The following is a 102,157-nucleotide window of genomic DNA, read 5'->3' on the forward strand; positions in this document are numbered from 1 at the left end:
TTTAGAATTAAATATAACAATTTATAAAGCATGTTTTCTATCATATGTGACCCTGGACTACAAACCCAGTCATAAGTTACACTGGTATATTTGTAGCAATAGCTAAAAATACATTGTATAGAAAAAAAATATATATATATATATTTTATGCCAAAAATCATTAGGATATTAAGTAAAGATCATGTTCCATGAAAATAGTTTGTACATTTCCTACCATAAATATATCCAAACTTAATTTGTGATTAGTAATATACATTGCTAAGAACTTCATTTGGACAACTTTAAAGGTGATTTCATCAATATTTTGATTTTTTTGCACCCTCGGATTCCAGATTTTGAAATAGTTGTATCTCAGCCAAATATTGTCCTATCCTAACAAACCATACATCAATGGAAGGCTTATTTCAGCTTTCAGATGATGTATTAATCACAATTTCGAAAAATTGACCCTTATGACTGTTTATTTGGTCCAGGGTCACATATATATGTATATATATGCTTATGCTGCTCGACACAATATTCCCCTCAGGTTAAAAATGTAACTTGTTTCTATACAAACTAGTAGTTATAGTAAATAAACTCATTCTTTTGTAATTTGACTGAAACTGAATCTGAAAGAGATAAATTGTCAAGTTAATTACCGTTTCGTATGATTTCTTCCTATCATGTTATACCGATGAATCTATAATAAATCACTCATCAATTATTTCTCCTCAGACCAACAGCAAAAACCGCGTCAAGTTCCTCCAATCAGCTTCAGCTGTACTCAGTGACAATAGTCAGCCCGGCCAATCAGGAGCAAGTTTACTTTTATGTGACGTTTGAACTCGTTCGCGGGAGTTAATCAGGAAGTGACGCTGTAGCATCGCGTGAGCTGTATAGTCTGAAGTGTTTTCGGTGTTGTTTGTATTTTAAAGTGTGTTTTTAAACATTTTCCGAGTGAACGATGGAGTCTGTGTCCGGCAGCAGCGCGTCTGTCGCAGGTAACGTTACAGTAGAGCTGCAGTGAGCGCGTGCGCGTGCATGTGTTTGTTATGAGCTGTCAGTCAGAGTTGACAGCTCTCCTCATGTTTATATTTACATTATACGCATATTATAAACATTATAGTTTCTCTTCATGTGTATATTTAAGATATATTTGTGCCAAATACTTGGTATTTAGACATAAATCACACATTCGAAGTTTCTTAGTTAGCAAATATGTGTTATACACTATTATCATTAAATAACATCATTGTATTTGATAGTAGAAACGAAATATAGTGTTTACCACGGTAAATACTGTAAGATACAGTTACATGACAATCATTGGACCTGTAAAGAGTTTATTAACTCCCATTTTTGAACAGAGATCTGAAGAAAATGAATAATTCAAACTTAAATTTGTGTAATTCATGAGTTAAAACATTTTGTAATATGATTTTGATGACCATTTTTCATTTTAATGCAATATCTGATTTTAAAATGGCTTTCAAAGAATGAATTTTGAGATTTTAAGTTTTCAACTGATGTATAATTTCTTATGATTTGTAAAGTGTGATGGGGAAAAAGACAACAAGGAAGTCTGTTTGTGACAAAAGTGCACTGCACTCTTATTATTTTTCCTACATAATTAGTAACACAAAAAATGTAAAATCTATTTAGGAGCTTTAGACCTTTCCAACAATATATAGTTTGTCATGATTATATTAGGATTCCACAGAATGGACGATGACAGTTAAAGGGCATCAGTCGTTAAAAATACAGAGGTTATGAATTTGATTATCAATTTATTTAACTTCTTTCATATGTATTAATATTATAATATATCAAATTAAAATACACAGTGTTTACATTTTATATAGAAATATTGAAATAAATTATTTGATATAGAAATTATGGGGCTGACACAAGGCTGAGGTTGGTGTCAGTAAATGAATGAATGAGTCTGTCATTAATACATGTTTTTTTTTTTCTGTTTCAGATAAAGCGGTGAATCAGATGCAGATCTGCAGAGCCGAGTACAGGACGATCGGCCGGTTCATAGAGCAGCTGCGACCCACACGACAGTGCATGAAGATACTGCAGACACAGTTCCCACAGTAAGATACATCAGAAACACACTATAGAACGCTTTTATTTACATGTGCATCTTCACACTGATGAATCTCTCCTGTTGATCAGCATAGAAAATCAGAGCTGCCTTGGTTTAAGCAGTTAATGAATTGTTTTCTGAGATTATCATCAGTGTGAATCTGCTGGTTGAGTTTAACGCAGGCTTATCATAAATATCTGTGTGATTTTTTTTTTTTTTTTTTTTTTTTTTTTTGTGCTTTCAACACCAACTCATTATATATTATTAATATGCTCAGAATAAAATAGGCCTGTACGATTTGACAGAAAATCTATTTGTGAATTTTTTTTTTTTTTTTTTAGAAAATGTATAATTTTAAATTTTTTAAAAAAGAAAAAAAACTAGATTTATTTGTAGGGCTTCTAAATTTGGCCAGCATTTTGTGATTAGATCAATATGGCTATCTCTAATAATAATAATAATAATAATAATAACAACAATAATAATAATATTGTTACAAAATAAAAATATTAAAATTACTAAATAAAAATAAAATAAGAAATTTTACTACTGGACTAAGGCTGCTTATCCCAAATGTTGTGATAATATAAAATATAAAATAATAATAATAATAGGGCTGTCAAACAATTAATTGTGATTAATTGCATGCAAAATAAAAGTTTGCTTATATGTGTGTATGTACTGTGTATAGGGCTGGGCCGATAAACGATATCATATCGAATCGCGATAAAATTTATGTTAATAACGATGATAGGCTCTAGACATTTTTTGCTCGATATGGATTAATCTAAGAGCCAATCACACAGTAGAAATATGCGACAACAGCCAATCAGCGTACAGCGTGCGTGTGCACGTCAAAGTACAAAGTTCATTTCCTACCGCACTTTGCGAAGCAAACTTAACACCAGGACGACAAAAAAAAAGAGAGAGGAAGCAGCGACGAAAGTGAAACTAACTTCGAGTTATTATCCAAAGATGTTGAAATTGTCGACAAAAAAGGTAGCACGAATTCCGTTATATAAGTGGTTTGGCTACCTGAAAAGTGACTCTTAGCTCAGCTGAGAGTTTGGCGCGATTGTTAAAACTGAAACCGAAAGCAAAAAACGCACGCGCATTCAAAAGCAATTTTAATCCCCCCAATGCACGCAAATTAGGCTATTTGACATATCTAGGCTGTTATTAGTATGTAGGCTATAATAGGTTGTGTATGTCTATAGCTCTGTATCATGCTTGAAATATCCGTCTCTATTTGCACTTTGAATATTTAGAGAGTAGCCTACTTTGATTATGGCTGAATTGTCTGCACTTAATACGATTAAGAAAGAACCGTGTCGTAATTTTTTGTTATTTATACTGTAGATTGTTTCAAAATGCAGTGGTTGCCTCTAATTTAAATAGCTCAACCTATAATGGAGAAAATAAGCAATTGTGTTAATAATAATAATAAATAAATAAATAATTGTGTTACAAATTATGTTTTTACAATAATTTTATGTTTACATTTTGTACATTTACTCTCATTTACCATACTCTGTCACAACTTTTAGCACTTAATAATAAGAACAATTTCAAAATAAAAATGAATAAATAAAACAAAACTAAAAAAGAGTCTTTAAAAAAACTATAATATAACAATTTGATCAATAATGCTTTAATTAATAATGATATAATAATTTATAACATTATAAAATCACCACACTAATATTTATTGTTGAGCTTCTCTGTGAAACATCCAGCGCATATATTTAATTAAATCGCAGCCTTTGGACAAAGCCACATAATGATTTTGTTTTCATTTCGATTAATGGTGCAGCCCACCTTCTTACTGTGATGTTTTATTAGACCAAATATCTGGAGACGCCCAAGCTGACACATTTGAGCTCAAGTCTGTGTTTTATTAATCTCATCTAATAATCCACCATCATATAGTGAATATGTTGATTGTGTGTGCGTGTGTGTGTTGTGTCCGTGACAATGAGAGCGTGTCTTTATTGAATGTAACACATGTAATCCCGTCAGACCCCTGAGACGCCGCCGTTCTTCAGAGGTCACTTAGAAAGTCATATGAAGCAGGAGCTTCCTGTTTTCATCGCGCTGTAATCACAGCTAGAGTACGGCCCCCAGCGTCCCGCAGGAATACGCCGTCTACCCTCGGCGCGCCGCTCTTATTGGTGTCAGCACTTTAGAGAATGTGGTGTGTATTAGTCTCCTGCCCCAGATGTGCTGCTTTATATGCCATCGTCCTCCTGGAATATCCTGATATATGGCTTCGTTCATTCGCGTGAGCCGTGCGTTTTGTCTTGCGGGCAGGTTCGGCTCGCGTTTATTTGTCCGACGGTCGAGAGTCAGACGCGAACCCGAGTCGAGAGCGCCGCTGGTTTTATTTGAGCGGATGGGATCCCTGAACGCGGGCCGTAGTGTTTTCGCAGAATGATTGTGGTCGTCCAATCAGCTGAGCGGCGCTCTGGAGGCTTCGTGATTGGACTGGCAGGAAATCGGGCTCTTAAGACACAACATATCGACTGGGCCATCCATCATCTCTTAGCGTTCGCTCAGGCCTGCCAATACACCCCCCGTTTGAGAGGCGCGGTCTGCGTAAATACTGGCGTCCTCTGTCGTTCCTCATCCGTGTTGTCACTGCGGGGAAGGCCGAGCGGCCCTGAGCTCATCCCATCTGCATGCTCTGTCATCTCCTGAACGCCGCACCGCTGCACACAGTCCACGTTTAACCTCAGCCTGTCCTTTCAGACGCGAACACGCGCTCGTATCTATAGGTGTCAGATTCATACAGTGAGAGCTGTTATGATGGGGGCAGGAAGTATTGTTGAATATACTGCTTTTTTGTTAAGGCCTGTTCTATATAAATATATTTTAACATCCACACCAGCGGATGATGATGTTTTGTATATTATAAGTGTATTTTGCCTCTGTCGCTTTAAATGCTGGAGCTCTTTAAAGCAGGATTGATTTTGATTGGCTGTCTGTGTTTTGAAAGTGAATCCAGTCAAGGTTATTATAGTGAACTACAATTGAAACTAAAATTAAAAACATTTTAAAAATTGCTTGAAATACAATAAACATTTACTGAATTAAAATATAAAAAAATATTTCAACTAATTTTGGACTAAAATAACAAAAACAGCAATAAAAATGAATAGTATAATATATAATAAGAATAAAATGGAAATATTATGAGAATAAAGACTAAATATTACGAGAATAAAGTAGAAATATTAAGAGAATAAAGTAGAAATATTATGAGAATAAAGTAGAAATATTATGAGAATAAAGACTAAATATTAAGAGAATAAAATTGAAATATTATGAAAATAAAGACTAAATATTATGAGAATAAAGTTGAAATATTATGAGAATAAAGTTGAAATATTAAGAGAATAACGTTGAAATATTATGAGAATAAAGACTAAATATTAAGAGAATAAAGTTGAAATATTAAGAGAATAAAGTTGAAATATTACGAGAATAAAGTTGAAATATTACGAGAATAAAGTTGAAATATTACGAGAATAAAGTTGAAATATTACGAGAATAAAGTAGAAATATTATGAGAATAAAGACTAAATATTACGAGAATAAAGTAGAAATATTAAGAGAATAAAGTAGAAATATTATGAGAATAAAGTTGAAATATTATGAGAATAAAGACTAAATATGAGAATAAAGTTGAAATATTATGAGAATAAAGTTGAAATATTATGAGAATAAAGTTGAAATATTATGAGAATAAAGTTGAAATATTAAGAGAATAAAGTTGAAATATTAAGAGAATAAAGACTAAATATTAAGAGAATAAAGTTGAAATATTATGAGAATAAAGTTGAAATATTAAGAGAATAAAGACTAAATATTAAGAGAATAAAGTTGAAATATTATGAGAATAAAGTTGAAATATTAAGAGAATAAAGACTAAATATTAAGAGAATAAAGTTGAAATATTATGAGAATAAAGTTGAAATATTAAGAGAATAAAGACTAAATATTAAGAGAATAAAGTTGAAATATTAAGAGAATAAAGTTGAAATATTACGAGAATAAAGTTGAAATATTACGAGAATAAAGTTGAAATATTACGAGAATAAAGTTGAAATATTACGAGAATAAAGTAGAAATATAATGAAAATAAAGACTTAATATTATGAGAATAAAGTTGAAATATTATGAGAATAAAGTTGAAATATTACGAGAATAAAGTTGAAATATTACGAGAATAAAATCTAAATATTATGAGAATAAAGTTGAAATATTATGAGAATAAAGTTGAAATATTACGAGAATAAAGTTGAAATATTACGAGAATAAAATCTAAATATTATGAGAATAAAGTTGAAATATTACGAGAATAAATACTAAATATGAGAATAAAGTAGAAATATGAGAATACAGTGGAAATATTACGAGAATAAAGTTTAAAATATTAAGAGAATACAGTCTAAATACTATGAATAGTATATATTATAACTACAAACAAATTAAAATACTATACTAAAACTTTAACTAAAAGTAAAATGAAATATAAAATATTTTAAATTTTGTTATACAAATAATAATACAAAAATAAAAAAATTAGCATCAATAAAACATGTTCAAAATATTTCTAAAAACTATAATAGTAGTAGTAGCTTTACATTTTCCGCCGGTCTTAGTACGCGATATAACTACAGAAGAGTCAAGTTTTAAAGAGGACAAATATGGAAACTCGTTGGTCATTTTTGAACGTGATGCTATTGGTCTCATAGGATTCAATGATCTATGCTAAGCTATGCTAAAAGTGATATCGCCAGAACAGGAGAACGACTGAATGGATTTCAAAACGGTAAAACTCAACTCATTAACTCAGGGAGAGTTGGAGAATGAGCCTATTTCCAAAAAAAGTGGAGTGTTCCTTTAATATGCGATTAATTGCGATTAAATGACATCTGCACAGTTCTTCACATGAATAAATGGTCTCACGCGTCCGAGGGCGTCTGGTCCTGTCAGGCGTCTGCCGGACGCTCCGTAACACAGATGTTGGGAGTCATCTGTCAGCCAGGCCTCTCGCGGCCCGAGCTCTGGCTGTTCTGGAGGGAGCGTGAATTGGACACGGTGCTGTCACTCTCCCCCGTCTCAACAATGGAGACGCATGCAAATCCCGCACACCCCCTGCCTGCCCAGCGTCTAGAGCGAGAGCGGAGCGGGGCGTGATGATGGGCGGCTGGCGAGAGTGACATCAGCCGGGCCTTTCCTCCGACTCCGAGTCCTCGGCATTAGAATTGGAAATGAAGCGCTCTTAAGAGTGCCGTCCGGATCGTACGGGGCGCTGTCACTCCTCCCCAGAGAGGGGCCGCGGCCGGGCCCCGTACAACCCCATGAATGAATTTGGGCGTAATGATCGGCCCTCCTTAAAATGCCGTTCCACCCGGTTTGCATATGTCTCCGAAGCAGGAACGAGGAGGAATACGGGAGATGCTGGGAGCGGGACTGGGGCAGATGCTCCCCGTTTGGGCGTGTTGGAGTCTGCGCACGCCAAGGCCCTTAATGCGTCTGAAACGGGCCCTAATGTGTCGTTTTCATCAGCGCTGAGGCGGGCTGCAATATGGTGCCAGTGGCTCGCTTGGGGAATATGAATTTTGATTAAGGATGCACTCAGGCTTTTGAAATCCTGAAGAAGTGTCAGAATAATGGATGTCGAGCAAATGTCAAGCATTTGTTAATTTCTCTGTTATCGGGGGTTTATCTAGCGCGATCCGTGCGGTAAAGCGCGCCGTGCCATTGATATGCTGATTGCTTGGCTGCAGACGGCGTGTTTGCGGTGGCACACTCGCAGAAGCGCTCCTCATTGATTATTTATCGCTCATCTGCCCGTTATCCTCCCATTACATGCCTGTTAATCCAGCGGCCGAGTGGGACTGACGTTAACCAGCCTCGTTTCACCGGGCCTGCTGAGTCTGACTGCTTTAGTGTCACTTGTGTGTGGTTTGTCTGCTGTTTCATGGACTCAGAATCTGACTGCTCTGTGGCCACGACTGACACGAATGAACGATTGTGTGATTGGTTCAGGTGACTACATTGGTCGGGTTCTGTGATTTCTATGATGTGCAAACTGTTGACAGACTAAAACTATTGTCAAATACACACAGATACTCAAAGATCTTAATAATATACAATTTCTCTGTCGAAATAGAAATTGTATATTTTGTATATCTTAAAGTAGAACATTCTTCTCAAAGTAGTAGTAATAATAACAAGATGATTAGCTTTATTTCTTGAAACAGTTGTTCACTTTCAGAACAAAAATGTACAGATAATGTACTCCTTGTCATCCAAGATGTTCATGTCTTTCTTTCTTTAGTCGTAAGAAAAAACATTCCAGGATTTCTGTCCATATAGTGGACTTCTATGGTGCCCCCGAGTTTGAAAATGCAGCTTAAATGCAGCTTTAAAGGGCTCTAAATGATCCCAGCCGAGGAAAGAAGTGTCTTATCTAGCAAAACGAAGGGTTATTTTCAAAAAAAAAATTACTATTTATATACTTTTTAACCTCAAATGCTCATCTTGTCTAGCTCGGTAAGACGAGCGTTTGAGATCAGAAAGTAAAGAAGTTGTAAATGTTTTTGGAAAATAAAACTGAAAACTAATTGCTGAAAAATAAATTGCACATTGGCATATTATTGTAACAAATAAACTTTTAATATACTATAAGTTCTATGATTTTAACCCTAGTCAAAAAGTAATAGATTTAAAATGCATTTATTTTATACTAAGTATAGTTCAAGTATATCAACACATTTACTGAAATGAGACTTACTGATATGGAAATTATAAAAATAAAATGTCAATGATCTTCATTTGGAGTACTACTTGTGCACATGCACATTCCTTTAAAATTAAGCCTAAAATGTGTTTTAATGTCATCTATTGATGAGGATTGTCAAATATACTTAGGTATATCTTTAGTTGGATTTCAGCACTACTTCCACACAATTAAAAGTGCATTAAGTACAAAATTAGTTGTTCCAGACTTTAAAATACCAGTTTAGTATACTAAAAGTAGAATGCAATTGTACATAGTATGTAAATGTATTTGTAGTATACTTAGCATGAAATAAATGTATTTTAAATACATTTTAGCATATATTTTTTCACTAGAGAATTGGGTAGATGTTTTTGATTATTATAAGTTCAATTATAACAGAATTTAAAAGAAAATGAAAAGAAAAGAAATTCAGGAGAATTAAAACAGGCAAGATATGGAATGAGAAGAAACTAAGACCGTATTTTTTGTTGTTGTTAAAATTTAATTAAACCATTAACGTGGGACCACAAAATGGAAAGTAAATTAATCCTGAAAAATTAAAACAAGATAGAAAAAACTGTATTTGGGGAAAAACAGTACATGGTGGCTTTCAGTGTAGGGCAGAGTCATAAATCGTTTAGTTATTTTAACTGGTCTTTAGATGCTAATGTTGCAAAACACTGAGAACTAAACCATGGGGAGTGTTTCACTGAGTGGTCAAACAGTGTGAATGTCTGAGATGCTCCTCGTGGACAATGCTGCGTTCAGACGCTGGTCAGATCTGGAGTGCAGTGCTCTACTCTCTCAGGCTTCAGTGTGAACGGAAGTGGATCTGTCAGCTCAGGCCTGTGGCTTCTCTCTCTCTAATCTCAGAGCTGCCAGCATTTATGTGCTCAGACCAGAGGAAAACAGCCCCGTTAAAGAGGAGGCTGTGAGCAAGAATGCATTTTCAGGGTGTCAAGGCTGATATGTTGAAAGCATCCTTGATTTGCGAGAAGCGGAATGAAATTCTTCCGTGTAGTGAGTCCTGTCATGCTTTGCCAAGATTGTGTGGTTAGCAGAAGACAGCATTCATAAAAACACAAAAATTATCTGACCTCCTCAACTGTATTAAAAAAATTCAAATCAGGTCATCATTTTGTCACAGTCTGTTAACTTTATATTCAGTCTGTTGTGGTTTTATTTTTTAATTAACTCTTTTTAATTGCCAACAATATAAAAAATGTTTTTGTGTTTCCAACCTTTTATGTACACGTTTATAATTCGTCTCACCTCGGCTTTCAGAAAGATGGTAATAATTGTGACACACAGGATAGGGGTCAGACTTCTGTCTCTGTACATCTGAAAGGTAAATGCATCAGTCTAAGCTGCACTGCAAAATAAATGTTAATGAAAAATTTATATTCATAATGAGTATTTTACTTTACTGTAGGAAAATTACAGTACTTTTATAATTTTTAAATTTTTTTATTTTTATTTAAACTGGTTTACAAATGCATGTTAAAGACATTTTATGTTATTTTGAGAAGTGAAAAACTCCTATGCCGTGTCGTCGTCAAATAAAACAAAACCTTGCGACACTTGCCCCGCCTCTGGGGTTTTCTGTTTGGTCCACTGTTTTGGAACTGACTTTGAGCAGTGCTGTGTGTAGAAATTTAAATTATTTTATCATGACACAGCGTCTTAACACGGCTCTCAGTCATACACGTCTGTCTAGCGATATGGTAAAATAGCGCATTGGAATGTAAAAACACAACCCCTAACACTTTACTATAAGATTTGTTATAATTGGTTAACTATTATTAGTTAACTACGTTAACTAATGATAGTTAACTATGGTAGTTAACATGAATAACAACATTGGTTAACAAGGTATAAAACTACAGCGTTTAATAATCTTAGTTAATGTTATTATCAACATTTATTAGTATATTTTTAGGATGAAGAAGTTGTATCTATTAACATTAATTCATGCACTGTGAACTAATGTCGACTTGAATATTTGTATTAACTAACATTAACAAAGTGCTGTAAAAATATATAATAAAAGATGTTTAAGATGTACAGATGTATGCGAGATGCATGCAAGATGTGTGCCAGATATATAGATGCATGCAAGATGTGTGCAAGATGTGTTTAAGATGTACAGATGTATGCGAGATGCATGCAAGATGTGCTCAAGATGTGTTTGAGATGTATAGATGTGTGCGAGATGTGTTTGGGATGTGTTTGAGATGTATAAATGTATGTGAGATGCATGCAAGATGTGCGCCAGATGTATAGATGCATGCAAGATGTGTGCAAGATGTGCCCGAGATGTGTTTGAGATGTATAAATGTGTGTGAGATGTGTTTGGGATGTGTAGATTCATTCAAAATGCATGCGAAATGTGTGCAAGATGTGCTTGAGATGTATAGATATGTGCGAGATGGAATAATCTATGACTATCTGTGAAAAAAGTGCATAATGTTTAAAATAATGTTTATGAACAATGCACCAGCGTCGCATCTAGTGGCTTCAAGTGGATAGGCTAATAAAAACATTATAATGCAACGACAATTACATCAGCATCTTGTGCGCCACTGATAAGGCTGCCTTCATTTATAAAGCACACTTGAAATTCGAATGCAACATTTTATCATTCAAATGTGGGTTTTATTTTAAATTCAACGGATATTCGAAATCCTATTTTTTTTTTTTTTTGATGGCCCTATTAGAGATATGTAGATGTGTTTGAGATGTGTAGATGTGTGCCAGATATATAGATGCATGCAAGATGTGTGCAAGATGTGTTTAAGATGTATAGATGCATGCAAGATGTGTGCAAGATGTGTTTAAGATGTACAGATGTATGCGAGATGCATGCAAGATGTGCTCAAGATGTGTTTGAGATGTATAAATGTGTGTGAGATGTGTTTGGGATGTGTAGATTCATTCAAAATGCATGCGAAATGTGTGCAAGATGTGCTTGAGATGTATAGATATGTGCGAGATGGAATAATCTATGACTATCTGTGAAAAAAGTGCATAATGTTTAAAATAATGTTTATGAACAATGCACCAGCGTCGCATCTAGTGGCTTCAAGTGGATAGGCTAATAAAAACATTATAATGCAACGACAATTACATCAGCATCTTGTGCGCTACTGATAAGGCTGCCTTCTTTTATAAAGCACACCTGAAATTCGAATGCAACATTTTATCATTCAAATGTGGGTTTTTATTTTAAATTCAACGGATATTCGAAATCCTATTTTTTTTTTTTTTTTTTTGATGGCCCTATTAGAGATATGTAGATGTGTTTGAGATGTGTAGATGTGTGGGAGATTTGTGCGAGATGCTTTTAAGATGTGTGCGAGGCCTGAGGTTGTGTGTTTGCTTGCTGGGATCAGTTGCAGTGCTGGAATGGAACAAATTGGCCAGAATGGCACAAGTGTCGGTAGCATTGCTCCAGGCAGGAGGCCACTGGTCAGCGTAATCTGTTTCCTCGCTAGAGCGGTGATGCCCAGTGCATGATGGGTAAAGGAGGCTTGACAGTTTTCAGGAAAACTGCAGTAATGATTCTTGGAGGCCAGACCAAAATAACTTTAACACGTCCTGTCAGAGAAAGCGCTACGAGTGCCACCTTTCACAGACGATCATAATTAGCGCTGGGATTGTGTTCTACGTGTCTGTGTTTGAGGTGACTATTGAGAAACCACTCCGACAGCTGGAGAACATCCCATGTGTTCATTTAAAAAATGACTCTCTGTGAATGTCCTGTGTGCAGATTCACAAGCCGCAGACTGTCTTCTCCAGTATTCATAAACTCTGTATGTTTTTTTGGCTTATGTAGTTATTGCATTAGGAATCATTCATCTATAGGCTCTTACGAACCCTAACCCTAACTTGCTAAATGTGAAAAATGCATTAGTCTATGAAGAAATTAACATTAACTTCTATTTATACATTCATATAAAAAGTATTGTTCATTGTTGTTTCATGATACCTAATGTATTAACTAAAGTTACTAACAATTCTTACTTTGTATTACTAGTCTTACTATTATTTTAGTTAATGTGACCAAGAGTGACCAATAGTGTGCAGACATTTTAGACATTAGACATTATCGACCAATCACGGTGTGCGTCAAGTGGGGTGGAAGGCGTGTTTCCATTATAGATTTGTGCAAAACGTTGATGATATTTTATAAATATTGATTAAAAATTATTGCGAAATCACGGCTTTTCCATTAACCAATATTATGCGACTAAAACTAAATTTTTTCCTTTTGTGATAAGTCATGGCAATGGATTATTGTGGGATTTTGGCTATATTTAATTGAATGTGACCTGTAAATGTGAAAAAAAAAAAAAAAAAAAAAAACGTTTCCAATGCTGTTTTGAGAAATATTCCTTTTTCAAATTGCCTGAAAAATCACCTCATGCATAAAAATGTTTTTGCAATATATGGGAGTTTTTGCGCAATTGATGTCTTTCAATTAGGGGTATTTTCAATTAGCAATTTTTCAATTTGCGCAATTTAAAGGGTAATGGAAACTCAGCTAGTGTGCATATAATGTAAGAGAACTGTTATGTACATCAAGAGAGTGGGGGAAAAACAAATAAGTACATTTTAGGCGATTAAGAAATCTTTTTAAGGTTCAGAACAGAGGATTGTTAGAGTAATTGTTACTCTACAGAGGAATTGTAACCATTTTTAAAAATGAATTATGTTATGCATTTTTTGATTACTACTGTTTTTGGTAATAAATTTGTAATAAAACATTCAAAATCTGAATGCATGCCAAATCCATATTAATGGTAAAATTGTAAGAAATGATATTAGATTGTTAAAGTTTAATGAAGTCAGTTGATTTAAACATTCGATTTAATTATTAAAAAACCTTAACATAAAATCATTAAACACAGAATTTAGGAAAAATACAAACAGAATCTGTTTCATAATATTGGTTTGACTGTTCTTTAGTTTTAAACTCCAGTATTTTGATTTTAGTTTCTTAAAGAGATATTATTCGAATGACATAGCACAGACATCCTCACTTGCAAATGTTATTAAAATATAAACTATTTTTGAGTTTAATTTCTGTTGTGAAATGACTGATTAGTTGACACACTTCAGCTCATATAGACTCTGATGACCATAACACGAGACGGTGGTGCTTCACGCTGTTAAATATGGGTCCACATTCAAATATTTATATCAACTGTGTGTAATTTTAGGTTTATCTCATCGCACAAGACCTTCAGTCCGTGAATGTTTCCCCCTTCCGGCAGAAATAGGTTTGATTGTGGATGTAGCGACAGGCTCAAGTTTCTGTCTGCGCTGTTGTGCGATACGTCACATTCATCATCGCTGACTGTGGATGGAGGCGAGGCAGATGTTCCTTTGCACTTATCTGCATGTGTAATTAGGCCAATTTGCATATGTAGAGCATGAGGCACAAACACAAGCGTTTTAGCTTTAGTGATAAATATTGACTTAAGGGGGAAAATCCTGGTAAGATGCGATTATCAGACGTTACACACTCGGACCGCCGCTGCAGATTAGTTCACACGTGCTTCCGTCTCCAGATGTTTACTGAAGTCGTGTGGTGAAGTTCACTCACAGTTGTTTGCGTGTTAACCTACATTTACTCCTGATAACCTTGACTGACAATCAGGGGCAGGTCTGACACGAAATGGTTTTCTCAAACGCCTTCAAATCATTAGGAATAAAATGAGCTGTGTCTCAGGCCTTGACGGATGCGACGGGATCTCCACGTATGGATCTGCTGCAAACGCTCATTATTATCAGAACATACGACGGTGCCGGCGCTCCATTAGCCAGGTGGCATTCATTAGGTTAATTGCTGCCGTTTCTTATTATTAATAGTTTGTGAAAGTGACACGCTTGGAAATGGTTCAGTCCGTGATTAAAGACTTGTGTCAAAGGTGTTGTTCTGCTTTTATTTTCTTATGTTTCAGCAGCAATAGAGATTTGATTCTGATAAAGCAGTGTTTGAGTATTTGATTCTGTTCATTTCTCACAAAGTCGCACAGATGAACTCGTCTTTCATGCTGAATGGGTGAGTTGTGGAGTGAATCCGGATGAAGGTGTGGAGTGTGTTTCAGAGGCGCTCATATTAATGCATCACGCTCTGCTGTCAGGAGGGTAATTATGGCCAGAGCGGCTGATTCCCAAAGCGCTCTTGTGTTTCCAGACCTTCTGTTTTATCATGTTGGAAATGACGCGCTGTAGGCCATCAGCATTACGCTCTTTATGACCTTCTAATGATGCTCTTTATTTGAACGCTGCTCAAACGTTTCCCTTGATTTTCCCTCAATTCAGGAGGATTATAGAATATGAAAATGTTTTTTGCTCTTCTGTTTCTGTCTGAGCTAATGCTTAGATTGGGAGTGTGAATCCCTCTCAATTCAGTTCAGGAGTGATTTTTGCAAATTTAAAATGATTCTCTCCAGTTCACCATTAGATTAGATTTGGATGAATGATTTGATTGATTCTAAATTGTAAGTGTAATTATAGACTTATTTATAAGTGCATTTATTTTTTACATAAAGGCTTTTCCTATTGTGGTAAGAAAATGATGCAAATTTGTGACCCTGGCTGGAGCACAAAACCAGTAGCAATAGCCAAAAATACATTGTATGGGTCATAAAGATACATTTTCTTTTAAGCCCAAAATCATTAGGATATTAAGATCATGTTCCATGAAGATATTTTGGGAATTTCCTACCGCAAATATATCAAAACTTATTTTTTGATAAGTAATATGCATTGCTAAGAACTTCATTTGGACAACTTTAAAGGTGATTTTCTCAATATTTAGATTTTTTTTTTTTGCACCCTCAGATTCCAGATTTTCAAATAGTTGTATCTCAACATATTATCCTATTCCTATGGAATGCTTATTTATTTAGCTTTCAGATGATGACTGGTTTTGTGGTCCTGGGTCACATTTATGCATTTAGCAGATGCCTTTATCCCAAATGACTCACATTGCATTAAAGGTATGCTCATGCATATTATCAGTTCTTGCTTTACTTTTATTAAAAATACATACAGGCTATGTGTAATATAACAAAGAGAGTGGTGTTCAGATAAAATGGTGCACTGAGAGAACAAGTGAATCGCTGCATTTTGATTCATAGAGACTCACAGAACAGATACAGCTGTTTATCTTCTGCAGCTCTGACAGTTCTAAGTTGTTTGGAAGATGTTTGCTTACTGAAGTCTTCCAGTAGTCTCAAACAGGACTGCGAATTGATTGTGCATTTTTAGGATGTTCACATGTTTGTTCCTGTGAGCTTCTCACACTTCAGGTTCTCTTTATGCTAATTCCTCTACTTGCATGATTGTTTTATGATTTAAATAACATTGCATGGTGGGATACAGTATTCTGTGTAGTGTGTACTAGTTCAGGGGTTTTTAAACTGGGGTCCACAAAATAATTTGCTATACCGTAAATTTCCGGACTACAATTTGCCTTTTTTAATCTTCTGAAACATGCAATGACTTGTATTCCAGAGTGATTTATATAATGCATTAAATGTCAAATAAGCAAAACTTTAAACACTTAACCGTCTGGGCCTCTTTGGTCATTTTTGACCAAAAAAGTTTGTTTTGAAATTTTCAGGAATGAGTTGACACTAGGTGACTTTTGTTGCATTCTATATGAGCACAAACACACACAAAAAAACTGACATGATTTGGATATGTTAAAGGGTCAAAAAAACCACACTTGGTTCCTTCGTGGTCAAAAAGGACCGACATAGGAAATGAATGGGAAATGCAAAAAAATACAAAAAAAAAAAAAATTCAATAATTCAGAGAATCTTTTGGTGGTACAAGCTATAAATCAGCCACTGTGCTGGAAAAAAAAGTATTCAGCAATCCAGAAGTGACACTCTAAAATATCAAGACAAGAGTGCAAAACTGACACCTACACACACACACAGAGAGAGAGAGAGAGATTTTTTTTTTTTTTTTTTTTTTTAATGCCACCAGATGAGACAATTCTCACTTACAAAAAAAAAGGATTTTAAGTGTTTTCACTCTATTTTAATGTGAAATGTTGCATTTACTGAATTTTTTTTTTAATTAAATACAAAAAAAAAAAATAATTCTAGTGGAAAAAATTGTTCATTAAAATTGAAAAAAAATATTGAATAGTATCATTACAAACTCCTCAAAATTCTAAATAATCACAAAATATTATTGAACAGCAATTTATTTAATTGTTTTCCCTTGAGAGAAAACAAAAAAAAAAATTACTTTTTAAGGCTTAGGTCACTTTTGACCGCGAAGGAGCCAAGATTGTCTCCTAAATGAAGAGGCTCAGAGGGTTAATACTGGGCACTTAAAAGTTTCTATAAATATATTTCTCATGTCTCTGTGACATATAGACAGTTTTTTTTTTTTTTTTTCAGGAAGAGGTTCACAGAGACCAAAACGGCAAGCACATTGTGTTCGTTTTCTTTATTTTACAAAAGTACAACGTTTCACTGTTATTTTAACTAATCATACAAAAGGTGTTTGATGACTCGGTTTAACTTGTCTGTTGTACAGTATGTAGTTTTTACTGGTCAGCTTGAGCATCGCAATGTTGTGGTGTTTTTCCAAACACTTTTTTTGCGTAATCATTTTATGTTCATTACTCCTACCCACATTAAACTTTAGCCTTAAGCACTGTTATAATTATGAGGGGTCCTTGGAAAATCCTCTCCCCTGTAAGGGGTCCCTGGCTCCAAAAAATGTGAAAAGCCCTGTACTGGCTGTATTATCCAAAACACATTTAGCATTTACTCTAAAAAGACAAGATGAGTGCAGTTGGTTTTGCTTAGGCTGATTTTTTTTCATAGATGGCTCTAAGCTAACCCTAACCCAGAATATTTTCAATGGAAGACAGATTTATAATGTGGTTGGTCATACAGAACATAAGCATACTGTGCACACTCTAAATACTGTATAGTGCTAGTAATATGTGATTATAAGTCCACTTGAAGTGTGTTTGTTTGCTTCTGAATGACTGGACATTAGCAGTGTGCTCTATACTATACTAAACACTCTTCAGATGAGATGCAAATGAAATTGGAGTTCATTTGGAAACAGCCAATTATTGTGATCTCATGATATCTAAATTTCATCTGAGTGATGCATTGATCTGTCATGCACTGGAAATACGCTATTGTTCAAAGTAACATTTTTGAAAGAAATTGATACTTTTATTCATCAAGGACGCACTGAATTGATCAAAAGTGACAGTAAAGACATTTATAATGTTACATTAGATTTCTATTTCAAATAAATGCTGCTTTTTTAGCTTTCTATTCATCTGTGAATCCTGAAAAATAAAATATATGATGGATTCCTCAAAAATATTGGGCAGCACAGCTGTCACAATCGGAAATGTTTCTTGAAAAGCAGATCAGTATTTTAGAATGATTTCTAAAGGATCATGTGACACTGAAGACTGGAGTAATGATGCTGAAAATTTTTAATGTTATTTAAAATTGTAATAATATTTCAGATTGTGTTATCACTCTTCTGACTGCCAGTGTGTGTTGTAGTGTTGATGCTGATTCAGATGCAGAGCCTCTCAAAGCTGTTTTTCATCTGATGATGTATTTACTCGTGGGAAAGCCTTTCAGACCTTAAACGGTGAGTCTAAACAAGCCCATAATTCAAAGTTCGGCCCATTGTTTGACACAGATCTGTTTTCACAGATATTAGGGGCAGTTTACCTCCTTTTAACTCAACAGGCTAAAGATTTAGCAATTAGGCCCTAATCACGATCATTATATGGAGTAATCCATCTGAAGCCTAACAGATGTGTGAATGTGGGCCGCCGCTGGTCAAGGTCCGGTGTTGATGTGTTCACGTAATGGCTGTTATTTGGCCGGTGCGGCGGTGGCTCGTGACTGGAATGTTCTCTGATCTTTTGTCTGCATTCACTGAGTCAAAACATTAAGATTTTGAGTTCTCTCATAAACTTTTTAGTGTTGCTCTTTTGACCAACCACAGGTGTGAACAGCTTCTCACATCTGGACTTTCTGTTGGTTGCTTAGATTCTGTTTGTTTTTGTTGAGGCCCACTGACCCACATGAGCAGCATCACCAAACTCCTGCTCCATCGTTGGCTTTGCATTGGATTGGTTAGGATCATTTTATGCTCTATATATTTTTACTTGACCTTTTAGTAATATCTTAATGCAATTCAAATAATGCAAATTATTTTTAAACAACAAATTGGAGTAGAAACATAATTAAATGCACTAAAAACTTGATGTGTGCAATAGGAATATTTGTACACAACTCGGAGTGTTTATTGAATGATAAATGTAAATAGTTAACTGATTATTTTATAAACTTATTTTTAGTTTCAGTCTTCAGCTAAATTAAAATGTTAATAAAAAACCCAGTGCATTACTAAATAGAATTGTGAAATGTATTTTTAAATTTACAGTTTAGTTTTATACAAATCTTGGAAATTGTTATTAGTTGTAGTTATGCACCGAATGTTCAGCAACCGAAATTATTCGGCCAAAAAAATAGCAAAAAAAAGGTCTTTTGGTGTTCGGCCGAATAAGCAAAAAGGCTGAACAAATTGTAATTATTATTTATAATTATAATATAAAAATGGCCAAAAATATTATTTTGCTAACTTTTGAATTGTTGGTAGGCTATAATGTCTACTAGAATGTTAAAAATGCTCAGTTAAATAAATATATTTTTTAAATTTTTTAATTGATTTATTTTGTTAGATTTATTTATTGTATTTTTCTGAAAAGCAAGGCAAAACTGTAAAAAGCTCATTTTGGCAATTTCATTTATACAATGGTGAAAAATTTTTTGGCAAAATGCATGGGGGAAAACACAAAAAAACATGTTTAATTTTGTTCGGCTTCAACTTCAGCAAAAAAAATAAAAATATATTATTTTGGTGCATCCCTAGTTCTAGTATTAGTAATATACTTCTGTCTTAGAAATTATTTTTATTATTAAATCTTGTGTCACTTTTCCCTGTGGTATTGAAAGTGGTATTAAATATCAATAATTGTCAAGGTATTAAAACTTCTGTTGACGAAACTACTTTGTGCTGTATTTTACTTTTATTGGGGACAGATGAATTGTAGGTGTTTCTTGTTTGTATTTGGTGCCAAATGAAATGCGTTTACAGAAATTATCAGTGAAAAAGTGATCAGAAGTCTTGTGACACTTTATATATTTTCATACTAACCCAAGGTGGGAAAACATGCCGGTAAATCAGTAATATTAATATCGGTAATATAAATGAAAACTTTCAAATGCTATAAAAAAGTGCTAAACTTAAACACACAATTAGGAATTATTATTATTATTATATAAATCATTTTAAATACAGTGAGTGAGGATGTGGAAAGGCACTTTCGGTTTTAGTTTGTTCTATCCAATCAGCAGTGAGAATGGCTCAGAGGCTGAATAAATGAGCAGAGGACGGTTCGGAGTGTGTGATATTCCCGTCGGATCAGTTTTCCAGGTCCAACCCCTCCGCAGGTGTTTGACATTGAGCGCTGCTGAAGATGAATGTAGCTTATGGCCATCCGTGGAATTGAGCGGCCCTCGGGAGCCCCAGCTTCCTGCCATGAAAGGCTCCTTTTTCAAAGGCCATCGGCTGCAGAGGGAATGTTCCTGATATCCCACAAACTCCAGCCCATCGTCATCATCCCAGCAGACCAGACCAGACCAGCTGCTGAGAACCAGCACACCCCTGCCATATGATTCATATCAGATAAAACAAGTATGATGTAACATTATAAATGGGTCAAACACGTAGTGGCCATTGTAAAAATGCACATTCACTGACTTGAACAGATCTGTTGTTTCTTAGTGAAAAACAAACTGATCATTAATATTTGAAAAACAAGCTGCCAAATCAGAGCCATGTGGTGAAACCAACGCACATGAGAAAAAGAAGACAAATCAGAAAATTATATCATATGAAAAAGGAAACGATAATGATAATGAATCAGATCTTGTTTGAGCAGATTTGTTTCTGTGTGTTTCAGTCCAGTTTCCTCTGGATTTGATCTCTAAATGCATTAACTGTTCCTCCAGGTTCAGATTCAGATGATTCTGATCAGCATTAAATAATTATATCATTCTCAAATATATTTTATTAAACTCATGTTTGTTTTGGTTTTGATTTGAACCTGAACCCAAATAATGTAGAAAAAAGTATTATTTTTAGGCCTGGAAAAATCACCAAATAAGTGAAATTATAAAAGATGGCCGACTCCAACATTAAAAAAAAAAAAAACTTCCTACTGTAAATATAGAAAAACTTAATTTTTGATTAGTAACATGCATTGCTAAGAACTTCATTTGGACAACTTTAAAGGTGAATTTCTCAGTATTTAGATTTTTCTTGCACCCTCAGATTGCAGATTTTCAAATAGTTGTGTCTCCTTTCCCTTCAAACCATACATCAATGGAAAGCTGATTTATTCAGAATAAATGTATTCATAAAACTGCCCCTTATGACTGGTTTTGTGGTCCAGAGTTGCATATTATTTATATTATATGTGTGTTTTAATTAATTTGTTCTTATATAACAGAATTATTGCATTGTATTTTGTTTTATGTATTGTGTTATAATAATATGTGACCCTGGACCACAAAACCAGTCTTAAGTCGCTGGGGTATATTAGTAGCAATAGCCAAAAATACATTGCATGGGTCAAAATTTTTGATTTTTCTTTTATGCCAAAAATCATTAAGAAATTAAGTAAAGTTCATGTTCCATGAAGATTTTTTGTAAAATTCCTACTGTAAACATATCAAAATGTCATTTTTGATTTGTAATATGCATTGTTAAGAACGTAATTTGGACAACTTTAAAGGTGATTTTCTCAGTCTTTTTGATTTTTTTGCATCCTCAGATTTCTGATTTCAAATAGATGTATCTCAGTCAAATATTGTCCTATCCTAACAAACCATACATCAATAGAAAGCTTATTTATTGAACTTTCATATGATGTATAAATCTCAGTTTTGTCAAATTTAACCTTATGACTGGTTTTGTGGTCCACGGTCACATATTATTATTATTATATACATTTTTTTATTCATTTCAATTTTGTTAATCATTTTAAAGTGTTTATTTTCTGTTTTTATTGTTGTGATTATTTTTATGATTTTTTTTTTTTAACTCGCCTCGCCCTTTATGAGCTCATAATAAATTGAAATATAGCAGAAATATACTACTTGTCAAATAGTACAATAGATGTGTCATATAACATATTTATAGCATAAATTGTAAAGAACCATTCATAATTAACCCTTGACGAATCCAAAAAGACATTTTCTTATACCTAACGTACACATTTAAGATGGTGTTGATGAGGTTCTGCATTAACGGACCATTTCATTCTAGGGACAAATCCTAGGTTGTAAATGGACTTGTAAAACCGTTTCTGGAGAATTATTGCCCTTTTCCTATGCCATATACCTTCTATGTAGATATCAGAGAACAATTTTAAATGTTGTATCATTCTATGGCACCTTTAAATTGCCCTGCCTCGCCTATTATGAGATTATATTAAATTTGTATTATAGCAGAAATATATTACAGATCATATGTAGTACACATGTATTATAAAGAACCATTTAAAATGAACTATTCAGGAATCAAAATGTGCAAAATTTCAAATTAGACATTTTTATATACATAGCGTATGTAACATACACATTTGAGCCGGTGTTGATGAGGTTCTGGTCGTGTGTTTTTGTGAGTGAGATGGTGAAGTCTAAAGGTGTGTTGTGTTGATCTGACTCATAACACACCTATATTCCTCTGATTTCACACGGCTCTGTAAACCTGCGTCTCGCACCAATCATGTGTCCAGGGCGTTCATCTGGAACAACTTTGCCACACTTGTTTCCATGTTCCTGGAGATTACAGGCCGGCCGCTGGCGGCTTTGAAGCACTCCTCTCTCTTTGTCTGCGTGCGATGCACTCTGGTAATTAACTTTGTCCTTCTTTTATTTGTTCCAGTCTTCCTCCGTCCACTCTTCTGAGCATCTTCTCCCAGGAGTACCAGGTTAGAAGTTTTCTTCCTTTGTGCGGCCTGACAGCTGCCTAATTGAATGATGAATGTCCCCTTATTTCTGTGTAATTGAACTGCCAACTCTCTGATTGGTTTGGAGGATTCCCCCCGACCGACACACACACACACACACACACACACACTCTCTCGCCTGACGGAGGGCCGTGCCTGAGTCTCGGTGGACCTCTGCCAACCCGGCCCCTCCATCTGTCTAATAACATCGAGCCGCTGCTTATTTGCCGGACCCGTAATAAATTATGCTAAACCATTATTATTCTGACAATAATAATTTCCCGGTGTAGCGCGGCTCCGTGTGCTAAATGTTTGCTGACTCGCGCTGTCGCGGCCGCTCTCTGCGTCTGACAGCCGACGATGATAGATGGCCGCTGCTGCGGTGGCAGACGGCTACAGAGGCACAAAATAGAGCCATTCATCATCCGGCCGACAGCTGTCACTCATCCGCCGTGTCTCGGCAGAATTACTTTTGTAGTTTTTAAATAAGTTGTTTTTAAGCGCCGCTCTCGCTGTCCTCGGGTTAAGACGCCGCTGAATCGCATTAAGAATGAAAGCCAGAGTGGTTGTACTTTAGTAAAACAGGAAATGAAAGCGCAGGGCCATCTGACCCCTCGGAGCCACACTGAACGCTTTACACAACAATCTGCTGCCGGCGCAACTAATGCATCGCAGGACGACTCGCTTTCTATAACGATATAGGTATCTTTACTGGAAAATAATCCCACTACTATTCAAAAGTTTGTTTTTTAATATTTAATACAAAAAAAACTTCTGCTCACAAAGTCTGCATTTGTTTTGATCAAAATACAGTACAATTCTGAAATATTATTACAATTTAAATAGCCATTTTCTTTGTGAATCCATGTTAAAATGTAATTTATTTATACGATCAAGGCTGAATTTTCAGCATCATTACTCCAGTCTTCAGTGTCAAATGTTTCTTCAAAAATTCAAATATGCTGATTTGTTGCTCAACAAACTTTTTTCTGATTATTATCAATGTTGATGATATATTTTTGTGGAAAATGTGATACTTTTAATTTTCTGGATTCACAGATGCATAGAAAGTTCAAAAGAATTGCCTTTATTTGGAAAGGAAACCTTTTGTAATGTCTTTACTGGCACTTTTGATCAATTTAATGCATCTTTGATGAACAAAAGTGAAATTTCTTGAAAACTTTTCAGTAGTAGTGTAAATGGTAGTGTCATTCATATCGAATAAATCAGTCTAAATCAGTGTAGAAACAGATTCACATTATGAAAAGTTCAAAACTAAATATTCTGAACAATCTAAATAATATTATAAAACAGGTAGTTCAGATGGTCAAATGCACTTAAGTTTGATTCTAGAGCGATGTCTCTTGTTATAAACGTTACAGGGTTCCCACGGGTCTTTAAAATCCTTCAAAGTTTGTGAATCTGAAAAAAAAAAAAGAAATCAAGGCATAGAAAGTTTGGAAAATGAACATGCATAGATACAGGTCCTTAAAAGTGCTTGAATTTATTTTGTGCAAGAAGTTTTCTGGAAAAATGTCCATATTATTCCCTCTGATCTGCTCATGTGTTATTTCACTAACACTTCGTGGCCTATGCATACTAGCTTGCTTGATTACGTTAGTTATGCGCATTTACGACAAATAGAATATCAGATCTCTGTCATATGGCCAAAAATAAAGGAGAAAAAAAGTATTGTTTGTGTAGTTGTGTTTGACACATGAAACTGTAACAATGTAACTTACAAGGTAACACAATGTAACCTTGCTCTCGCTTGAAATGTGTCCCCACATTAAGTCTTTGAATGTGAGGGTATTGGACCTGGAAAGTACTTCTGCATTCAATTCAACTCAAGTTTATTTGGATATGGCTTTTTACTTTTCATGATACAAATTGTTGCAAAGCAGCTTTGCAGAAAACTTAAGTTTCTACAATATATTTAGTAATAGCTTATCAGTGGTGATTGTCAAGTTGATGTGCAAATGGCAGAAATGTAAAGTAAAAATCAGTTAATTAATGACATTAATCAAACAGACGTAAGCACTAATGCAGCAGTGATTATAAGTTGCATCACTCCATATTTTTCTTTTTTTTTTACTTTTACATGGAAGTCATCAAAGTCACACAAAAACACGCATACTATATAAAGTCCAACACAATGACTGATTAATAATCCTGAGTGTGGTGATATTTTACATATGTAGGGTGTATAAGTGTCATTGGTTAAAGTTTCTGCTCCGATGTGCTGTTTGTTTCAGAAGAGAATAAAGCGCAGCATGTCGAGACATCACGCTCCTGATGTGGTCAAAGCATACTATCAGAGGTAAGAAACATCTCACACGTGTTCTTCAAATATACATTTTGTATTGCCATGGCCTCTTAAAAATGCAAAAATAAAACAGCTGATCCAGTCGGGTGTTTAGACACATCTGCTCTCGAATCTTTATCATCCATTCTTATGAATATTTGTCTTTTGTGAGAATTCAGCTTATTTATAATATATCAAAACTCTTTTTAAAAAAATTATTCCAATAAACCAGATGACCATCAAACAAAGCATCTCTTTTGTTGCTCTGTTTGCGCACTAAAAGTCATTGTTTATTATGACTATTTTTCACATGTTGCAATAATAGTGCAGCGAAAATTATGAAGTTACACAAATGACAGTCTGGGAATAATGAAATGATCAAACCCCTTCTATTTGAACTGCTTCTTTGTCTTTTTATAGAGATGCCTAAACCAGGGCTTGTAGGCTAAAGTTGTCCCATCGTAAACTTTGATTTGGCTCGCTATGCCAAAATACGAAACAACAGCAACAAAACGCGTTCCATTGAAGTGTTTCTTCAATTGTAATATCTTGTTTTAGTATTTTTGTTTTATGTTTGCATTGAAAAATTTAAAAGTTTACTAAATTATTACATTTATTATTAAAAGTAATTTTTGTTATAAAAAATATATTTTTTTGAAAGAGTATATACTTTTTTGTTTATTTAATTTTAATATAGCATACACTAGCGTTCAAAAGTTTGGGGTCAATAAGACTTGTAATAGTCTTTAAAGAAGTCTCTTATTCTCATCAAGGCTGCATTTATTTGATTAAAAATACAGGAAAAACTGTAATATTGCAAAATGTTTTTACAATATAAAATAATGTTTTTTTATTATAACGTTCTTTAAAATAGAATTTATTCCTGTGATGCAAAGCTACATTTTCATCAGCTGTTACTCCAGTCTTAAGTGTCACATGATCCTTCAGAAATCATTCTAATATACTGATTTATTATTAGAATGATCAATGCTGGATAATATCAACAGTTGTGCTGACAAATATTTTTTGGAACCTGTGATTTATTTATTTATTTATTTATTTTTCAGGATTCTTTCATGAATAACAAGTTTAAAAATTACAGTGTTTATTCAAAATATAAATATTTTATAACAATGTAAATTATTTATTATTAACTTTTAATTATTAACTTAATACATCCTCTGTGAATAACAGTATTAATTTCTTATATAAAAAAAAAAACAATAAAAATGTACTAACCCCAAACTTTTGAACGGTAGTGTAAGTCTAGGGCTGTGCAATTAATCAAAATTCAGTTTTGATTTAGATTTCGGCTTCAAACTATCGTCAGAATGCAGTAATCGAGATGAAACGATTATTGCGCCCCATTCAGCCCCCTTTCCAGTGCTGCTCTTTCGCTCCTCCATAAAAGCCTAATTTCTCATGCAAATAAATAAAATCATGTAACATGACTTTCATAAAATGGGACGTGCTTGATTTATTAATGTTTCTTTGATGTTGTGTTTTTAAAAGCGAGAAAGAGAACTTGCGCTTTTGTATGCGCTCAGAGATGGAGCAGAACATGGACATGGAAAGATATCTTTAAGCTCAAGGCGAGCACCTAAACAGTCAAATACACACAACAATATTTCAAAATGAGGCGCTTGGAGATTATTCATGTAAACCCCTGTCAGTTATGTCCTAAATTATCATTGAGAATGAAAATAACAGTATATTGGATCCGTGTGGCTCTTAAAGCGGCCACAAATAACATTCCTTCTGCCGTCTCTGTGCTTAATATTAATAAAACGTAAACATACAAAGAGAAAAATCACTCACTGCTCTTCAATGAAAGATTTTTCTAGTGTTAATAAGAAACAAAGCATGTTCAACTATTACAGTGAAGATGCTGTTTTAAATAACTTCAAATAATTACATTCAATTTCTGTAGTATTGTTAGACTACTTTAGACTTGCATAAAAGTATTCAGTATTTAATTTTTTTTTTTTTTTGTATCTTTTTTCTGTTGTAATGCTATATTTAAAATAATCACTAATATAAAGTTTTGGACCAGTCATAATCGTGTTAAATAACTATGATTACAATATTGACTAAACCAAATTTTTGCCAAAACCAAGCAGCCCTAAATAATTCAGATATAAAGCATATTTGAGACCCATGACCTTCAATCAGGTTTGATAAAGATTGCAGATCTGCTCATTCTGGACATGCTGTGCATCCTGGGATGCTTTAAACACTGATGCTTCCCTTCTCTATCTGCTGCAACTCACTCATTCAAATGGATAAATATATCTAAATAAGTAGATATTAAATAACCATTTATAAATATGCAGATTTTAGTAATAAAAGCAAAAGCTATATTCAATGTGTCTAAACATTAGTCTGGTGATGTGTATAGATCAGTTCTGAAGAAGCTCAGGTGGGACGCTGCTGTTTGTTATTCTCCCCAAAAAATGATCTGACTTTTGCCAAACGCTCGAAACTGAAGGAAAGCTGCGTTCTGTAGCTTGTTAGCTATTATTGTGACGCGATCATGGCGGATCTGCGAGGGCTTTGTGGTTTCAGGTTAATGATGGGCCTCGTCTGGTTTGGCTGAATCCATCAGGGACGCTGACATGTCCTGGCTGGTCTGCTCTTGTTGTCCTCTCTTCCCATTTGTTGACTCTCTTCCCCATTGTTGTTCTTTGTGGTAATGAAGGTACCGCAGCGAAGCCAAGACACGTCCGACGGCCCCGCTTCTGCTGGAGCTCGCCAACCAGGTACTGAAATACACGCTTTATTATTCTTCTGCTCCGTTCTCCGGCCCAGTTTTGCGCAAACACAATTAACCCAGAAGATTCAAAGATTCATTGGGAGTTTTCCCAGTCTGTTAGTACTTATAAAAATTGGGCTAATGGTTGGGCCTATTAACCAATGATTTGGTGCAATTATCCTTCATGGAAAAATAGTTGAGTGTCATTATCATAAGTGACATTCATAAATGCGTCTGCGCTCTATTATTGACACGCAGGTCAGTGGTTAATATCTCTATTTAGGTGTGCTGTTTACATATTGAAACTCTCTCTTACATCAAAAGCTTGATTAAGCGCTGGAGTGGTTTCTGTGTCAGTAGTGGATCTGAGGGTCTGTGGGATTGGAAGGGAGCGTCACTAAATTACACTCAATGAGGTTACAGTGAATTACAGTGAGAAGTGTTTGCACGGCTCTCTCTCATTATGGACTCATTCTCATGTACTGCTTTTATATGTCATTCACTCAAACTGATATCATGAGAAATAATCATACCACCTCCATTCATTACTGCCGGAACCATCAAATCTGTTCTGTTTTTGTCCAAATCCCTTTTATTTTGGATTTCAATTTAATACAAATTAAGGAGATGCACTGCAGGCAAAAACACTGTTTTTTTGTGCACCTGTCAAGTTTGAGATTTTGGGCTTTTTGGTTTTTCATAAAGTGTTTTTTCAGACTAGTCAAAAGAAAACATTCAAAAGACACTGTTAAGTCTTTCTTTTTTTGGCACTGTATCTATTAATTATATATTTTATATATATTGTGTGTGTGTATGTGTGTGTGTGTGTGTGTGTGTGTGTGTGTATATGTATATATATATATATATACTGTCTGTTCTAAGTATTTTCTGAATTATGGACTGACAAAATGAGAAAATCCTCTGTAAAAACTTTTGCCTCTAATTTGTCAAAAGAATTAAAGAAGAATTTTGAAATTGACTTCATCAATTGTTTAGATTTTTGTACTGGAAATGTATGCAAATAAGCGCATATGTTATTGAATAATGCTCATTTACATATTTAACCCTAATATTTTAGAAAACTTGTAATACAAAAAATGTTTGCAATTATCAATGTAATCAATCAACTGTGTTAGTAAGGTCATAACTATTAGAGTTTTTTGTTACCCTGTTCACCTGCAGTGTCTCGCCTTAAAAAATGTATCTTTTTTCACATTTTAATAATAATGTTTTAAATATATTGTCTTCTGATGTTGTGTGTTGTCTGTTTTAATTTTGCTGGAGTCTGTTTTATGATAAAAATTGTGGTTATTATGCATAAAACTTATTATCCTTAAATTATCCTCAAATAAAATAAACAATTAATTTTTATTTAATCATTAATTTTTTGGCAAACCAAGTGCTGCACAACAGAGTTTTACAGTTTATTAATTAAAACATGGACAAACTAACACAGTTTAACTCTGGGTTCTTGTCATATTTTATTGCCATTTTCTAAACTGTAGTAAATTAACTGTGAAAATGTGAGAAATGTTGAAGGTGTCTGAAAAAATTTAGGTTTGACTGTAAATACCTTTAAAAATTCTATAATTATAAATTATTATTATTACTATAAGTAAAAAAAATCAAGTTAAACGCATACACCATGCTGACTTCACATTTAATACAAATTTAAAACATTAATAATATTTGAGCATTTTAATAATAATAGGGCCCTATGAAATGTGTGTTTTTTTATTGTGTTGTCTGTTTTAATTTTGCTACTTTCTGTTTTATGATTAAAAAAATCATAAAATATAATCAAACATTGCAGTAATTATACATAAAACCTTTAATTATCCAATTTTCCTCAGATAAAACTTAAACAATTAATTTGCTTTACAGTTTATTAATTAAAACATGGACAAAAAAAGTTTTTTTTTTTTTTTTTTTTTTTGGTGGGAGCAGGACACTATAGTTAATTTATGTAATTGAGAATGGCAAAATAAAGTAAACTGTGACATATTTCTTCATACAGTGGACTACCAGTAAAATTGATCCAAATTTGGGACACTTTGACCTGACCATGTTTTACTTAAGTGTTTTTATTTAATTGACAGACTGAACAAAATGAAGCATTGCTTGGTAATTGGTCAACAAAGTATTGATAGTTGTGTAAATATTGTCATACTAACAGTTGTCAGAATTTTTGGTTGATTGTAATCCATTACATACATTTCTATCAAAGTTATCTGACATTATTATCAAGATTATCAAAGAAAAAGAGACACTCAAATAAGCCTGTATTTATAATTCATTGTATATTATTGTCTTATAATAAACTTTATAATATGTTGTATTACTTCATGAATGCTTGGCACTACACTTACAATACTTACCTGTTTGTATGAGTATGATTTATAACACACTAAGAACAGCATGTAATATCCACTTAAGTTGTAATGGATTACACTTCCCATTAGTTATACCATGTTGGCAGTCTCTTTCTTGCCATTGTTTAACAAAATCCTATTGCATTGTTTGAGATGTATAAGGGTTACCAATGACCTTAAATGTGAAATGAGCATTAGCCTCAAAGGAAACACTCAAATATTAACAACCACTCGTAAGATATAGTAAGATACAGGGCAGGTGCTGCATAAATAGTGTCAAAGATATACATTTATATTAAATATCTTCATAACTGGTGCATCTATAATTAATTATAAAGTAAGTGCGTATGACATGGTGTTCATAAATGTATTGTAACTGTTGTGATTATGCATGTGATAGGGCTGTGCAATTAATCGAAATTAAGTTTCGATTTTGATTTTCGCTTCAAACGATTATGAAAATAGGACATGCTTGATTTATTCATTTTTATTCGATGTCGTGTTTTTTAAAGCACGAAAGAGAATTTGTGCTTTTCTGTGTATGCTTTTAGAGATGGAACAGAACACGGACAAGTAAAGTGAACGTTTGGCTTAAGATGCGTACCTAAACGCTCAAATACATGCAAATATATGTCAAAATGCGGCGTTTGGTGATTATTCGTGTTAACCTTCCTCAGTTATGCCTCAAATAAATGTAAACAGTTGAGAATAAAAATCTGAAAATCCATGCAGCTCTCAAGTAATATTCCTCCTGCTGTCTCTTTGCTTAATGTTCATCAATCAGCAAAAGACAAAGACAAAATCACTCACTGCTCTTGATGGAGGGACTTTTCTAGTTTTTATAAGAAACAACAAGACTATGCTGTTTTATTTTACATTCAATTATTACAATTTAATCAAACTCTTTCATTTGTAGCTTTTTTTTATATTGCTATCTTTAAATTCATCAATCAGATAAAGTTCCGGTGTTAAATAATCTTGATTACAATATTGGCCAAAATAATCGCGATTATGATTTTTGCCGTAATCGAGCAGCCCTAGCATGAGATGATACAACAATATAAAGATCTGATTTTTAATAAAGTATTTTTTGTAGTGTATGAGGGAGCACAGGAACTATGTTTAATAATGTTGCGTTTTTTTATTTTGCATTATAATGCGTTGTGTCCGCAGTGATAGTGAATCAGTTTGTGACGTACAGTTTGTTGTTGAAGGATCTGAACGCTGTTCCTCATAAGTGTCTCATGACTCAGTTTAATGCGCTACTTCACATTTACGCTTTGCTCTTATGGCGCTCAGCTCGCCACTAATTGCTATAGTCATAGCGCTTTATGGCACAATATATATCGCCAACTGAGCTACACTATAAAACTGATGAGAATTAGAGGCCATCCCTCGTCTGTGGTTTGACACGCAAACAGCGAATCCAGCGCCGGTCCTGCAGACCGAGTCTCGTGTCTGTTATTTAACATGATTAAAGAATGATGAATGTGATCAGAGCTTCATAACCGTTACTCACACGTTTCAGACGAGAGATCCGCTCGTGATTAATTTGAAAGCGATGAGAACGAGCACCTGAATCAGGCGGGGAAACCTCACGCAGACGTCATTATTCAGTGTCGGCTCTGATGTGTCTTTGTGCGCTTGCCGTGTTCCTCATCCAGCCGTGTTACACGAGAACATGAGGCCGACGAGAGTGAGTCTGAGCGCTTTAGAGAGACACACACCTCCGGCTGGAGCACAGGAGCGTTCACACTGTCTAACGATGACGAATTCTGTCTGAATGATAACAGACGGGAGGATGTTTCTTCTGTTCAACTGCTGTACTGACTGTGTTCAGAAGGAAACCTCACATTAAACATGATTTATGCACAACCAGCATCATCAACCATCAGTCTACCGATGGGGTACTTTACACTTTTAGTAATAGTTCACCCAAAAATTAAAATGTGCTCACCCTCGGGCCATTGGGAGGAGTTTGTTTCTTCATCAGATTTGTAGAAATGTGTCATTCCATCACTGTCTCGCCAATGGATCCTCTGCGGTGAATGGGTGCCGTCAGAATGTTAATGAATTTTCTTGTATGTCAGTTTAAGGCAATAGATCACCCAAAATATCCTCCCCCTCAGTTCATCCAAGATTAGAATGAGTTTGTTTGTTCATCAGAAATGCATCTTTCCGTCACTGTCTCACCAATGGATCTTCTGGAGTGAATGGGTGCCGTCAGAATGAGTGTCCAAACAGCTGATAAAAACATGACAATAATCCACACCACTACAGTCTATCAGTTAACATAAGATGAAAGAAATAAATACATCAATGAGACATTTTTAACTAAAATACAAGTCTGTAATCCCTAATAACGCTTCCTCCAGTGAGAAAGTCCGTCTCCTGTTGTTTCTCACATCAAAATCCAGCCACATGTTTAGAGCTGTTTTGGCTTGTAAACGGTGCTTGATCTGTGCAGATTTCTCTCCTGATTCAGACCAGACCACTTTTTCACTGGAGGAAGCGTTATTATGAATTATGGACTCGCATTTTAGTTCAAAGCATTTTAATGATGGATTTGTTTCAACTTTTCTCAAGATGTTAACTGATGGACTGGAGTGGTGTGGATTATTGTGATGTATTTATCAGCTGTTTGGACTCTTATTCTGACGGCACCCATTCACTCCAGAGGATCCATTGATGAGACAGTGATGCACTGCAAAAAATGCTTTTCTTAGTTAGATTTTTTGTCTTGTTTAAGGCCAAAATATCTAAACATTCTTAAATCAAGAAGGATTTTCTAGACAAGTAAGATTTTTCTTGTTTTCAGACAATAGTAAACATTAAGTGAATTTTTGCTTAGAACAAGCAAAATAATCTTCCAATGCTGTAAGAAAAAAAAACTTATAAAATGCTTGATTTCAATTTTTTGTGTATATTAACTAGAAGTAAACAATTATACTTTTAATAAATAAGTGAAAGAATGGTGCTTTTTTGTTAGTGAAAGGAGGTGAATAACCTTGCAACCTTAAGATCAAACTAAAATTTGGTATTGAATAGAGTAGTTTTTGCTTTAAATTTTGACAAAACGGAATCTTTATAAAAAAAATAAAAAATAAAAAAACATTTTGTAGCTTTTCTGGGACTTAATGTTGATTTGTGGTAATTTTGTGTATGTACATTTTAATATTTGAAAAGATATATTTATCATTTCTCATCTTACAGTAACCATTGGGTTTAATGGTTGAGCCTGATTCATTTAGTCAATACAACAAAGCATATAGAGGATTCTTTTTTTTTTTCCAAAATAAAAAATACTGATTCCATTGATTAGATAAAAGTAAAAACTAAAAAAAAAAACTAAAACGAAAAATTAATAATAAAAAATGTAAACCGAAATTCTTAATATCTCTATAACTTTTTGTGTCTGTACTAAATAGATTATATATTATGTATACTGCCCTCCAAAGGCAAAGTGCAGTATCTACGCGAACACTGAAACTGAGAAAAATGCCTTTAAAGTTTTTACCACAGCTAGTCAAACATGTTGACACTCTCATTTCTCTGAACATTTCTCTGAAACGGGACAAAATTGAACCAGAAGACTTTGCCACAAGACAAAACAGTTGTCACAAAGTCCATTTTAAGCCTTAACTCAATTTTGACCAAATGTGTAGTTACTGCGCTTTGCCTTTGGAGGGCAGCATAGTTATCTGCACTTGCATAGATTTGATTTTCTTTTTTTTTTTTTTTTTTTTTGAAGTAACAAACAATACCTTTTAAAGTAAAATCCTAAGGATTTTTATCAGCTGTTATGTTGTGGAATTCTGTTAAAATGTAAGACACATAAAATTGGCGTGACTTAAATGCTAGTTAACTACAGTGAGTTGAATATGAATTACATTCATTAAAATGATGGCATTGTTGCATGCAGATGAAGAGCTCTGAGGAGTAAATGGACACCAAAAGTGAAAGTGCTAACTTTGATTATTAAACGATTACACAGTGAATATTGATCATTAGTGCATGTTGATCAGTGCATCTCTCAGACTGTGTTTGTCTCTGTCAGGTGGACCTGTCTCCGGCTCTCCTGGCCCGTCTGATAGTGGAGTGTTTTCTGGAGGAGCGCGAGGCTTCAGTCTGTGAGTAGAGGTGTTTATTTCCTAATGAGAGACAGACAGACTCCTGCCAGCGCTACCTGCGGCACATGAGGGACAATTAAGCGTCCCGCAGGCCGCCCAGCACTTAACCGCCGTTTAGATCAGTGCTGTGTTATTTATAACCCTCCATTTATTCTGAGCCTCGTCTACCTGAGCGCCTCCTCCTCCTCACACTCCCACTGCATCAGACACCCAACAGAACATCTATCACTATTAAAGCATTAGTTCACTTACAGAACAAAAATGTACAGATAATTTCTCCCTTGTCATCCAAGATGTTCATGTCTTTCTTTCTTCAGTTGTAAAGAAATTGTTTTTTGAGGAAAACATTTCAGGATTTCTCTCCATATAGTGGACTTCTATGAGTTTGGGGGTGAGTACATTATCTGTAAATTTCTGTTCTGGAAGTGAACTAATCCTTTAAGCATCTGTTGATCATTGGTGGGAGCTGATTAGTATGAATACAGTGCCTTGCAAAAGGCATTTTTGTCACGTTTTGTTGCAGGATTATGTTAAACTGCTTTAAATTAGTTTTTCCCCACATCAGTTTACACTCCATACACCATAATAATGACAAAGAAAAAACCAGATTTGCAAATTTTACAAATGTATTAAAAATCAAACACTGAAATAAGTAGATTGCATAAGTATTCATACCCTTAACTCAGTCCATAGTTGAAGCAGCTTTACAGCCTCAAGTCTTTTTGGGTCTGATGTGACCATCTTTGCACATCTGCATTTGGCAATTATCAGTTTTTGCTCTGATCTGCATTTTCAGCTGTTAGACCTTTTCTGAGAGGTGTGTGTCTTTCTAAATCAGACTCATTCAAATGAATTTGCCACAGTTTAACTCCACTCCAAGTGTAGGAACATCTAGAAGCAATATGATGCTCCTGAGCTACATTTCCAGTGTCTCAGAAAAGGGTATGAATACTTATGCAACAGGATATTTTCAGTTTTTTATTTTTAAAAAATTTGCACAAATGTTAAAATCCTATTTTTTGCTTTGCCTTTATGGAGTAGGGACTGTAGATTGATGTGGGGAAAAAAGTAATTTTAAAGTAGTTTAACATAAGGCAACAACATAACAAAATGTGAAAAAATGAAGGGGTATGAATCTTTTTGCAAGGTGCATGTGTGTTTTTTTTTTTTTTTCTATTGTTGCTTATATCCAGCATTCAGAAACCTTTTGTACTGTTTTAATTATGTGATTGGTTTCAGACTCAGGTGAAATCTTTTAGCAAAATATTGTAATGCACAGGAGTAAAGATGGATACTTGAGTTCCTTTCTTCTGAGAAATACACTAGTGAGTGAGTGGTTTTCATCACTTGGATGTCAGTAGAAGTGGACGATGCTTGTCCTTTAAGCGTTCAGTGAATACAGACTCACACAGTGTCCGCCATCTTCCTCTCCGCTCACACACACACACACACACACACACACACACACACACACACACACACACACACACACACACACACACACACACACACACACAGGTTCAGTATGAGTGTTTGAGAGCAGTAGTACTGTGCATCAGAGACACGTGTGCTGGATTTAATCAACAGAGAGATTCCAGTGCATGCGTGCTGCGCTCCACTCTGCCACCGCACACTCGTATGTCAAAGTCAAGCGTGTGATTACTTTGGAGCGCTGTTATCCACTGCTTGTCAAAACGCTCCTGCCGTGTGTAGAACAAGGCAATACTGTGTGACGTAGACCACCCTCAGACTGCTGGAAACTCATTATAAATCAACAGCATCTCCACAAGACTCCACTGACCCCATGCTTTGGCAAACACACAGCCTTATCTGTTTAGTTATGGCATATTATCACTATGATCAAGCTGAATAGAGCTCATATGGAAACATTGTACAGCAACGCATACTCTAGAGACAATTGTTTGTTGCTTTTGTGGCCATAAAAAATGGCGTAATTAGGGAAAATATCAATATTATTTAATTCCTTCAGAGTATTAGTCATTAAGTATAATAAGCTTAATGTGAAGTGTTTTAAACTACTGTGTACTAACATTTAAGGGGAGACACTGCTTTTTTTTCATGCACCTGTCAAAATTGAGATTTGGGCCGTTTTTGGTTTTTCTTAGTGTTTTGTGACTAGTGGAAAGAAAATATTCAAAAGACACTGTTAAGTGTGTATTTTATATCACTTTATCTATTTGTGTCAATAGATTTCGATTACAATCCATATTTTTAAAGGCCATGAGTTTTTTTCTCCTACACTGAGCCATAAATCTCCACTTCAGCAGCACTTACACACACCACACTTTACATTTTTATTCCTGTCTATATCCTGAAGGGATTTGTTTATATATAATTTGCTTGATTTTATACATTTTATTCCCCCAAAAATGGTAAAAAAAAATTCTGTCGATTCTACATTTTTTTTTTTTTTTTTTTTTTTTTTTTTTTTTTTTTTTCTGAATTACGGCGTGACAAAATGAGATACCCAAAATTCCCTCTGTTAAAACATTACAAAAAGTAACAAGAATTTTGAAACTGACTTCATCCGGTGTTTAGATTTTTGTACTAGAAATGCATGCAAATTAGCGCATATTTCAGTAAATAATGCTTATTTGCATATTTAAACCTAACATTTTAGAAAACTTGAAATACAAAAAAATGTTTGCAATTACCATTGTAATCCATCAACTGGGTTAGTAAGGTGATAACTTTTTTTTTTTTTTTTTTACCCTTTTCACCTGCAGTGTCTCACCCTAAAGTAATTATTTGTTACAATGTGCTTATTGTGCACATACATGTTATTACATTGCAGGTATTTTTAAATACGAGTACGATCTATAATTAATTTCTGTAGTTACATCTATAATTACACCTACGCATAGCTCTTAACCCACCAATAAACCAACCTATACCACTAAACCTGTCCGTAAACTCACTCGTAGCTGTGCTTGTACACAATAACTACATTGTACTTCATTTTTTTTTTTATGTAAGTACATGTGTTTTTCCCAATAATCTGGCTGTAAAAATCAGGGGATTCCAGCCTGCTTTCCAGTTATCGTCTAATATCAGTTTTACTAGTTTTGTCAAAGATTTTAGAGAAGGTTGTAGCAGAAGAATTCATAAATTATCTACAGTTTGGTTTTAGACCGTAACTTTCTACAGAAACTGTAAGTTGTTATTTTTTGGAAAAAGTGAAGTATTCTTGGGATCAGGATCATATGGTGAGAGCAGGGTTTATTGACCAGAAAGAGCCATTTGACACAGTTAGCCATACTATTCCGTTATCTAAATTAAGTGCATTTAATTTTAGTAAACAAACAATTAAGTGGTTTGTTTCGTATCTAAATGAAAGAGCAATGTATGAGAATTGAGCAGGAAAATTCATCATTATGAACAATAAAATGGGTATACCTCAAGGTTCAGTATTAGGCCCATTGCTTTTTAGTCTGTTTATAAATCATTTACCAAGTTGTTGCCTTGACATTCATTTAATTAATTCCTAGACAACTTTATGCTGATTAAATGGTATTTTACATATCTGCTAAGTCACCAGCCAAATGGATGCTCAAATGGAGAAGATATCCCTGAGGCTCCAAGAAAATCACCTTAACTTGAACATAAAAGCAGTTAAGCAATTAAGTTTTTAGGAATTGTCTTCACGACTAAAATTTGATAAACATAACTTTAAAAACACACAAAAAATAATATTTACGTTTTCTTTTTTTTTTCTTTACTTTTTAAAATTAATAATTGATTTTAAGTTTTCAAACCTAAAATGCACTTGCTGGCTTTTGCATTTCACCCCAAAACAGCTGCATAGCTTAAATTTTAGCCTTCAGTTCGACTGCTAACCTTATACAGTATTACAGTTAATCGATCTAAAATGGTGCACAAATAAGCGCTCTGAACTTATTTACCCAGTGCATTATTTTTTTTCCGTGCACCTGTGCTCTACTTTTGTGCTTTCCCTGATAGTAACCCTGGTTGTCCATGCGGTTTCCATATCAGACAACAATTCAAAATAATACAAATGTTTTCTTAGAGGTTTAAAATGTGTGATAAAAACATATATGAGGTGTTTTGAAGACGAACTGAATTTTTATAATTAAAGGACAGTGCTTTCATTAGGTTTCATAGTGTGAGAAGAATGAATCCTGTGTTGATATTCTTTCATCTGAAGCGTTTTCCAGAGGCTCAAGCCTTTCTGTTCTCTGCGGCGTTAGCGTCACGTGACGCGCCGGCCGTCCCCAGTAGCCCAGCTCGGATTCAAATGAAAGTGACGTGTATTTTGACACGCCGTCTTCTCCTCCAATGACCCGTCTGTCCCGCGGCAGTCGACTCCTGCGCACATGGGCTCCACGCTTCAATTACTGAATCTCCCTGTGTGAATATTAGACTTTTGTAATGTGTTGCTTTCATCAAACAATGCCCGGGTAATTGTCTTTGCTGGCAATTAGCTAACAGGTTTGTCCGGCGCTATCGGCAAGCGCATCCATCATTCCCGCTCGCTCTGTGTTTCCAGCCGGCGCGCGGATCGATAGCCTCATATACGCCAGCCGCGGCCTCTCAGCCTCGCCCTCGCGCACCACCGTCTTTTATTTTCTTTCGTTCCTTTCTTCCCTGTTTGCATTTAAGAGACGCAGAAATTGTGCCTTTGGGACGGCTGAATATATATCCACTCACTTCAGCGGGATCAATAGAGAGTTTGAAATTGTTTCTGAAGTCTTTTCTCGGGTGAGCGTCGCGTCCGTGTTTTCCCCAGACCGTTGCAGCGGCGCGCGGCCCAGATGGATGCGCATGTAAATAAATCAATACGTTCAGGGCATTTTCAGCACATATCGAATATGATATCAACATCTATAATCCTTCCTCTCCTGCGGACGGCTGGGAGGGATCTTCTGAACGCTAGACTTTCCTAGAAAGCACGTCAGCTGGTCCTTTGACTCCAGTCTCTTTGGTGTTTTGTGGCTCAGGGCTCATGTTTAAATGAGGTGATTGTTACATTCTGCCTCGGTTTACGTTACCTTTTCATTTCTTTAAAAGCATTTGTTCCCGAAGATCCAGTGAATAATGCTTACCGCTTGTTCCTGCGCTGATGGCGTTGAGGTTGAGCATAGCTGTGAATGCTTGACAGAAGCAACAGCCATTTTAATTCCACCTTTTTCAGCTTTTTCCGTTTTTCTATTTCTCTTCCACATTATGTGATATTATATGTGTTAACCACTGACCTGCCCATTTTGGACTTCACATGCACAGTACCATACTACTGATGAAAGTATGAGAAAAATAAAACTGCTAGTTATTATAAATAATGCATCAAAAGTTTTGGAAAGGAATATGATTATTTCAAATAACCCAATCCTATTCAATAATGTTGGGCATTACAGCTTACATTTGCACAAAAGGACACGGTTGTTCAAGTGAACGCGAGCATGTTAGTCAACAACTTACAACATTCTAGAACAATAGTGTACTCATTATAATATTATGAATATAATACACTGAAAAACTGTTTGGTCACCCACCTAAACTGTCCCATATGTGACCCTGGACCACAAAACCAGCCATATGGGTAGATTTTTTGATATTGAGATTTATACATCATCCGAATCATCTGGAAATGAGCTTTCCTATTATAGGATAGGACAATATTTGGCAGAGATACTGTACAACTATTCTCTAATCTGAGGGTGCAAAAAAAATACTGAGAAAACCGCCTTTAAAGTTCTTAGCAATGCATATTACTACTGATCAAAATTAGGTTTTGATATATTAACGGTAGGAAATTTACAAAATATTTTCATGGAACATGATCTTTACTTAATATCTCAATGATTTTTGGCATAAAAGAAAAATCGATAATTTTGACCCATACAGTGTATTTTTTGCTATTGCTACAAATGAGAATAGTAAATGAAATACACATGAGAATAATTAGGTATGCAGTATATAAAATAAATGTAATATTACAGTTTACAGGCATGTAGATTGGCACGCATGTCTTGTACACTGTATTTTTTTTTATCAAAGTGATGATTCTGGGCATCAGTGCATGCTTTCAAAGACATAGTTTCACTTTAGTTCTCTGGTCTGAATGGCCTTACCAATCAGACATCAAGATGCAAAAAAAAACAGCAGCAAAACTGTGGAAAAAAAAATACAGCAACAAAACAATGTTTTACAGATCTTGAATCTATAGTTAAAAAATGTATAGTCTTGAACTGCTAAAATGTTAATATACCAACCTAGTGAGAGACTAAAATCTGTTTTGCAACTTTATCGTACACTGAAAAAAAAAATATTGGTGATAAAAAAGACACATGAGGAATCAAATTTCAACACACGTGGCTTTTCCACAAGCTGAGGTGAATGCTAACTAGTGTAATAAAAATACAGAACACCATCATGGTAACACACCACACTAATAACATTCAGTTAACAACATGAGATGGAACCTAAACGCTAGTATAAATAATAATTGATAAGAAAAACAACTTGCAGTTAAACAATTAACAGGTGCTTGCAGTCTTTCACCAATTGCAGTCATTTTTTACAATGTCCAAAATGCACCACAACCAATTGAAAAAAATAAATCCTGGTTTTCTTGATTGAGTATCACTGCCGGAGTACTCCTGCCCATCCCTACTACAGAGGCAGATCTCGACTCTGTGAAAGTAAGTGCATTGGGCGGATGAATCTGGCCTTTGAATACTGAGATGCAGGCTCTTCATTAGCAGCTGCAGGAGGCGGGTGAGGTAAGCAGTCGCCTTGACAAGTATACTAATTACTAGCGCGGAGCCGAAGCCGTGGAGCTCAGAGCCGGCCGAGCCGCAGCCCTGCTATCAGACGCAATCAGACGGAGGCAGATCAGTTCTGCCCCACTAACCCTGCGGGGAGCCCCAGCACATCAGCCCCGATCGCCAGCGCACCAGAGGCGGAGGAAATAAACACGAGCGCCGCCGCTCCCCAGTTCTCTGCGTGCCGACGAGAGGAGGATGGGTTTAAAGAAGTAAATATGAAAATCAAATGAGGGCTTTAGGCAGCCGCAGAGATTTGCAGAGCTGTCCTCTGGCGTCTAACGGCCTCATCCATCACGGCCCGCAAGTAGTCAATTCCTCTAGTATCTGTAAATGTTTTTAGATATTAGCCAATTTATATGCTCCCAGATTCATCATGGAAAATCAGCTTTAGCAGGGGCGCATTATCAGCCAGCGCCTCTCGCGCGCATCATGAAGTTTGATGTACGACGGCGTTTGCGAGGCGACGGCTTACGCCGAGGAGGAGGGGGGCGTCTTGATTATAAGCGTAAGAAGGCGGCTTTTTAATTAATAAACAAACTCCGGAGCTCATCAGCGTCAGAGGCGATAACGATTGTCATCCGTTATTTTTTTTACGACGATCGACCCTCGACACGCGCTGCCTTCTAATGAGCTTCCGTCCGCTTTTTCTTTTGGAGTCTGATAATGGCCTGCTGGAGAGCGAGCGGAGGTTGCGTGGCTGTCCGCCGGCCCATTCGTCATTTCATCAGAGGTTGTTAAAGGTGGCTGTGTTTTTGGTAAACAGCGCTTCCCTGCTCCTGAATAACTCCAGGCGGAGGACGTCTTTCCTCTTTAATATTTCCCTCCTCAGATAAGGACGCCTCAGTCGGGAATTTATGTCGACACGGGACAATTACATTAAATTCGTGGTGTGTTTACAGTGTCGTGTGGCGCGTGCGGAGGCGTTTTTAATAAATGTATGGCGATGCCTGTGTCTGTGATGCGCGCGCATCTTCGGCTCTGTCGTTATTTACTGCGCCGTTTGCGCGCTGCGGATCCGCCGCTGCAAATGGCATTACGGCCCGTGATGAATGAGCGTTAGAGTAAACTCATTTTAAAAGCGGCCTGATTTATTAGCTCTCTGGCCTCCATTTTCATCAGGTCAGTGCTTGGCTGAAACCCCACAATGTCAGTCGCAAGGTCACCCTCCTTTTACGATTCTTCTTAACCCCATCGCTCAGGAGATGGAGGAAAAGGCCCTGGGACGGTCGGACGGGCCGGCCATTCGAGGCAGGTGGTGTTGTGTGATGTGTGAAATGCGACGGTGGTCAACCTCCAATTACGAGTCCTGGTAAGACAAGGCCTTTAATGGCTGCTGCTTGCCTTCGGGGAGCTCTATTACACACTGCTGTTTTGCAGGACCAGCATCAAATCTATAAAAGTACCATTAAGAGGAAAAAATCAATCAAAATGCCATTAAAGTGGAATAAGTTGCCAATATTGCTGATGTGGTTGCGGCTTCTTTGATTTTCCCTCAGATTATTAGGCGCAGCGGCGTAGTGACTTTGTTAAGGGAAACGAGTGTTGTTGGGGAGTAATATGTCTCCCGGCTTCATAAAGTTTGCGGCCTCATATTTCCCGCTTTATTGATTATCCATTATCATTTGTCATGAGGTGTCCTAACTCAAGGGGAAATATAGCTCTCTTCATTGCCGAGCGGAGCGCCGGAGCAGCGTATGGATCTGCGTGTGAAGGTAGCAATCTCGGAGAAAAATGAGCTGAAAAACAAGGCGCCGCCGGTGCACAGGACTGCTGACTTGGCTTTGTTCTCTCTTGCTCACGTCCTCTTTCAGCGGGAGGATGAAAAAGATAACGCCCGTCGTTTGTTCTTCTCTCGCGCTAGGGTTTTGACGTTGCGACAAGGAGAGAAAGAGACCTCGGAGATGCAACCAAGAGGGAGGATTGTGTGTTTGTGTGCGGCTGGATACCGATGACAGGACTGTGTAATGAGAGCCTAAAGAGCTCACGTCTCAGGGTTGGCGTCCATTGGGTTGGAGCCTTCGTCTTGTGGTCTCAATCTCAAGGAAGTACGGAGCCTTCATCCTCAGAGAAAACAGCTAAAAGAACAAAGGTGTCCAATAAAGGTTCTTTATTGGCATTTGTGTAAACAAAAAAGGGTTCTAAAGATAAGATGGTGTATTTGGGAAACTGGTTTTGTTTGAAAAGTATTTTTGTTTCTGGTTTGGTTACGCAAATGGCAAAGAACTTTCGCACCTCGTGGTTTTTAAACTCTTAAAAATAAAATTTCTTTATTAAAATTGATCATTCCATGAAGAACCTTCAACACCCATGGAATCCTTCTACAGGTTCTCTATAGAGGAATAATGTTCTTTAGATTATTAAAATGTTCTTTACACTAAAAAAGTGGTTATTTTGAGAACTAAACACTTGAAGGTTATTTGGTAGACCAAACATGGTTCTTCTATGGCATTGCTGTTGAAACACCTTTTAGAACCTTTATTTTTAAAAGTATATAATAAAATATTGGTGATTATATTCAGAATACATGGCTATTTTTGACTGGCTTTCATTGGAGGACTATGCTTTTTAGAAACATGCTAACCAAACCTTGACTACCTTCATATAAAAAATATAAGCCCCTGGTCTGGGTCTGGGTTTATGGTCTCCACGCTCCAGTTTCCAGTGTTTTAATGACCTCAACCACAGATTGCAGCAGCTGCAGAACTACTGCACAAAGTATTTTAAACAAATGTGCCAACATTTCTCTATATAGGCAGTTAATTAGAATAGCCAACCTCATTTTTGGACTGAGTGTGCTGATCGGGGTCTGGTCTTGTCTCTGGTAGGGTTCTGGTCTAGTTGGAGATGTAGAAGTTGGCCAATAATAATGGAGGTCATTTACACGCAGGAGTTTTAAAGCAACAATTGCATGGATCACAAAAAATGGTCTTGGAAATCAAAAAGATGACTGTTTATGGCACAAACTTTGATGAGCATTATAGGCAAAGTGTAACATATCATTTATTTCACATCACTGTCTATTTGAACTGAACTAGGCCTATTTTCCTATTGTGACGCAGTCGCTCTCATATGGATATATCATTAGAATGACACACAATGATTCAAACCATTAAATCTGAATATGTTTGAAAATGATGGATTTTGTGTTGGAGTAATAGGGAATCAATCCAAGGGCTTGTGGGCTGATTTATAATGTTAGTACAGCATGAATGTAGTGAGACATGCAGAATATCGCAGCTCATCCACACCCAACCTCTGTATGTTCGTATCACAGAGATACCGCAGGTGTAAGAGCTGTGTGTTCATTGATACCTGCACAGATGAACTCTGGACTTTGATCTGGAAATGTCTAATGCATGTGTTTCTGCTCGCTCTTCTCTCTCCATCAGCAGCTTCCAGACACGTCCTCAACAACATGCTGCGCGAGCCGTATTTAATTCCGGACCTGCTGTTAGCGAAGCACGTCGAGCAGGTACCAGCACTGAACTAACATCATTTGTTTCTTCCATTGAACACAAACTAAGATCTTTAGCAGAATCTGTGTTAAAGGAGTAGTTCACTTCCAGAACAAAAATGTACAGATAATGTACTCAACCCCTTGTCATCCAAGATGTTCATGTCTTTCTTTCTTCAGTCTTAAGGAAATTGTTTTTTGAGTAACATTTCAGGATTTCTCTATACTGCCCTACAAAGGCAAAGTGCAGTAACTACGCCAACACTGAAACTGAGAAAAATGCCTTTAAAGTTTTTACACCATATTTTATATTATATTAGTTTGGATTGGGTAATTACTGCGATTTTGATTTCTCTGAAACGGGACAAAATTGAACCAGGAGACTTTGCCACAAGACAAAACAGTTGTCACAAAGCCCATTTTAAATTTTAACTCAGTTTGGACCAAATGTGTAGTTACTGCACTTTGCCTTTGGAGGGCAGTATAAATGATGGACTTCTATGGTGCCCGTAGAAGTTTGAACTTCCAAAATGCAGCTCTAAAGGGCTCTAAACGATCCCAGCTGAGGAAAAAAGTGTCTTATCTAGCAAAACGATCGGTTATATTCTAAGAAAAAATTACAATTGATATACTTTTTAACCTCAAATGCTCATCTTGTCTAGCTCTGTGTGTAGAGATTAAAAAGTATATAAATTATAAATGGTTTTAGAAAATAACTGATTGTTTCGCTAGATAAGACACCTCTTCCTCGGCTGGGATCAATTAGAGCTCTTTGAAGCTGCATTTAAACTGCGTTTTGGAAGTTCAAACTCAGGGCACCATAGAAGTCTATTATATGGAGAGAAATCCTGAAATGTTTTCCTCAGAAAATATGATTTTTTTACGACTGAAGAAAGAAAGACATGAACATCTTGGATAACTAGGGGGTGAGTACAATATCTGTACATTTTTGTTCTGAAAGTAAATTACTCCTTTAATTTCTAAAATGTTCTCTTGTGAATCCATCTCTAGTCTGAATAATCTGCTGATACGGTGGCGTGTGGTCATGCAGCAGTGCATGATGGGTGTTTGTAATGGATGCTGAGGGCCCGTCCCCTCCTGACTGTAATATTTCTTCCCTCTTTTCAGTGCACAGTAAATGACTGCTGTTATGGACCGCTGGTCGACTGCATCAAACAGTATCCTTCCCATAAAACTTTAAGCCTGAAATTGACGAGGCGCTATTCACAGGGACGAGATGTGCCGAGCTTCACCTGACATAAAAGTTACGCTCGAGGAGGTGTGTGTGTGTGTGTGTGTGTGTGTGTGTGTGTGAGTGTGTGTGTGTGTGTGTGTGTGAGTGAGTGTGTGTGAGTGTGTGTGTGTGTGTTCTATATGCCGCTCTGTGTTCACTGTGTCATCCAGTGTTCCACATCAAACAGCCTTCACTTCCTGTGTGTGTGTTTGAGTTCCTCACATATGCATTCTTAAAAATAAAGGTGCTTTAAAAGGTTCTTCACAGCGATGCCATAGGAAAAACATTTTTGGTTCCACAAAGAACCATTCATTCAAATCTCTTTTTTACCTTTTTATATTCTGAAGAACCTTCTTTCGCCACAAAGAACCTTTTGTGAAACAGAAAGGTTCTTCAGATGTTAAAGATTCTTTATGGAACCATTTAGACAAAAAAACATGGCATCGTTTCAATTTATCATCGTAAGGAATATTTCCTATTTATTTCCCTTTCAGCATGTTCTATTCAGTAAATCTCACAGAATCCTGATGATTTCAGCACTTCGATTTATTTATTTTTGGCTTTTTGATATTATATTAGCACAACACTTCTCTTGTGTTTTTTGTCCGACCTAATCCTTTGTAATCTAAACAGCTAATATTGGCCGTTTTGGCTTCAAGTAAGATTTCTTTGCGCAGTGTCCGATGTTTAATAAGCAGCCACATCTGAAATCCTGTACTATTTCAATAAGATTAATTTATATAGAATTTATGGTCACATATTAGGTGGCCTTAACTACTATGTACTTACATCAGAAAATAAGTACAATGTGTACTTATTGTGCATAATGTTTGTAAAAACAAACGTGTACACATATATGTACACAATAAGTGTATTGTATCAAATGATCGATTTGTGTATAGTACATAGCAGTTAAGGACACCTAATATAAAGTGGGACCTCTTTTTTCAGTTTTTAATTTAAATGTTAATTAAATAATTAATTAAAGTTAAATACATCATCCATGATGACTGTGACTGTCTTTAACACTCAGTAGACTACTTTTTTTTTTTTTTTTGCTAAAAAATTAAACCATTTATTGAACACACACACAATCTTACAAAAAAATGGTTGTTGTTTTGTTTTTTTAAATAATTTTGATCCATCAAGCTATTATAGCACATAGAGTGAGATTATAGAAGAGAAAACAGCTTGGTTTTATTCAGAGACCCAAACTGGAATAAAAATAAATAAATTTGAAAAATGTAAAAAAAAAAAAAAAAAAAAACAGATGTTTATAACAGTACAGCAGATACTGACATAAAATGATGTAAATAGCAGGAGTGACTCTATATCTCCAATAATATGTCTTAGTAAGATGGGATTGAAATGATCCAAACATATAATGCAATGCAATCCAATGATGATTGAGAGATGAACAAAAGAACATTCCTCAAAATATGTGAGATGTTTTGGAGGCTCGAGAAGATCATTCCTCCACTGAGGAACAGTGAAAGTAAAGCTTCTGGAAACAAATGTTTCTCCAAATGTCCTGATGATCAGATTTGAGACAAAAAAATGATTAATGGAAAATCAAGTAAAGTCAAGCTGCTTCAGTCCAGTTTGGGAATATGGAATATGACTACAGTTATTCTGACATTTACTTGATAAAAATGAGTCAAGATTTGACAGCAAAAACACACACGAAGCACCAGCTAAAGGAGGACGTTTGTACAATTACTCTAAAAGACCTTTTACTGGATAAACAACTCTAAACTATCAATCAGACAACAGAAGGCATGGAGTAGATTGAGTGTGGAACAGATTTAACAGCCTAGTTTGGTCATGCTGATCATTTAGAGATCTTAGAAATGTGTTTCAAATGTGATACAGTTGCTTTATAAGTTTTGTAAGAGACACCGAAATCAGGTTTGTGCTGTTGTAGATCACATATGCCTCTCGACCTATCTCTCTCTCTCTGTGTGTGTGTGTGTGTGTGTGTGTGTGTGTGTGTGTGTGTGTGTGTGTGTGTGTGTGTGTGTGTGTGTGTGTGTGTGTGTGTGTGTGTGTGTGTGTGTGTGTGTGTGTGTGTGTGTGTGTGTGTGTGTGTGTGTGTGTGTGTGTGTGTGTGTGTGTGTGTGTGTGTGTGTGTAGTCGGGGGTGAAGGGTCACAGTGTTTCTCTGTCTGTGGTCACTCATCCTCATCCCTCCACTCTTTCTGTGTTTCTGCAGCTCTTTTCACGCGTCAGCATTCATTCACCCTCTACATCTGCTCCGGTTCATCATGTCGCCCTCCAGAACCGCCCCGTGACACACAGACACCCATCAAACCATGAGCACAGCCGGCGATACGCCCTACAAACACAACTCTTCAGCACTGTATCGTCCTAATGTTTAGGCTGAATGTGTTATATACGCTGTTATACTATGGGGCTGTTGAATGCTTGAATCTGATTGGCTGACGAACATTTTAAGGTGTGCATTATTTTCAGGGAAACACATGGCCAATAAAGTTCCAGGCAGGTCTTAACCGCATTACGTGTTCATATCACTTCACCTCACGATTTCAGAGATATCAAAGGTCCTTACAGCCTAAAACAGCAAAGTAACCAATACCCACAACAACACTGGCCAAACAAATAAATCCAGTAAACAAGAGGATAAAAACGACTGATTCCCAGATAGCACACGTACGTCTACAAGATGTCTGTTAAAGATTTCTTGATCTGGAAAGCATCTGCTGTGTACAAACATCTGACAGACGTCTATAAGATGTCAGTTTTACATACGTTCTAAATCATAAACATCTTAAAGACATCTAATAGACGTCTTTATGACATCTGATAGGAATCGTCCAATAGATGTATTGCAAATGAACGTCTCTGAGATGTACGTGTGCTATCAGGGTTATTTCCATTTTATTTGCAGCAAAATTATGCTTTATTATGTATGCACATACTATATTTCACACATACAGTTGGCATACATATTAACATGCACGCTAATGTTATTAGTGCTACTCTGATGATTAACAACTTAAAAACGACATATTTCTCACAAGTGAGGTAACAACAGCGCAAAATCAAAATGAACTTAAATTTTCACTATTAACATTGTGTCCTAACTACTTTTTGCCCCTGCAAAATCCTTTAATGCACTGCAAACCGTTGATTATCCCTTACAAATTCAATGGCCCGTCGTCAGTTTTTCCTTGACAAAAACACCTTGATACACAGAGACCATAGCAACACCCTGGCAACCATTTGGAACATTCTAGCAACACCCTAGCAACCACTCAGAGCACCCTATCACTGTAATGTTGAGCTAAGCACAGATGCCCGTGTTGAGTGTTTCGGTCTGTGATGTTACATTCACTCCTGATATTGCAACAAACACACATTCCTCTGCTGTTGCCACAGCAACCTCGCTCAGCTGTCTCAGTGTTTCCGTGGCAACCGTGCACAGGTAACACTTAGAAGCGGGCTTGTGAAAGTTGACCATCCCACTTCTCATTTTCACACCATTATTCCCCTGAGCACACAAACTAAAGTTTGGTGGAGTTGGTTTGCAGTTTGTCCTTAACCGTGTTCCCACAGTGCCATCGGTCTGGAGCACGAAGACATGCTACGAGACAAACTTAGAGAGAGGAACCTGTCCTTTTTAGGTAAGCCTCCGTCCTCTCACAAGTAAATAATGGTAATCTTGTTTTGTTTTGTTTCCCTCTATAAGTGAAATTGATCAAGTTTATAAGTAACTGCAAAATCAGCATTCTCAAACTGAGGTCAACTGAAACTGCATCTGTTACCCATTTTGGCATCATTTTTGTTTGTTGTATTAAATTTGTTCTGACTCATTTTTATGTATATTAGCCATTCTACAGAATTGGTCCAAAGCCAGAGTCTGAAACGTCTTAAATGTCTTTTTCCAAAAATGTATGCAAGTTGTATAATATCCAATACACATTTCTAGTAATTGTGCAGTTAATTCTCATATTGCATTTTCAGAAAGTTTTAGAATATTTTTGCCCTTCCTAAATTTGCCTCTATCGAAACACAGTGATATATAAATTATTTGGAACAATTATATTGACCTATTAAGATTTTGCTTACATCTGCATTGTATTTTTTATTTATTTATTTATTTATTGTGTTTTATTAAACATTTTTCCAAGATAAATTAATAACAGGTACCTTTTTAACAAAATTTTAAAGTGTGATATTGGAGCTGTGTTGTTTGTTTTAATCCAATCTTACTTTGCAAAAGGCACTGATTATTTCATTAGAATCCAAAAACTATCATAACATCACTATCATATCTTACTTGATAATTCGGTATTCTTTTTTTTTTTTTTTTTTTGACAAAACATTCCAGCACATTTTCTGTATTGATAGTAATGTTTCAGTAGCAACCACATCACATTACTGAATTGTAACCCACGTACTGAAACATATTAAAATAGTTCTTTAGTACTAGTAAAATTGTGTCTATTTCCCCCAAATATGAGGACTGTGTATTTTAATTTTGTCACTACCAAAACAATAATGATATGTTTTGGTCGTGACTGTTTCAGTAGTGACAAATTCATGGAATAACACCCAAAAAATCACTACTGAAACTCCAAATGTTTCGTTAGTGGCACTTTTTTTTTTTTTTTGCATATAGTTTCATAATTTACAAAGAAAATATACAATTTTTTTTTTTTTAACCTAACTTTATAAAAGAATCAAAAATATACTTTTAATAAAACAGCAATGGAAAAAAAATACAGAAATTATTTTAATAACAGTTTCTTAAATTGAAATGCATGGGTTAGTGTTCGAGACAGCCACCTCCCAATTGAAAGTACCCACTAAATGATGATTTCATATATATTAAGCTGATATTTTAAATATTTTGTGGGTTTTAATAGATAATAGGGTCTTACTAAACATCTAAGATTTGATTACTTAAATGTTCTTAAATGTGTTTTTTGGTTGTGCGACAGCAGTTTGCACCAGTTTTGTAGAATGTCCCAAATACTGTACACTATAATGTCTGCTGTGTTTTATTGAGTTTATTACCCTTTAATGACTCATGATTTTGAAGTTTAGTTGGTGTGGTGTGTTTCTTGAGCATCGGTGGTCAGCATCACCCGGCAGTAAAGGCTGAGGTGTGAAATGAGTGAGTTCTGACCCGACCGAGGGCGTTTGGGCTCGTGGGTCACAGCGGCCTGATAAATGGGTTGGAGATGAGCTCTGCAGCAGCTGAGACAGCTCATTAATTCTAATCAAAGGTGATGTACAAAGATGATCTGCCCCGCGTGACCATGTCAACAGACCCGACACAAAGCCCTCGCCCCTCACGCCCCCCTCACGCCCCCCTCACGCCCTACAGCGGTTCAGCCTGACTGGACGCGGAGAGGTCGAATGACCCGCTCGTGTGATTTAATGGAGAAATCAGGTGTTTCACCAGGACTCAAGGACAATGGCTGAGGTTGCTCTAGCGCTGATATAATACACCGACCTCTCACCCTCCATCAGCACAGACACTGAAGAGACGTTTGTGCAGCGCCAGCAAACACTGCAGAGATCCTCTGTCTGCCAAAGCCGTCTGTGTCTTTACTCTCTTCAGACCACTTGGCTTTAGTTGCACTGAGCGAGGCACACATGAGCCTTCACTGGATACCTGCTGCTTGGTTTTAAAGGGATAGAATCAGAGAGTATCAGTTTCACCAAATACATTTTATAAAACATACGGTCACTTTCAGAGCTAAAAACATCCCTCCCAGTTAAAAAAACAGCAATTACTAAAACTAAACTGCACAGAAATGACACATTCTGGACATCTGTGAACTCTCTGATGTCAGAACAAAGTCAATCTACTACAGTGTAATGCATCATTTCCCTTGAACAGGGTACAAACTACTGATGAACATGATATTAACCCTGTTTAATCCTGAATTTTTCCCAGACATGAAACTATTCAAATCATGTGTCATTACTAACCCTTTGAAATAATCAATAATTATTTAGAATTTTTGTGTGAAAATTGTGTTTTATAGTCGGTCACAATTGTGAGTGGTGGGATAATGTGTATAAAATAAACGTATTTCTGCAGTCATAAAAATGGTTGTATATCTTAGCCCAGCTATTTGAAACTCTTTGATCACGTTCTAGGCTTACTAATATGCATTAAAAACCCTTATACAACATTGAAAGGAATACTGAGATAAAAGACTAAAAATAATCATCAACGCATTTCAAAATTGTTACTTTATTGTAACATATATCATCCAATTGTTACATTAGTGCTACCAGTATTGCAACATTAACAATATTGATGTTGCAACAACATTGTAACTTATTTGTAACATTTGAACTTTTTATTTAGTGCAATATTTTATCATTGCAACATTTTAGTGTGGTTTGTTGTAAATGAACCTTTGTGCAAAAACAAAGATTGTTAAACAGCCCTTTAATGTGTTTTCCACACAGATGAGAACCAGCTCCGTGCTAAGGGCTACGACAAAACCCCTGACATCATTCTGGAGGTGCCCATAGGTGAGATCTGTTCATCTGATACTGGCTTTATTTACTTACTGATTATTAAAAAAAGATGATTCTAAACCAATAACCCGGTCAGTCCACAGTGACGAGCAATTGGCTGATATCATTAACTCTAAATTTGATTAGACTTTTGTTCACAGATGTCGTTTCAAATTAGTTTTGCATGAAAATAATCTGCCATTTTACATACAAAACAAAGCGGACTAAAAATGGCATGTTTTTGTCCTGCAGTGGTAGACTAATCACACTCGCTTTCTGTTTAAACACTGCTAGTTTGTAGTAAACCTACTTTACTAACTCTGTGTTGTTCCGCAGCTGTTGATGGTCATATAGTTCACTGGATTGAGAGCAAAGCTTCATTTGGAGACGACCACAGCCATCACACTTACCTGAACGAGCAGTTCTGGAGCTACTGCAACAGGTCAGACCACAAAACCCAATCAGACATGATCACTACACATCAACAACAGCACCAGAACATGAGCTGATCACCAGAGAAACTACTTTCCTTCACTCACATTGATTGTTAATTTAAAAAAACACAATATTCATTCTACATCATCATGATCTCACTGTACAGCAAAAAGGTTATCTTACACTAAAACTAAAGATTTAAGGCGAGACACTGCAGGTGAATAGGGTGAAATTAACTAATAGTAACTGCCTGTATTACCCAGTTGATTGATTATATTGATGACTGCAAACTTTTTTGTATTACAAGTTTTCTAAAATGTTAGTTTAAATATGCAAATGAGACATTATTTACTGAAATATGCATTAATTTGCATACATTCCTAGTACAAAAGTCTAATCACTGGATGAAAATTCTTGTTAATTTTTTTTTTTTTTTGACAAATTAGAGTCAAATGTTTTTACATCTCATTTTTGTCACTCCATAGTTCAGAAAATACTTAGACAATTTTTGGGGATTTAAAATGTTGTATATAATCAAGCTAATTATATATGAACAAATCCCTCTGTAAAAAACCTTCAGAATATAGACAGGAATAAAAATGTAAAGTTTGGTGTGTGTAAGTGCTGCTGAAGTGGAGATTTATGGCTCAGTGTAGGAGAAAAAAACTCATGGCCTTTAAAAATATGTATTGTAATTGAAATCTATTGACACAAATAGACAAAGAGCTATAAAAGAAACACTTAATGTTGTCTTTTGGATGTTTTCTTTCCACTAGTCTGAAAAAACACTTTATGAAAAAACAAAAACCCAAAATCTCAAACTTGACAGGTGCATGAAAAAACTGTTTTTGTCTGCTGTGTCTCCCCTTAACACTTGTGAACTGAGGTAATATAATACAAAGGATAAATATTAAACATGAAAACAAAAGCATTTTTGCAAAACTGGTCTTTTACGTCACTGATTCCTTAACTGTAACTATTAAAACTGGACTAAAATAAAATATTAAAACTACTAAAATGTAAAAACATTTAAAAAGCGGACATCTGTCTATTAAAGCTGCAGTCCATAACAATTTGTGTTCAAAATGTACTAAATTATATAATACATCATGAATCCATTTCTCAAACAGTGTTTTTCGCATATCTCTCAAATCACTACAGTACACTTATAATACTTTTTTATTTTCGGATTATTTCAGGCTGGTTCTAGTAGGAACTACTGCAGAGTAGCGCAGTACCTATGTGATTTGTCATAGACATAAACGAGAGAAGTAGCAACAAATGCAAAGTTTTTCACCAAGATGCATGTAGTTCTGTTTATTAAAATTAAACTCTTTCAAATCCTGTTCATTTTGAATTAGTTTGATGACAGTATTAAATGCAGAACTGTAATAGTCTTATTCTGTGTGAATGTCTTCAGCACTTAGAGTTAGGGCTGTCAGGGTTAGGGTTGCGAAGGGGTGGAAAATTTCCGGTAAATTTCCGTAACCTTTCCAAAAATCCCTGCAAGAGTCCAAAAAATCCTGGAAAGATTCAGATTTTCTGGAATGTTTCTGAAATTTACTGGAAATTTTTTTTTTTCACCTTTTTGCAATTCTAGTTAGGGTTAGTACGGTTAGGCTTACTTTCAATTTTATACAACACACACGTTTCAAGCCAGTTCCTCTGTCTTTTGCCTTAGTGTGCCAGAAGTAAATAGCAGTCTTATATTTCCAAACATTTCTTTTGCACATGTTGTTATAAATCAGTTATAATTCATTCTTTTTCAGTGAGGGATTTCACAAATATCTGATTAATATTACAACAAACACTAAATCTTTTCTGAAACGTGTGTGTGTGTGTGTGTGTGTGTGTGTGTGTGTGTGTGTGTGTGTGTGTGTGTGTGTGTGTGTGTGTGTGTGTGTGTGTGTGTGTGTGTGTGTGTGTGTGTGTGTGTGTGTGTGTGTGTGTGTGTGTGTGTGTGTGCTGGGTACTGGTATTCCCAACATTATAAGGACTAAACGTCCTTGTGGGTACATTTTTAAATTTTTTTGGTCCCCATGGGGAAACAAGCTTAGAAATCACACAGAATTAAAGGGGTCATCGGGTGCAAAACTAACTTTTACATGTTGCTTTATCATTAATGTGTGTTGGTAGTTTGTGAACACAACCACCCTACAATGATTAAAATCCACCCGTGGTATTTTTTTTATCTTTAAAAGTAATATCCCCTTTTCAAAATCAGTTCATTCTCAGCTTCTTGTCGTTGTGACGAAACACAGTTGATTGACATGAGCGTCTCACCTTAGCCCCGCCCTCACCGAGCTCAAACAGTCCCAATACGATCCTCATTGTGTGACTCAGGAGCAGAGGAAGACTCTAATTGAGCGATTGAGGTGTTCTGTTGTTGGATGTAATAATGAACACAGCAGTAGTCATTTACTCCCGACATCTGAGCTGCTGAAGACACAGAGGATTAACGTTACTTTCGTTTTTTAAAAGGAAAGCGCTGATCCCGATCTACATATGCATCTATGTTCGTGTGAATCGTTCCTGATGCAGCTTCACCCACAGCAGAAGTGAGGATAAGGGTTTTGTATGCATCTTTGCAAATGGCCTTTCTTAATAATGTGCTTGTTGACAAGTTCCACCGATAAACGCGGCTAAATGCGGCTAAAGTAAACATAATCCCAGAGAGGGGCGGGGCAAGCAGAGCTTGTGGCATTTAAAGGGGCCATGTCTTAAAATGAGCTGATATTTTGCAGAGCTGATTTTGACAAGGTAAAAGGGTGTTTTTTACACTACTATTGTGAATTTTTAACCAAAGTATATTATAGAATTTTTATTAAGACCCTACAGAATCATATGAACTTGTGGAAAATGGGCATCCGATGACCCCTTTAAGTGTTTTGATAATGTAAAAATGCCTATGTGAGGAGTAAGTTTAGGTGTAGGGTTAGGGTAAGAGAATAAAAAATACAGTTTGGACAGTAGAAAGACCATTACAGCTATGGAATGAATCCTTAATGACAATGCACCTTTAAATGATGCTTTTGGTTGAACATATTGGAGAACTTATAAATAAAATGAGTTATAAACAGAGCTACTGTAAACCGTCTCTACTAGCAGGTCCATGTTTAACCACTCAGTGTAACTAATACTCTTCAAGCTCTTGGGGGGAAATGAATGAACATGCTTCTATATGACTGAAAGCATAAAACAAAGCCATCCCATTGTCCGTTACGATCCATCACGAGAAGTCACTTCATTCATCTGATCTGATGTGCTGCGGTTCAGCGGCTCCATTACAGTCGTACGGATCGCATTTTGAGCGTGATGCTCACGTGTGTGCGTGTGTTTAGACGTGACACGGCACATGCTGTCATGTTTGTGCGCTGCCTTGTCAGATAAACTTTGGCATGTCAAAAAAAAAAAATGTCAGGCCCTTCAGAGTGCACCTTTCAGAGCTGCTTGTAATTTTTAATTGACATTTACATTTGACATTTGCAGTGCTCTCGGAGCAGAGGACCGCCCGTGTCCACCTTCCCGTCGTCTCCTCTCGTTCAGCCAATCACGTGCCGCGGAGCTCCGGCCCTTCGTTACTTCCTCTCTTCTGTTTATACGAGTTTGAGAGAAATATTGAAAAGGTCAGCGAGTTTCCTTTCCAGTGACCTTCCCGGCATCGCCGGAACGTTTTCAATTAGCGCAGCGCGTGAGAGTGACACAACTCCTGATTTGCTTATTTTCAAGCGTTTCCATCGTCTGCACCAAATGGCGGCGCTCGCGAGGCCTGTTAATTATTCCTCGTTCTTCTTTAAGTGTTGAAAAACAACAGGACTAATTTCCTCTCCAAAACCCGCAGCAGCCGCATTCATCATCCAAACAATGGTGTGGCCAAAACGCTAACCTCATAATAAACTCTCGTCAGTGGAGTCATGGGTAATGATGCTTCGCCTATAAAGACTGAGAGGAAGAGCGAAGCAGAGAGACTGTTCGGGCCCGCTGCCTGGATCCGGCGCTAAAGAAGCCGTCGGCCTCACCTTCCCATCAATCTTCTCCGGCTTCGGCAGGCTCCGTGACGGATGTGCGCATAATTGAGTTATCCATCTACTCGCCTATAAGTTGCATTAAAAATTATTCAGCTGATAGTGAATATTAAGCACATAATAAGGCTTGTGTATGTTTTAGTAGAAGCGGCTGAGGTTAAATGTGTCACGTAATGAAATGCGACTCTGGACTGACGCTCCTCTTCATGCGAGACCGCTGCGAGCGACGGCAAATAAACCCACGCGTTACACGTGTCCTTTCATGAGCTATTTGACTTTTATATTAAAGAAATAGTTCACACGCAAATGAACATTCTGTCATCATTTACTCTCATCCTCAAATCTCATTTGTCATCGATGACATTAACCCTATAAAGCTACTCTGTCATATTTGATACCAATTTCTAAGGTCTTTAATTGTACAAACATCCACCTTCAGCTGGTGTTTCATGTGTCTTTTTGCTGTCAAATCTTCTAAAGTGTCTTAACGTCATCAGTACTGAAGCATCTTTACTTTTCCTCATCAGTCATCTTTAGTCTCAAATCTGATCATCAGGATCTTTTGAGGAACTTTTTTTTATTTTTTTCCAGAAGCTTTGCTTTCACTGTTCCTCAGTGGAGGAATGATCTTCTCTAGCCTCCAAAACATCTCACATCTTTTGAGGAACGTTTATTTGTTTATCTCTCAATCATCATTGGATTATATTGCATTATATGTTCGGATCATTTCAATCTCATCTTACTAAGACATGTTATTAAAGATATAGAGCGACCACTGATATTTAGCTCTTTTTATGTCAGTGTCTGCTGAGTTGTTATTAAGCTCTCATTGATTTACATTGCAAACATCAGAATTTGATCTCGCTTTTGCACAGAATTTCATATTTTAGCTCAGTTTAAGTTAGGGCTGTGCAATTAATCGAAATTCAGCTTCAATTTTGATTTTGGCTTCAAACGATTATGAAAATACAATAATCGAGATAAAATGATTATTGCTCCCAATTCCGCCTCCTTTGTGCGCTTTCGCTCCTCTATAAAAGCCCAATTTCACATGCATATCGGTAAAATCATGTAACGTGACTTGCATAAAATGAGACATGCTTGATTTATTAATGTTTATTTGATGTTGTGTTTTTAAAAGCGCAAAAGAGAATTTGCGCTGTTCTGTGTGTGCGCTCAGACTCAGAGATGGAACAAGTAAACTAAACATTTAGCTTAAGATGCGTACCTAAACAGACAAAAACATGCAAATATATGTCAAAATGCTGCATTTGGTGATTATTTGTTTAAACCTTCGTCAGTTATGTCTCAAATTAACATAAACAGTTGAATGAAAGGAAAATATATGTGTAACAGTATATTGGATCCGTGCAGCTCTTAAAGTAATATTCCTTTTGCCGTCTCTGTGCTTAATGTTCATCAAACAACAAAAGACAAAGACAAAACCACTCACTGCTCTTGACGAAGAAACAAAGCTTGTAATTAATCGTGATTACAATATTGACCAAAATAATCATGATTTTTGCCGTAATCGAGCAGCCCTAGTTGGAGTCTTACTTGATGTCATACCAGCTGACGTCCATTGGATTGAAATATTATTAATGAACACTGAAGGTTATTCCAAATGAAGTCACATTTTAAAAAACAGTTTCTGTTTCCGTTCCAGTGGCTCCAGAGTTTTTGTTTTTGGCCAGTGATTTTAATTTCAGCGCATCATTAATTAAAGCGTGCATCTGAATACGAGACTGCCTTCTTTTCTCCTCTTTGTAGATGAAGGTTTTATCGTGTACCAGAGCGGAGCATGTTAGCGCTCGTAATAGAGGCTGCTAAAGGTTAGATCTGATACAACGCTGTCAAGACTTGACAAAGATGATGTATGGCCATATAAAGCACAGTATGGCTCATTTCTCCCTTCGGTCAGATAGGGTTAATACTCTCAGTTTTGTCATATATATTCTGTGGCTTGACCTCTCGGAAATTGTTGACCCGAACGTTTGTGTTATATTTTCTTGCAGTCTTTTTGAGACATTTTTTGATGGCCGGTGGCTTTGACAATCGTTGGCAATAACATTAGACTCCAATAATATTAGGCCCCCAGACTGGATCATTTATTTGTGATTTTCAAAGAGCATGCGAGTAAACAGTCTGACATGCTTCATACCTTGATCACATCCCGTTCATGTATAATTTGAAGGATTCCCTCTTTGAAGACTCGGATAAATAATTCTTACTGCTCGGTCAGATCGCCCGTTTCTAAGACGGCACGCCACACGATTTATTCAAGATTTATACATTTTAATGTTTTGCATGTAAGATTTATATATTTTAATGTTTTAGAATTAAAAATATATTCATTTTAATGTTTTAAGTGGAAAAAATTATACATTTAAATGTTTTATATGCGGTGGGCTTCCATGTCTACTTTTAGTTCTGGCTGTTTATAGTTCGTGTGTAATGCTGGCGTGATTTTGTGGATGTGGTTGCTACATATACTTCTCAAATGTCTGGTCCATCTTGCACTTAAAACAGAAATCATGCTTCTTTGCTGTCAAAATCCTCATTTTTATAGTAGTAGCAAAAGCTTCGCTCTCTCTCTTTTTGACTTTCCTCAATTCTTCCACATCCTTTTATTCTTTTTTCCATTAACCTTTTTTCTGCGGAATCTGTAGCCGAGCTCGTTCTCTTGTGACAGTTTAACCGTAAAGAGCTCTGAAGAAGCAAAGTTGACACGACAGTATGACGTCAGGAAATCTTTTTGGGATTTGCGGTCGCTGGCATATGACATTTAACACCGCAGCACACCCCGCTGCAGCGAAAGACGTCTGACACGCACCTCTGAATGCTAATACCACATGACAAGATGCTTTCATGCTTTAAGGATTTCAATGCATATTTAGGGACATTGTTTAATGCGCTCCGCATGTAATCCGCACACTTCAGGTCCCCATCAGCTGTGGGATTTAGCTCCCGCTAAGCCTCCATTTCATCTATTTATTTTCCAGGTTTGCTCCCGACGCATTAAACAAATTTGTCATTTCAAGTTGAGGTTAAGAATGATTTTGACACCAACACTGCTTAAAAAAGTGGAAAAAAACACTTCCAAGCCGTGGGAAGTAAAGCAGTATGTGAGTTCGAAAGAAGTCCTACAGTGAAACTAACTTTTTCATCAACACTTTTTCGCACAGGGCCATTTTCCCCCTTCAAGTAAAAACTGTATGTTGTGTTTACTTGTCTTATCTTTGATTAATATTTAAATTTGTTTGATGATCTGAAACGTTAAAGTGTGACAAACATGCAAAAAAAAAAAAAAAAATCATAAAGGGGGCCAACACTTTTTCACACCACTGTAGGTATTTTTAAAAATATAAGTACAATGTAAAAACACGTATGTACACAATAAGTGCATTGTACTAAATGATTAATTTAAATGTAAGTACATAGTAGTTAAGGCGAGACACTGCAGGTGAATAGGGTAAAAAATTAATAGTTATGACCTTACTTACCCAGTTAACTGATTACATTGATAATTGCAAACATTTTTTGTATTACAAGTTTTCTAATATGTTAGGTTTAAATATGCAAATGAGGCATTATTTATTGAAATATGCGCTAATTTGCATACATTTCTAGTACAAAAATCTAAACACTGGATGAAGTGTTTCAAAATTCTTGTTTAATTTTCCTGAAATATTAGAGTCAAATGTTTTTACAGAGGAGATCTCATTTTGTCACTCCATAATTTAGAAAATGTTTTTAGAACAGACAAAAAACAATGCATTTTGTACCATTTTTGGGGGAATAAAATGTTGTATAAAATCAAGCAAATCATATATGAACAAATCCCTCTGTAAATCCCTTCAGGATATAGACGGGAATAAAAATGTAAAGTGTGGTGTGTGTAAGTGCTACTGAAGTGGAGATTTATGGCTCAGTGTAGGAGAAAAAACTCATGGCCTTTAAAAATATGTATTGTAATTGGAATCTATTGACACAAATAGATAAATTGACATAAAAGAAAGACTTAACAGTGTCTTTTGGGTGTTTTCTTTCCACTAGTCTGAAAAAACACTTTATGAAACACCAAAAAGCCCAAAATCTCAAACTTGTCAGGTGCATGAAAAAACAGTGTTTTTAGCCACCTAATATACAGTGGAACCATAATCTTTGTTGTCTGCACACATGAAGGCTAAGGTGTTTTATTTCATATTTTAATAAATATGACAAAGGAGCCACTGTTAATAGTCAGTGCAGACAGACATTATCATCCAATCCTTTAATCTCCTCATGTCTTGATTGCTTTAGTCCTTTACAGCTGGATTGTTAAGAGTGTCTGGCCTTGAATATATATTAGTTGAGGTCTAATCATAAATGTATTAGGATGGGAACTTTGACCTTTGATTTCCCTCATTAATTCTGTCTACTGTTTGCCGTCGTTTGAGGCTGATATAAGCTCTCCGTCTCGTTTGATGAGCGTCACGTGGAGGCTGGAAGCTGCCGGTGACCTTTGCTCTTTTATACGTTATAAAGACAGGCCAGAGTACATCTGTGTGACATTCTCCTATCTGCCCTCTGCAGAGATCTGTGCTGAAGACATCTCTCCGTAAGACCCTGTCTCTGCGTGTTACACAGGACCCTTACTGTCAGGTCACACTGTTCCTTCAGCTCAGACATGGAGGTCATGGGTTCGATTTCCTGGAAATGCTGGAAGTGATCAAATATGTACTTTCAATGCAATAGTCATTTTGGATCTTTATCTTACCATGCTTTCAAACCCGTGTGACTCGACTTCTTCAATGGAACACAAATTTTCATACACCGCAAAAAATGCTTTTCTTACTTAGATTTTTTATCTTGTTTCCAGCCAAAATATCTGAAAATTCTTAAATCAAGATGAATTTTCTAGACGAGTAAAAATTGTCTTGTTTTCAAAAAAAAACAAGTCAAAATTAAGTGATTTTTTTTTTTTTTTTTTGCTTAGAAGAAACTAAATCTGTCAATGGGGTAAGAAAAAAATCTTATTTCAAACAGAAAACAAGATTATTTTTCTTATCCCATTGGCAGATTATTTTGCTTGTTTTAAGCAAAAACGCACTTAATTTTGACTTGTTTTTTCCTGAAAACAAGACGATCATTTTTACTTGTCTAGAAAATCCATCTAGATTTGGAAACTGCATTTTTTGCAGTGTATGACTCAACTTTTTAAACTTTCACACTTTCTGATCAGGGTTTTTTTAAGGCAACCTAAAGTTTGTCTTGACAAATGTTTTTTATTTAGATTTTTTTTTTTTGCTACAACATGGGATTTATCAGTGCATGCTGGTGAACTTTTATCATACTTTATAGCCTAGTTATATGGTTAACATTCAGCCCGTTCTTTTTCACACTTTTTTCACTTTTTAAAACAATTCTTTTTTTTGTTTTATTTAGTAACTTTCAGGAGGGTGTACTCATTTTTGCAACACAACATTTTATCACTTTGACAGGAAAATCTTAATTTGCTAAATAATTTTGACATTCTTCTTTGGTAATTGATCAAGCAGGCCTGTTGGAACATTATATCTCCAAAGAATCCTAATATGTCTTTCAAGTGAAGAGTAATTGCTCAAGTTTTAGAGGGGTGTACTCATTTATGCTGTGCACTGTATGAGGCATGGCATAAACCACATACTATATTATATACTGACTAATAAATTACAAAACGTTTAGCAAACACCGAGGAATCAAAAATATATATAAATGAAAGCCTTCATATCATAACGTGAGGTAAACAGCAAAAATAACAAGCTTTTCAAAAGTAAAAGTAAACTGTGACAGTGCTTGCATGTTTTGTTTCCCCACAAGAATATCAACATGTTCACCTTCTTTTATTTACAGTAAGAAGCGGTCTTTTACTTTACTTTAGCTTGAAAACCAAATCCTGCATCCTCCATCGTTTCCTTAATATTCACGTAATTGTTGCTGCACGCTGTGTGCTGATGCAGCAAGTATAAACCGGGCTCTACACCTCAAGCATTTGTACTGAAAGCGCCTCTCTTCACGTGATCAGTAAATTCTAACTCATGCTGTGCTGTATTGAGGAGACACTTGGGAGCAGTGCCCTCGCACTACATCGAACTTCTCAAAAATTGTTGCAGTCTGTGACTTTAGAAGACCTGGAATATGGAGCACCAGTCACACTGTATGTAAAAGAGCAGCTTGAACATTCTGCTGAACATCTGCTTGTGTTCCACTAAGGAGAGGAAGTCGTATTCATTAGATTCTAATAATTCTGAGCTATTCCTGTAACGACAGCACTGCATTTGAAGCGTCTGCTGTTGTTTCCGATTCGAGAGTTCAGATGTGCGTCAGAACAGTCGATCAGTGAAAGCTGGAGATTGACCGCAGCTGCATCTTAAATTCACTTCCTCTCCAGTTTGAAAACTGTTACCATCAGAAGCAGTTTTGCCATCCACGTCTGATGTCCACCGTCTCCAGACGTCCAAACTACAATGGATGTGTTTATACTAGCAGAGCTCTCATGTACAGTCAGCGTTTCCACGTCCAGGACTGTCTCTTTAAATCACGGCCGGTTCTAGATCTGGTCTGCGGGCCAGCGGGAGACACACGGCACCTTCCCTAATTTGGCGATGAGTGTTTGGCTAATCAGTGAAGTCAACAGCAGTTCACCGTCTCCAGAGAGCAGAGTTTATAACTCAAAGCAAACACTCGCACCTAAATCCTTACAGCGGTAGCTCACCCAAAACTGAAGTCTGCCATCGTTTACTGTCGTGTCAGTCTGACCTTTCTACTGTGGAACACAAAACAAGACGTTGGCCAAGTGTTTGAGCTTCTCTTTTCCATTCAACCAAATTCAGGAGCCAAACTTCTCAAGGCTTCATAACAGTAGTTCATATGACTGAAGTCGGTCGATAGCTTTTTGTGAAAAACAGGTCCAAATTTAAGCTACTGTTTGATGCAGATTTGATATCTTGTTCACATTTTTTCTATTGCATACATTGCCTTTAGATGTTTGACATCATTGGTTTCCAGCGTATTTGCTTGAATGTGTGTGATGTGAGATTTCCAGGGAATAATGGTTTCAGTTCAAGTTTTATGTATAGCACTTTTCACAACACATTTAAAAAAAGTTTCAAAGCAGCTTCACTGAAAAGGCATGTTTATAATGCTGTGTGATTAAAAATTGGGGTAATTTGATATTTTCTTGACCTGGTAAAGACTAGGTTTTGGAATAACTAGTTGATAGTGCGTTACAATAATCCAGATCGTGGATGCATGGTAATAATGCAGATTTGGAGGCTCAACTATGACAAAACACTCATTTTTGCTTGTTCCTTTAAGCTGCTGATTTTCCTCCGCTTTTATTTCTCATGGTGTCAAGTCATGTCATGTTCTTTGGAAACATTTGCTGGAAGAGTCACCTCATGTACGCAATGGAAAAAGACCTGTCACGGCCTGAGAGAATGTTTGTGTTCGCTGAAATACGAGCGAGCTTGTCAAATGGCAGTTTGAATAAGAAAGCAAACATATTTTAATCAAGACTTGGACAGAAAGGGGTCACCAAATCAAAGCGTTCGATGTCACGCTCGCTCTCTGCCTCTGTTCCGATGGCACCGCGTGGAAAGTTCCCCGTGACCCCGTCCTAAAAAGGAAGCGGAGGGATGAATGAATAACTGCTGCGAGGTCTTAGCATGTTAAATGCTGTAATCTTCCCAAAGCGCTCCTTCCTGTCGGCCCTCCTCTCAACTTCAACCTCCAACCCCTCCCTACATGCATCACGGCGAATGAAAGCCGCCCGTGGCATTAGACGAGAGGGCAGAAAGCCCCTGGGTCCCGTCCAGAGACTCCAGCAAAGAGTCCCGTCCGCCAGCGCCGGCCCGTCCGCGACGACCGTTTTAACGGCGCAGGGGGAGGAGATACGAGGGGCTGTAAATTGTGTTTGACAGTGTGGCTACAGTGCTTTCGTCATAGCTTGTCTTTAGTTATTACGCCGACTTCCTCGCCGCGCAGATAAGGGCCGCGACTTCGACATACCAAGGTGCGCGCTGTCGACACAGAGCTCTTATCACCTTAATTGATTTAGAGCAAACGCCTTTGACACGGGTCATTGTGCGCTGAAGTTATCCATCACCTGGGCGTTTGATTTCTGCCCACGTCTGTCTCCAGTGAGTCTACACTCCGTTACGGAGGAACTGGTTCAGAGGGCACCGTGCGTCACCAATACAGCGCCTTGCAAAAGTATTCATACCCCTTCATTTTTTTTTCACATTTTGTTTTGTTGCAGGATTATGTGAAACTGCTTTAAATTACTTTTTTTCCCCACATCAATCTACACTCCCTACTCCATAATGGCAAAGCAAAAAATAGGTTTTTAACATTTGTGCAAATTTATTACAAAAAAGAACTGAAAAGATCCCGTCGCATAAGTATTCATACCCTTTTCTGGGACACTGGAAATGTATCTCAGGAGCATTCATATTGCTTCTAGATGTTCCTACACTTGGAGTGGAGTTAAACTGTGGCAAATTCATTTGAATGAGTCTGATTTAGAAAGACACACACCTCTCAGAAAAGGTCTAACAGCTGAAATCAGAGCAAAAACCAAGATAACTGCCTGTAGAGCTCAGTGACAGACTTGCGTTAAGGCGATGATCTAGAGAAGAGTTCAGAAACAAATCTGCTGCATTGAAGGTTGACAGAAGCATTCTCCATAATGGAAGACGATTGGAACAACTAGGACTCTAGAAAATGTCCAAGCTGACAGAGATGGAGAGGTGAAAAGGTGAGGCAAAGAATGGCAGATAATTGCCAAATGCAGATGTGCAAAGATGCTCACATCAGACCCAAAAAGACTTGAGGCTGTAAAGCTGCTTCAACTATGTACTGAGTTAAGGGGATGAATACTTATGCAATCTACTTATTTCAGTGTTTTATTTTTAATACATTTGTAACATTTGCAAATATGGTTTTTGCTTTGTCATTATTATGGTGTATGGAGTGTAAACTGATGCTGCAACAAAATGAATATGATGAAAATGGGTATGAATACTTTTGCACGGCACTGTATCTACACGGGACATGCACAAACACAAACCTTTCGTTCGGACTCATCCAGCAATGGCCTTTTTTACATTTAAATTCCCACGTTCAGAGCTGAAGTTAATTGTGTGTCCAGAAGATGGATGTTCACACACTCAAAGTTGAAGTTCAAGTGTCAAGTTTTTCCTGGAACGGAAAGCGATGAAATTATACATCAAATTTGTGATTTGTTATCGTAGCCGTCATCTTTTTTCATGCCTGCTGGAGTGACAAAATTGACAGAGGCAGTTGCATTATATCGTATGAAACATGCATGCTAAAAATAGCTTCTGGAATAAACAGGCGTTCCATTGTGAGGCTTCATATGACATGTACCTCTGCATTAGTGTGACTGCAGTAATTACACGTCACTTCATAATCGTATCTGTGGCAGGTAGTCTGCAAGCCGTGCGATTTCACGCGCCGGATCTCGGATAAATACGTGGTCCGCTTAAAAACATTTTTATGGTTCTCTCCTCACATTAAGCGTCTGGGAGACCCTCTCTAAAACACGTCCGATCTCATTACACAAATGTGGATATGCTAAATTAGGTTGGGTGCGCTTACGCCCCCCTCGAACCGCCGCCGACTCACGTGTTCGCCGCAAGTGTAGGTCTTTAACTCGTGGAAGTTGTCTCGAGTTTTATCCCTTTGGAAGATAATGTGGTTTTGCAATTCAAATATTTGCTCGTTCTGTTTCCCCGTGCAAAGCGGCTTTGAAGCCTGGCGCTTCTGCCGTCGCCGGTGACAGTGCGAGCGTGACAGCGCCGGTGCGTGCTCCGTATTAAAAACACCGCAGGAACGCCACATCAAAACCGGCATGCAAATGGCTTGCTTTTGGTTGGTGAGGATTCTGGGATAAACAGGGCTACTTATGACGGCTGATGAGTTGAGGAGTTAATGAACGGGCGTTTGGAGAGCTCTTCAGACTGGAGTGTGTTCACTACAGAGGCCTCTTGATTCCTCATTAATTAACCTGATTCTGTTCCTGCGTTGCACACAATGGACGTCTCCTTGAGTGGATCTGTTCTACACAAACACTACTCGACCGCTGGATCAAATGCGTAAAGCCGCAGCTCCCTCCTTTTGTGAAGGAAGCGTCCCGCGAGCAGCTGTGGTCCTCGGACCCGTTTCTGAACGTACAGAATGTATAAGACAATTAAGAATTGCCGTTGTGGCGAGAAGGCCCTGCTCCCGCAACCCTGTAATTTCATCCCGTTTTTATTCTTCCTCTCTTCTTCTCCTCCCCCCAACGGCAATTAATCTCATTTTTAGTACAATTTCCAGCCCTTTGCTGGAGTCAGCCGGAGTCCTGTGTTTTGTTCCTATTTGGCCCGGTTCCTGTGCATAGTCATTAAAGGCCCAATTAATGTCACCCTGTAGCTGAAGAGTGCTCATTTTTATTGGGGAGCTGACAGTTGCCGCCACGAGTGGCGCAGTGTAATATGCATTAATTGCCCCGTAACACTGGTAATTACCAGTTCTTCAAGCCTCTCAGTAAACTGTCATGCCCAGACAAGACTGCTTTGAAATAGATTACTCATTAGGGAGAGCTGCCCTATTTTCCAAAGGGGCTCACTGTGTTGGCATAGAAAAAAAAAAAGATTCGGGTACTAAACAAATAGTTGCCAAGAGCAATTTCCTGTTACAACTTCCCAGTGACGGCCTTTCTGTCCCGTCTTTCTTTTTGTCGCTTGTGAGAGGGTGGCGACGAATGGCTCATGGTGCTGACTGGACACCTGTTCGTGTTACCCGTACATGTTGATTTCAGCTCCGTTTCGAAATCTCATCCACCTACAAACACAGGAGCTGTCCTACCTAAAATGAATGGGTTTGAGGCTCTAGAGTTTGACAAAAACAAGGATCATTGGAGTGCATTTCTGCTTTAAAATGTCATGTTTAGTTCAATGCGGCCCTTGCGGTTTCTTTGTAAATATTTGTAAAATTTACTAGCAATTTCTAGGTGAAAATGGTTTCAAAATAGATCCTACATAATATAATAAACATTAAATATTGGTGTGTTTTTGAATTAGACAGCACACACAAATTCTTTGCTACATGACAATTAAAAGTGTGTTCTAAAATCCTTTGCTCTCCTCTAATTCATTACACACTGTGATCTTCTATCAAAATGACTAAAATCAGGCCTAATATCCGGCAAAAGTCACGTTGTAGATTCCAGGCCAGTGATCAGTGATATGAAATAAATTAATAATGTATATTGATTTCTAAAAGCATTTTTTTGTCTACTTAAGAATTTAAACATCTATTACAATAATGTCTGTTAATCATCAACATTTATTGCTTTTTTTTTTTTTTTTTTTTTTTTATAGTAAATATATGTGACCCTGGACCACAAAACCGTCTTGAGTAGCATGGCCAAAAAATATTTTTAGCAATAGCCAAAAATACATTGCATGGGTCAAAATGATACATTTTCCTTTTATGCCAAAAATCATGTTCCATGGAGATATTTTGAAAATTTACTACCATAAATACATCGAAACTTTGGATTATTTTTGATTAGTAATATGCATTGCTAAGAACTATTTTCCAGATTTTCAAATAGTTGTATCTCAACCTAATATTGTCCTATCCTAACAAAGCATACATCAATTGTAAGCTTATTTATTCAGATTTTAAATGATGTATAAATCTCAGTTTCAAAAAATTGACCCTTATGACTTTTTTATGACGTTTTGTGCTCCAGGGTCACACATATTAGATTATTTGCAATGTATACAAATTTTTATAAGCGTAAAATACACAAATATTGGTGCATTTTTAATTAGACTGAACCATTTTACTCTTTCAATAATAAATTAAATATATAAATAAATTAAAACATTACTCATGCCTTCACCATTTTGCATGGCTTTTTCATAGATTTCGTGCCTAGAATTTATTTTTCGTCAATACTAGTATCTCCAGGTGCAAAATCTGGTCCACCGTCTCTTGTCAGTAGTGTTGAGATTTATGAAGCACAGCTTCAAGCTGCTTTCTTTTGGACTAATTTGACGTGACCAATTTGAAACTTAATCAAATCTGAATTTTCACCTTTATGTGAAACTCCAGATCTTGCAGATTGTATTGTACTGCATTGGTTTTGGTTTCTCAGAGCATTGTTGAATGTAACCACACCTTAATGCTGCTGCTTTCTCTGTAAGGTTTGATTCAGACCTTTCAGTGCAAGTCCTGCTCATGTGGCTCTCAGTGCATTGTGTTTCTATGTAAAGATCACATGTTAATATTGACCCAGCGTACGTGAGCTCAGAGAGGCCGTGGATGTCAATACAACAGAGGCGCGTGTAATGACGGCGTGGGCGTTTACATCGGTCTTTGATAAGAAAGGAGACACCAAACCAAACATCGACTTCAGCTTCAGGGACCTTGATCCGCTTTGCTGTTTATTCTTCGCAGTATTTCTGTGTGGAGGTGTTGGGGTGGCGCACGTCTGCACCTAAAGCCCATTTCTGCCCTAACAGAAGAGCGCCTTGTTTTATCTCCTCGCCGCACCTGCTGCAGGCAATCTGCCGCCCGTCCCTTCAAATGAGTTTTGTCAGAGGCTTTCACATGCTCAGGCTGCGATGCGCTAATGAAAGGAGATGGTACAATTTCAAGAGAGCGGGTATCGGCGAGCGCGGCCCAGCTGAGCTGCGGCGCAACAGAGAAAGCGCGACCCTCTGTCGCTGATGAACCTTATTATGCCTTTCATTAACGCATGATCTGTGTGTGCGTGTGTGTTTGTGTTGCTTGAGCACTTATCAAATTGTTTATGACAGAACTAATTGGGCTAATTGAAGACATTAAGATTACCTGTCAGCTATATGTACCCAAACCGCACGTCCGGTTGACAGCCGGTGACAGGCGCGGGACCCGTGGCATCAGTCACGACGGCGTTTCCCCAAACCATCATACGGGGGACGGGCCGCTCTAATTTGATGTGGACAGGCTTCACGGGGCAGAGCGAGCGGCTAAATGGAGCGCCCGTGGGGGTGCGTCTCCGCTCCGGACCGCTCTAATGGAGTCCCCTTTGGCTCCCTGACAGAGAGATGAGGCAATTTGAGGCGAAAAGTGAAAAGGGCTCCGGCCTTGATTTTTTTTTCCCAAGTGTTTTAGGAACATCAGAGCAGAATAAATGTCTGCAGGCTGCCGTCGCTTCAGCTTTCACAGAGGACACGACTGCGGCTGACCGTCTGACGCGTGCAGCGCTATTTGTACATTTACATAAACATGTCTGTGCATATGTATTGAAATATCATTTGGCTTGAAAGAATCTGCAGTAACTAGGGCTGTCAGTTTAACATATTAAAAAAAAAACAATGCAGTTAATCACGCACGTCATCACATTCACACATTTACTGGAATCGGGTGGAGTTATTCACATGCACGCATTTATGTGCACAGCACACTGAAAAATCTAAGATTACAAGATTAAAATCGCAATATTTTGAAATGTTACGAGAATAAAGTTTAAATAACGAGAAAGAAGGCAAAATGTTTCGAGAAAGCAGGCGAAATGTTTAGAGAAAGAAGGGAAAATGTTTCGAGAAAAAGAAGGCGAAATGTTTCGAGAAAGAAGGCGAAATGTTTCGAGAAAGAAGGCGAAATGTTTCGAAAAAGGCGAAATGTTTCGAGAAAGAAAGCGAAATGTTTCGAGAAAGAAGGCGAAATGTTTCGAGAAAGAAGGCGAAATGTTTCGAGAAAGAAGGCGAAATGTTTCGAGAAAGAAGGCGAAATGTTTCGAGAAAGAAGGCGAAATGTTTCGAGAAAGAAGGGGAAATGTTTCGAGAAAAAGAAGGCGAAATGTTTCGAGAAAGAAGGCGAAATGTTTCGAGAAAGAAGGGGAAATGTTTCGAGAAAGAAGGCGAAATGTTTCGAGAAAGAAGGCGAAATGTTTCGAGAAAGAAGGCGAAATGTTTCGAGAAAGAAGGCGAAATGTTTCGAGAAAGAAGGCGAAATGTTTCGAGAAAGAAGGCGAAATGTTTCGAGAAAGAAGGCGAAATGTTTCGAAAAAGGCGAAATGTTTCGAGAAAGAAGGCGAAATGTTTCGAGAAAGAAGGCGAAATGTTTCGAGAAAGAAGGCGAAATGTTTCGAGAAAGAAGGCGAAATGTTTCGAGAAAGAAGGCGAAATGTTTCGAGAAAGAAGGCGAAATGTTTCGAGAAAGAAGGCGAAATGTTTCGAGAAAGAAGGCGAAATGTTTCGAGAAAGAAAGCGAAATGTTTCGAGAAAGAAGGCGAAATGTTTCGAGAAAGAAGGCGAAATGTTTCGAGAAAGAAGGCGAAATGTTTCGAGAAAGAAGGCGAAATGTTTCGAGAAAGAAGGCGAAATGTTTCGAAGAAGGCGAAATGTTTCGAGAAAGAAGGCAAAATGTTTCGAGAAAGAAGGCGAAATGTTTCGAGAAAGAAGGGGAAATGTTTCGAGAAAGAAGGCGAAATGTTTCGAGAAAGAAGGCGAAATGTTTAGAGAAAGAAAGCGAAATGTTTCGAGAAAGAAGGGGAAATGTTTCGAGAAAGAAGGCAAAATGTTTCGAGAAAGAAGGCGAAATGTTTCGAAGAAGGCGAAATGTTTCGAGAAAGAAGGCAAAATGTTTCGAGAAAGAAGGCAAAATGTTTCGAGAAAGAAGGGGAAATGTTTCGAGAAAGAAGGCGAAATGTTTAGAGAAAGAAGGCGAAATGTTTCGAGAAAGAAGGCGAAATGTTTCGAGAAAGAAGGCGAAATGTTTAGAGAAAGAAAGCGAAATGTTTCGAGAAAGAAGGGGAAATGTTTCGAGAAAGAAGGCAAAATGTTTCGAGAAAGAAGGCGAAATGTTTCGAGAAAGAAGGCGAAATGTTTCGAGAAAGAAGGCGAAATGTTTCGAGAAAGAAGGCGAAATGTTTCGAGAAAGAAGGCGAAATGTTTCGGGAAAGAAGGCGAAATGTTTCGAGAAAGAAGGCGAAATGTTTCGAGAAAGAAGGCGAAATGTTTAGAGAAAGAAAGCGAAATGTTTCGAGAAAGAAGGGGAAATGTTTCGAGAAAGAAGGCAAAATGTTTCGAGAAAGAAGGCGAAATGTTTCGAAGAAGGCGAAATGTTTCGAGAAAGAAGGCAAAATGTTTCGAGAAAGAAGGCAAAATGTTTCGAGAAAGAAGGCGAAATGTTTAGAGAAAGAAGGCAAAATGTTTCGAGAAAGAAGGGGAAATGTTTCGAGAAAGAAGGCGAAATGTTTCGAGAAAGAAGGCGAAATGTTTCGAGAAAGAAGGCGAAATGTTTCGAGAAAGAAGGCGAAATGTTTCGAGAAAGAAGGCGAAATGTTTCGAGAAAGAAGGCGAAATGTTTCGAGAAAGAAGGCGAAATGTTTCGGGAAAGAAGGCGAAATGTTTCGAGAAAGAAGGGGAAATGTTTCGAGAAAGAAGGGGAAATGTTTCGAGAAAGAAGGCGAAATGTTTCGAGAAAGAAGGCGAAATGTTTCGAGAAAGAAGGCGAAATGTTTCGAGAAAGAAGGCGAAATGTTTCGAGAAAGAAGGCGAAATGTTTCGAGAAAGAAGGGGAAATGTTTCGAGAAAAAGAAGGCGAAATGTTTCGAGAAAAAGAAGGCGAAATGTTTCGAGAAAGAAGGGGAAATGTTTCGAGAAAGAAGGCGAAATGTTTCGAGAAAGAAGGCGAAATGTTTCGAGAAAGAAGGCGAAATGTTTCGAGAAAGAAGGCGAAATGTTTCGAGAAAGAAGGCGAAATGTTTAGAGAAAGAAGGGAAAATGTTTCGAGAAAAAGAAGGCGAAATGTTTCGAGAAAGAAGGCGAAATGTTTCGAGAAAGAAGGCGAAATGTTTCGAAAAAGGCGAAATGTTTCGAGAAAGAAAGCGAAATGTTTCGAGAAAGAAGGCGAAATGTTTCGAGAAAGAAGGCGAAATGTTTCGAGAAAGAAGGCGAAATGTTTCGAGAAAGAAGGCGAAATGTTTCGAGAAAGAAGGCGAAATGTTTCGAGAAAGAAGGGGAAATGTTTCGAGAAAAAGAAGGCGAAATGTTTCGAGAAAGAAGGCGAAATGTTTCGAGAAAGAAGGGGAAATGTTTCGAGAAAGAAGGCGAAATGTTTCGAGAAAGAAGGGGAAATGTTTCGAGAAAGAAGGCGAAATGTTTCGAGAAAGAAGGCGAAATGTTTCGAGAAAGAAGGCGAAATGTTTAGAGAAAGAAAGCGAAATGTTTCGAGAAAGAAGGGGAAATGTTTCGAGAAAGAAGGCAAAATGTTTCGAGAAAGAAGGCGAAATGTTTCGAAGAAGGCGAAATGTTTCGAGAAAGAAGGCAAAATGTTTCGAGAAAGAAGGCAAAATGTTTCGAGAAAGAAGGGGAAATGTTTCGAGAAAGAAGGCGAAATGTTTAGAGAAAGAAGGCGAAATGTTTCGAGAAAGAAGGCGAAATGTTTCGAGAAAGAAGGCGAAATGTTTAGAGAAAGAAAGCGAAATGTTTCGAGAAAGAAGGGGAAATGTTTCGAGAAAGAAGGCAAAATGTTTCGAGAAAGAAGGCGAAATGTTTCGAAGAAGGCGAAATGTTTCGAGAAAGAAGGCAAAATGTTTCGAGAAAGAAGGCAAAATGTTTCGAGAAAGAAGGGGAAATGTTTCGAGAAAGAAGGCGAAATGTTTAGAGAAAGAAGGCGAAATGTTTCGAGAAAGAAGGGGAAATGTTTCGAGAAAGAAGGCGAAATGTTTCGAGAAAGAAGGCGAAATGTTTCGAGAAAGAAGGCGAAATGTTTCGAGAAAGAAGGCGAAATGTTTCGAGAAAGAAGGGGAAATGTTTCGAGAAAGAAGGGGAAATGTTTCGAGAAAGAAGGCGAAATGTTTCGAGAAAGAAGGCGAAATGTTTCGAGAAAGAAGGCGAAATGTTTCGAGAAAGAAGGGAAAATGTTTCGAGAAAGAAGGGGAAATGTTTCGAGAAAGAAGGGGAAATGTTTCGAGAAAGAAGGCGAAATGTTTCGAGAAAGAAGGCGAAATGTTTCGAGAAAGAAGGCGAAATGTTTCGAGAAAGAAGGCGAAATGTTTCGAGAAAGAAGGCGAAATGTTTCGAGAAAGAAGGGGAAATGTTTCGAGAAAAAGAAGGCGAAATGTTTCGAGAAAAAGAAGGCGAAATGTTTCGAGAAAGAAGGGGAAATGTTTCGAGAAAGAAGGCGAAATGTTTCGAGAAAGAAGGCGAAATGTTTCGAGAAAGAAGGCGAAATGTTTCGAGAAAGAAGGCGAAATGTTTCGAGAAAGAAGGCGAAATGTTTAGAGAAAGAAGGGAAAATGTTTCGAGAAAAAGAAGGCGAAATGTTTCGAGAAAGAAGGCGAAATGTTTCGAGAAAGAAGGCGAAATGTTTCGAAAAAGGCGAAATGTTTCGAGAAAGAAAGCGAAATGTTTCGAGAAAGAAGGCGAAATGTTTCGAGAAAGAAGGCGAAATGTTTCGAGAAAGAAGGCGAAATGTTTCGAGAAAGAAGGCGAAATGTTTCGAGAAAGAAGGCGAAATGTTTCGAGAAAGAAGGGGAAATGTTTCGAGAAAAAGAAGGCGAAATGTTTCGAGAAAGAAGGCGAAATGTTTCGAGAAAGAAGGGGAAATGTTTCGAGAAAGAAGGCGAAATGTTTCGAGAAAGAAGGCGAAATGTTTCGAGAAAGAAGGCGAAATGTTTCGAGAAAGAAGGCGAAATGTTTCGAGAAAGAAGGCGAAATGTTTCGAGAAAGAAGGCGAAATGTTTCGAGAAAGAAGGCGAAATGTTTCGAGAAAGAAGGCGAAATGTTTCGAGAAAGAAGGCGAAATGTTTCGAGAAAGAAGGCGAAATGTTTCGAGAAAGAAGGCGAAATGTTTCGAGAAAGAAGGCGAAATGTTTCGAGAAAGAAGGCGAAATGTTTCGAGAAAGAAAGCGAAATGTTTCGAGAAAGAAGGCGAAATGTTTCGAGAAAGAAGGCGAAATGTTTCGAGAAAGAAGGCGAAATGTTTCGAGAAAGAAGGCGAAATGTTTCGAGAAAGAAGGCGAAATGTTTCGAAGAAGGCGAAATGTTTCGAGAAAGAAGGCAAAATGTTTCGAGAAAGAAGGCGAAATGTTTCGAGAAAGAAGGGGAAATGTTTCGAGAAAGAAGGCGAAATGTTTCGAGAAAGAAGGCGAAATGTTTCGAGAAAGAAGGCGAAATGTTTAGAGAAAGAAAGCGAAATGTTTCGAGAAAGAAGGGGAAATGTTTCGAGAAAGAAGGCAAAATGTTTCGAGAAAGAAGGCGAAATGTTTCGAAGAAGGCGAAATGTTTCGAGAAAGAAGGCGAAATGTTTCGAGAAAGAAGGCAAAATGTTTCGAGAAAGAAGGCAAAATGTTTCGAGAAAGAAGGGGAAATGTTTCGAGAAAGAAGGCGAAATGTTTAGAGAAAGAAGGCGAAATGTTTCGAGAAAGAAGGCGAAATGTTTCGAGAAAGAAGGCGAAATGTTTAGAGAAAGAAAGCGAAATGTTTCGAGAAAGAAGGGGAAATGTTTCGAGAAAGAAGGCAAAATGTTTCGAGAAAGAAGGCGAAATGTTTCGAAGAAGGCGAAATGTTTCGAGAAAGAAGGCAAAATGTTTCGAGAAAGAAGGCAAAATGTTTCGAGAAAGAAGGGGAAATGTTTCGAGAAAGAAGGCGAAATGTTTAGAGAAAGAAGGCGAAATGTTTCGAGAAAGAAGGGGAAATGTTTCGAGAAAGAAGGCGAAATGTTTCGAGAAAGAAGGCGAAATGTTTCGAGAAAGAAGGCGAAATGTTTCGAGAAAGAAGGCGAAATGTTTCGAGAAAGAAGGCGAAATGTTTCGAGAAAGAAGGCGAAATGTTTCGAGAAAGAAGGGGAAATGTTTCGAGAAAGAAGGGGAAATGTTTCGAGAAAGAAGGGGAAATGTTTCGAGAAAGAAGGCGAAATGTTTCGAGAAAGAAGGGGAAATGTTTCGAGAAAGAAGGCGAAATGTTTCGAGAAAGAAGGCGAAATGTTTCGAGAAAGAAGGCGAAATGTTTCGAGAAAGAAGGGAAAATGTTTCGAGAAAGAAGGCGAAATGTTTCGAGAAAGAAGGCGAAATGTTTCGAGAAAGAAGGCGAAATGTTTCGAGAAAGAAGGGGAAATGTTTCGAGAAAGAAGGCGAAATGTTTCGAGAAAGAAGGGGAAATGTTTCGAGAAAGAAGGCGAAATGTTTCGAGAAAGAAGGCGAAATGTTTCGAGAAAGAAGGCGAAATGTTTCGAGAAAGAAGGCGAAATGTTTCGAGAAAGAAGGCGAAATGTTTCGAGAAAGGAGGCGAAATGTTTCGAGAAAGGAGGCGAAATGTTTCGAGAAAGAAGGCGAAATGTTTCGAGAAAGAAGGCGAAATGTTTCGAGAAAGAAGGCGAAATGTTTCGGGAAAGAAGGCGAAATGTTTCGAGAAAGAAGGGGAAATGTTTCGAGAAAGAAGGGGAAATGTTTCGAGAAAGAAGGGGAAATGTTTCGAGAAAGAAGGCGAAATGTTTCGAGAAAGAAGGCGAAATGTTTCGAGAAAGAAGGCGAAATGTTTCGAGAAAGGCGGCGAAATGTTTCGAGAAAGAAGGCGAAATGTTTCGAGAAAGAAGGCGAAATGTTTCGAGAAAGAAGGCGAAATGTTTCGAGAATCAACTTTATTAAATTTAATTAAAAAAATATTATATAAGTTATATTATATATATACTGTGAATTCAATACAAGATCAGCGTAGTCTCTTAGTTTAATTTAAAAAACACTAACTGAACATCTGCAGGATTTGGAGCATTGCAAAAAGTGGATTATACAAATGTCAAATGAAAACAATATATGTTCTAACATCGCCTTAAATTATCAAACATTTTTTAATTGGGCCCAATGTGAGGTCTCATGAGGCCTGGTGTGGTCTATGGATGGCAACATGGATGAATGAAAATGGTCAATCAGTCAGTGTGACATTATTACACTTCTCCACACTATTACAATTAAACGAGCCTAAATTCAATTTTGAATTGCATTTCTACATCCTGTTTGCAACCGTCATTGAATTCAAATTGATGGTGAATTGGAATTTAAATGCATTTTCAGTTCAGATTCATTTCCCAGCAGGACAACGGCTCAAATCCTTCTGAAAACCCTCAAAAGGGTCGGTCACGCTAGATTTACTGTTCACTTCACTTTCATTCATATGTGAATGAGGGAGAACGGCCACGCAAGCACTTGTGTACAATGGGTCATTTGTATTCCTGCCTATATATTTGTATAGCCAACCAATAGAGTATCTAAACACCATCGACTGAAGATCAAACATGAAGAAAATCATGACAAATTTCAGTTAAAAACAAATGCTGGTTTGTAGTTCTCAGATTTAGAATTTAAGTGTTGTCCATCATTTTCCTTTATTGCTTATATAAAATATATATAGTTTATATCTAAACATATGTTATGTATTTATATATAGTGCTTAAGGAAGGGGAGATGTATTTAATAGGTTTCTAAGTTTTAATGAAGTCAAAATGTTCAGAGAATGAAGTCAAACTGTTTCGAGAATAAAGTCGAAGTGTTTCCAGAATAATTAGGAAAATTAAATCACAGTAATTAAATTTATAATATTTCCAGAGTATAGCATACGCATACAAAAGAGGTGATACAGTGATCTGTCATGCCACATGAAAAAATGCATGATTGTAATCAACATATTATTTGTATTTGACTATAAAACTGACAGATTTTGGAAACTGAGACTTTGTAATATCTTTCGGTGCTCCCAATCTGGGTATGCACAATAGGCTTAAATATACTCTCAAAATGTTATAATCTTAATCTCGTAATTTGACTTGTTTCTTTATTATCAAAACATTTCAAATTTATTCTTGAAACACTTTATTGACTTTATTCTCATAATTTTGACTTGTGTTGATGGTGAATTGGAATTTAAATGCATTTTCAGTTCAGATTAATTTCCCAAGCGCTTGTGTACAATGGGTGATTTGTATTCTTGCCTATATATTTGTATAGCCAACCAATGGAGTATCTAAACACTATCGACTGAAGTTTAAACATGAAGAAAAATCAATGCAAGTTTAGAAGACGACAAATTTCGGGTTAAAATAAAATGCTGCTTTGTGGTTCTCAGATTTAGAATTTAAGATGCTTTTTGTTAAAGTATTTTGTTTATAAAAAAAATATATAGCTTACGTCTGAACATATGTGATGTGTTTATATATAGTGCTTAAGGAAGGAATAGACGTATTTGATAGGTTGCTAAGTTCTGTCCAGAAGTGTCCACCCCCCTTCCTCTTCCCGTTCCTTAAGCTCGGAAAGGTCAGCGCTGTCATCCTCGGAGAGCCTTCTGTTTGTTTCCTTTTGAAAACAGGGTTAAACTGTCGGACTGACAAACCCCTGAGCCCACCAACCTCAACAACCTCCGAACGAGTGACAATCAGTCCAGACCGCCCGAGGGACGCCGTTTGGCTTTGCCGTGACCCCTTCTTGTCGCCGTTTGATTCCTTTATTCCGTGTTTGGAGTATTTAACGTCCAGTTTGATCCTCTGGATAATTAGTTTAGCTGCGGTCTCATGTCTCGCAGGCTTTGGAGGCCCAGAGGTGGACGCTTCACCCACTTGAGATTTGTTTGCTTTGCAAATTTTTTAAAATGACAATGAAATCTGATTTGCAGTGCAGCTTGTAAGTGAAAACACAGAGCAGCTTTTATCTCCAGCGCTGCTTGAGCCCTGCAGCCAATCACAGTCTGACGAGGTTTGTTTGTTCAGTTGTTCGTTTACATTTCAAATAACACCTGAGTGATTAAAAAATCAGCATTTGACAATGAATACTCTTCTATATTTTGAACATTGCGCGTTTATTTGTATTTTGTCTGTGTGTGCTACACCCAAATAATAATTAGTAAAGATGAGAAGTGTTGCTTTATTTTAAGACTTGGTGAAAGGCTCATCAGATTGAGTGTTTAACTGCTAAACTCAGCTGTTTTCTTTGACTCTTTGGTGTGTTTATGTGTGAGAGGCCTCTGTTTCCACCCAGACATTCAGGGTCCAGCTCTAGTTAGTTGACCGCTGAGAAGGGCCCCGTAGGGTCCCATGAGTCTCGACCCCCAGAGCGCCGAACATTGAACTTCAGCCTCTGATTGTTGGTGAGATCAGGATCTGATGCTTGTCAGTGGCCAGGATTATAAATATATATACACTACCGTTCAAAAGTTTGGGGTCAGTAAGACTTGTCATAGTCTTTAAAGAAGTATCTTCTGCTCATCAAGGCTGCATTTATTTGATTAAAAAATACAGAAAAAAACAATAATATTGCAAAATGTTTTTACAATATAAAATAATGTTTTTTTATTTCAACATACTTTAAAATAGAATTTATTCCTGTGATGAAAAGCTGAATTTTCATCAGCTGTTACTCCAGTCTTCAGTGTCACATGATCCTTCAGAAATCATTCTAATATGCTGATTTATTATTAGAATGATCAATGCTGGATAATATCAACAGTTGTGCTGCAAATTTTTTTTGGAACCTGTGCTTTTTTTTTTCAGGATTCTCTCATGAATAACAAGTTTAAAAAGTACAGTGTTTATTCAAAATATAATTTTTTTATAACAATGTAAATTATTTATTATTAACTTTTAATAAACTTTTAATTATTAACTTAATACGTCTTTGGTGAATAAAAGTATTAAATTCTTTAAAAAAAAAAGAAACAATAAATGTACTGACCCCAAACTTTTGAATGGTTGTGTGTATATATATATATATATATACACGCACAGGATTTTTCCACCCTCGCTCTCCTATTTCAGTAACGGCTCAGTACTATCAGTATTCTGGAGTGAAGGAAGCGCTGAGACGCATGAAGGCGCTGACATGTTGATTTAGTCGCAGTTACACAAGCAGAGGTGGCGACTTGGACGAGAGCCAGGCCTGTTTTCTCATTGGACGCTCTTTGGATGGGCTTCACTTATTTTTAGGGTCCTTTTCCTGTGTTTTTTCTCTCTGGATGTCTGACAGCCAGCTTGCACACCTATTCATAAGCGCTCTTCCTCCAGCTTTCAGTGGAACGCCGTGATTCAGATTCACCGCTGAAATAAGCTGCCAGTGTCTCATGACTTTTTTTTTTTTATAGGATTAGAGACACAAATCCCTGTTATTTGCAGAGAGACTATTAGACGTGAAGCAGGAGTAGTAGCTAGTTTTAAACAATGGCTGAATTATAAACTGCAGATTTTATATTTCTCCCATTTCAATGCAAATCACACAACAATATAATACCAACATCAACTTCGTTACTTTTCAGTTTTATATATTTATTTATTTTTATTTTTTCAAAATGATGCCCTCTTTTTCAAATATTCTAATGTTGACTGCATTCATCAAGCTCTGTTACAAGAAAAAAGTCTTGTTTAATTTGTTTAACTTATGGAAAATGCATCGTCATTTCAACCCTGTTACTGCGTTATATTTCCTTAGACATTCCTTCAAATTATGGTACATAGGTGATGTTATTTTGAAAGTTTATTCAATACCCCATTTTTACAAATATTCTAGTGTTGACTGCATTCATCAAGCTGTGTTACAAGAAAAACAGTCTTTAATGAGTTTAATGTGTTTAATTTGTGGAAAATGCATCGTAATTTCAACCCTGTTACTGTTATTTTTCCTTAGACATTTTTTCAAATTATGATGCATGTTATTTCAACAGCTCATTCAATCCCTCATTTTTACAAATATTCAGGTGTACAAATATTCAAGCTCTGTTACCAAAGTTATTGGTAGAAAAAAAGAAATCAGTCAAATAATTATTTGTCTTTAATTCATATGAAATGTGTCATTTCAAACCTGTTAGCCATTCTGACTATCCAAACTATAAAAAAAAAAAATATATATATATATATATGTTTATTCCAATGAAACTGTGTGACGATCACACAAATCAGGGTTTAAAACTCATTCAGGCAATATTTTTCCAAAATTTGGAGAAACATTAAATTAAATGAATAGTCAAGTCAAATTTATTTGCATAGCACCTTTAACAATATGCTTTTTTCAAAGTTGCTTCACAGAAAATCCTGATGTTAATGTTTATAATATCTTAATGTCAGATTTTTCACCTCTCTCATCTCCATGCAAATCACACAGCAATATCATACCAACATCAACCACGTTACTTTTCTTTTTTTTTTTCTTTTTTTTTTTTGTCAAAAATGATGCCCTATTTTTACAAATATTCTAGCTTTGACTGCATTCATCATGCTCTGTTACAAGAAAAAAGGTCTTTAATGAGTTTAATGTGTTTAATTTATGGAAAATGCATCATTTCAACCCTGTTACTGCGGTTTTTTTCCTTTGAAATTCCTTCAGATTATGGTACATAGGTGATGTTATTTTAATAGTTTATTCAAAACCCCATTTTTACAAATATTCTAGTGTTGACTGCATTCATCTCTGTTGCCAAAGATATTGTAAGAAAAAATCTGTAATCTGTCATTTCAACGCTGTTAGCCGTTCTGACTATCCAAACTATTAAATACTAAGGGTTTTTAATGTTTATTGCAATTAAACTGTGTGACAGTCGCACAAATCAGGGTTTAAATCTTTATTCAGACAATATTTTTCCCAAATTTTGAGAAACATTAAATTAAATGAATAATCAAGTCAAATTTATTTGCATAGCACCTTTAACAATATGCGTTTTTCAGAGTAGCTTCAGAATATCTTAATGTCTTCGTGTAGAGTTCTATTTATTTGATCAAAAATACAAAAAATAAGTAATAGGAATATTATTGCAATTCAAGCTTTTTATTTTAATACGCTTTAAAATATAATTTATTTCTGTGATGCAAAGCTGAATTTTCATCAGCCGTGACTTTAGTGTGACGTGATCCTTCAGGAATCATTCTAATATACTGATTTATTACTTTTATTATCAGTGTTGGAAACAGTTGTGCTGCTTAATATTTTTTGGAAACCTGTGATACTTTTTTCAGGATTCTTTGATGAATAAAAAGTAAAAAAAAAGAACAGCATTTATTCAAAATAGAAATCTTTTCTAACAATGTAAGTCTTTACTGTCACTTTTTATCAATTTAACACATCCTTGCTGAATAACTCTAGTAATTTCTTTCAAAGAGAGAAAGAAACTAACCCCAAACTTTGAACGAGGTATTTATTGTTACTTAAGTTTCTATTTTAAAAAAAATGCTGTTCTTTTTAACGTTTTATTTATCTAAAAATCTGAAAAAAATATCACAGGTTCCAAAAAATATATTAAGCAGCACACCAGTTTCAACACTGATAATAATCATGTGGCACTGAAGACTAGAGTAATGATGCTGAAAATTCAGCTTTGCATCACAGGAATAAATATGCAAAATATATATTTTAAAGTATATTGAAATAGAAAACCAGTATTTTAAATTGCATTAACATTTCACAATAATATATATATTTTTCTGTATTTTTAATCAATGCAGCCTTGATGAGCAGAAAAGTCTCCTTTGAAAAGCATTAAAAATCGTACTGATCCCAAACTTTTGAGCGGCAGTGTATTCACCTTCTGAACCTGGTTTTCTGAAGATTCAGCGGCAATCATTAGTTGACAAGAAACTTTTAAAGTGGCACATGGGAAGGTGGCAGACTGTGGGGCATGAGCCGGCCGTGTTTATCTCAGAGGAGGGTCTGGAGACGCTGGACACTCCAGCACCGAGGCGCCTGGGTCGCCGGCCAGACTGCGCTCGGGTTACACTGAACACTGCTGCTGATTACAGCCCGAGCTGCGGAGGGGCTCGCCGCAAATTGGAAACACATTAGCGCACGGGGTTAAGAGCGGGATTAGACGCCGCTCGCCCCACAGCCGGCCCGACGCAAAATGGAGGCCATTTGAAGGGATTTGTTTCGATGCCCCCAGAGAGGACGGCTAATTATTCACCGGGGCTGCTGGGAGTTCAGCGTAACAGGTTACAGGAGCTGATATCCCCGAGATGATTCTCATCAGCGGCCCAACACTTTCCCATAATGCAGTGGCTTTCGTTATGACCACGCCAGGTCTCATCTGGTAACGAAGAGTGTTTCTTCTCATTTGTCCTGACTAATAGATTCTGCTGTTTTTAGCAGATGATTTATTTTCTGCATTCTGGAGTGGCTCTTGGTTTCATTATGGACCGTTTCATACATCATATCTGTGAAATGAAGTGCCGTAATGTTTTAATGAATTCACAGGAGGTCCTAATGAAAGCTTTCACCCATTTATGTGATGGAAAGCAGCGTTGAGGTCAATGTAGAGCAGAGCGCTTCACTCCGGCTGAACTGCGGGTCATCCGACACTCGATCTGAGGCGAGGGGTCAAAGGTCAGCCTCTTACGAGCCCGCGGTCCAATGAGGAACCCCACGGCGATGGGAGCTTCCTCTGTAGTGTGAAAACTGACCTACACGTCTCTGAGACATCAGCTCCTTCATCTGAGCCCATCCAGGGTTCTGCCAGAGCAACAGCTCATCAACATCTCGATTATGGCATCTGTGAGGTGTTTGATTCATACATTTACAGATGGATGGTTTCCTGAGTGAATCTCTTGAAACCTGTTATAAACACATCCTGCTCATATTTCACCACAAAATGCAATAAATAAGAAAAATTATCTTTAGTTTGTTTACATTGCACATCTAACCTGTTTGCACTAGATGTGACTCTGGAGCACAAAACCAGTCTTAAGTAGCACGGGTATATTTGTATATTTCAAAATTATCAATTTTTTTTAATGCCAAAAATGATTAGGATATTAAGTAAAGATCATGTTCCATGAAGATATTTGCTAAATTTCCTACCGTAAATAAATCTAAATTAAATTTTTTTATTAGTAATATGCATTGCTAAGAACTTCATTTGGACAACTTTAAGGCGATTTTCTCAGTATTTTGATTTTTTTGCACCCTCAGATTCCAGATTTTCAAATAGTTGGATCTCAACCAAATATTCACCTCTCCTAACAAACTGTTACAAACTATAATACAGTACAAAAATGGCAGTGTTACAGTAACTGAGTGTCTAATATGAATATGGAGATTGTTGACTGTTATTCAGTGATTTAGTTTCTCAAGGCATTGTCTCAAGATTGCAGGATGTTTTATTCTCTTTATACGAATACACTATCGCTCATACATTTGGAGTAGTTCAGATTTGTTATAATTTTAAGAGAAGTCTCTTCTGCTCATCAAGGCTGCATTTATTTAATCAAAAATATAGTAAACCAGTAATATTGTGAAATATTATTACTGTTTTCTATTTGACCCCGGAGCACAAAACCAATCATTTTTGTGAAACTGCAATTTAAAAAAAAACTGTTTCTTATTTTAATCTACTTTCAAATATAATTATTTTCTGTGATGCAAAGCTGAATTTTCATCAGCTGTTACTCCAGTCTTAAGTGTCACATGATCCTTCAGAAATCATTCTAATATCCTGATTTATTATTAGAATGATCAATGTTGGAAAGAGTTGTGCTGCTTAATATTTTTTTTTTTTTTTTGTAATAAATATAGTAAAACAAGTAATATTGTGAAATATTATTACTGTTTTCTATGTGAAAAAAGTGATAGTAAAGACATAATATGTGACCCTGGACTACAAAACCAGTCATAAATAAGCTTTCCATTGGTTTGGTTTGTTACGATAGGACAATATTTGGTTAAGATACAACTATTTGAAAATCTGGAATCTGAGGGTGCAAAAAAATCTAAATATTGAGAAAGTCCTTTAAAGTTGTCCAAATGAAGTTCTTAGCAATGCATATTACTAATCAAAAATTAAGTTTTGATATATTTACGTTAGGAAATTTACAAAATATCTTAATGGAACATGATCTTTACTTGATATCCTAATAATTTTTGGCATAAAAGAGAAATAGATAATTTTGACCAATGCAATGTATTTTATGGAAATATTCCCGTGCTACTTAAGACATGATAAGATAAGCTACTTGGTGACATATTACAAAAGATTATTAATTAAAATAAATGTCATTCTTTTGAACTTTCTATACATCAAAGAACTCTAAAATAATGTAAGAGTTTCCACATTATTAGGCCGCAGATGTTTTCTGCATTAGATTTGGGCTGAAGGTTAGAGAGCGGCACGTTCGCCCATCCTCTGGTTCTGCCCGTCTCCTCGGCTCTCCACGCTGTCATTGCGGAGGAAATGATGTGGCTAAATCTGGAAGTGCCATCTCCACAGTCATTATCACAGACAGGTCAGGCGTTTATTGGGTCTCACCTCAGCGATAGCCTGGCGGTCATTAATCCATAAGCACGAGATAATGAGCGCCGAACAGATTTATGCAATTACGGCCACACGGCAGATAGAGCGGCTCTCTTTAGCCTAACGCATTAATGAGCTTATCAATATGTGTCACGGGTTCAGGGTTCGAGCGGCCGTTAGCCGCCCCTGATGGGACTCAATGAGACGCGGAGGCCCAGAGCGACTCTCGTCCGCAGGGTCACGGATGTTTCCGAGGTATTAGAACGCTTTAATCCTGCTTTAATCTGGGCCTGCGTATCGACAGCCGTGCCACTGGAGGTAAATTTCGCTTTCCCCGCGACGCGCCCGGATTGAAACCTCATCAGCGGCGGGAAAATGGAAGCATAAACATGTCTGGTAGAGTTATACCTGAAGGAAGATTGCCTGCGCTTTACGGCCGTCTGTTCCAGCTTAATTACAGCGATTGTGTTTTGCTTATTGGACTCTTTAATAACAACAAGTGAATGCAGAAGGAAAGCTCTCCAGCATCAGAGTGTCACAGGCACGTCAGGATGTTCACCTTGTGATATTTATGGAGTAGGACACGCTGTTTATTTATCGTGGGCTGTGTGGCGTCCGTTCGAGGCCGTGTCTCATGCTCTCTTTAAACATCCTGTTTGTGCGAAGGCTTTTTTTATTATCGTGACCATGCTCCCGAATGCAGGCCCCCGGGCCGGTCCAGTAAAATATGCGAGACGCAGGTTGCGTGCTGATATCGCCTCGCTCGCAGCCTTGAGTCCCTCCCGCCCCCTGCGACCCGGCTCGAGCCCTATAAATAAACACCGATTAATCAGCGGCTGAGAGGAAGCCCTGACCGGAGCGCTGACGCCATCAGACTCTGCTCGCGCTCTCCAATACTGGAGGACAACAAATGTACGAGGATTGAATCCTAGCTCTTTGTTGAGTTGATGCGGTCGTCTTACAGGAGCATAGATGACATCAAGTCAACGTTGAGTCGCTTCATGTTCTGAGGCGTGTTCCAGGTTCTGTCCGGAGCGCTGAAGTCGTGGGGTTGATGCACTGTAGGTGTAGGTGTGCTGGTTTCAACCCGTCGAACCTGCTGCTCCAACAAAAGCTATGCCTACATTAATCCAGATACACTTTGTTTTCATTTCAAAACGCTCTCCGTTCACACTGGTGTTTTTAAAGGAGTTGGTCACTTCGGAACAAAAATGTACAGATAATGTACTCACCCCCTTGTCATCCAAGATGTTCATCTTTTTCATTCATTTCTTCATGCATGCCATCTTAAAAAGTGATAAAAATATTAAAAATGTAAGTATGAAAATAAATAAAATATGCATTTGTTTATTTTTTGTGGCTTAATAAATGAAATTAAATCAATAATTTTAATATACAGTGGAAACAATCAAAATTAAACACATTTTTACTTTATTTTCATTATTTATTATTAATTTTAACTTTTTATTTTGCTCAGAGGGGTTTGGCAAAAAAAAATGCTGGATTAAAGCTTAATATTAATAATAATATAATAAATTAATATGTAATAAGACCACAGAGTCTAATAAATTGTTTTGTGAGAAAAAAACATTTCAGGATTTCTCTCCAAACATTCCATATGTTTTATATATTTATTGTATTTCTATTCCTATTTTTTCTACTTTTTTTTTTTTTTTTTTTATTATTATTTGTACATAATGTAAATTTAAAAGTCTTTTTACAACTAAAGTTATCCATATTTCTCTATATTTTCTCCATTTTTATACTGGAACTTCCTTTCTTTAAATTTTTAATTTATCAGCAGTCATATAAGCATTTCACTTCATATCATATACTGTGTATGACTGTGTATGTGACAAATAAAATTTGAATTTTGAACTTGAATTTATAGTGGACTTCTATGGTGCCCCGAGTTTGAACTTCCAAAATGCAGCTTTAAAGGACTCTAAACGATCCCAGCCGACGACGAAGGGTCTTATCTAGTGAAAAGATCAGTTATTTTCTAAAAAAAAAAAATGTACAGCTTATATACTTTTTAACTGCAAACACTCGTCTAGCTCTTCGTGAACTGTTTTCCTGTTTATGACAGTTAGAATATGTCGAAAATCTCTCATCTATTTTTTTCCTGCAACTTCAAAATCGTCCTACATCGCTGCAGAAGTACCAACCCAATGTTTACAAAGAGAACATGCAAAGAAGGTCAAATGTCCTTACAAAAAAAAAGGTAAAACAGTGATTTTGAAGTTGTGTTTGCGGTTAAAACTATATAAATTGAAATTTTTTTTTTTTTTTTTTTTTTTTAGAAAATAAGTGATCATTTCACTTCTTCCTCGGCTGTGGACGTTTAGAGTCCTTTAAACTGCATTTTGGAAGTTCAAACTCAGGGCACCATAGAAGTCCACTATATGGAGAGAAATCCTGAAATGTTTTCCTCAACAAACATAATTTCTTTATGACTGAAGAAAGAAAGACATGAACATTTTGGATGACAAGGGGGTGAGTACATTATCTGTACATTTTTGTTCTGGAAGTGAACTAATCCTTTAAGAGTTTTTCATCCACACTGAAACATCAGAAAATGCTAAAATCATTTTACTGTGCCATGCATATTACTAAGAAACCAGGCCATAAATTTGCACACTATCCTTCAGACACAATCATTATATTAGAAAACCATCTCACTACTTACTGGAGCGTCCAGGTCACACTTAGTCATCATTCCACATGTGGTCTAAAACACATTTGCCCTCATGGTTTGCTGCAGGACAGCAAAAATATAGTAAAACCAGTAATATTGTGAAATATTTTGTTTTCTGTTTTCTATTTGGAAAAAAAGTGACTGTAAAGACATAATATGTGACACTGGACCACAAAACCATAATTTTGTGAAATTCAAATGTATGCATCTGAAGCTGGCAAATAAGCATTGATGTATGGTTTGTTAAGATAGGACAATATTTGGCCGAGAAACAAGTATTTGAAAATCTGCAATCTCAGGGTGCAAAAAATTCCAAATATTGAGAAAATCATCTTTAAAGTTGTCCAAATGAAGTTCTTAGCAATGCATATTACTACTCAAATATTAAGTTTTTATATATTTATGATGGGAAATTTACAAAATATCTTCATGGAACATGATCTTTGATTTTTGGCATAAAAGAAAAAGCTATAATTTTGACCCATGCAATGTATTTTTGGCCATTGCTACAGGTTTTGTGCTCCAGGGTCACCTATTACAAAAAATTATTATTTAAAATATCATCTCACTACTTACTGGTGCATCCAGGTCACACTTATTCATCATTCCACATCTGCCCTCATGTTTTGCTGCAATTGCGAGTACATTTTCTGTTATCTTTGTAATATGAAGATTGCACAAAGTAACCAGTGTTGGGTAGCAACTGATTGCATGTAATCTGTATAATGTAATCAGATTCCAAAATTAAGTACTCATAATTAGAGTGTATTACATTTTAAATGCTCATAATCAGATTACAGTTAGTTTTTTATGGATTACATGATTACATAATATTCACAAAATTTCATGATTACATATTATTTAGTACTTATTCATTATTTATTGATTCTCCATAATTCTTCTTTTTTTTAATTTCCTACTGTGTGTCATAGCATTTAGCCTTGACTATATTAATTTGCAAATTCATTCATATATTCATAAATATCAGATAAATACATTTACGGTCCATGCTTATAAATTTGGAAGGGAAAGCGCCTTTCAAGCAATTAGACCTTGTATGAAACCTATAATTATGCAGGTTACTAAATATAGCTGTAAACATACTGTCATCATTAAATCTGGTGTCCTTTAGTACCAGTTGATTCTGGAAATCTGGACAAAAATATTTAAAACCTGAATGAGTTAGGGTGTGTAATGTCATTTTCATGTTTGTTAAGGTTTATTAATGTGTTCATATAATGCAGGATTTCCAAAAGTTGTTGTGAACAAAACCCCTTTAAAAAGCGTATATCTCTAAATATCTCTAAGGAAGTTAATATACTTCAATAATTTACCACATTTGCATGTCCACAGTTCTTTTTTTGTCGGTTAATGGCCACATGACATGCAGCTAAACAAATAAAACAATTATATTTTTAGTGTTCAAGTGTTCCAATTATTTTTTACTTTACATTTTTATGATTTAATTCATTATTATCTTTTTGTCAACTCACAAACTCGCTGCCATTCTTTCATGAAGCCTAGTTTGGGAAACCCTGGTGTAATGTAATAAAAAAAAATGGAATATATATTCTTTCTCTTCACTTTTTTACGTCAATATGGTGAGTTTAATAGTCTATTTAAAACAGTTTTTTTTAAGTAATCTAAAAGAAATCTTAAAAATTAGTCAGATTACCTAATATGAGTATATTAGATTATGTGGCTAACAACAGTTTTCATCATGCAGCCTGTAATCAGAAACAGACTGCAATGTGTAAGTAATCTACCTGGCACTAAACATAAAGCATATTTATCAACACTGAATGTGAACAGCACATAACAGATGTAAACATGGATATCTGTGTCACACGATTACACATGCATCATTGTTTTCAAATATCTCAGTTTTCACAGTCCACACCAAACCCTGTTTTCAAGTGTATTCACATGGGAGAGCGTCTTCAAAAAGCTTCATTTTAGCAGGATAAAAACATGATCTCAGTGTGGACGGGAAGCCAAAATGTAGGCTTTAACTGAATCATGATTAGAGTAGATTAATCTGAGACTCTTGGGACGGCAGCAGCAAACAGTGGATGAAGTGTTTTCAGGTGGAAACCTCACCAACGTGATTTCTGGGCTATAATCACTAACTGACCTTGGCTGTGGGAAGTTATATGCCATTTTTCAGCTGTAAGATGACATAATGCTGCAGTTTTGGTAGAATGCGCACAGAAAGATCTGTGAAGCTGAACTCCATCCAGAATAGAGCAGAGCCACTTCAGAATGACAACACATACAATGTGTTTTGACCAAAATACAGATGATCCAGAATGCTGGAGTGAGGAATCCTGCAGGAGTGTTTGAATGCAGCGTGAGGTGAAAATAGCCTCGATCGGAGGGACGTTCAGATTTGAGCGCAGCGTGTTTAGATGTCAGTGCGCTCCCGCTCGGATGAAGAAAGGTATCCTCTGGAAGCTGCCAGGATCGGCGGGGCGAGCAGAGATGACACCGCGGAGGGCTGTAATTAGTTATTCAATTACGCCGCGATTATGTGTGTGCATCGATGGGGAGGAGGCCACTCAAACGCCGGCTTACTCTCTCAGCACCTCCTTTCAGCTTTTTGTTCTTAAGTGCTGCGCTCTCATTAAAATGCCTTTTTAACCAGCATGGCACCTGCTTTAAAATCAAATGCGGGGCGCTCGTTACGCCTAATGGCAGCGTGTCTGCCAGCGACGCTCTCAGCGGCATCCCACTCTCTCCGCCCGCCAAAGCCAACGCGCTCCAAATTAGCTACATTTCACAAACAATTTCACCGACTCGTTACGCAGTTAGATGTTTATTGGAAGATCACTGACTTCCCCCGAGCGATACTTGTGCCAGATTTAGGTGGCGAAGCGGTGGCCCACATAATAGACCTCGATTATAATTGGAGCCCCGTGTCCGTTTATGCCTTTATTTATGGAACCTTTGCATCGAAGTACGGCGGCCTTTGTGTTTTTGCCTTCGCCGTTCGGACGCCTCCCTCGGGGCTTACAGGCGCGTCTGTTTAACCCCAGACCCTTCGCCGATGCCGGTGCATTTCGTTATTTTCTACCGAAAGCTTGTTCGCTTGTGTTGGGGTTGTTTTGTACCCCTGACCACATCATATCCGATGTGCTGATCAAGTCAACTTCTGGTTTTCCCTTCCTTGTTTTCTAAATAGAAGAACACGACTCGTCAATGTCATTCTGTCCCAACCCATCTGATGTTAGCTATGATAAATCAATGTAGTGAGATGATTTCTATTTAATGCAAATCAGAAGATTTATTTCCTTCAAGTACTATTAAAGTAAAACAGGGCCTATTGCCGCTAGCATTTATACGATGACTAGATCAGCATTCCTGGAGACACAGAAACAAGATTTTGGATGATGATGTTCATGCAGGAACACTGAAGTGCAATTAAAATGAATATGTTCCCTCGGGTTTTTATTTCTTTTTCAACATATTCCTGTTAACAATCCCCAAATTATTAAAAAAAAGTACACCACATTTAAAAAAATGATAGCATGTTATCTACAAACATAAAGAATTTATTCTGCTTGAGTAATGACTAATTGGCAAGTTTACTTTGGAAAAACGTTAGAGAAAGGCCATTCTAGATACAGAATGATGGAAATTTAAGAAGAAGAATATAAGAAAAATTAATTGGATTGAAAAATTTGTTGTGAAAATCCTTGGTCATGATATATTTTTAAAAAAAACTGTCAGTGTGTACTTTTAAAATAAAAAATATTGCTTAATTTAGATATACACTCTTAAAAATAAATGTTCCAAAAGGGTGTTTTTTGTAGTGATGCCATAGAAAAAAACATTTTTGGTTCCCAAAAGAACCTTTCAGTGAACAGTTCCTAAAAGAACCATTTTGAAGAACATTTTGAAATGAAGCTTTTCTGTATTTAAAAGGTTCCATAGATGTTTAAGATTCTTGATAGAATCATTGATGCCAATAAAGAACCTTTAGTTGTAAGAGTGTAAAATGTATTATATGTATGGTTGCAAAAAGGTGGAAAATTTCCAGTAAATTTCGGAAACATTCCAGAAATTTGGAAACTTTCAAGTGTTTTTCTGAAATTTTTGGGAAGTTTCTGAAAATTGACCCTGGAGCACAAAACCAGTCTTAAGTAGATCAGGTATATTTGTAGCAATAGCCAAAGATACATTGTACGGGTCAAAATTATCCAAAAAATGATTAGGATATTAAGTAAAGATCATGTTCCATGAAGATATTTTGTAAATATCCTACCGTAAATATATCAAAACATAATTTTTGTTTAGTAATATGCATTGCTAAGATCTTCATTTGGACAACTTTTTTGCACCCTCAGATTCCAGATTTTCAAATATCTCGGCCAAATATATTTATTTATTTAGCTTTCAGATGATGTATGAATCTCAATTTAAAAAAATGTACCCTAATGATGGCATAAAGTATATATTATACAATAAGTTATAAATATGTAATAGCATCTGGTCTTGAGGTGATTTTTCATGGATGCATGTGGTTCATCAGATTAACAAATGAACATTGTTGTTTCACACGCAGATAGTCTTTCAACAATATTTGAATATTTATATTTCTTTCTTGACTTTTCTGATCTCGCTTCAGTTTGTTTAGTCTGTTGAATCATATCCTTCTCACAAAAGTGACCGCTATCCAGAACACTACCGCTGTTTCTGTTTGGGCTCAGTTTGAGTCGATGTGGAAAAATACAGTAAGACTAATGTAAGTGGGCAGCTGTCAGGAGTGAATGTGTGTAATGTGCTCAATAATGGCTCGCTGACACCTCGAAGAACGCTTGAACTTTTGATGACGTCTCATAGGGTTACAGTATATGAACTCTCAGCCCGACACGTCAGCGTTAAGTGTGTTTTTCAAGCTCTTAAAATGGCCTTGAGATCTCAGAGCCTTAACAGAACATGAGGGTTAATTAGTTAAAAACAACACTGTAATAACTCCCGCTGTTGAAAGGCCTTGATGAAGCGTGTTTTTCCAGATGTGTGTTAGTGAGATCACAGCTCTGTCTTGTCTGATCATCAGCACTTCTCAGAAGGTTTCTTGGCTTCTGTCTTTGTCCAGAGCTCATCCCAGCCTCCAGACGCCTCACCTCTCGTCTTATAGCGTGTAAATGTTTACATTGTACCCTCCGCAACATTTCCATAAAAAGGATGGGAATCTCGTACAAATGAAAGGAACGTTCGCGTTTCTTTAGTGATGGACCTGCGCTGCGTCTGCAAGGACTCTTAGTTTTGGCTCGTTCATTGGGTCAGGATACGGGACTGTAAACCACTGTGTGATAAAGAAAATGCAGGACTTGACATGTGCACTTTAAATTCAGCTGTAACCTGAGCATCTGATTCCAACACTCGCTGACGGAAATCTCCAGGTCCAATCTGATTGGATGACTTGATGACATTTCCAGTGGTGAAACAAACTTATCTTCTTAAGTTCACCTTTTTAATTTGATATCTCTTGATATCTTTTTTTTTTCAAACCCAGGACCTGGTCTTAAGTAGCAATATCCAAAAATACACTGTATGGGTAAAAATGATCGATTTTTTCTTTTCAATCATTAGAATATTAAGTAAAGATCATGTTCCGTGACGATATTTTGTAAATTTCCTACCGTAAATATATCAAAACTTAATTTGTGAGTAGTAATATGCATTGCTAAGCACTTCATTTGGACAACTTTAAAGGCGATTTTCTCAATATTTTTGGCACCATCAGATTCCAGATTTTCAAAGAGTTCAGTGGAAACCTTATTTATTCAACTTTCAGATGATATACACTGCTCAGAAGTTTAGGATCAGATTTTAAAGGTTTTTAAAGACGTTTCTTCTGCTCATCAAGGCTGCATTTGTTGTTTGGTCAAAAATACAGAATAAAATGTAATATTGTGAAATATAATTTCAATTTAAAGTAACTGTTTTCTATGTGAATATATTTTAAAATAAATGTTTTATTTCTGTGATGCAAACCTAGATTTTCCGCATTATTACTCCAGTCTTCAGTGTCACATGATCCTTCAGAAATCATTGTAATATGCTGATTTATTATCAATGTTGAAAACAGTTGTGCTGCTTAAAATTTTTTGCAACCTTTCATACTTTTTTTATTAGGATTCTTTGATCAATAAAAGGTTAAAAAGAACAGCATTTATTTAAAATAGAAAGGTTGTGTACTGTTCAAAAGTTTGGGGTCAGTACATTTTTATTCTTTCTTTTTCTGAAAGAAATTAATACTTTTATTCAGCAAGGATGTGTTAAATTAATAAAAAGTGATAGATTTACATTGTTAGAAAAGAGTTAATTTTTGAATAAATGCTGTTCTTTTTAACTTGTTATCCATTAAAGAATCCTGAAAAAACAATCACAGGTTCCAAAAAAATATTAAGCAGCACAACTGTTTCCAACACTGATAATTCTAATAATAAATCAGCATATTAGAATGATTCCTGAAGGATCATGTGACACTGAAGACTGGAGTAACAGCTGATGAAAATGTAGCTTTGCATCACAAGAATTAATTATATTTTAAAGAATATTAAAATAAAACGATTAAGTTGCATTGTAATATTATTCTGCAATACTACTGTTTTTTTTTCTCTATTTTTGATCAAATAAATGCATCCTTGATGAGCAGAAGAAAACATTGCAAGTCTTGATCACAAACTTTTGAGTAGCAGTGTCTAAATCTTTTAAAAATGAAAAAAAATGACAGTTTTTTTGATCCAAGGTCACATGTTTATAAACTCTGCACGTTTTTCAGAAAGCAAGACTTAATATCTCAAGTTATTTTGGTTCTCCAGTAAACTGTCACTCTGAGATGTTGTGGCAGTGGTGTGCATATTCTTCAGAAAAACTAACTTTCTGTCCCCGTGTGCAGGTTTGGTCCGGGTCTGGTCATCTACTGGTACGGGTTCATATCTGAGCTGGACTGCCAGCGGGACAGAGGGATCCTGCTGAAAGACGGCTTCCCCTCGGACATCGTAACCCTGTGTCAGGGGCCGGCGCGGAGCCGAGTCTGACCCGTCACGGGGCCGTTTGTTGGTGTGGATGTGAATCCGGAAGCAATTTAGCTTTCCTGCAGCGCGAGACTCCTGGCAAACATCTGCCGTGAACTCCAGCTGAACTCCGGCGGCTCGGGAGAGAAAACACGGCGCCTCAGATCCTGCTGAGAGGCCAGGTAACACGCGTCACTCTTATCTGCCCTCTGAGCTCGGGACGGCCGGAGTTTGCTCAGAGATGAGGATCCTGATTGTTTGTGTTCGATAATAAAGTTGTGAATTCCCCATATATTCTGTCTTGAGTGTCTGACTATCTTCTAAAGCTTTCTTCAAGTCGAGTCCAGAGTGACGCTCTCCAAAACTTCCTCTCTGAGCCGCTAAGAGCCGTGGAGAGATAGCAGAGAGATCTCAAGAGCTTCCTGTCTGTGACTTCCTATTAACCCTGTGACGCCTCACATATGAGAAACAGTCAGAAAACAATGAAATGGAACAGTTTATTCAAACTTCAAATAACATTTTTTATAAAAAAAAAGTTTGCAGATGTGTTTTATGTTTGGTGTCATATTGGATACATCAGGCTTTTATGGCTCATAGAGTGAAATATGAAAGAAAAACAGCTCAATTTTATACAGAGACTGGATAAATTTGGTGCAGATGCTGATGTTTATATGATGAGATTCTGATGCTTGTGATGTAAAATCAATGAGATCTTTATAACAGCACAACACATGCTGACATAAACTTATATACAGTAAATATCAGTATATCTCCAGTAATATGTCTTAGTAAGATAATACTGAAAAGATCTAAACATATAATGCAATATAATCCAATGATTGAGAGATGAACAAATAAACGTTCCTCAAAAGATGTGAGATGTTTTGGAGGCTTGGGAAGATCATTCTCCTCTGAAGAACAGTGAAAGTAAAGCTTCTGGAAACAAATGCTCCTCAAAAGATCCAGATGATCAGATTTGAGATGCAATGATTGATGGAGAATCAAGTAAAGCAAGCTGCTTCAGTCCAGTAAGTGTTCATCTGGAAATATGGCTACAGTTATTCTGACATTTACTTGATAAAAGTCAGTCAAGATTTGACATAAAAAAAACACATGAAGCACCAGCTGAAGGTGGATGTTTGTACAATTTAACTCAAAGAGCTCTGACTTGATAAAAAACACCAAACTATCAATCAGGCGACAGAAGACATTGAGTACAAGCTTAGAAGAATCATTTTTGGTTCCACAAAGAACCATTCAGTCAAAGGTTCTTGATAGAACCATCTCTTTCTTACCTTTTTATAATCTGAAGAACCTTCTTTCACCACAAAGAACCTTTCGTAAAACAGAAAGGTTCTTCAGATGTTAAAGGTTCTTCTATGGCATCGTGAAGCACCTTTACTGTTAAGAGTGTATATTGTGTGAAACAGGTTTAACAGCAGAGTTTGATTATGTCCATCGTTTAGAGGCCTTAGTAATTTGTATCAAGTTTTAACAGTATCTTTATCTAGGGTTAATGAGGTCCAGACCCGCAGTGACACGTCTTTCTCTCTCATTTTTAACCCTTCCTTCACCCGTCCACTGTGCAGATCTCTTCTGTGAAATCCCAGTAGAGTGTTGCCTGATTTGTGACCCTTAAACTCCTAACCCTAGAAGCGGGTCTTACCTGGGCCCCAAACACAAAGACCCTCAGCGCCCGCTTAATGTCTAGCTCTTACTGGAGTACAGAAAGAAGTAAAAACACGGTAAACAGGCGAGTCAGTTCCTCTGGAGAGCTTCCTGTCATTGTGTTGGTGATGCTGTAGTACATGAAAGAGCCAATAAATTAGATTGTGCTCTGAGCGTCCTGATGTTTCCAGCTGCTCATATTTCTGTCACACTGGCTGTTTTCATGAGTGTCTGCTTCGACTTTTGGATTGTTGGGATTTTAACACTGGTGGTCTTGAAGCGATGGGTTTGATGTCGTGAACTCTCATTAATGTGTCATTAAACAACATTAAAGGAATAGTTCAGTCAAAAATGAAAATTGTGATCATTTCCTCAAGCTCAAGACTTTCCAAACCCACACTCTCAGAAAAAAAGGTACAAATGCTGTCAGTGCGGTAGGACCCATTCAGAAAGCACTAATGTGGAACATTTCAGTACTAAAATGTACCTTTAAGGGGTAAATAAGGTACAAAGGTGAATCTTTTGAAAGGATCCCACATCAGTGATAACTTTTGTACCTTTTCTTCTGAGATTGCAGAAATTCTTAGTTCTTCATTCAAAATCTAAAGTCCAGTAAAAATCCAAGTAAGATTTAAGAAAAATGAAGAAGAAAGAAATTAGTACCTCTGCAAGAAAAATAAAATTTAAAAAGTGACAGTAAAGACTTACAGTAAGTAGAGATTTCTATTTCAAATAAATGCTGTTTGAACTTTCTATTCATCTATGAATCCTGAAAAATAAAATGTGTGACGGTTTGCACAAATATATTGGGCAGGACAACTGTTTTCAACGTTGCATACAATCAGAAATGTTTGTTAAGCGGCAAATCAGCATATTAGAATGATTTCTAAAGGATCATGTGACACTGAAGACTGGATAAAATTCAGCTTTGATCACAGGAATAAATTACATTTGAACAGATATTCACATAGAAAATGGCTATTTTAAATTGCAATTATATTTCAATTTTTTTACAGCATTTTTGATCAAATAAATGCAGTATTGATGAGCAGAAGAGACTTATTTAAAATGTTTGTGGAGAAAAAAAATAGATTTTTATTTTTAAACCATGGCACATTTTATTTTTCAGAACTCACAGATGAATAGAAAGTTTGAAAGAATGTAACAGCATTTATTTGAAATAGAAATCTTTTGTAACATTATAAATGTCTTTACTGTCACTTTTGGTCAATTTAAAGCATTCTTGATGAATAAAAGTATTGAAGTCTAGAGTAATGATGCTGAAAATGCAGCTTTGATCACAGCAATCAATTACATTTTAACACAGATTCGCATAAAAAAATTTTAAATAGTAATAATATTTCTACATTTTACTGTATTTTTTAACAAATAAATACAGCCTTTCAGAAGAGATTTCATGGATCAAGCAAATATGGTTGAATGTCTTACAGTTTTGGAATGAGATGATGTAAAAAGTTCATTTTTGGGTGAACTATTCCTTAAATGCAGAAGGTTTTATTTCTGAAACTGAAATGCTGGTTTCATGAGCGGTTCTTGTAGCCAGAATGCTGTTCTGAGCGGCTCGCACAGATCATGAATGCAGAGGTCTGATGTTTGGAGGAACAGGAAGCAGATCTGCAGTGATTAGCAGCTGTTTCTGCTCAGTCATTAACATATTCATCTCTCAGCAGAGCAGCAGGTGTGTTATGATGTGCTGCTGGACGTTTAGTTCTGCTTGACTCTCACACACTTCACACACACTCACATTCTCTGCTGGCAATTAACTCCGGCTTTTCTGATCGTCTTTCCATCGCAGCTGAGATTTCAACTGTTTAATCCGTGGTCAAACGTACCGCAGCGGAAAATACCACCTTAAACTCTTACCAAACCAAACTAAACAAATATTAACTCTGTTTAAATTCAACAAAATAGACTAAACATAATATGAACTGTTTTGTTTTGCATGACAAGTTAGGACTAAAATAATGTGTTGTAGTTATGGATCAATTCTGACTACTACAACTAAAATGTACCCTTTTTTATGCCTCATACATTCTAGAAAATGTCATTCTCTATTAAATAAACAAAAACTCAGACTCAGTGGTTGATCTTCATGAGTAACAAAAGTCATGGCTGCATTTACAGCATTTGATCACAATTGTTAAATGATATTACAATTTAAAACCGTTGTTTTCTGTGGATGAAATGCAATTTATTTCTGCATTTTCAGCATCATTACTCGTTTTCAGTGTCACATGATCCTTCAGAAATCATTCTAATATGCTGATTTGCTGTTTAAGAAACATTTGCGTATATTATCAATGTTGAAAACACTTGTGCTGCTCAATATTTTTCTGAAAACTCATACTTTTTTTTTTTAGGATTCACAGATAAATAGAAAGTTCAAACAAACAGCATTTATTTGAAACAGAAATTTATCTATGCATGTATCAATATAATGCATCCTTGAATAATTCAAATTTTCTTTAATTTACTGATGCCTGGGTTTTGAACAGAAGTTAGGAGGAGTTTGTATGCAAATGCTGTTCTATTCCATGTTTGGATCTGTAGTTGTGTTGTCAGTTAAATCTGATTTTGTGTAAGTGCTGCAGGATTAGAGGGGCGTTTGTTCTTCTCAATCCTCTTCTGTCTGATTGTTTATGTGGGAAGTGAAGGATCTCAGATGTTTCTGCTGGGAAAGCGTTCGGTGTCTTGGGTGGCGTGGGCTCTCGTCCGCCTGTCAGTGGATGTTCAGGCGTTAGCTTTGATTGTTCTGATTATTGTGTTTGGCTGGAGGGATTCAGTCCGGCCCCTAAAGGTCAACGGCACGAGTGGCATTTGGGTTCTGACAGGTGACCCACATTCACTGATCTTCATGTTCTGTTGGAGGCTGATGGTCTGTCCCTGAGACGTGACTGCTGGACGATGTGCTTTAGTTTCTATCTCAGCTTTCATGACCTTCATGTGCACAAACACACACTCAGCACAAGTGTTTATCAATTTTAACCATATTTTGGGAACATCCCCTTGTGTAAAAACAGCCTAAAATAAATAAATAGAGGTTTGTTTGTTTATTAATAGTAAAAATGCTGAAGATTTTAGTGTCAGCTTATAGTACTTTTAAGTAGCTGTATGTAAAATCAATATTTATCTAAAATTTCTGCACATGTCAACATGACACACAATATATAATATTTGCTCTAAACTTTTTTCTTTTTATATATATATTTTTTTATTTTCTCCACAGTTGTATATTTAATGTCTGGAAGTATGTGCAGAATTATTTGTATGTTTTCTTTTTTCAGCTTCTAATTAATGTGTATACACTTGAGTGTAATGTATTTACATGCATCTCATTATTAATGTGTTTTTACGTAAATGATTTCTGTCTGTTTCTGTAACTGAGCAGCAGAACTTGAGCAAATAATTCTGCTGAATTACCTCTGAATTTTTAAAGCATTTGTTTTGTGTGTGCATTATTCTCTTCAAATGTGTTGTTTTCTGGAATGTTTCAAATATAAAAAAAATAACTAGCATGTTTCTTTATGCTTAAACAAATTTGACTGATTCAACATAAATTCAGAGATTTTTCTGCATTGTATCTGTGAGTGTTTTCTGTGTGTTTGTGATTCTCCTGGTTTGTGGTCTGTTGGTGGTCTGAGATCCAGAGTTGCTTCATGCCATACTTTTGGATTCGCTGCTATTCATTGGTGTGTGTGTGTGTGTGTGTGTGTGTGTGTGTGTGTGTGTGTGTGTGTGTGTGTGTGTGTGTGTGTGTGTGTGTGTGTGTGTGTGTGTGTGTGTGTGTGTGTGTGTCAGACTGAAGCAGCTCCTGACAGCAGCTCCAGTTTTCAGCACTGATGATTGGATCTGCACTGTCACACACTGCTCTGTAAATGAGGACATGGCATACATTTGTGTTTTTATATAAAGCCAGCTGCAAATTCACACCAAACCTAAAAGAAAACTATGCATTCAAAAATAAAAAGGGTAAAAAAAAGAAAAGAAAGAAAAAGGAAAAAGTGTGCATTTGTAATTCCATTTTTTTTTTCCATTGAGAACATCCAGCATTTCTGGAGATGAATTGTGGCCCCAAACTAGAAATAAACACACACTCAGCTTTATTCTAGTCTATTCAGTCACATTTCTCACAGTCATTTTTATGCATGATTGCAGAAAATCCCATATGTTGTTGTCTAATTATTATTATTATTATTAATGTTATTATTATATTATTACAGTTTTACTCACGTGCGTAGCCTATTCTATTTTCTATCTCTTCAAACGGCTGCGATTAAACGGGATGCAAAAGAAGCTTCTTAAAAAGCATAATTCTCCTTTGTAAATGGTGTTGACATTTGCAGATAAAGGTTTTGAGGAAACTCACGGCTTCACTGACATTAATACGTTTGAGTTCATTCACGCGCCACAGTTAAAGACATTTACTGTCAGATAATAATGTCACATAAATAGCACGCTAAAGTCATTATATTTCGATGCTTCTAATCTTTGATACCGGTTGACCTGTGACTTTAATGCGTTCAGCCTTCATTAAACATCATCTTCATCATCATTCGTTTATTCACAGCAGCAGCAGGAATCAGAGCTGATTTGATTCGATTATTGATGCTGTTTTGAAGAGCGTTTGAGAGGAATGAGGTTCTTATGATGGGGTTTGTTTTTAATCACTGATATTCGCGTTCGTTCGGATCAATTATATAAATACAGAAATGAGATTAAGAAATGTTTCTTCACTTCTGTTCATTAATTTATAGTTTTGCCCAGAAGGGGTCGCTGCGATATTGGGCCCCGGGGTTTGTTCTTTCACACAAACACTCGCATACACAGCATTTCTGACTTATGTCAAGCACACAGCCTTGGTTTTATTATTATTATTTTATTTATTTATTTATTTTTCAGTAAAATATATTTTTTTGTTCCGTAGCCTTTAAAAAAAACTGTTTCAGTGATAATACTATTTTTGCTCCTCCGTCTTTAAAACGACTCTTTAATTCGATCAAACACTGATGGAAATCCCACAGAAATGCACTGCTATTTTTTGCTTCTGTTATTAATTATTACTATTATTATTATTAGCCTATTATTATTAATAATAAGTGTTGTTTGTATTGCCAAATACAATAACAATACAAATACACAAGAAAAATCAAAATTTTGTGCTTCTGCTGGAAATATTTCATCATAGATTAACATTAAATACGCGTTTAACAGAGAATATTAGTAAATTAACTCATGCAATATAAAAAAAAATCTGTTAAGAAAAAAAATAGGAAATATGCCTACAATAAACGAAAAATAATTATAACTATATAATAATAACAATATTATAACAATAATACAACACAATAATAATACAATACGTACATTAATAATAGGCTAATAATATTAATAATGGCTAGTATTATTTCCAGAAACGTTTATGTGATACAACAGCTATCATATAAATTACGTAGCCTAGATTTTAACATGTGCATGTTGCTATTTTATGTA

The 102,157-nt window shown here is 36.5% G+C and overlaps 1 protein-coding gene across 2 annotated transcripts; it reads left to right on the forward strand.

The window, feature by feature from the left end:
- Positions 1-863: 863 nt before the first annotated feature.
- On the forward strand, positions 864-95,270 carry cdin1 (CDAN1 interacting nuclease 1). 2 transcript variants are annotated; one of them, XM_073827369.1, is made up of 12 exons: positions 864-983; positions 1,964-2,081; positions 22,902-22,947; positions 25,221-25,285; positions 27,969-28,029; positions 34,452-34,524; positions 44,720-44,802; positions 45,913-45,962; positions 49,594-49,661; positions 52,471-52,536; positions 52,858-52,963; positions 94,861-95,270. In XM_073827369.1, exons 1-12 carry the CDS (start codon positions 947-949, stop codon positions 95,000-95,002), a joined length of 915 nt encoding a protein of 304 aa, XP_073683470.1. In that variant the 5' UTR covers positions 864-946; the 3' UTR covers positions 95,003-95,270. The 2 variants fall into 2 exon arrangements, with proteins under 2 accessions (XP_073683470.1, XP_073683471.1); XM_073827370.1 differs by having other exon boundaries at positions 44,723-44,802.
- Positions 95,271-102,157: the final 6,887 nt, after the last annotated feature.

This window comes from Garra rufa, chromosome 21, assembly GCF_049309525.1.
Source record: "Garra rufa chromosome 21, GarRuf1.0, whole genome shotgun sequence".
Lineage (NCBI taxonomy): Eukaryota > Metazoa > Chordata > Actinopteri > Cypriniformes > Cyprinidae > Garra > Garra rufa.

Bases quoted from the DNA above. Each gene is read 5' to 3' on its own strand.
- cdin1 (XM_073827369.1), top strand. From the start codon at position 947: ATGGAGTCTGTGTCCGGCAGCAGCGCGTCTGTCGCAG. The intron at 25,286-27,968 runs GTAAGAAACATC...GTGGTAATGAAG, and splicing joins GTCAAAGCATACTATCAGAG to GTACCGCAGCGAAGCCAAGA. The intron at 45,963-49,593 runs GTATCCTTCCCA...GTGTTCCCACAG, and splicing joins CTGGTCGACTGCATCAAACA to TGCCATCGGTCTGGAGCACG.